This window comes from Plectropomus leopardus, chromosome 22, assembly GCF_008729295.1.
Source record: "Plectropomus leopardus isolate mb chromosome 22, YSFRI_Pleo_2.0, whole genome shotgun sequence".
NCBI classification, from domain to species: domain Eukaryota; kingdom Metazoa; phylum Chordata; class Actinopteri; order Perciformes; family Serranidae; genus Plectropomus; species Plectropomus leopardus.
In genome coordinates this window covers 12536640-12658535 of record NC_056484.1, presented here as the reverse complement: position 1 = coordinate 12658535, position 121896 = coordinate 12536640, and the positions used below count along the sequence as shown (strand labels likewise).

The 121896-nt window shown below is 40.4% G+C and overlaps 5 protein-coding genes across 8 annotated transcripts; 4 read left to right on the top strand and 1 right to left on the bottom strand.

Annotated features, from left to right (window-relative positions):
* The first annotated feature begins 9526 nt into the window (after positions 1 to 9526).
* Positions 9527 to 44683, top strand: prickle1b (prickle homolog 1b). Of its 2 annotated transcripts, none has more exons than XM_042511661.1 (8): positions 9527 to 9725; positions 33784 to 33981; positions 35588 to 35701; positions 37859 to 37996; positions 40742 to 40945; positions 41062 to 41248; positions 41658 to 42668; positions 42769 to 44683. In XM_042511661.1, the coding sequence occupies exons 2-8, from the start codon at positions 33796 to 33798 to the stop codon at positions 43722 to 43724; spliced, it is 2796 nt and encodes a 931-aa protein (XP_042367595.1). In that variant the 5' UTR covers positions 9527 to 9725; positions 33784 to 33795; the 3' UTR covers positions 43725 to 44683. The 2 variants fall into 2 exon arrangements, with proteins under 2 accessions (XP_042367595.1, XP_042367594.1); XM_042511660.1 differs by lacking the exon at positions 9527 to 9725 and adding an exon at positions 28512 to 28586.
* Positions 44684 to 46154: 1471 nt separating this feature from the next.
* pphln1 (periphilin 1) lies at positions 46155 to 67418 on the bottom strand. 3 transcript variants are annotated; one of them, XM_042511633.1, is made up of 12 exons: positions 67345 to 67418; positions 66707 to 66759; positions 66267 to 66331; positions 65686 to 65904; positions 64879 to 64940; positions 63374 to 63493; positions 62903 to 63081; positions 62611 to 62697; positions 60517 to 60552; positions 59597 to 59652; positions 54375 to 54515; positions 46155 to 46941 (listed from the first exon to the last, which is right to left on the bottom strand). In XM_042511633.1, coding segments are annotated over exons 2-12 (1239 nt in total). In that variant the 5' UTR covers positions 66708 to 66759; positions 67345 to 67418; the 3' UTR covers positions 46155 to 46668. The 3 variants fall into 3 exon arrangements, with proteins under 3 accessions (XP_042367567.1, XP_042367568.1, XP_042367569.1); XM_042511634.1 differs by lacking the exon at positions 60517 to 60552; XM_042511635.1 differs by lacking the exons at positions 60517 to 60552; positions 62611 to 62697.
* A 47-nt stretch (positions 67419 to 67465) lies between these two features.
* On the top strand, positions 67466 to 70006 carry zcrb1 (zinc finger CCHC-type and RNA binding motif 1). The gene is made up of 8 exons (XM_042511623.1): positions 67466 to 67568; positions 67720 to 67822; positions 67955 to 67983; positions 68464 to 68575; positions 68705 to 68812; positions 68985 to 69094; positions 69174 to 69249; positions 69430 to 70006. Exons 2-8 carry the CDS (start codon positions 67739 to 67741, stop codon positions 69577 to 69579), a joined length of 669 nt encoding a protein of 222 aa, XP_042367557.1. The 5' UTR covers positions 67466 to 67568; positions 67720 to 67738; the 3' UTR covers positions 69580 to 70006.
* A 1780-nt stretch (positions 70007 to 71786) lies between these two features.
* yaf2 (YY1 associated factor 2) lies at positions 71787 to 92524 on the top strand. Its single transcript, XM_042511517.1, has 4 exons — positions 71787 to 71916; positions 72305 to 72430; positions 87449 to 87604; positions 88688 to 92524. Exons 1-4 carry the CDS (start codon positions 71891 to 71893, stop codon positions 88938 to 88940), a joined length of 561 nt encoding a protein of 186 aa, XP_042367451.1. The 5' UTR covers positions 71787 to 71890; the 3' UTR covers positions 88941 to 92524.
* A 1685-nt stretch (positions 92525 to 94209) lies between these two features.
* On the top strand, positions 94210 to 106485 carry gxylt1b (glucoside xylosyltransferase 1b). The gene is made up of 7 exons (XM_042511322.1): positions 94210 to 94475; positions 96460 to 96670; positions 96798 to 96929; positions 98198 to 98449; positions 98676 to 98799; positions 99014 to 99186; positions 104198 to 106485. The coding sequence occupies exons 1-7, from the start codon at positions 94273 to 94275 to the stop codon at positions 104357 to 104359; spliced, it is 1257 nt and encodes a 418-aa protein (XP_042367256.1). The 5' UTR covers positions 94210 to 94272; the 3' UTR covers positions 104360 to 106485.
* The last annotated feature ends 15411 nt before the right edge of the window (positions 106486 to 121896 follow it).

Genomic DNA, 121896 nt, shown 5'->3' with positions numbered 1-121896 from the left:
TGTATATACATTCTGAACATACATCATCTAAAACATAACACAGCTATGAGTTCCTGCAAATGTGTGTGGGTAAGAGGTCTCATTCGTACATCAGAGAGACTGTCCATGGGCCATGTGTGTAACATGTGTTTCTCATTGTGTGACAGGTTCTCACCTCTTAAGCCTCTGGGTTTATATGCAAAGGGAAATATGAGACAGGTTTGAAATATATATTGTTCTTATGTTACAGATGCAGAGAGGAGAAGTGTAATGCTTTTGACTACATATACTGTAGCCTATGACTGCATGAATGACAGGGAACTGCGGTATTGGATGAGTGCCCGTTATTTTTTGACCACCCACTTTAGTTTTCTTAACTTAAAGAAAGAGTTTAACATTTGGGTAATACACTTATATTAGATTTCTTGTCAAGAGTCAGTCAAGAAGATTGATGCTACTCTCATGCCTGTAAGCTTCTGCTAGCTGTAGGTTAAGTTAGCGCAAGTTGGAAACAAGGGGAAACATATAACCTGGCTCTTTTCGAAGGTAATCCACCTATCAGCGCAGGCTTGCAAATTTCTGATATATCCATCCATTTTTTTCATCTGCTTATCCAGGGCAGCAGGCTGAGCAAGGTCCTCCAGTTGTCCCTCTCCCTAGCAACACTTTCCAGCTCCTCCTTGGGGACCCCGAGGTATTCCCAGGCCTGATGAGACATACATTTCCTCCAGCGTGTTTTGGTCTACCCTGGAGCCTCCGACCAGCTGGACATCCTAGAAAACTACTTACAGAAGGGGCCAGTGAGAAATCCTGATCACCTGCCCAAACCACCTCAACTGAGCAGCCAAGCTCACTTCAGATATCCAAGCTCCTCACTCTATCTTTAAGGCTGAGCCCAGCCAAACTACATAGGAAACTCTTATTGGTTGCTTGTATCCGTGATCTTATTATTTCAGTCATTGCCCAAAGTTCATGACGATAGGAAAGGGGTGGGACTTGGGTGGACCAGTAAATCAAGAGATTTGCCTTGCAGCTCAGCTCCCTCTAAACCAAGTCAGGAGCTTCCTTGATAAATCTTTGATACACAAAATGATAACACTGTGGCCAAGAGGATACCAAGTTGTTTTAAGCAGTAGTCTGGAACTGAACACTATATCTGCAAGAGAAAGACAGAGTCCCCTGGGACACCTCAGTTAGGGAACCTTCAAAGAGTTTTCAAATTAAGTATTTTCCTAATATTTTATCTGTCTTTGACGTGCTGCGGTCTGGGGATTGTAGGGAGGGTTTGACGTATTTGGCTGCAGTTGTAACAACGGCAGGAAAATTCATTTCTGGACTGTCAAAGACATTTGTTCTCCCTGGCCTCCCAAGGCGAGAGTGCAATCCGAGGTCTGTCTTCTCTCTTTTCTTGGTCCCTCCATCCTCACCCTCCTTCACCTTACCTACGATCTCCATTGTTGCCTTCAGCTGACATATCCCCCGGATTTTGTGTGTCTTCGCACATGTGCGTGTGTTTCTGTGTGAGACATTCTTCCAAATAATCCAGGAGCTCCGTGCTGTCACACACTTCCTCCCTGAGGCCAGAGCCTTGAGGAGGGGGAAGGAGGAAGAGAGGGAAGCTGGCTAACTACTTGAAAATACTTTTGAAAAATGCACTCAGGTAGCTCGTGCATACAGTATACACACAATACACATAAAAGTCAACAAGAGCCTCCACTAAGCACGACTGGTGATGTGATATTATGCACAGTTGACTTCCTTTATTAGACTGAAACATACCAGTGAGGCCCCCGCTGTCATTCTATCCGCTAGGTGTGCATGCATGTGTGTTTTCAACTTGCCTAAATGCCTGGTGCTGTTTGCTTTTTAGCTCGCCTCAGTAAGCGGCAAGCCAAAAGGCTCATTTGTCTAACCCCCCCATGCACTCACAGATGTACACACACAGCCTAGTGTTTACTCGTAGGAGCTCCTTCTTGTGCTGAAACAAATAAATAAGTCACCACTTTGCATTTTAATGAGTATCACTTCACTCCTTATCGCTCACATGCCTCACATAATATATCTGCTCTTGATCTACGTAAAGTTTAGCGCAAATCCATTATATTTTCAATGAATTTAACTTAACTTAATCACTACATCTTCCTTAACACTACCTCGTCAGGAAATTATCGAGATCAAGCTTTCATCATTAATGTTTCGTATTGCACCTTCAAAATAGACCCAACATCACATCCACTTAAATTGTGCTCCTTTGTTTTTCTGCTGTGGTGAATTGATCATATATAGTGGTCTTTGGGCGGCAGAGGCTTAAAGATTAGACAGTGTCACACAGGAGAGGTTTGGCATTAACTCAAAGAATGAGGTAATCACTTTAAGATCTATACAGATAAGATGACGGGTGGTCCCATATGGTCACAGATCCTGATCCAGGCAGCAGCAAGCACAAATAGTCCTGTCAGTGTCAAGACTAACTTTTATACATTTCAGATCATTTTTCCTGGTATTTTCTGCTTTATTGGACAGTAGTAACACATTGCAAGTAAAGCAGTAAAGGGTAAAAAGGGTTTTTTGTCATTGTTGTATTTGTTGTTGATGTTTTGACTTTTTAGGAGTGAGTCTTTTTCATGTTCCTTTATAAAAGTGCACTCCTACTCTTCACTAGAGGTGAAAATATAGTTTGCTCACCAACATATGTTGATTCTTCATTTGTAAGGTTAATCTTCGATGTTTTGAGAAGGAAGAGATTGATAGAGACGAAGATATGGCTTGAGAGAAAGCTGTTTATATTTGACTTGCATGGGCTATCCTTATATGTTTGATTAGTCACACTAATTTATTTTAAAAAAAATCTGTCATTATTTAAAATAGAAAGTAGGTTGTAGTTTGAGTAATTTAGTAAACAGTTACTTATTATTTTTACCTAGATAGGTTTCTCAAATGGTAATTTTTCACTTTTATTTGAGCTATTTTTATGGGAGTAATTGTACTTTTCCTTGAGTATAGATTTCCAGTAATCCACTGGAATCAAACCTTTACTGCTGTAGTAAGGACACAGCCTTGATACACCGAGCTCCCAGAGCGCCCTGAAGGTAAACCTATTAACAACAGTTGAAAATTAGTGCTGCTGTAACCCATCATGAGGCTTCAAACAGGATGACACTGACACTGTTGCTGAGTTTGGGATTTCAAAGTCTTACAGTACAGCCCGGAGGGGGAAACTCCACTCCAGTGACACAGTCAGGTGTTAAGTTGCAGATGTGGATGATGTTTCTCTGCAGGCCAAACATTAGTGTAAGTGTTTACCTTCTTGCATTTATATAGATGCTTGACTTGAGGGTTTCAAATGGCACATAATCAAATGTGAACTGTAGTGGTAGACCAGCTCGGATGGAAAGGTTAGATCCTTACAACTGATCTTTTATGTCAAGCTGATTTTATTTATTTTGCCCCAAATCACAAATTTTCCTCAAAGGATTTTACAATCAGCATGTCTTTAGACCTTCGATTTGGACAAGGACTAATTCCCAAAAGCAACAAAAGAAAGTAATTCACCATGAATAAAAGCATCACCCAGATGTCTATAGTGTAATGAAGTACATGCACAACAGAGGGCTTCCAGCTCATCAATGATAAATTATTGTTTTTTGCACTAGATGATTTTCCCATGACGGTCTAATCCAAAACCAGATGTTTATTTGCAAACTTAAAAGTGCTTCATATATCAACCGGTGCTTGCATCAGTTATTCACTTTAAAATGTTGCAGACTCACACCAAATTTCTTAAGGGCTGCCATTAAATTCTTCATGTAAAGTCAAGTGTGGCTCTTTTGGCCAGGCAGTGACTGACGTGTCCAGTAATTGTGTTCAGGAGTGGGGATGTAGCAGGAAGCCGCAGGCAGCGATGTGGCCGCCTCCATCCGCTCAAGTTGAGCTCAACGACCACCCAACCTAATATGGTCAAAGACTCAAGAGTTAAAGAGCCTGGCTCTCAGGGGTTCAAGTGCTTGACAAAGTGTTCAGGTATGCCAGCTATGGTGCCTTAACTGCTGGAGGTCCTGCACAGGTTGGAGGTAGCACGCCGGATGTGATGTGAGTCGTTAGCCTAATTAGGGCAGTTTGAGAGCTATCACCATAGGAGTTGTTGTGTGAGTGTGTGTGTGGAGGGACTAAATGTGCCTTGAGCAACGAACAGCACATCCACCTAATGGGATTAACATTTAACCGGTGCACTCACTCGCTGTCACACACCTGTCTAAAAAAACACCACACCAGTGAGACAGGAAACTGTGTGTGCCTGAATATGTGTGTGTCCCTGCAGGGGGGCACTGACTGTTGATTTACTTCATTCAACAATTACCACTCAGAGGTGGCAGGAATTCCAGAAATGAGGAAAGATTGTGTTCCACTCCATCCACTCGGAGCCTTTCCCCTCATAAAAATACCTGAATTAGTTGCATTAGTTTGCTAAGCCTCTCTTGTGTCATACCATATCTCACCCTTGAAGGTCCACTTGTCATTCTGAGTTATGTTTTCTGCTTTAAGATGAGGTACGAGTGAGTTGGCCTTGGACTGGACTCTGGAATTTATACAGCAATTGTTTTGTTTGCTGAAACTCGATTTTACAGTTTGACATCTGTGAAATACACTTTTTTAGAGTACCTGATGAGATTGATAAATTTCCATATCTGTGCAGTAAGGTGCATCCCACTTGCAAATTTTAACTGAAATTCCCCTCAAAGTCGGATTCTTGACTTAGAAAGTTGAAAGAGACTACACATGGTCAGTGTTTTCCTTGAGGGCTTTAACACAAAAGCCTTTTCTTTTAGAAATATATTCACCTACAACTGTTTTCCTAATCTAAACCAGCATGTACATTTGTTGACATCCTGGCATTGGTTGCCATGTGCTGCTGTTGCCGAAAAATAACCACGTGCAGCATCATCCCACCATGTGCATTTGTTGACATCATGCTAGCAGCATCCCGGAACGTAAACAGCAGATGCAGAAGGATACCTCGAGCGTAATATGTGGACACTCAAAGCGGCAATATGTGACGACTTAAGATGACAACATGATTTAAGCCTATGAATGGCTGCAACATTTGAAAAATGAGACAGAGTCCTGCAGTCACAGATGCCTTCAAGTGAAACCAAGCCTTCCCTGACTTGAGTGAAGTGACGCATCTGATGACAGTTCAGTGATAACAGGTCACCCCTAACCCCCATATCTCCTCGTGGTAACAGAGATGACATGGGCAGATAGATGAATGATAGAGGACAAAGACACATATTACAGACAGGTAAATGTGATAAATGACACTGAGAAAGTGTCACAAAAAGTTTGTACTCATTGTAGACTTTTCTTTTAAATGTTATTTGCTTTGATCTGAAGGAGCAGAGGATTCATCCTAAGTTTATTTTTAGTGAGACAGTCAGAGTAGCAAAGGCAGAGGATGATTCAGACAACATTCCTGTTCACTGTCTCTTCCAGATGATGTTTTGGGGACGACCGGACCGTTACGAAACGCAGCCCAGATTCCCACCACTTGATTGACAGTTTTCCTTCAGGGCCAAATCTGGAACCACTTACCTCATTCTCACTAAGGAGGTTGGAGGTTTTGGAGCCGGGTTATACAGGGTCACACAAGGAAGAGGCCCAGTGGGTCACAACCAGGGAAGGACGCGGATTTTTTTGTGCATATTGCTTGATGATCCCAAACTATTTTCAACACCTAGCTACAATTTAGTGACTACCCAAAGCTTCTGGTGCTAAATATCTGGAGTCACAACACTTGGCTTGTGGTAATTCATTAGTCATGTTAATGACACTGTGTGTGGTTATCCAGTGTTTTTAATGACTGAATATTATCTTTCAGACTCTGGGTTTGTCTCTCTCTTCCCATTTGCCAGCTAGCTGAAATTATATTTAAAAAGAGTTTGAATCTGATATGTTTGAAAAATGTCGGATTAGTGGGGCAAGAAGAAAAAGTCTTCATTATGGGTCCTTGAATTGTCACGGAAAAATCTAGAAATTTTGTCCATGTAAATGTGTAAATGTGTGGGGACCCTGAAGTCTGTGCAGGCTCTTTTTGTGAGGCTCATTATAAGCTAACAAAAACCTAACAAGTCTTATTTTCAGGTGATTATAGGCCAGTTAGAAAACATACCTATGATAATGAATTCCATTTCTGCTAAATATCCCCTTAAGTCCTACACACTGAACTGGAATTCATCAGCAAAAAAGCAAAAATCATAACTGAATTTTCCCATTCTAAGAAAAACGCCAAATATCTGTGATAACCAGGCCATTGCATGAAACATGAGCCTGGTGTAGTTCAGCTGAGGAGCCTTTTTCTGCCTCCAAAAACCAGATACGCTGATAGGAAGATAACCTCTTCATGCAGCAGTTTGCCATTCATTGCTCATGACATCCAAGCTGCTGTCACAAAGCGCGCAGTCCCACATCAATCTGGATTGTTTTCAAAGCAGTGTTCCATAAAGAAAAGAGAAGAAGAGGAGGAGGCAGAAAGAACAGAGATAAAAGACAAGGATCAGAGATGTACAACGTGCTGCGCCTGCCTCTGACACTTCCATCATCCGCACTGTGTTTCCACGCACCAGAAGGTGACAGGGGCAGGATTTACTGACCCAGAGGCCCCTTTTGTGCTCTCCATGCTGCACTGATCCTCGCTTCCTCTCTGGCTGCATGTGTAGGCCTATAGGCTTACCTTTTATACCCTTCTCCCTCTCTCTCTCTGTCTGCTGTAAATAGGCTTAATGTTACAGATGTCTGTGTGCAAGCACAAAGAGCCAAGGCGAAGCACAGAGGCCGGCTCTATTCTGCTTGGAGGCGAGGATAACAGGTGGAAAGAGAGCAATCGGGACACAGAAGATGATCGAATTTCCCATCAAAAAGTTCAGCAGCTACGTGTGTTTTAAGTCTGTGTGTGTGTGATGTGATGCACAACAGGGAAACTGGGCTGCTTGGTCAAAGAGACAAAAACAGAGCAAGTATAAAGGTTTATAAGAGTTAATTTGGGCTTTTTTGCACATCTTTCAAGGCAAAAATGAAATATTTGTTTACATCCAGGGTCCTAACAGCTGTACTACTGCTTGTTTTCATGGTGACATACGAATTTAAGTTTATTCTGTTGTACTCATTGAAAGTCCCTCTGGATTTGAGGCTAAAAGACCAAAAATTTGAAATTTAAGTTGTAAATCAAGCTGTCAGACACTGTCAGAGCAGCAGCCAGCAGGGTGAACGAGGGCGTCCGTGGGTCCCTCCCTGTGTGGGCTGACTGGCTGGCAGGGACAATAAGCCATACTGTTTGACCTGCCCCGTCTGTCCCACTGCCAGGCTCACGGACATTCAAACAGCTCTGTTCACTCCCCTGACTCCGCAGCAGAGACTGAAAACTCAATCCAAAAGCGAAGCTCCGCAAATCAAGATCAGCTGGCTTGACATTTATCCATCTCTGTGATCCAAAGAGCTAACTTTTTGACAACCATGACCTTTAAATAGTGTCATGAGTATGATTTTGTTCATTCTGTGCTGGCAGCAGTCACTTTTTTCATTAAACTATGATGCTGGCCTTACAATAGGTCATGTGTCTGCTTCTGATTGGTTCCTTTCATGACCAAGGTCACTTTGTTTTTAATTAAAAACATGCTGTGATACCATTGTTAATAAGATTTTTAGTGGAGGTAGTGTAGCACCAGGGTTGTCATACTCTAAAAATTGATTTCAACTGATTCAAGCAATGTGGCAAAGAGTAAAACGACCTCCCATATCAGCCAACAGTCTGCTGATGTTGAGCAACATATAAAAATGCACATTCAGTGGTTCCCATGTTATCTAACAAATTAATCCCCAAAAAGGGGTCACGTTATTTAGGTAATTTAGTGTTACGCATTCACCTAAAGTAAGGTGGGGTGTATGAAAAGAAACATGTTGATGACTTATCTTAAAATAACTCAGAGTTCACTTGAGTTAACACAGGAAACAAACACCAGTCTCCTGGAGCAAAGTCCTGTGTTTGTTTGACCAATCCACTTTTGCTTTTTTAAACTACTTCTGCTTTTGATTCAGTAGGTATAGTGGTCACGTGACTGCCACCTTCCCCTTTAGGTGGATTTTCCATGAATCACTGCCTCATGATTATGGGGAATATATATTAATTCTGGTGCATTACTTTTCATGGGTATACATACGAACAGTGAGAACAGCCTGAGATGAGTGGCCAATACAGTTAGTTAATTTAAACTGATGATCTTAGTGATGTATATATTATTGATCTAAATCCTCTTTTTCTCAACCTTTTCTTGCCATGTCCTCCCTTTAGAGGCAAAAAAACAGGACTTTTTAGGCCCAGTTCCCTCACATTCGAGGACCCAACACAGCACTTTTTGAGACACAGATCATGGTTAATTAGAGTTACAATGCTGAGAATGTTATATGAGGACTAGCACGCTTTTCAGAAGCTCACAGACAACAATTAAAAGGAGAGAGTGTCCTGAATGCAGGCATACTTCAAAAGCAAGCTGTGTTACAATAATGGCAGACAATATGGTATCTTCCCTTCTCTAACACAGCAAAAAATATATAGTGTAATTTAAGTAATAAAGGCAGAAAATTTCTATTCTTGCACAAAATACAGAAATTTAAACTTTTTCAATGACCTATGTCTATTTATATCTCTTTTCAGTCATTTCCATTCTCCTCCATTAGGCATTAGGACTTGTGAAAGTTTTTTTTATGTATTTATTTAATAAGATAATTAAAATAGTTATATTATTTATCACACTTTTAACAAGGTAACTAGCAATCTGTAACCTATTACATTTAAAAAATAACCTCCCCAACAACTCCCAACAAGGACAAAAACACTGACGGCAATAAATACATTTGTTTTTCTTTTACTTTTTCTATACAGCAGCAGGCTTCAAGTAAAGGAAGCCACTTCTGGATTATTGATATACTGAACATAGCCCACATAGTTTCATATATCGGGGCAGGGCTTGGTATGACATACTGTTGGATACATAACAACCTCCAGACTTCATGACGAAGGGTCAGTTTTGAGTTTCATGAGGCTACTGCGGTGCATGCACGAAGGGAGCGAATGACATATAGTATATGCCATAGATAGATCTGATGTAACACAGTCCATCCAATCAGTCATTTCCTGGAAAACTCTTGTGTATTATTTATGAAGAAGAGAAGAACCCAGAGGACGTTTTATTGTGTATTTGCTGTGCTGTGCTTGAGTCTCCATGGTAGTCACTAATGTGTTTACAGTCATGCTTAAATGGTATTTTTAACACATAGATTCTAATAGGAAAACCGATCATGTGGACTTGATTATGTCTCAAAAACATATCCATAAAGTCATGGACTGAATGTATACAGTATGCTGTGTGCCTGTAAGTGAGAGGGAGGCGTGTGTGTGGACGAGGGAGGGAGGGGGGTCATGTTTAAGCCAATAGGCGCAGAGCAGCGCTAATGTAATTCCTCGACGCTTTAACTTGGTGCCAGAGCTGTGCAGCGCTCAACTCTTGGTGCGCGTCCTTCTTTCTCCCTCTGCGTCCAACATCATGCACTGAAAGTCCACATCCACTGAGTTTGTTCCGCACTGGAAACGACAGTATTTGTTGATTGCAGTCAGCCCGGATGCCTCCAAAGTCGTGATTTTATTCTGATAAACGGAATATTCAAACCAGACCCCGGACCAAGTTGTTGCCTCTGAGGTGAGTGCAAAGTTTTTTGCTCAGAAATATTCATTTTGATAGTAATTTATGACTTTCTATATGTTGCAACCTTGCTTTTTAAATTGTGTGTGGATGTTAATATTTAATATTTTTGTTGATAAAAAAAAAGTATACAAGCCAAGTCCGGAGAGGTTTGGGAATCATCAACAAGATTAAGGGATGGAAATTATTTGTCTCTCCATGACTTCATGGCCAGACGCACCAAAGCCAGAAGAAGAGAGTTAGTTGAGGCTCTGTGACATTTTTTTCCCTGTAGAAAGAAAAGAAAAAAGTGAAACTGTCTGTGGCCGACTCGGTGGAGGTTTTCAACTTGGAAAGTGTGTGTGCGTAAAGACGCACTTAATAGAGGGTTGCATTTTGGTTTCCAGATGTGTGGACTCAGCTGTTGCTTGTCACTCAGGTGGTCTCTTTTTCCTGTCTTCGCGAGCTCACCCTCAGAGTCTTTTCATGTAGCTCTTTAGAGTCACATCAGTGTTGACAGACCACAGCCCAAATCCTCAGAAACATTACTAAGTGAAGCCACATCACTGCAGCCACACAGAACAACTGACCGGAGGAGACGTTATCTCATATGCAGTCATAGGTCAGACTTAAAACTGCTTTAAACAGGTGTAAAAACTTTGTTTCAGGACAATCAAAGTGCTTCAGATTTATGTGTGATACTCTATATTTCATTTGAATAATCTGCCTTGGTGTGAAATTTTGACTTTGGTCACAAATTGCACTACAATTTGTTTAAAGAGTATGAAGAAAAAAAGCATTTTAAACACTGTAAATGAGTTCTGTGATGGACTTTCTTTGCAGAGCTGGGATCTATTTTTGAAGCCAGTGGTGGCACCTAGTGGTGAGACAGATTTGTAAAGATGCTGCAGTGAGAGCAGAGGGCTTTTGGATCCTCTGAGTCTTAAACCTTGTGGAAAAGTTATTTTCCTAAATCTGGCTCTGTAGTTTTAATTTAAGGTCTTCATGTTCAGTGTGTTTTGAAGCACACAGTTTTCATGTCATATAGGCTTGGTGGGTGAAACTGAAAGACAAGCTGTTGTGTGGTTCGCTGATCCAGGATGAGAGAGCAGCCGAGGATCAGGTGACTGAGGCGTATTCCCCCTCTGTGGGAGGCCAGTCAGCCAGACTATGCCACACTTTGCTGGGGGTATACACTCTGCATTGCTAAGCCTTTGTTAATGAGTATGTATCTGTGTGTGTGTCCTTGTCTGTGTGTGGTACTGGGTGCGAGTGCGAGTGGATCCATTACTTTGTATGCTTGTGTGCACACATGCATGTGTGTTTTTCTGTGCGTTTGGATGTCTGTCCCTGCTTTTGTGCATGCATGTGTGTGTGTGTGTGTGTCTGTGTGTGTGTGTGGTGAGCGAGTGAGTGAGAGAGAGAGGGGTGTTTGGACCCAGGACTTAAGCTGCTGTTAATTGGTCAGCCATTTGAAGCACATGGGAGAGTCATGTCAGGCAGTAGCTGAGATGATCGGTATGCTCGACTCGACTGATGCCTGCTCTGGGACATAACACTGATTCTTTGCTTTTAACGGTTGCTGAACAGTCTTTTATCTGTCTGTATTTTATATAATTAATGCTACCATCCACATTTTTGCTTTCATATGTGTTTAGGTTAATTATACTGAAAACAGGGTGAAAAAGCTACACTGGCTCAAAGCACATGAATTAACACGTTATATTTTGGAATATTTAACATGGCCATCACCTTTGCCAGGAATCAGTTACTACAAAGCCCAGGAAATAATCTGACATCTTTACCCTTTATCCAGCAAAATTAGTGCATGTGGGTTTTTAAACATGTGAAAATCCACATAAAAAAGGCAATAGACTCATTTCCCATTGCCAGTAGACCAGAGCTGTGTTCACGGCTCTGCAATAGACAAGAGTGCTTTTCTTTTTATTCATTTTCTTTCCTGGTGGGACATGTAGGCCTACAGTGTCATGAATGATCAGGAAATTCAGTTTCTTATTCAAACTCAGTGCCAACTAATTTGGAACGCTGTTTAGACGGAGACAGACTGTCCTTTGTGACAATGCGTCATTGCTAGAAAACAAGCCGCTGCCAATCAAAGCTGATCTTAGCTTGAGCCAAATAAGTACCCGTTACCACTCCAGGGTCATTTGTCCCAGGAATTAATACTGATTGTAACTTTTCCAATTAAAGGTTTAAAGCCAGATGTTAGCGGGTGTTTGTGGGAAAGGGACTATAATCATCCTTAAAACTGCAACTTGTCAATTTTATACTTTGGTTTTAACATGAACTAAATATTATTTGTTAGTAAGTAATAATTAGAAATGCTGGTAAGAAGATTTTTCGTACGTTTAGATTGAGCCAGGCTTGCTAAGCTAAGCTAAGATAGCGGATGGCTGCAGGTTCATATATACCATACAGTTATAAGAGTGGTCTCGGTCTTTTTATCTGACTCTCAAGAAAGCGAACAGTATTTCCCAAAGTCAACACAAGAGACTTTTGTGTCTTTTATGTTGAAGTTTTGTAGAAAGTTTTTGCTAGCTTAACAAATGAGAGCCAGGGTGAAAAGGTTGATTTTGTTTAAACATGTCAGAGCGAGGAGAGGAGGAAAATGTTCCGGCTGAGGAGGATGTGAATCAGAGTGGGAGGATGTGAAGCAGTTCTTGAGGAGATGACCTTTGAGGTTTCAACGAAAAACACAGAATGACTGGATGTGTACCGTCAGACAATTATGAGACAAGCGTTGGCAGGAGTGAATGCATCCTTGACTTTTTGTTGCATCGCTTATTTGAGGCCCTTGCTGACTTTTTGTTTATGGACAATCTTCCAAATTGACAGACTCATTTTTCAGAGCAGTGTCTCTCGATCAGAGTCTTCATTCTCCAGTTCTTCATTTTCTCATATGCAACCCAGATTCTCATTCTCCAGTGGGGTTTGAGTGCCAGAGAGGAAATCCAGCCTGGAGATTGTTTTGATATTGTTGGACACTCTCCTGGAAAACCTTTTTGCTCAGCAAGCAAGGGTGTTCTGGATTTAGAGGCATTGGCTCCTCAGTTGAAACACCTCATCTGATCACAGCAGTGAAGCTGTTTGAAGAGCTCAAGATGTGCTGTGTTTTGTCTTTTGTGTTTGAAGCAGATTCAGTCCAAGTGGAGATTGTTGCCATTTTGAACAACATGGATACAAATTCTGCACCTTTTTAATGGATGGTGTCTTTAATCCTTACTTTAGAGTAATTCTTTTTGGTCCTCCATGAATCATCTTTTAGAGCAGTTTCTCTGCACGTTATAAATACAAACTAATATATATGTGTATACATTTTGAAAGGTTTGCTGCTGGCTGACGCAGGTTCAAGGGGGTCATGCAGCAGTCACAGATTTCTTGTGTCGCAGTGTTTGACTTGGAGCACAGATTGGCATTGGATGAAACAAATAGAACCAATAAGAAACATAAACATGAATATGAAGTGTCTGTGTGTGTGTGTGTGTGTGTGTGTTTGTGAGTGCGTGTGATTCTGTAAAAAAAAAAAAAGAAAAAGAAAGCGAGAGAGACCTCCACCTATTAGTAAGTCAACACAGTTCTGTCTGTGTGCCTCTGTCAACCTAATACCTCAGACCAACGTGTGTACACACAGGCAAGTTTGTGCTGTCATACTGGAATTAATCGAGTGTGGGGTTGTGTAAATCATTCCAAACCTCAGAAAAAACACTCTCTCTCTCTCTCTCTCTCTCACACACACACACACACACACACACACACTCACGCACACACACACACACGCCTGCCAAGCTGCTATCCCCTGTAGTGGTGTGTTAAGGGCCAAACAGTGAAGGACCAATCACTGAAAGGAGAAACAGAACAGTGAACAATGAGAAACAGACACATCTTGGAAGAAGACAAATTAAACAAGTCTCAAGTGATATTCTGAATTTTACATGGGAACCACCCAGTTATACCAGTTATCAGCAGCATTATCACTGTTGCAGTGGAAGACTGCATACAAACAGCACTGGGAAAATCCTTGACCAAGCAAAAATACCAAAAATTCCCAAGTCACAGTGTTATTTATCATGTTATAGACTAAACAATTAATGAGGGGATTAGCTCCATGATATCGGACAAAATACTTTGACATTACATCCACTTTAACTGATCTGTAGGGGACGGGGTTTGGTTTTTCCAAATCAGTTACTGGAGACCACCTTACCAGTTCTCATGCTTTGTACTTTCTACAAAAAGTAATGCACCAAAATTTGTGCATAACCTACATAGTCATGAGCCAGTAATTCATGTATAACCCATGTATTTTGGAAGGCAGCAGTCATGTGACCAATGTGCTAACCAGAGTAAATAATAAAGAGGGAAGCTGTCTTGTAAGTAAATTTGGGGTAGTGGATGGCTCACAAAACACTGGACTTTACCAGAAGACCGCTGTGAGGAACCATGTAAACTTTGAGTGTACTTTGTGTCATTTCAGGTACATCACCATGTTTCTTTTCTTAAACCTAACCACAGTTACTTTATTTTAAGAGTGTGACGATATTTGTGAGCCCCTAACTCATAGGATATCGTACAAATTGGTGCATGATGATACGTTGAGAAGCTGTGCCGATTTAGCTCAGCCATGATAGCAGCATCTGTCTTGTCGATAGCACTCGCCATTATTGTCATCACTCCTGGTTCTGGCATACCGCTTGACAAAAACGGCAGTCCTGCCCTTTGCACTCGTTGGCTAATCGAGTCCCAATGCCGTGGTCATTGGTCATTTTCTATTGTAACCAAGAACCTGTTGTATAATGTCGCAATACAAGACAAGTCAGTCAGTGTGAACTTGGTGGAGTTGGTGGATTCAAAAGATCCAGGCAAAGAGATGAGTTGAAAATTAAAATAATAACTAACAGATTAGTTGCAGCCAAACATTCCCCTATTTCCATGTGATGGACAAGTTTCTGTCAGGTTCTTCATGTTTGAAGGAAAAACAGTTCTATAAATGGTGAAAGAAGAGCTAATATTGTGTGTGAATATTGGCCTACAGTTGGCATAAACCATGGCTGTGCTAAGGAGGTGAAGGGTGCGGTTTGTAAATGTGTGTTGGCGGGTTGAGGCGGCAGTCCTTGATCTACGAACACTAATCGTGATCCTTGTGCTCATTGAGTGGTAACAGACCAAACCCTGCAGGCCGCATTGGCTCCACAAGCCTGGTATTATGGTCAGCTTGTGGGGAGGAAAAGTAATCCGGGGCTTAGAAGAATATCAGACACTGAGTAATGGCCTCTGAGAGGGAGTTGCACTGTGTTAAAACTTGCAGCCGAGCTGAAATAAAAGTTGCCTGCAGCACTTGCTAAGCGACGCAACACTGAGATGTTGTTGAGAGTTCCTGACTCGTGCCTGCGAGTGAGAGTCGATTTGGCACCAACTTAATTACCCATACACACAGCTCTATTTGATGATGATTAAAGCCACACACACAGATACACACACCTGCCCAGACACTGCCAGTCGCCAGTCACAGTCGTTACGGAGACATTAAAGGTGATGATTATTAGATGATAATAATTAAAAGGCTTTAAAGCTTAAGTAAAGGAAAACAGTATAGATAGAAGAACTGTCTCATATAGGAAGACGAGATGGAGCAACCACATAATTATTCCTCGTCAAATGACCACCCTGAGGCACAACACAAATGATAGCTTCCAGTTTTGTTTTTGATTGGGGAAAAACATAAAAGTCTCCATAACAGATTCTGGTTTGTTGGCTGCTACATCACTCATGCACCATTGTGATGTGAAAACCACCTAATTTTAATTCTGATGATCACGTTTCACAGTTCTGCAGCTCAGATGAAGGGCCAGCCTTTCTAAATCCAAAAATGCATCAAAACAGAACCAAAAACAATCCTGCTGCTGTTAGTGAAAAGCTGACATTTTGGAGATAATTGATTTTACATGTAACAGTGATCTTGTAAGCCCGGTGAATATGATCAAAACATGCTCTTGTTCCAATAAAAGGCTTTAACTTGCAACCGTTTGCATCATGCAAAGAATACCTTTTGAAAACTGTCCAAAAATGCAAGTAGCGCCTACTCTTTTTGGCATGAAAATGAAGTGTATTATGGATAACAGATGCAGAAAGTCGTCATTGAGGCACCGTTGGCTAAAGATAGATGTAATAAAAAAGGACAAAACCTGGTCTAAAGGTTCATAAGTAATTTTAAATGGATATACCAGGAAACTTTTTATACGTGATTCCGGGATCAGTGTTTGGGAGCGTGCATCGTGAAAACATGACTTAGCCCCGAACTTCCCTTTTTAAATTGGTCACATGTGTAGGACAGTGTGTTCCCGAAGCTAAGATGAGCTCCTGAGCTGAGTGTCTCAACTCAGGTCGTTTCAGGGACAGTCTGCTACTTACTTTCTCATACTACATCTTTTCCAATATACATGAAACTTCAGATGGCACAGGATGTTCTCATGAATTTGTTTTTTTCCATGAACTAATCATTGTCAGTCTGCTTCTATAAACAAACGCAGATGAGGTAGAGGAGAATTTTGAAACTTTCTGACAAATACAAGTTGGACCATTTCAAGAAGACGTCCATATTTAGTTAATATTTCCGTAAGCCGTTGGGTGGTCGCCTGTCTCTGCAGACGTCTCTGGGGACATGTCCTATCTGTCACTTTATCTTCATCTTGCCTCACACCATCCCAGAGGAATACCAGCCTGCTTAATTCACCCAAAGTGGAAATGGCTCCATCCAATCTGATGCCACCGCAAGTCAGGAAATGGCCTGTTGTGATAAATACTGTGTAAGTGAGGGCGGAGAAAATTACAGGATTCTCACCAAATTTGCCAAAAGCTGCACATTTGCTTTTGCTTCAGCAGTCACACGAATCCTTCTTTCAGTATGAAATAGTTATTAAAGCTTCTATAAATGACATTATTTCTAAAAATTGATCAAATGACTAAATGCAATGTGAAAGAAGTCAGTCTTGGTAACGAACCCACAGAGATAAACCCATAATTTACACCTTAATGCTGACAGCTCTAGTTATAATGTGTCATTGTTTTGTTTACAGCATCATTCTGCTTCATCCCAAGTGGCCAAAACGTCCATTTTTTAAGGTTTTAATTAAATTTGTTTATGCACAAACCATGCCAGACATTTCTAGATCAGTCAGTCGTTCTTTCCGTTGCCCCCAAGTGGACAAAAAAAAAAGTATTTTCAGGTTTGAATTAAATTTGTTTATACATACATCATGCCAGGCATTTCTAGATGGGTTGTACTCCTCAAGGGGAAGCCTGCATTTCCTTATAGGAGGTACACTGTCTTCTTATATAACCTCTCCTCCCATTTAACAAGCCCCCAACTGCCTCTGCGCTCTGTGGCAAGTAATCAAACAGCAGTGTATCCTTCAGCAAGGACAATTTCTTCTCCAAGACAGAGAGAATGTAACAGATATTCTCCCCGAGTGGTTAGCTGATGAAAGCTCGGGGCTTTCCAAGTGCTCGTCGCAAAACAAATACAAACAGTGATTTGACAGCCGTGTGCATTTCAGCGCTGCGAGATCCATCCTTTCGGGGGTTTTTTTTCCTGCCTGAGAAAGGGAGCTTAAATTGCCACTTGCATTAATGAGGTAGTAAATAAACGTCTTTTGTGTTTACACTAATGACCTCAAAAACCAGACAGTAAACCGGGAGGGGGGGGGCTAAGGCGTTCATTATCTCTAACCAGCCACCCGTGAAATCCAACATGTGCGGGCTTGTTTATGTGCACATGTATGTTTCCATATGTTTTTATTTATTCACATTTCTGTTAAGAGTGTGTGAATGAGTGCATGTTCCCTTCAGAGAAAGCCCTCAAGAATCCCCCTCAGGGCCTTTTCAGACATCTGGTTGCGGATGGACAGCTTATATCTCCAAGTAATATGTCCAGTTAAGCCTCTGGGAGCCGCCGCCGTGCACATCATTAAAGCCCTCCTCCGGCTTTGCTTGGAACTTTGCTGAAACCTTATCTTTTGGTTTAGAGGGGTACAAATATGCTGTATATCCTTTTATACTACTTCCTCCCCGGTCTCATCTGTTGCAGATTAGTCTTCAGTGTGTGTTTAGAGAGCTGAGCCCGTCGCCGAGCGGGACAGATAGTAAACCCAGAGGGTTTTAGTCAGAACTGTCAGGTAGGTCTGAATTAACAGAGAGGCCAGCTGAGGATATGGCTGGCTGAGAGGAACGACTAGAGAGAGACAGCGAAAGAGTGAGACAGGCTCCGAAATTACACAGCGAGCCCACCAAACGGTTTGTCTGTTTACCCATGAACCTCAGGCCCGCTACTCGAGGGTGAGTGTGGAATGCCAACAGCGGCGGGCCTGGCCAAATTCAACCACAGTCCCGCAGAGGGGGGGTGGGAGCAAACACCCCGCAAAACGGCCAGTCACGCCACTTTCCCTGTGATAGTGAGTCTATTTAAGCACGGAGCTCAAAGCGACTTTCATATAACACATAGCCTCGATATCTGGCACTCTCGTGGCATCCAAACCCGGCACCAAAATGTTGAGCGAAGCTGATATCACTCAGCTGTTTTGTTATCCTATGTGTCTTTTCGAATTGCTGGCTCAGTAACCCATATAAAGCTAAACAAAAAGCGCCTTGGGAATGCGCTACTGGAACTAAAGGCTATACGGTTTCACACACACACAAACACACCCTGCTCCAACACTGGGCTGCCTTGAGAACTGTGCCAGCCCATGTAGGCCAAACTGCAGCCGGGGTGTGACAAAGTGCCCGGAGCTGCGAACTTGGTTCAACCCGTCATTCCCAGCTCTTGTTGTGTTTCCATTGCCAAATTATGGGAAAGTGAAGGGACTCGTTGTGTAATAGACAGCCGGTGTGTTTTTGTGTGTGTGTGTGTGTGTGTGTGTGTGTGTGTCTGTTCCGCTTGACTGATGCGCCATCCCTTCAGGGTCCTGTCATTAAGCTTCTGTGTACACAACCCCAATCCCTGGCCTACATCTATCTCTTATGCAAAATTCATGCGGGATTCGCACACACACCAGCACAAACAGCTTTCCCATGCTAAATGTGATGCAATGCTGCTGCTCGCCTTGCATGATATGTCATCAGATATAGCTCTATTTTTACATTTGCCTGTCTCTCTTCTCTCTCGGATTTGTTTTTCCTAAGCGATGCCTCCATCTAGTTTGAGTGGCACAGCTCATTAAAAGCCCCAACTTATCTGTTTCTTTTGGCTGAAACACATGACACGCTGTAAATCAGTCAGATGGATACCTAGATTCATGGCATGACTGCACGTAAAGGCAATAACAGTTTCGTCAAAGTGATCATGGAGGCCAGTAACTATAAAAGGCAAGTTTATTTCTGATGAATGCAGCTGGAGAGTTTCACTTTTATTTTCCTGTTAACAAGAACAAGAGAAACTGGCTTCTTATCTGTGTGTCGGCTTTACATCTGTGGCATACTAACAGTTTGTGAGTTTTTCTTCAAAGAGCAGCTGGAATATTTCACTTTTTATCTTTTATTTTATTTATAACAGTTTCGGGCCTTTCTTTCAGTGCTCCTATCATAAACCATGTGCTTTTATTGCAATTCAAGTGAAACAAAGCTGCAGTGATTTGTTCATGTTTCCTGTCAACAGGAATAAGATAATCTGGTTCTTGACATTTTTCTTTTCTATCATCAGTCCAGTTGTAAATATCTGCTTGTTCTTTCTCTTCTGCACTTTGTATGTTATTGCAGAAGCCAGGGAATTTATTAAGATGCTTCAAACACACACACACAAGCACATACACTCCTGCTTACAGTGACCTCTGGCTTTTGTTAAGAAAGGAACGCATCACTTAACAAAATCAATTGGATCAGATGCACACAGGCTGTACTATAATGACAGTGGTTCTTTTGGTCTTATAAAGGCCCTGATATATCAAGCTGACAGCCATTGGTTAATGTTGGGTCATCAATGAGCGTCTGTCGCCCTAGTTATTGCAGTGTGATCCATGCCATTGCCATGAGTCGGCCCTTGTTGGCCTTTGTTTCGGTCATGTGGAGCCAGTCGGTTGATGAAATTCCATGTGATTGGCGGTATAACTTAGTGCATGTAAAGAAAAGGAAAAAGCTTAAGTCACATGAGTGTCATAGTGAAACATATTTGTTATATAAGGTAAGAGCCTTATAGCTTTTTAGCAGAAATGGTTTTTGTTATTGTTCGATAGTACATATCACAATAATATCCTACTTCCTATGTCAAAGCATTTTGGGACTTTTGAAAGACAATTTTTAACACATTTTAAAGCCAATTAAGGCCTTATTTTTCGAGGAATTAATTTAATGCCTTGTAAGACTTTTTAAGGATCCGCAGGAACCCTGATGGGGGGGCACATGAAATGTGGGTGTTTTCTATTGAATTTTTATGCTCCAATTTGTGCCTTTTCTGCATTGATTCAAGGTGAAATTTCTTAGATTTTAAATAAAAGTCCTCTGCAAACTTAATGCTTTTGCTAGGAAGGACAAATGATCCTGCGCTCCCCTGAAATCTCAAATCCTTGAATGTGCACCATAGAAAGAACACTAGACTATGAGATAAATATTGAATAGAATATATGTTTTCAGAACTTTAAAAAATATGATCAGTTATTACAAGACCTTAATAACCATTATTTTGAAATGCAATGTAAAACATGTCATCATCTATTATCAGTTGTTTTTCCACAGTGGATGTGTGACCCAGTTCTCTGATGAAACTGTTTGTATCCAACAGGATACTTTAGCTTGGCAAAGACATTTTAGCCTGCAGGGGCCATCTAGGACTTGCATGCAGTCAGATTCAGGTAATGACTCGTATTAAGCTCTTTAGGTGAGGTAGACTCTGCCAAATCAAGAAAAGTAATGATAATAATGAATAACTTACTTCTAGACATGAACGGAGGGAGCCACTGTACTGTTTTTGACAACCCTATTTAGCCCTGAAATAGAATAATTCCTCAACATACTCTAATCAGCCTGTGAGTAGTGAAGGGATTTACAGAAAATCCACTTGAACGTCAGAATAATTGGCTACATATGCAGGGATATAGGCTGAACCAGAGGCACAATAAAGACTGACAGATACACATGTATGGCTGAACAGTAGCTGTATTGAAGCAGCGATTATTTTCATTTTACAGAGACTTATCCAAAATGTAATGTCTATCATTTTGGAAGAGAATGAATAGTACATTTAATAGTACCCATTGGATACACGCTGGCGACTGAAGTCTGCTCGAGTTTCCAACCCTGAAGCAGATAGCTTTATTGATCTTGTGAGAAATCTCGGCTGAAGAAGCGGCTGTAGATGCCTGATCCACGTCTAGTCGCTGAAATTTACTCTAAAAGATGATGAAAATGTTTTGTATATGGTAGCATGGAAATCGCCTCTTGACAGTGGTAGTTTGTAGTTTAGCACTTTACCACACTAACATTTGCGAGTTAGCACAAATCACAAAGTACAGCATACGCTGATGAGCAGAGGTTTGGACTGGAGTCACAAATTTGTTGATTTAAGATTAGATTTGAAGGAAGAATAGTCCCACAGAAAATGTCTTTCAAATTTAGGAGGAGAAAGTTAGAGGTATTTTTCTAATACAAGGTGACTTATTTTCAACAAGACAGCACAGAAACATACAAAAGTCTCTCTGTTGCGATTAACAGTGCTGTATGCTATGAAAATGCAATGTTAGCACTTTTTTTTCACGAGAAAGTTCAGTTGCACTTGTTTTAACAAACTTGTTTTAACAAATATGCACACAAAAAAAGCATGAATGTTTTTTGTCAATTTAATATATTTTTACTCTGACAAAACTGCATTAAGCACATTGTGACTTGAGTAGGACTCAAAACTCAAAGCTTAGGAAGTTTAGGACCTGTCTTGACTTGGACCTTGACTTGGGACTTGAGTGTGAAGATTTAAGACTTATGACCCACAAAACAATGACTTGGTTCCACCTCCACTGATGAGTTAGTTATGAGCTTTGCAAGTATTTGATCAAAAACATAAGTATTGGGCAAACTCAAATTTTGGCCAGATGGTGGGTAGTAATAGGAACGTCTGCACCAAATGTTGTGGCAACACATCAACAACTGTTGACATTTCACAAAATATCTCATAATGGCAATAAAGAAAGAGCTGAAGATCACGAAAGTCACTGAGCTTCATCCTACGAACATCATGAATGTCCAAACAATAGCTGTTGAGATATTTTAGTTTGGGTCAAAGTGGACAAACCAACACTGCCATCCCCCAAAATATTTGGACGGTGTACTCTGTGTTTTACTTGTGTTTTACTGATTTGAGTTCTGAAAAATCTTAACAGAAGCTTCCCAATCCAATCCCTACCTAAACTCCCATCACAGTTACTTGACAATTTCCTGTCTTTTACAGCCCTTTTATTGCTGCTCCTCTTATCCCAGAGGTGTGCAGGTAACGCCCTGCGGTGGTTACAAATCTCAGCAGAGGGTTTTATGACCAGAAACTTCAATCACACTCTGCCAGGGAGTGTCAGGGAATATTAACACTGAACTGGTGAGACCACTGAGCAGCACGCCCACAGACCTGATATGCAGTGGCGAGACGAGCTGGTGGGCTTTGTTAACAAGGGCTAAAGATCCATTTCCTGGTGTGAAAGGCCGCTGAGAGCCGTCTGTCGTGTGAATGGGGCTGAATAGAGTATCATAATGGATGTGAATTGAGACGTGGATCGTAAGGTCTTTTTGTGAAGCAGATATGTGTGCGAGCTGGTTTGTCAGCCGTTGTGCATATAGCCTTTGTAAGTGGGACACTAGTGATTAAAATGCAGAAAAAGATACTGTCTGGATACAGATCTCTGTATGTGTAAAACCACTTGTAGAATGATTGGTCTTGTGGGTGTTAGTGTAGATATATTAACAAATTAAGCAATATGAACCAGGCACATACAGAAGACTAAACATCAAAAATATACTCCAGTTGATGGTCTTCATTTAAAAATGTGGCTTGTTTTTGTTCAATTTTTGCTTTCAGAATTTTAAATAGCCCTGTACTGATTTTTGGGCGGGCTTGCCAGCTTTGATTTAGGAGTGTTTTTTGGTTTTAGGAACTTTTTCAAGATTTTTCTTGCAACTAACACATTGAATGAGTAACTGAGGAGGCAAAGTGTGCACCAACCTTCCAGTGTGGCTGCTTTAACAGCTTTAAACATTTTTTCATTTAGACTTAATGGGACAATTTTCAGTGCAAAAGGTTTTATTGATAAACCTTTCATGTAGATGAATAATATTTAAAATATAATACAGCCACAGGGGGAAAAAGGGATTGTTATGTTGTGTGGAGCAGGTGGACTCAAATGCAAGGGACTGCAGGCAACTTCAACTTAAATAGATCAGTTTTAGTCAAGTTTTAAGCAGGGAAAAGGCAAAGTGAAGAACACACAACAGCACAAAGGCTCAAACAAGACTGAACTGAAAACCAGGACTTAAATACAACCTAGTGTGATGAGGGGATGAAGCTCAGGTGAGGGGAATGAGTTGATTAGGCAGGAGAGCAGGCAGGGAAGGACTAACGAGGCTGATTCAGGGCAGCTGTGTAGATGAGCAAATGAAGGAAAGGAGCACAGGAGCACAGAAACCCCAAAACCAAGAAAACACAATCCTCTTAGTAATAAACCAACTGAGTGAAAACAATGACACACTAACTAATACAGGCAACTGAAATGAGTCTTTTACAGATACTCAGTCCAGTTTCTCAAAAAGTCATCAGGACACTGGTTTTGAAGTAGTATAAAGTATAAAATTAATGTTTTGTTTTTTTATCTCTGTGTAAGATGTCAGATGATGTTGTTGGTATCTTGTGGTATTTTGGCATCGTCAGTGATCAAGAGTCTTCGTAGCTGCCACTTTGGGGCAGGGAGCAAAGTCAGTTCAACATCTGCATGAGGTAACACAGCAGCAGAAGTTAACATCTGTTAGCTGTGTGATGCTGATAGTTAAATCCTATAATTGTATGTGTGGAGCTCACACTCCTGCAGCAGTGGTTTCCCAGACTAAGCAGAGGCAGAAGGACCACAGCGGTCTTATGATAAACAGAGAGCGAAAGCAGGGCAAGTAATGACAGTGTTATTTTCAAGGTGTTGACACAGGGAACATGACTGTTTTTCCTACAAACTACATGCAACTTCTGATTTATAATATCTCCACCATGACCTCAACACATTTAATTTAACAGAATCATATGAACATGGCGTAACACTGAAAATTGCAATTGAATGTAATAGTTGTGCTAAGAACTATTGCAAGACATTTAAAATCTCTGTTGGTTTTAATCCTGTGGTAGAGCTGTTTGCACAATCTTGTATATTTCAGCATGTATTTGCTCTTTACGCTACTTTAACATCAGGAATGGTGTCCATGCTGTTTGAGTTTTATGACAACCTGTCCTGGAACAAGCTGAGACATGTCACTGTTCTTGTTGATTTCTGTTTTGAACAACCAGAGGGACATCACCCCTGATATTTGCATTCTAAGGGATCAGTTAACCCCCTTCTTGCCTCCTGGGGATGAAACAGTGGATAGTGGAGTCCAGGTGTGAATGACTGTTATAAAAGGAAATGCAGAAAGGAGCATGTCTGCTTAGCACAATAAAGGTTAAGAAAAGGCCAAATTAACAGTTGAGTTCTGTTCCAGTAGATAGATAAACTGCAGCCAGAAGGAGTGAGTAAGCGTGCCGGGTATGTGTGTAAGAGTGTGGAGTCTAGACTTGGTCTTGGATTTCAAGTACAAAAAAAGCTACTAGATCTTGTCTGAACCCCAGACCAAAGCTTTTGCCAAAGAAAGAAAACTCAGAAAGTCCTTTGAGAGACTTGATCAAAAGGTTTTTGCCCAAATTACTCCTGACTTTACTGGGCTTAAGGTCAGACGGATATTTTTGGCCGATAATGGCCTTTTAAATATTGCAGTATATCAGCCAAAGCTTCCTCCATGAAATCAGATTCAGTAAATTTTAATGTCGGTATGTTTCCCTGTCCTAGAAGTGTTTTATCGGTCTTGTGAAATGAGAAGCTGCTAGCCAAGAGATCATTTTGAGTTGCACAAAGCACTCGCAATGACCCAACATGAAAAAGGTCTCAGAAAGCAGCTGGTGAAATTGTGCATTTATGCTTATTTACCATATCTGCACCATTCGTTTGTATTTATAAGCTCTGGGGTCAAAGGTCGCTGCATAAACTTTCCATTTATTAGTTCCTGCTCATTAGCCTTGGACATGTGAATGAGACCAGAGAATCATCCATTCAGCACACATCCATTAGCTTTACAGAGTGCTGATACATGACGCCTTTGCTTTATAATGGGTAAGACTCATTAGGTTCAGTGAGTAGGATTCGCAGGGACATATTGGCATTAATGGTTGTTCAATTTGTTGTGTTTTTGTGAGCTTAGAATGAGCCATTTATGCCATGTTTCTACAGTAGCCCAGATTGTTTTTGCATTGAAGTTAGCAGCCCCTCTGCAACAGGCCGAACACCGTTGAAAAAACACTGATTTTTTGTGTGAAAAGCTTTATTCAGTATTTTTACTGGTTCAAATCCAAGGATCTGTTAGTTTTTGAGAGAAAGAGACCTCTGCAGGTAATTCTGCTCCTGGTAAAAACCTCCTGAACAATGAAGGAGTCCTAACTAGGAGTTCAAGTTTGGCACACGCAAGAAGTTTCAGCTGGTTGCAATCTGCAATTAACACTTCAAACCCCCCCAGTTTATACTGCAAAGGGAGGAACATTAGACTACAGAAGATCTGCAGCTGTGATCCTACAAATTTAAACCAAAAGAATCCAAAATTAAAGAATAACATCAAACATCTTTCTATTATGTTCCTTGGCTGTAAAATATAAACAAACTGACACCATTTTGTAGAACTTCAAATACTTCCTGCAGCCTCTCTTTTCTTTAGAGAGGAAGCAGAGGAGACAGCAAGGTCAACTGTCCTCTTGTCTTTTCTAAAGGACCCTGTGCTTTTGGCCACAAGCCCAGGCCCAGTCTGAAGAGCCGATATCTGCCTATTGTGAGGGATAAAGCCACTCATCCTCTGACCTGTCCTCCATTCACGCCAGGGCATTCCTCACCCACTCATTGTCTCTTTCCGTTATCCGCATTAAGTACTTGTCTGTCGCAAAAAAGAGAGTTTTTTTCTCTGCCCATCTGCCTGAAATACAACTTCCAACGCATATCCAGATAAATATCTCAGGAAACTTAATGCACATCTTTCTGAGGGTAAAACACAAAGTGGCTTTTGCAGAGCAGCGCCAAGACCCCTGGAAAACTTGAGAGGTTTTCTGAAAGGTTTACCCTCTGACGGGACTGCCAAGCTCCTCTCACTTGATTCCAAATATGCACTGGCACGCCAGGAAAGACAGCCATGTTGGCAAAGCACATAGACAATGCCATCTCTATGAACACAGAGGATCTCTCGCTCTATCTCACTTTTCTGAGCTAGTTAGCTAAAGGAGCCATTTCTCATTTGTAACAGGTATTTTGGCATGTGACAAACAGCTCTGTTGCCCTTTCTGAAAGTCACTTTGTGGCGTTGTCAAGGGAGAGGGTGCCTTTGTCTGCCAGACAATTGAGTAAACTCATTTGTCATTTTAGTCTTTTTAAATGAAGCTGCTTTTCAGCCTTTCACAATGACGGATGGTGCAGAGCTTGTCCAAATAAATTACAACTAACTTCCCCAGGCAGATCAAGTGAACTGTTTGTATTTTGTCTTCTGTTTTGTATGCAGATTGATTTTCTGTTCTGATTTTGGGCACCTTTTTCATATGGTGGAATTTTCATTTTGGAGCAAAACTCTGAATTGTCAGGAGTCTGCAGACGTGAAGTCCTCATTGACAATAACGTCATTGTGATTGGCTGAAGTGAGAGATGAGGACAGGGGACCCCTCTCCTCTCACTCATTCAGGTCTCCAAAATAGGAAGGGGGTTGGTGGTACCACAGCGGGGTGAGCAGACAGGTCCCCTGCGTGAGAATTTCCTGAGATGGATGAGGCTGACTTGGGAGGAAGCACAGTCAATATTTAACCAGGAAAACTTCAAGATGGCGTGAGGAGTTAAGTTTTGGAAGGAAAAACCATTAGCTAGCTTTAGATGGTTCAAAACCGTGAAATCTGGGATTTTGTCAAGCTCTTTGTCATTTTTTTTTTAAATAAAAATGGATCGCTTGATTACTTGTTCATAGAAGTGTAAAAAAGCATGAATCCTTCAAATGGAACTGATTTTACTTTTGAAATATTTGTGGTTGGCTGCATCACGAATATCAATTTATCTACTGTTTATTGTCCTTTAATTCAACATTTTTATGTTTTATGAAAGTGACTGCAGACTCCTGCCTTTCTCTGAGCAAATGAAATGCTTAGTGGGGTCATAAAGTATAATGCATCTCATGACGTTTGCTCTCATAATGTCACATTAATTTCAGCCCATCAACTTACCACTAAAGTCGAAAGGGCGTGGGATTAAAAAAGAAAAACTTGTTATATTAGGGGTTTTTTTGGCAACAGTTTGTAATTATTTTTGTCATCATTCGCTAGGGTACAGTGAATATCCTTTATTCTTTTAGCATCCGCTTGTGATATTAATGTGTTAACTGGCTAACGAGACTCTTGAATCCGTCCCGTCAGTCTTCCGGTTCCAGTTTCATGGAGACTTATCTCTGCTCATGCAGGTGCAGAAAGTTAGTGCTAGTTGGCCACTGGCTGTATTCTCTGCTATGTGTTTATGCGCAACTTTTAGGCCGAGACACTGGCACCCTGAGGTGACAAAACAGTCAGCTTTTATCCACTTGTTCTTGGATGTCGGTTTGGTGTGTCTGGGCCTTAACAGTTCAACATCTTTCTCCAAAGTTGTAAGTCTCAAGTCAGAAGTTGGACTGAAAACAGAGCTAAAAAGAGAGTGAATATAGGACTTGGAGTCATAGACTCATACATGACTCCATCAGTCTCAACTATTTTCCTTTTAAAGTTAGGCCTAATATAATTTACCCCAGCTTTGTGCCATTATCCATTTTCCAAATCTAGGATTTACTTTCATCAGAGCATTCATGATCAGACTCTTTGAATACTCTAATTTGCTCAGATTTGTGCACAAGTGATCAGTTCATTAATGGAGCAGCTGGGCCAAGAACACTTGCATTAACCATTACGCAATCTTATCAGCAGCTGAGTTGAAATTCGTATGACATTATTAGAGCAAATGACTTGACATGCATGAGACTGGAGGACGGTGGGTGGTGTGCTTGATGTCACTCTGGTGGAGGGGAGGAAGGGGGTGTAGAGATAGGTGGAGTGTTGACTCAGGAGTGTGTTTGTGGGTGTGTGTGTGTGTGTGTGTGTGTGTGTGTGTGTGTGTGTGTGTGACTGAAGTGCAATGGCAGCCGATTTGCTCTGGAGGGGAGGAATGAGGGAGGGGCTGACAAGGCTTGGCTGCCCCAAGAGCACACACACACACACACATCCACACACCCCTACACACTCACAGGGATCAGAGACACTCCACATAGAGACATCACCTCTTTGCCTTCCTTCTCTGCTCTGGAATTTTTGCATCGCTAAATGAGCTGTGGACCGAGTGAAAGTTGCATCTTTTCCCCTCCCAGCTGACATTTTAAAAAAGCCTGAGCCGTTGAGGGGGACTACTTCCTGGCTGAGTGGGATCTGGATCTGATTAGAGCGTGGATCCGTTGAGCTTGATGCTGCAGACATGAAGCCAGAGCTGGAGCAACTGTGTGACCAGGGGGATTGTGGGAAGTGAATGAGAGCTTTGTGCGTAGGTGGAAAGAGAGATGCTTTTCCTGGAGGTAAGAGGAAAATAGATGAGCTGAAACTTGCAAATGCAGAAGGATTTTCTTGAGTGACTTTTGTAGCTCTGCTGTGGAAAAATGCTCGCTCTTAAATTCCACCATTACTCAGATCTGTTGATGAGGTCGCATGCAATGGATTGTGGGAGATTTCCTTGATTTAAAGCAATGCCTTAAGTGTTGAAAGCTCAAGATTAAAGTGCTGTGTTTAAGGAAGGTGATTCAACATGTGTGTATCACTCTATTTGTGATATAGTGCATGGATGTATGTGTAGTGTGTATAGTTAGTCCTTATGTGGCTGTGCAGGTGGTCTCACTCCAGCTGTGTTAAGTCTCCTGTGCCCCCCCCAACACCCATTTGGCCTTAAAATAACACTCTTCGCCAGTCAAAGAGCGATGACCTCGGCCTTTGAACTCCACAGTTTAATGGTTTTCCTAAAGTAAATCCCATCACATTTAGAAAAATAGACTTTTTTTAAAACATTTTTTCTTTCAGCAGATGCTTAACATCTCCATCTCAAACAAATTAACTGCAAATAACTAAAGCTTTGAAAATTCCACCAGTTTGATTTTTTAATATCCTTATTTGGAGAATTTGATACACTTTGGCAAAATTAGTAAGAGTCAAACTTCTTTTTGAATTCGGGATGTATTCCTTTAGTTTGCCCGGGGTTGTATTCATTTGAAAAACACACGTGTTTAACTAACTAATTCCTCGGTGAAGGAGAGCCCGCTTTGAAAGTGTCAGTTGAGCGGGGGAGGCACACACGATTAACCGTTAGCTGCCTACATCTGGCCCTGTGTTTACACAGACCCAATGTTGTGACTTTTTAAATGCCTTTTTCAAAGAGTTTCCCTTTTTAACCCCTTTAACCTCCTCCTGTCACGTCTCCGCCGCAGCCTGGATTTAGAGGAGGAATGGTTGGATATTCTGTTTTTGTTTTCGACAAAGACAGCCATTGTGTCATTGCCAGAGAGTGACATGGTGTAATGTGAGTTGATGTGTATGTTGGCTCAGGAATCTGCAGTCACCTTTTCTCCAGGAGAGCTGAAGGGCAGAGGAGGACAGACACATACCCAAAATAGGAAACCAATCAAGAGCTGAAGTGATGAGTGGATTCATTGATTATTTGACTGACTATCGTTTTAGTCATGTTTAAGCAACAGCACCAACAATTCTGTGATTTTAGCTCTTCAAAAGGGAGGATTTGTTGCTTTATTTTGCCTTTTTTGTAATTCTCTATTGGTTTATGTGAACTTGCAAAAACAAAATACAAAACAAAATGATCACGAAGACCTTTTAATCATGTAACATGCAACATGTAATTGAGATACGTCACGTTTTGGAGATATTTTTTCTGGTTTTTTGGAGGCACAAAATCATCACCTTTGTTTGGGGAAAGAGAGTGTGTAATCTCTGGTCTGTACATCTCTTCAGCATGTGGGGTTGTTGATATTGATTTCAATTTTCCAATTTCACAAGTAGTTCTCTACACTGCAAAAAAATTTACCAGAAGTGATCTTTTCCCCATTGCCATAGTCATGCAGCCATAACAGAATGAAATTTGACACTGAGAATTCATAATGAAAGTAATCGAATATCAAATATTTTAATAAATGGTCTTAAAATTTGGGGGGAAAGGTAGACAAATTTTTTCTAGATGTTTTGACATTTTTGGCACATTTCTTTTCATGCTAAACAAGATTGTGTAATATCACAACAGTATAAACACAGTACAGTCACTTAAGTCATAACCTTTTTGTAAAATGTGATGCTGCTCTCATTTTTTGGTGATGTTGCGTGACCCTGTGGCTTTGGGTGTTTCACACTGGAACAGTTGCAACAACCCATGTGTGTCCATTAAGAAATGTCTTCTATTTTTGCTGTAAACCAAACCAGCATAAATTTATTCACCAGAAAAACAACCCCAGAAGAATGAATGCCCCTTTATTCCTAAACTCCAAGCAGCACAAATGTCTCACAAGCACACATAGCACCTCTGAGATAGTGGCTCAAAAACATTAGCTTCATCTAATTGCAGAAACTCCCTGTTCCAAACTAGGTTGAGCGAGATAAAACAGAGCGGGTCAAGAAAAGCTTCCGGGTGATAACATTATCTATCCTACCATAAAACCTGATAGATTAGTCACTGAAGAACAAAGCAACAGTCAAATACCCTTTTGTTGTGTGATAAGAGCTTTGGTTTGACTTTTAACTGCATTTCTAATCTGTACATTCAGTGTTTTGAGGCCCTGGGCTTCAGTCAACTGTATGTTAATTAAGGGAGCACTAATATTTCCCCACTCTTGTTACTTTTGACTACATGGAGAGGTACGGGAGGCCTTGAGGGACATTTCTGTGAGGATGGGTCTCCACAACAACAGAATTTGGGTTGTGAGTTCAGTTGCGGTTGACCTGTGATCTGGCACCAGCGAGATAATCAGTCTTGAAGGGATCAATATATCATCAAAGGAATGGAGAGCTCAAAGCACAGTGAACTGTGACGCAAATTTATGACGTCACGAGGAAACCTGGGTTTGCCAATTGTTATGTTTACTATAATTTTGAATATGTAGTGCAGTGTTGGCACTAGTGACAGCTTTTTATTTTCAGCCAATTTAGTATATTTAAGTCTTCAGGTTTTCCTGACTGGTAAATACAGAGTAGTCGCCTGCTGCTTTGGAGAGTTGTTTTCTCTCAGGCGGATGCAGAACGTATGTTCAAGTTGGCCGCTGGCTGTAGTCTTTGCAATGTGTTCAAATGCAACTTTTTGGTGATGTGAGTCAACTCAACAATTGGCCTCTGTGGCCGCCAGTTTTTTGATGTCGGTTTGTTGGGTCTGGGTCTTAACAGCTTGCTGTAGCTGCTCCCTCTTGCTCCATAGCTCCCTGCAATATTTCAGATTGATAAGCTGTCATGAATGCTGTTGTTTTGTTTTTGTAGACTCAGATTTTTCATTTTCCACACGTATCACCACATTCCATGATATAGTGACTAACTTACATTTATTTAACAATTTGAGAAGAAATTTAGGAAAACACTATGTCTATAATTATCACAATTACACATTTAAAGTTATGTTTGAAAATTATGTTAAGCACTTTTTTTCAGGTATTTTTTTTAAAACTATTTTTCCAGTTGATTTTTGTACATTTTCAAAATTCTTACCAATTTTTGGGTCATTTCTTCTTTTGTTGCTCATTCCCTTCCTCCCATAATTTTGAAAGAAATCAAGCAAATTTTCCCAGGTCTCAAAGGGTTAAATTAAAAGCTTATAGGGTAGTACTCAAACATATTTAGATTTAAATTGTGGTTGAAGGTTTTTTTTATAAGATAAGATAAGATAAGATAATCCTTTATTAGTCCCACAGTGGGGAAATTTCCAACATTGCAGCAGCAAGGGGATAGCAAAATAGCAAGATAACTGTGCAAAATAAACTATATTTATAAATAAGTACAAAAACGTGCAGGATGAAGATGAAGATATATAAAGAAATGTTAAAAGAACATTTTAATAACCCCAGAGAGGATTTCTTTTTTTAAGGTTAAACACACAAAGTTCAGCCTCCATCCCCACCCCGGTTATAACAGTCGCTAAGTATCACCAGGCACCGGCATTCTTTTGAATGAATTTAACCAACAGCTCAACAGTCACAGTTAACGGACATAATGTTTGGTCAATAGAGGCCATCAAGACCTAAATATCCCTCACACTGCTGCTTTTGTTTAAAAGATCAAACTCACATGAAGTTTTGGAGGGCCTGTGTGAAGTTGCTGTTTCTGTTTTACCCAAACCAATTCTATTCTGTTCCATATTTGCATGTCAAAGAGGCAGAGCAGGGCAAATTACAAGTGACGTTTTCAACACCTTGAGACCAAAGTGCTGTTTATCGGGCTGAGGGCTCTGAAGAACATGCTGCTGTGATAAGAGGGCTACCGCTGAAGGCAGGAGACGTGCGATGACGAGACTGATTAATCCCCGCTCATGCAACAGTCCAACTGTTATCAGCTTGTAAAGGGGAAGAAAGAAAGCAGCTGAAAGTGGATTCATGTTGCAGCAGTCTGAGTGGACACATGCAGATCGAGTCCTCTGGATGATTTATATCAGATTTTTTGTCACTTCATTTGTTGTGGTTTTTTGCATTTTCTAGATCATGGATGTCCATTAAAACATTATTGATTTCCCTTACACATAGCTGTAAATCACGTGTGTAACAACGTCAGTACTTTGTAGCACAGTGGATAAGAGCAACAGATGTTTTGTGGGGAACAGCTGGAAATGAATGTTGAAAATGTCACAATCCTAGTTAAAAGAAATATGCTTGATCACTGATGCACAGCAAATTTAGGCACTAATTTGTGCACTAATTTAAGATAACTTTTTTTTAACATTGCAAGAGATTCATTTAATCATACAGAAATCACCTCGAAGCAAACGAAGGCAAGTTTTTTTTTTCTTTTTTTTCAATTGAAACAAGTGGTAAAAATTGGAAAATATCAGAAATTGTAAATAATCACAGACAAAAATGATAATACACTCTGTAGTTAACAGTGCTGCTGTTTTAAAGTCATGTGTCTTTCATGCAGTGTGAGATAAGTATAGTAAAGTTGGTGGTTGTAGTAGATGCACCATACTGGAAAAAGCCTGCAAAGCTTTTCCATTATATATCATTTTAAGTTTGTCTTAAGTTCCCTTTGAAGGTGGTCAAGTAGTACAGTATTTTGGAAACGTATCAAGCATTCTGTCATGGATAAACAGAGTAAGTATGACATACCGCACTTACAGGATGGAAAGTGACATTAATTATTCTTGAGGTTGAATTGTGAAAATATGGTGTGATAAGTTTTCAAGAAGCTGTGTTCATTTAACAGCAGGAAAACAAAGAAGAAATGACAGTCGTCTCTGTTCTCCTCAGTATTTGTTCTTGCATTATATGTTAAACTCTAAAAACAGTGCTGGGAATGAAAGCAATTATCTTCTTCTGAAACATAGAGATTAAAACTAATTGGCAGGAATATACAAAATGCAGAAGAGTTTACAATAAGTGCAAAAAGTCCTAGATCAGCAGTGACAAGAAGTGGCAAGCTAAAAGCCAGGGCTTTGGGTGTAATCAAACAAAGGAGGGGTAAAAAAAAAAAGGAAAAAAAAAAACCCTTCTTTAAATGTGATCCCTAAATCCTCATTTTTATCCACAGCGCCCGTGTGTGATGAACCTGGAGCGCAGTGAAAGAGGGGAGCGTCCTTCCCCTCGAGGCCCGGAGATGGAGCCTCGTCCTGGAGGAAAGATGGGGAAGATGTCAGTGGGTTTCCAGAGAAGCTCCACCTCTGATGATGACTCTGGATGTGCACTGGAGGAGTATGCTTGGGTGCCACCAGGACTCAGGCCTGAGCAGGTAGGTATCCTTTAGTGTACGCTATATATTTGCATGAGTAGGAAAGTCAAATTTAAGGTTTTTGGGCAACACGATGTTAGGAAAATATGTGACGTGATAATGTTGAATATTGCATTAACTATTATTAGTGATAATGGACATTACTAATAAACAGATGTTAAAGTGAACTTAGTTCTGCTGCTTTCAGTATACTGCTGAACTAAAATATTTAAAGATATTTTTATCAAACGTTTTCTACTAATCCTTGAGTGCAATGTTGCAGTATTTTGCACAGTGGCATCTGCCAAGGGAAGGCCACAGATGCAATTGCTGCCAGCAAAAATAAATTGGGGCTGACATTACTGTCTTCAAGAAGCTGTGGGGCGCTCATTTTGTAAGCTAGCACAAAGGTAATAATGTGTTAGAAAAGGGATTAAATAACGCTCCAAAGTTAGGCTAAATTTTCAGGAACACCTTGAAAAAGAGATTTAGGATCTCAGTGGGACTATTTCTGGTTAAACTAAAAATAATATAAAATAAAATAAAATAGCCTCTTTGAAACAGAGTGAAACATCAAACACATTTACAGATACAGAACACATTAAAACAGGATTTTTGTGGGACTCTGTGCTGGTATCTGTCTATGCACATCAGATTAGATCAGTAACACCAACTTTAAAATTAGAAACAAAAGTATTTCAGTATATGAGATTCTTTAACTCCCCATATTGACATAGTTTTCAAGCCTATTGCTTCAATAATTATATTACTCCTGAAATTCAGTTATACCTTTTAGTTCTGGTGTGCCATCAAATATGAGAACCTTCTAGGGGTGCTACTGTTTTCACATTGTGTTTCATAAATGTTGCTATTGGGATGACAATGAAAAACTTTCTAGCTCTAGCCGGGGACACCACAAATATAAATCCCAGGACATCTTGTAATAGAACTTGTGGAATTTTCCTTCTGAGGATGAGAGTATAAACCTGCATGCTAACAGCATGAGCTTTTAGTTCAAATAAGGTTATTTGTGCAGACAATCTGTTCTCTATGCCATACTAGCGGATTAGCAGTGCCGGATGCTGAAGCCTAACATCTGGCTGTGGATTTTTCACATTCATTAGTGCACGTTCGAGATACACATGTTCAGCAGCCAGAAACTATTTGCTGTCTCCAATATATTCCCATTTTTTATTCATGGAAATGCACACCGACAAACAACATTTTGCCAATGTTTCCTCTCCCCCTGTCAGCAGGAATTAGCCTAAGCAAACATTAACCTTTCCAGTCGCTCACTGTCTCCTGTGTGTGGAAAGATTTCACAGTCAGACGCCTGTGACTGGATTGAGATTGACATGTTTGCCCCACAGTGTCACAGAAAAAGGACACAAATGTAGCAACAGTCATTCTCTACTCCCTCAAGCACACCAATATCACTGCTGGCCTCCTGGCGGCAGCATGTCACACTCATGTATATGATCTAACCGATAGTATGACAGATGGAAATTGAGAATATTGAGTCAAAATGATGAGTCTGGCACTTTTGGGGCACAAAACAAAGCCACCGATGGACAAGATGTCAGTTCTTTCTGTCCTCCAAAGTTCATTCATCTGTCTTCATCCGCAGGTCCAGATGTATTTCTCCTGTCTGCCAGAGGAAAAGGTGCCATACGTCAACAGCCCCGGAGAGAAGCACAGGATCCGACAGCTCCTCTACCAGCTGCCGCCACATGACAACGAGGTAGAGATAGTGAGACAGCGACAGAGTGTGTGATCACACAGACATGCCATCTTCTTCTGGCTTATAAAAAGCTCTTGTGGGGCCAGTTGGATAATCTTGAAGCTGGTATTTCTTTTCTCAAACTGTATGAAACTCTGATCAATGTGTCAGAGATAGATTTTGGGGGCCTGTGGGACTTCAAATGAAATTGATCATTATATTGTTTTTCTTAGGTAACATTATTAGTTCTATAATTTCTTTCTCTTTAAATGACAGTTCAGCTGCTCTCATTTCTTGTTCTACAGCTCACTCTTTAAATACTTTCAGGAAGTACATAGAAACTGACATTTCAGCTGCTTACGGGCCTTAAAATTGGAAACTTAAAATTTTCTGAAATCTTTAAATGTCCCATATTGTAAAAAAGATAGATTTTCATGTCTTTTTCATTTTTATAAAGCAGGTATAGGAACTACAAAAATAATGTTAAAGTATCAAAATGCTCAATCCACAGAGGAATGCATAAGTCCAACAAAAACTTTTTTTTCTTGGCTTTTGCTTTTATTTGATAGGAAAGCTTTTGCATGAAAGAGGGAGAGAGATGATGACATGCAGCAAAGCACCACAAGCTGGTATTGAACCAGCAGTATCTGCAGCAAAGACATAGCTTTTGTACATGGGGCATGCACTTAAACAGGTTAGCTACTGGCTGCCCCAAATACACTAAATAAAGGTAGAAAGTGCTGTTACAGTGCTTTACAGTCATTTCCCCAGCTGCTATGACAGCAAAGAGAAGTTAAGTGGAGGACCTGCAAACACTGAACAATCAGAGCAGACTGGGCTTTTGCAGAAGGGAGTCTTCAAGAGAAAGGTGCTCAAACGGAGCATTTTACAGTGAATACAAGTATATTTAGGCAGACAGTATGAGGAAAATAGTGTTTTTGATGAGTAAAGCCTGTAAGCATGTTCCAGTAGAAACCCCAAATACAAGTGCGGATGAACTAAAATAAGATAAATTTGCAAGGACACAGCAGCTAAACAGCACACAACCAAATCAAGGTTCAAACAAGACTGAACTGAAAATCAAAACTTAAATACAACCTAGTCTGATGAGGTGATGACATGCAGGTGGAGAGCGAGGAAGCAGGAAGGACTAACAAGGCTGATGCAGAGCAGGTGTGTAGATGAGCAAATGTTGGAGAGGCAGCACAACAACACAGAAACCCCAAAACCCAGAAAATCTTACCAAGTGAATAAACTTACCAAGTGAGACAAATACAGACAACTTAAATTAGTTTTTTTTTTCATATACTTTCTGTTATGGTTGTTATGGTATCACATTAGCATTTAGAAATCTCAAACTATACCCAACTCTTAACTTAACTACTGCATAAAGCCAGCAGCTAAGTAAAGCCACAGCAATCTTGCCGACTATTTCTTGTAAAACTAAAACAATGGCCACATTCCCTCGGCCGTTTGACAAAAAACTACTCTTGTAACAGTAAAGCACATGCCCGCCTCCTCTGTATAATAGCTTTATGGCGTGTAAACCAGCACTCCTTTCACATCTGTGTTAATAGAGTTTACATTAGGAGATATGGTGGAGGGGTTATCACCAGAAGGGAGGGACAGTGGGGGGCTACCGTCTGACGGAGGTGGTCTCTGTATACACACACTGAAGATACACAATAGGAACACTCAACACAAATACACACAGTGTTTGACTGCGCGGTTTTATGATGTTTGTCAGCAGACCTGCGGGTTGAGGGAGCAAACTGCCGGAGGATTCCTTGCGTAACTGTGGTTCGAAGGGATAAGCACTGAGAGTGTGTGTGTGTGTGTGTGTGTGTGTGTGTGTGTGAGCTCGCACGCCGGCATCGTTTACTGTTGTTTAGAGTTGGTTGTTAGGATAGTCTTGGTCTTTTATCTGGGCCTTCATCACCATCTTTAAACACAGAGGAAGGGTTTGTGTATCGCTCATGCCATCCTTTCAACGCAGCCTTGAGAGGAATTAGCTTTCATTAAATCATTTTCCAGCCATATATGGACCGTGTCATGCACTTCCTTGAAGTTTCAAGCAAAGATGAAAGCTGAATCATCAGCATTAATGGCTGGAAGAGATAAATCGACTTTTCCGTGCTTTTACTTTGCCAACTCATTGCTCTCTTCTTTCTGTACCAGGTGCGTTACTGCCACTCTCTGACTGAGGAGGAAAAGAGGGAGATCCACATGTTCAGCGCCCAGAGGAAGAGGGAGGCACTGGGGAGAGGAACACCCAAGATCCTGCCCCGAGCTCTGCACCACACCCGCTGTGAAAATGTAGGTGCCACACGCGGATACCCATGAGCACACACGTAGCCCACTTGCGTCACTTAGTGCTCATATTGCCACGAGGTAAGTTAGCATTTATGAGGAAACCAACTTAAGTTATTTATATCCTGAGCGGCTAACACCCACCATCCCATCCCAACGCACAGCAGCCCAAGGCCCCGTCCTGACTGGCTAATGCGATGGTTTTAATCATGGACATAAACCTCCTCATTAGGGCGAGAGAGGAAGCAGGGAAATTGGGAGGCTCACGCTCAAGCCGAGCGGAGAAGCCAGTTCCTCACGAGGAATTTCCTGCCGCTCGTCTATATCTCAGCATGATGGACGGCAAAAAAACTATACTGTAGGTTAACGAGGAATTCTTGCATAGAGTCCTTCTTTTTCCAAACAAGTCAGAGTATGTGGTACATTATTCCACAAGTACTGGTATAGCACAATTTACAGCTGGTTTTAAGACCTTTTCTATATAAAGAAGTCAGCATGTTTCTGCATCTGTCTCTGAAAACTCTTGAGCAAAGTGGAAGTTGTAGATGTATCCACTGGTAAAACAGAAATTGTATAGTCTATATAATACAACCCCCTGGCACCCTTTTCCAAAATTTTTGTTATTGTTCTTGTTCCTATTATTAATATAATAAGTGCTATTATTATATATTTATTTTATTTTCAAACAAGAACAAGATTTATACATAAATCCAAATTTGCAAATCTCTTCATTTTGCAATGCACCTTGGATGGCTTTTGCCTTATGCTTAATTTAAAATTGATATATTTAAATGTGTTTTGTTTTATTTTTGGCTGCCTGTGTCACTGATATGAAGGTCTGCCACTGTGTCAGAAAAAAAGTGGTCTTTTTTTATCCTTTCACTGGAAGGTCCAAACATTTTAAAAGCTATTTTTCTATCAGCTTGCTGAAGGGAACATTGACTTTCAGGAAAACAGAGACATCTAACTCTAGACATGCTGGTTAAAGTAACTGCGAGCTATGAACAAACACATCACTGGAAAGATTCCTAAAATCTGACCTCTGTTTCCTACTTTTGATTTTGTAATGAACATAAACATCCAGTGTCATTTAAGCTGTCATTGACTTTATTCCTGAAAACTTTCCTTTCGATGCAACAAACATAAATATTAGTGTTATGTGGCTTCCGGCAAATTGAGCCCTGACCAGTGAATAAACCACATCCTCTGCCGGGCGTCCGGGAGGAGCAGGCCTGCCATGTTAATTCCCCCGGACAGGCAGATGAAGTCTGTCATCACTCAAACACAGATGCTACCACTGGGATGCAAGGTCACCCACACACACAGTGAAATGACACATAGAACACCAATGAACACACATCCTGATACTTGAACGCGCATGTGTATCCATATATGCTCTGCAAATGCACAACCACCAAATGACTCATCCTAAACACGTCGACATTCATGCATCCATTTGTACACATACTGTACATGCTTATGTATTCAAAACAATATATCATGAAGACGTGGCTGTACACATTCGCACACACTTTGCAGGCTCCAGTTTCCTGCAGGGGACACACAACACCCCCTCATCCAAGGCCCCTGTCTGTCCGCTTGGGTAATAATGGTTAACAGCTGGGCATGCAATCCCATAGCTGCCTATGGGTGCCCCATACCTCTGCTGGGTTATATAAAGATTCTTGATTGCACGTTGTGACACGCTCTTACCATCTCAGTGGAGTCATATGATCTTTCAACTCAGGACCAAGGCCACTGTATACTGTTAACAGAACAAAAATGCTGTCCAGTGCCTCAGGAACACCCAATGAATAAAGTATAACTTTTATACTTTTACAGTATAATGTGAATAAGCCACCAACTGAAAGTGGGGTAATTTGAGTTTACCAGACAACCTAGGAGGGTTAAATCCATCAGTATTTTTGAGATGCATTGTTTCCCAGTCAACCCATTTATTTTTTAAAAGTTTGCATCTGCCCCCCATGATAATACAAAGCATTTCGACCAAAAATCAAGTGGCTCTCAGCTGGAACCAAAAAGTAGCAGGTTTTTCTTGCATGTTATCAATGTGATTTCACGATTTACTGTTCACTTCTGTTGGGCAGCCTCCACTGATGACACAAACTCTATTATAACGGTTCCATTTAAAATCGGTGGTCACACAGCTGTGTCTTTAGATAGCACCAAGGTTTCAAGAATCCTAAGAATTCCAAGAGTTTATTTGGAGGAAAAGGGGTGTGGGTGGGGTTGTTACAGTTGCAGTCAATCAGTTTTTAAAAGATTAAATTGCACTGTCCATGTTATCGACCGCTGCTGTATTTTTGTAATGACTGTCATCACTATAAGACCCACTGTTGTGTTTTGAATGGATCGTATTCCTTTGGCACTTGCGGTGTGATCACCTGTTGTTTGGCCTTCTTCGTTTTAGCATCACTGTAATTGAGACACTATCAGATATGTGATATATTTTGAATAGTTATCTCCATAATCTCCTTCCTTTGTTTAAGCTGCATTCCTCTTGAGTCACAGGCATCGACAGTACCAGTGTACTGTTTTAAAATATCATTGCTCTATGTGATTGTCTCTGTGTTTATCTCCACAGTTTCACTCTCAAGGTAGAATACTTATCACCAGACTTATTATTAATGCATATTAAGTGAGATTGTAAGCCACTTTGAAAAAGTGCATTAACAACATGCCTGAAACATAAGTCTCATGGATCATCTGTTATTTGTGTTTGATTGTCAGTGTGCCGGAGGCATCAATGGAGGGGAGATGGCAATTTTCGCCTCTAGAGCTGGGCCGGGCCCCTGCTGGCACCCTGCATGCTTTGTGTGCGCTACGTGCCAAGAGCTGCTGGTGGATCTCATATATTTCTACCAAAATGGCAAGATCCTCTGTGGAAGACACCACGCTGAGCTTCTCAAACCACGATGCTCTTCATGTGACGAGGTAAGAAGTCGTTAACATAGCACCACCTCTTAATGTTTGACAGTCAACCATAGCAATGTCAGGCCAAGTCCATACAGTTCCACAGAACTAACAGCAGTATGTGTGTTTCCCTTTAGATAATCTTTGCAGATGAGTGCACCGAAGCAGAGGGTCGTCACTGGCACATGAAGCACTTTGCCTGTTTTGAGTGTGAGACAATGCTCGGCGGGCAGCGCTATATCATGAAAGATGGCCGGCCCTACTGTACTGGCTGCTTTGAGTCACTTTATGCAGAGTACTGCGAGGCCTGTGGTGAAAACATTGGTGAGTTATATTTGCAGGCACTATCTTAGTTGTTTGACAAGGAAGTTTTTTCAGTTTGTCTGCAGGACTGCAGAAAAACTACTGGCCTAATTTTCTTGAAACTTGGGGAAAGGGTGTAGCATGGGCCGGAAAAGAACCCAATGAATTTTTAAACAAATCCGAATCAAGGGGTCGATGAACAAATTATTTTGCAAATTTGTTTTTATTGTGAGAAAGGCTTTGGCGGGTGTGTGCCCCGTCTGAGTGCCCTTTCAAATTTTTTTTTTGGGATTAGAATAAAGAACTAAACCTTTATGTCATAGGTCAAACACAAGGTTGTGCTGACGTATTTCTTTGACCTCTTGTGTGGAAGTACCACACCTAATCTCATGCTTGTATTCTCTTCATCTTCATTCTTACTATCTTTTAGGTGTTGACCATGCCCAGATGACCTATGAAGGTGTGCACTGGCATGCCTCAGACCAGTGCTTCTGTTGTGCCCAGTGCAAGACATCCTTGCTCGGCTGTCCCTTCCTGCCAAAGCAGGGCCGCATTTATTGCTCAAAGGCCTGCAGCCAGGGGGAAGATATTCATGCCTCGGACTCGTCTGATTCTGCCTTCCAGTCTGCCCGCTCACGTGAATCACGGCGCAGTGTACGCATGGGAAAGAGCAGCAGGCCTGCCGAACAGTGGAGACAGTCACAACTGTTTAACCCCCCTGCTGCCATCCCCTCATTTGAGTACAAGTATGGAGATGGAGATGGAGATGGAGAGGGTGATGCTGATGCTGATTGTGACATTGGTATCATAGGGCGCAAGCTGGCCCGTCAAGGCCTGGAGGACGAGAGGTTCTGGAGGGAGCGGGAGGAGCAGGATGCTGGGGGAGAGGAGGATCCAGAGGAGTGGGCCCAGCATGAGGACTATATGACTCAGCTCCTTCTCAAGTTTGGTGACCGTGGGATGTTACACCAACTTCAGCAGCCTCCCCTAAAATCTCCCAGCCCTAGCAGTGATAGAAACAGGCTAATATGTGTCTCTGACCCCTGGCTAAAGCCTGATACCGCATCTATGGGGGTTACTGCCTCTTCTCCCACCCCTGCCAGTCCCACCCAGAGCCAAACTTCTAATCAATCCCGAGCCAACAGCCTTAGCCCTGGACTGATGAGCAAGAAGAACCTGCCTGAAATGTATTGGGCCCAGTCCCAGGATGGTTTGGGAGACTCGGCTTATGGGAGTCACCCAGGTCCTGCTAGTGCCAGAAAGATCCAAGAGCTGGAGTTGGACCAGGATCAGGACCAACCAGGGACAGGAAGACGGGCCTTCTGGCCAGACACCAGGCAGTGGTATGAAGATTCCCTTGAGTGTATCGCTGATGAGCTAAGGAAAGCCGAGCAAGGTGCTGGAGACTCCATGGACTCCCTTGCGCTCTCAAACATCACTGGTAAGAAGACTGCTGGTTGTGTTCACTGGCAAAAAAAAATAGCTTTCTTTTTTCATTGAACAGTTGTTCATCATGTCTCTCTCCTGCTTCTTTTTTTTAGGTGCATCAGTGGATGGAGATGGCAGGGATAGGCCTGTAGTTTACAGCCTTGCCATACAGGATCCATCTGGGGCAGATGATTGTGAGAAGATGAGCAACATGGGAACCTTTAATTCATCTCATCTTCACCACAGTGCCAACTCTCTCAACCTTAACATGGAGAAGGGTGATGAGGAGGAGGTTGCACTGGCAATGAGAGGAGGCACCCCGGGAGGACTTCTTTCACTGTCCCCACATTCAGAAGACCTCCCTCCCTCCTTTATCCATGCCCCAGCTCTGAGGAGGAGCAAGTCTCAGTCAAGGCCTCCCCAGATGGTCAAGTTTTCAGAAGACACTGTGGACAATGGGTATAATGATGGGTTTGATGTCAATATTAGGAAACATCCCATGAGTGAGAAGCCACAGCGGAGGGCGTACTGCCCAGATGAGATGGGTCGAGAAAGAAGCCGCCCATCCAGCCACCATGGTCGCAGCAGGCAGCACCACCACCGGCAAGGCCGGCACCACAGAAGCCGCAAAACCCGCTCAGACAACAACCTTCACATGGTGCCTCTGGAGAAAGCACAGAGGCCATATGAGCCCCAACAGCAGGGCCTGATGAACGCTCCTTGTGGTGCCATGCTCCTACAGCATCCTGCACACAGGCTCCCTTTGGCCTATCCCCAAACCCGATCTGACTATATGCTTCAGGGGTCAGCCCAGGGAGACCCACGAGTTGAGCACTTCATGGGTCTCTACAGGGATGAGGATGACTTTTGCTCCACTTGCTCTTCCTCATCATCGGACTCTGAGGAGGAGGGCTATTTTCTGGGCCAGCCAATCCCTAAGCCTCGAGCAGCTGTGCGCTACTACGCAGAGGACTACCCTACAAGGGTTACAGCCCTCTCTCCACAGAGCCACGGCTCACAGACTGGTCGCAGAAAGAGCCACCGCTCCAAAAACTGTATCATCTCTTAACAGCTTAGTGTGTATTCACATTTTAAGCGCACTACACTAAACAATAAATACAGATTTTCTGACAACTATGGTTTTTCGCAGATCAAATCTAGGTTTAAAAAGGCAGTTAAAAGAAATCCATGTGCAGACTGTGTATTTTGCTCTAACAGAAGACGCATGACCAAATGTCAAGATGCATATCATATTGTATGCCCAACTCTACTGAAAGAAGAAATCAATCCAAACTGCTAAGATAGATCTGTGTAACTTATAGCCAGAAAATCATATTTTGTGTATGTGCAAATTTTGCCCAAATACTGGGTCTTATTGAATTTTAGCACTAACAAGATGCCCACTGGTAAATTTGCAAGCCTTTCTTTAGACAGTGCATATAAGAATTATGCAGAGTTGGCAGAGTGGCGACATAAAACTTGTTCTTTCATTTCAGCATTTGTCATTAAGATTTAAAAAGGTTTTATGTTCAGTTAAAAGTTTTGCAGCAATATCTTCATTAAAAAGGCAACACATTGTACACAGAGGTTGATAACGTAGAAAATAGAAACAAACCATATACAAAGTAATTATTTAATGCATAATAGTACAGAATGATAATGTATATACTAAGTTAAGATTTTAATACTGGTATTTTTATATCCGTGGTTTAAAGAATTGTTTCTTTTGTGTATGATAGAAAAAAATAGCAGTTGTAATGGTAAACAAACAGACCTCGTTAATATTTTATGAGAAACAACAAAGAAGGTGCCACTTCATAAACTGTGTCCTCCACAGTTAAGTGCCATGTTACTCTGAAACAATGTCTATTCCAACATATATTCCACAGCGCTCACTATTGGTGTACAAAATATGAAATGAATGGCAGTAACACCTGCATTTTCCGTATTCAGCTGAACTGTTCACTACCCTTGCTCTGACATAACCAGCTAAATGCTTTGTGATGTAAAGACGCTTGTAATAAATATTTTTTCTCCTTTCAGTGTTTCTGAATTATTGTTTTTCACACTTTTTGACATATATTCATGTTCATATTACATATTTTATAATCTTAGATTGTAGTGGTTTTACAGTGAGATATATCAAAGAGTTTTTTGGGATTTTGTAGTGTGTCAGTCTTTTAAAAACCTGGATTTTGTCTAATCTTCTATCTCTACTTTATGATAGGGACATGTACATTTTAGGACTACTGACTTATTTTTATACAAACCCTGCTGAGAATTAGGGATGAATTAGTCGACTACTCTAATAAACATTGCTACCCTCGCTAGGTGGCACCAGAAATAAATAATGATTAAACATATCTAAATTACTGTAAAGATTTAAATTAAACATAAGATAACCTGCACTGAAATGTCATGTTGTCCTTTAATGTTTCTATTTAAAAAGTTGTTAGCTACTAATTATATCAATAGTGGTTGAAAATAAAACTTGGGGAAAAAAACAAACAATAACAAATAACAAAAAAACACAATGGCCCTGAACGAAGTTGACATAAAACTAGTGTAGTTTGGCAGTATTTTGATTTTATATAAACTGAGCTGTTTTCATGTTTTGTAGAATGATGTGCAATGTTCATCATGCAGAGTTCAATGTCCCACACTTTTTTAGCAAAATTTAAAATACTTTTAGATTACTGAAAAAAGTGAACAATTTGAAAAGGCTCTTAATATCAGGGTTACCACACATTTTCATGAACAAAATTTCCAAACTCCAAACTATTCAACGACCTATACGTTTTTTGCCCCACTTGCACGGCACTTTTCAAATATGGCACATTCAAACATACTTGCAGTCAGCTGCTTTACGTCAAGGGCGAGGCAGAATGCAGGGTGGAAATCGAGAAACGTACATGATAGTAAACAACGCATCGACCCGTATTAGAGCTACGTTATGTTGAAAGCTTCTGTAAAAAGTGTCATTACACTGCCCTGTGTAATACTGTATATGCAACATTTTATCGAACAGTGGTTAACCTCATAGATTCAATTGTTCTTTATTTAAATTGTGCTTAATTTTGACTGTTTATTAGTGTTTTCTTACTATTAGACTTCAAACATTAGAAAATAAGTGTTTAGAAACATCCCTTGTGGAAATTAGGAATTCATTACTTGCATACAAACTTATTTATTGTATGAGTCTATATTGAACTAAAATACCAAAATACAGTATGCTGTTAAGTAAAGCAAAGTGATCCTTCAAATATTGTAGATTAATTTTATGATGTCAGCGGGATGTTTATGTAACTTTTTTTAATAAATAAAGAAAAAAGTTTACAGAAATCATTTTTAAAACCTTCAGAGAAACTTCAGTTTGAGCAAAGCTGTGTCTCACTGCCATCAATATAATCGAGCCCTGTGCAGACTTCCTGGAAGGGACAGAATATTGAGTTTGAAAGTCAAAATGAGACAACACAATGAAAGGGAAACCAAACTTGCATTTCAAGACAGTACAAATTTATACAAGAATGCAGAACTGTAAATTTAGCAGCACCCATTCATACATCAGACTGCTACAAAATAAACATTGACATAACTGAAAATACTACATAAACCAGTCTTTATCTGGCTTTTCTTTTGGAAAAGCTGGATCATGTTGCGGGACATTGACATCTGTTCCCAGCAACATATTTTTAACAATGAAACCCATGTTAAACATTTCAACTGTGATGTGAGACTTTAAATAAATCTTTTTTTGCCAAAACTTTACAGAAAAACAACTTAATATTTAAGAATTGACATCTTTAAACAGAGAACTTGAGGGTAAAAAAAATGTCCATTCATAACTAACACTGTTCAACAATGCAACACTGCATCCTCTCCGTGCTGGCTTCAGGCTGCTGTGCTGTAGAATCGGTTCAAGTCCAGCAATCCAAAATGTATCCGAGATATCCATCACGTTCAGCAGTCAATCCTACCACACTCAGTCTCACTTAGAGCAAATGGCTCATGTGTCAGTACGATGAGCTATGATTGACTCCCGTCTTTGAAAGTTTATGACCCGTCAGGGCCATTGACGGGGTGGTCGAGTCACAGACGGAAGGTTCTGGCTGCCGGGCAACTTCGTCCAGCTCGTTGATGAAGTGTTTGAGGTCCTCCAGGCAACGTTCGCGGATCTCCCCGAGGTTCTCCCTCAGGGGAACCTGCAGCTGCTTCTCCAGGTTGGGGTCTTTAGCCACAAGCATCTTTACCACCATGCCGAACGTCTCACAGTCCTGCCGGTACACCTGGAAGTGGACATGAATTTGAGTTAAAAAAAAAAGCAGATGTCTCCCCTTCTGTTCCTGACATATGACACTGAATAATGGCCAGAAAAGTGTTTTTCCAGTTGACGTTTCAGGTATAAAATGCCATCACATCATCAGATCCTTTCTGTGTGGAGTTTGCGTGTTCTCTCCGTGTCTGTGTGGATTCCCTCCAGGTGCTCCGGTGTCTCCCATAAAAAACATGCACGTTAAGTTAACACACCTGTCGGCGCTCCTGACCAAGGCGCTGGCAGAAGATTTACAATCAATCTCTGAGTGCTGCAAAAGGCTGCTCACTGCTCCACAGATGGGTTAAAAGCAGGGGACAATTTCGCTGCACAATGTACACGCGGCAGTAAAGAATTCTTCTTCTTCATAGTATTAGACATTTGTGAAAGTTTTTTTCACCAAAAGCATGTTTAGTAAGGTCAAAATAACCTGACGTTTGACCGCCAAAATCTACTTAGTTCATTCTTGAGTCCGTTTTCTGCTGCCATAAGTGCTAAATGTGAAGAAATTTCCTCAAGGCGTTCTTGAAATATGGTGTTCACAAGAATGAGACTGATGAACAACGCGAAAACATCATGCTTCTAGCTACAGCTATCACCGGTGCAGAGGCATAAAAACAGCAAAAGAAAAGAGAGATGAAAATTTGACTTCCATAACATTTACATCCTTTTGTATGTAGATTTAGGACTGAAGAGTGTCAACAGGCAGAGGTCAAAAAGGAGAAAAACTCCTAATTGAGGAGATGAAAAGTTGTTTCCTTCCTGCTCCACCTGGCACGTAGGTGTAAATATCCCAGCACCATTGAGCCTGAGCTGATCATTCAGGTGTCAACACACATCATGTGGTGTCAAAAGATAAACACTTCTCTTCTCAAGTTTAATAAGGGCCCTTTATATAGGAGAGGGTGGCCAAAGAAGCAATAAAAGCTCACTTTAGTGGTGTGTCAGAGGCTTATAACAGGTGTCAGAGGGACAATGAGGAAGAGGTGCTGGGATCTTGTTTGGGTGCTGCTATTTCACACCGAGCCTCGAATGTCTCATAAAACAATGGAAGGAGCCCTCTGCTTAAACATTAAGTGGTTCGATTTGCAAAATGCAAAAACAGACTTGTTTCAAACACGTGATCCTTCACATGAGCTGACAATGATATTCCAGAGGGGGGAAATATAAGTCACCTAAACTGATGGTTATACTTTAAATGTCAGAGTCCATTTTCTAAGAGAAGTAAAGACGTGCTGTGGATGGATTCCCACACACGTCTGGCCAGGGAGCATTGTTAAATCTCTCCCTCGTTTCCTGTCATTTCTACACTATTGCTATCAAATTATAGCCATGCAATGCTCCAAAAATGCACATCACACATGAGGACCTTTTTTTAATTGGAAAGTGTGATGCTCTCTTTCTCTATAAAAAGCAGCCGAGTCCAGACTGACGGACTTCACGGACACTCACAGCTCAATTTTTATGTGGGATGCTGCTCTCTTCGCTCTATGTCTCCATCTGTCCCTCCATTATTTCATCTTACTTCAGTCTCTTAGCCCCGTTTTGTCTTACCCTCCATCGCTAGGACCACTTTCCCCCTGGACAAAAAAACACAAACACCTGCTAACATCTGGCTTTTGTATTTAATGGGAGGAATGCAATCAGCATTCACTCCCAGGACAAATGTGTCTGCAGCTCCAGCTGCAATTATCAGTGATGGAAATATCACACCCAGATGGACCTGCTCATTTTTGCCCTTTTTCCAATACGATGCAATAAGACTCCGTCAGGAAATAACATCTGTCTCCATTCAAGCACAGCGCTTGAACATTGTTAAGAACTAGTCAGCACTGAGTTTAAAGGACTGAATAAGTAACTGGTATAAAAATGAAGTAATTGGCATAATATTTTCACTTGTCAACATGAAAGTCATTTTAATGGCTCTGGTTTACTGGCAATGGGAAAGGAGTTTATTGCTCATTTTTGGTAAGATCTCCTGCATTTAAAAACCTGCATATGCATGCAAATTTTGGTGGAAAAGGGTATCGGTCAGTTCTCTTCCCTGGCTAAGGCTACATTCACATTAATATGTGCTATGTTTATGCCTAGCACCCATTAAGTCTATAACTGGCAATTATTTTTCATTGTTGACGAATCTGTCTATTATTTTCTTAATTAATCTATTCGTTGTCAGAAAAAGGTCAAATTCCCAAATCCTAAAATGACGTCTTGTTTGTCCACAACCCAAAGTTATTCATTTTACCATCACAGAAGACAAAAGAAACCAGAAAATATTCACATTAAAGAAGCTGAAATCAGAGAACAGACTTTTTTCCTTGATTTTTTTTAAAAAACTGATTAATAAATGATCAGAGTTGTTGGCAATTAATTTAATATTTAACAACTAATTGATTAATTGTCATAGCTCTAGCATCCACAGTACTACGATTTTATGGAACCCCTAAAATGAACATTTTTGAAAACGTAATCCTCCCGAATTGCTTTTTAGTCTCGATGAGTGGGGACTGTAGCGATAATGCGAATACCAATTGCTCGTCCTTCCTGACAAATGTCGCCGTATTTAGTCGAAATGAATTGACTCAGTGATAGCTACTAATTAAGCTGTGCTGCAGGTGGGCACAGGGGAACTTCCAATGCACTGCATTACTGCACAGCTCTTACTTTAATTCAAATATATTGCACATATTTTTTCATGTTTTTATTATAATCCTCTTCTATATTTGTTCAATGTTTGCAATACTTGCTTTTATTAACATTTCCTGTCATCACGTTTATGTTATGCACCAATACACCAAATCACATTCCTTGTATGTGAAAACCTACTTGACATAAAGCATATTCTGATTTTCTGAGTTCTGTGCTGATTTGTGTGTTTACACATGAGCCTATGTCTCTGTGTGTGTGTGTGTGTGTGTGTGTGTGTGTAAAATTAGGCCAGGCAAGGGTAAGTCTCAGTCATTCACCGGATACCAACAGTGGCTCCTGTGCTGCGGGGCGTTTCAGACTGACTGAGTTATTTATAGCTTTTCACAATGTCCCTAGAACAGAGTCAGAGAGCACGGTTGCATTAAAGGAGAGATCACAAATAAAGATCTGCTGTCAGACAGAGTTTTCGTACGTGCAACAACAGATGAATTTCCACTGCATAAAAGCTATGATCAAATCATATGGTCAACAAAAACAGACTACAGCCTAAAACACAAACCAAACAAGACTATGTCCTGATGATATTATAAACCACAAGACTTCACTGGAGAGGATTTCAACCAGCGTCTTTCTTTATGCAACCATGATGAGGACTTTGAAATTCCTCTCATTTGACGTACAGCACTATCAGAATTTTGTGGGAAGCTATGAGTCCTCAGTTCTCCCTCATAGGGTGACCTGAATCTGTCAATTAGATAAATTAATTCACAAGAAACGTATGGTAAATAAGGATGCAAACAATATCAGGAAAGAGTGCTGACGTGAAATGAACACACTCTGGGCGTTTCTATAGGCCATTTACATTCCTCAAGTACAATAAATGATCAAGTGGAAGATGTTGCACAACAGTCAGCTATCCAATCTGGACGAAAAAGCAAATGTGCCACAGCCCTACGCTGAAATTAGTAACAGCGCATTGTCCTTTTAATCTTTAATCAACCTCCCATGCTTTCATTCAGCAGCTGTTAACTGATGACAGTGAATTTATTTATCAGCTTTTTTTGGAGGAAGTATCCAATCATGTGTGCTGACAACAACTTCTATGAATAAAGGGAAAAGTTGTTCCTAGATAACAATGTGCTGAAAATGTACTTCCTGCATTCAAACGCACTTCCTGAAATCCCTCCCTTGTTATCCAATCAGGAAGGAAAAAGGCAAGTTCTTGACTTTGGGTGGGGTCGGCCCAGATCTGTCTCTATAATCGTCTTTAAGTTTTATTTTCTATAGCCAGTTAAAACAGGATTTGTGGGTGAGCGTGTGAGTGTGCCTTGATTCAGAAAAGAGTGAAAGAGTCAGGGCCTCTGTCCAGTTCTGCCATCTTCGTACCTTAAAAAAAAAAAAGGCTGTAACTGTCTGGCTATCTGTCTTGTAGCTGAATATATTTAGATTCTTCAACAAATGAAATAAAACTCTCTTTGTATCACAGCCTGGACTGTGAGAGTTAAAACATAATACGCCTTATTGCTGCTCATGCCTTGTCACTCACTATAACCAGTTAGTCTGTACTGCGGCCAAAGTCAACTTTGACAATGAGAACGGGTTCAGGTTGAATTTCAGCAGACCACTTTCACTTAACTACACAAACACACAGTGAGGCACTGGTATAATGCGGCCCAGCACGACGTCTGGCCGATGATGGAAAGCTCGGCTTGTGATCTATGAAAAGTTGGAAAGACAGTTAGTGAGGAGCTACTGGACGGCAGTGTGTTTGCGTCCGTGTGTACAGAAGAGATGGCTAGACTAGATTGGGTGCAGAAAGCCAAACATCTGGCCAACACTTGTCAAGTGGCTAAACGAGTGCCTACTGCAACAGAAACACTGCTGTGACTTTGTTGTTTCAGACTGAAATAGGACGTCTTACTTAAGAGCTATGTGTTCTGGGCACGATGGGAAATGAATACCAGCCACCAGACAAGCGCTTATACATTTTCCAGTGGCTGGTTGGTTTGCCTGCAACACTGGCAATCCACCAACCATCATATGAAAGCAGTTTGATCAAGTTTTGATGAGTGTTTACAAAAGGTTTTAAAGGGTTAAAGAGTTTACCAACAAACAACAAGACAGACTTTCTGGACTGATTCTTTCCATTTCCATTTGTCTTTCCTTTTTTTCCCTAGCCTGAGAGTAAGAAAAGATGCTGGGCTTAATTTGACCAAACTTCAATTTCTGATCTTATTGTATGACAGAAACAAGACCCCAAAATCCAAAATATATATATTTCAATCTATTTTATCTATGTAGATTGTTTTGGTGTGTGCTGCAGAGAGTGTTGGAGATGTTCAGGATGACAGTGACGTTCACGTAACATAGTAAACAAGCCAAGTTAACGACATTGACGACGGATAAGAAAACATTTTTTTGCTGACAATAGATATCTTAAACCAGAGACTATATCGCATCATGTTGCTGTGAGTTGCAAATTCACCACCTTTAAACAGAAGGCAGAAAACAACATTATCTTGGAGCCTGAACGGGCAAAGCCTCTCTAACTCCAGGAGGCTGCCTCCCTCTCACTCAGGCACTCTGGTCTCAGTCTGCAGAAGCCTTTACCCGAGAGAGTGTGAAAGTGACGAGCGCTTACTCTACTGCTACATCGAGGGACGAAAAATGTCTGTAGAAGTACACTGACAAAAAAACAACACAAAACTAAACAAGAAAAATGACTGCTCAACTTGCAGAATCTCTGTCGACTGAGCGGTCCTCGACTCTCAGGGGACGGCTCTACTGTTGAGTTTTACAACTTTGAGCACCACAAACTGAGTGTCATCTAGTTAAGTTATTCTCGAGAGAAGGCAGATATCTCTACGGCCAATTCCAACGCCCTGCAACTCACACCAAAACAACCTAGATCGATAAATAGCACTAAAGATTAGAGAGAAAATATGTATTTTTTATTTTGGGGGTGATCTGTCCCTTTAACTCAAAATTACAACACAAGCAGGCCTTTCGTCACACACAGAGTGACGACTGCCAAGGCACAAACAACCTTCATGGCAAGTGATCTGGATGTCAAAAAAGCCAAAGAATGGGACAGGACTAGAAAAAAAAACTGATCATCATCCGTTCCTATAGTAAGTTCCAAAGAATGAGAAATCCTGGATAGAAAAGCTGAAACTTCATATCCCTGTAAAAATTAATTACACCGTTCACTCTGACTTTTTCATTTGAATCTGTCACTCTTTCCAGACCTTAATTTCATGTCTACATTTGAAGATTATGGCAAGAATTTGACAATAGAAACATAAAAAAACCCCATAAGATTACCCAACATAGGTCTCGGTAATCATTTTCCAAAATACGCACTGTATGAAAAGACTAGAAAACATGGAATAAAACTCGAACAATGGAGCTCAAATGAATGTGGGGAGACACAGATGGAGGAAAAAGAGACAGGCCATAAAACAGGCTAAAAGCTGCAGCGTCAGCAACACTGTTATTGCAGCCTATAGGCTCTGTGGCGCAGCTCAATGTGAGAGCGCAGTGTGTGCTCCAGGGCAGAGCTGGCTTGGGTTTAATGGTCCCAGTAAAGCAGCGGTAGTGCTCACTGGTGCAGGAATGGCCTTCATTAGATAACTGAGCAGAGCTGGAACCTCGAGCCTGAGGTGGTTTCAGCTCTGTTAAGTGGCCGACCTCCCGATTTATTGTAAGCGCAATCCATACCATGCCTTAGATTTACTTGTGTTTCTGCTTTCGTTTATGTGTTCCTATACTGTGAACATTATCCCAGTGTTCCCAAATCTGTGTGTGTGTGGGCCTCTAAAGATGAGTCAAACACTGGGGGAGAGTTTGAGCGGGATAATAATCTGGTGAAGAATATAATGAGCAGTGGTTGCAGTAATGCCAGTCAGGATGGAAGATTAACACCAAGAAAAAATTTGGCATCCAGCTACACTGACAGATAATTAACCATCATTCTGCAAGATATCTGGCTGGCAACAGTGAAAGTTGCTGGTGAATTTTAGGATGTACCCACTGCTATGATTGGTGGACAGAAAACTTAATTTCCTGCCTTTTTAGGAACATAATAGGTAGCTGTTCCAGTAATGCCCATCCAGTAAAATGATCCATGTGTTAGTCAGAGAGGCTGAGGCCACCACATGTACGGGATCATTTGCCAAGGGTACGGTACGTGTCATGTGTGCACCAAGTTGACATTTATAGAAAACTTCTACAAATTACACGTTGTAATGAGGGCTGTAAATTCAGCCTTTTTCCAGAAGGGGTAAATGAGAACTACTGGCACAAAATGTTCACTTTTAACTGCTTTTCTCTGAAATTATTACATTAATATCAATGCAGTAATGCAGAAATGGTATCTTTCCAAAACAGTGAAGCGTCCCCAATATCAGCTATTAGAGAGTATACAGAGAAATCTAAAAACACATTATATAGGCTGTGAACTGTGTGAAAAAACTGCTACATTTACACCAAGCGTTCACACCACTACAGTGTTTAGGAATCACTAAAACCTTTCAAAATGCTGTTGACCTCCTTTTAATTTAAAAACTCTGGAGCTGCATTTCAGTCTGGACAGGTGGAAACAGACTTTTGAAACCCATGACACAGACACCCAAGTTTGTAAAAAGAGATTAATTCTGAAATGGTGCTTAATGCTTGCGAGTGCAGATTTTCATTTTAAGGCGTTATTAGTGTGGGTGTGGCCTAAGATGCCAGAGATGGGATTAGTTGGACGGGTACCTTTTCTATCTCCTGAGCTTTGGCAGCGATGGCCAGGGCTCGTCGCTCTTGAAAGTTGTCTGGGGACGACTTTTGGCTCTCCTCCACGATTAGAGCTGCCAGTGGCTCCTCTTTGACTCCTTCTGAAAGAGGATTTTCCTCCTAAAAGATAGCAGAGAACAGGGTGAGTCATTACTCAAAGGAAAACTAAAAACAAAATGGTCATTTTAAAGCAACACCGACTGTCACAGCATGAGAGAAATTAAAGTTTTTAAATTGTTAAATGTATGGCAGACAACTACAGAAGTGACAAGTATAAAAACATTAATAAAAAAGCATATATTCCTACTGCCAAGATGACAGAAATGACTAATGCTACCAATTATACGATCCAAAGAGTAGGAAAGGATGTGAAAGGCATAGGTCAGCAACTTACAGTACAATGAAAAATACTCAGTGTAATGCTGTGACCTGACCTACTGACTGTTTAACTTTACAGGGAAGATGTGGTTGATGAGGCGTACCAAAGGATGAAGCTATACGGTAGCTCCTAAAGCTGAAAAGCCAGAGTATACTCTGTGGAAATCTTGTTACATCCACAACTAGTCCAGGAATTAGAGATTCAGAGGAAATAGATTACTAAAAAGCCATATATCATCTGCAATATTCATCACAACAGATGTGGATCTTTATTACATTCACTGTTCATTGCGTAGCAAATTAGGATTAAAGCCTTGCTCAACATTGCAGATATTTTTGTTGTAAATTGCAGAATTTGATATTTCAGCTGGTTTTTTATCTTGTGAATAGGAAATCTGGCCATGGAAGCCATGATGAGCCTTCTAATGGACACACTGGAAACTCTAGTACCCATAAGTATTACTGTGAGAGCCAAAAGAGAGCGCAAAGGGGAGAAATGAGGCCAACTTGGATCACTGCTCAATTTCTTTTGCTCATTTCCTGATACTATTAAGAGTTTGAAGGCCAGGGAGCAGAACTGCCCAGCCATGACTAAAGTCCAGTCATACATTAAGGGAAACAGGCCACGGACTAACTCATATTAAATCCCTAGATGAATGAGGAAAGAAACTACAGGGGATGGTACATCACAAAGCCGAGTGTGGTCTAAAATAAAAAGCATAACTCATAAAGCATCATCCAATTATTCCTCCCTCCAATTTTCTCCCCGAAGCTATGCTTGGGACAAGTCCAGTTTGTTGCTCGTGCATGTATGTTTGTCGGTGTTCAGCCTCAGTGAAAAAAATATCCCTGTCTGACTTTTTCACTTCAGCTCGCTGGGCAAAGCCCAAACTGGAAGAGATGTTCCTCCATCAGTATGAAGCTTGGCAGATATATTTTGTGCAAAATGAATTTTCATCAGCCAGGAGGTATGGGTAATCTCTTTTCAATGCAATAATAAAAATGAAAATTGTGAAAGGACCTGAAGTACTTGCCTGCTTGGTTTGGTGAACCATGAACTGACCTTTAAAGTTGGCACTGCTGTAGATTCAAAATCACTGTGTTTTATCTTCAGTTTGGGATGAGATATAATTTTATATCACAGATCGCACTCACAATAAGCCGACTGTGGTTAATTTCCATTAATTGGGGTATGTGAATTTTGTATCTAGCAGCAGACTTTACAAAAATAGACTGCTGGGATGGAAACCGAGGCAGTAACAGCACCAAACCGACGTCTGTGTCAAAGGAACAAACAGCAGGACTGGTTGGGTATGTGTGCGACCCACCACTAGGAGATAAAAACCATGAAACTCAAAGAAGAACAGCAAAGGAAATGTCGGCAAATTGGGGAGGCAATGAGGTCTGGGAGCTCTTTACTCTTCAAGCAGAGCGTGAGATCAACCCTAATATGATGCTAAAAGATCACTATTGCCAAGATATGTATTGTTTATTTATTATTATTATTTATTATTTAAGTACTGCCTGACGCGTACGTTATATGTTGAACTAGAGCCCAAAGATTTTATGTTACTCATCACAACCGTCACGCCTCTTTTGCTTCCAGAACTCTGACTAAACTAAAATCACCACACTGGGACAGCCCTGTGACAGCATTGTTCGGTTCTGTGTTTTAAAAAAAAAAGCGAAGGCGTAGTAATGAAACGGTTTGTTCCAGCCCTATTGCAGGTTCTGTGTAAAAAGGGCTAAATGTCTGTAGCAGATTAAATAGTTGTTGAGATTAGGTTTGCAGTGATATACCGGGTTTAAGGTATAGCGTGAAATGAGAGTTGATGTTATCATACTGTATATATTTGCTTATTGACGATATTTACAAAAATATACAACTGGACGGAGTATCTCACCTTTAGTTATGTTCGAAAGGGAGAGTTTTTACACATACATCTATTTAAAAAGCAGTTTCAAGTATTAATTATAGTGAAAAAACATTTGTTCAACCAAAATTAACCCTTCGGTTTTCATTCCTTTAAGGGTTAACCTGACCAATAATAACAAAAATTCTGTAATATTGTGAAACCGTGATATTTTCTGACACGGTTATATATTTAACTCAAAACTAAAAAAAAACATATTGGTCAGGGGAACATCAAAATCATCAGGATGTATCCTCTGGGAACCATGACTTAAATGTAAAAAAAAACTCGCTTACCGGCACTAAACTGCTAACAGGGCATAAAATATAATAGTTGTAAGACGTCCTTTTGAAATTCCAACAGGTTTGTGACCTATGTGATCCTTTGCCCTGCCTGCATCAACATTTCTCAGCGATTACCTTGGTTGGCAAAATGTTATCATTCTATAATAACAGGAACTTGATGCCTTGTTTAGGGATGAAACCTTCTGGTGACCTTTTCGATTACAGGACATGCTCTCCACCCACTATACCACCATGGCTCGCAGCCAGAGCCGGAGGTGCTCTTTAGACCCTCCACCCCCTCTTTGGTCTCCTCTGTCTGGGATGGCTCCAGAGAGCCTGCGTGTGTGTTTGTTGAATCCCCACAGCAGGCAGCGACCAGGGCCATAAGTGCAATCTTTACTGGGGGCACAGCACAGGCCTTTCATGTTGGCCAAGGTTACTGGTTTGTGCCCTCAGAACAGAAAAAAACAATGCACCACAGGCTAGATCAAACACAGTAAATAGCAGCAGTGTGTATGTGTGTGTAGAGGGGTTGGGCACTGAGCAAAACTTTCATCACAGCAGTTGATTGGGTGGTGGTGGGTGGTTCTTACAAAAATGCGCATGAGGAGGAGAATAAAGGACTATGTTTTTATGCTGTAACTTGTAATTTCTGGAGTATAAAGCAAGTGCATGGGTTTACAGAGATATCAAAGTGCCCACACAAAAGGACAACCTAGTGAAAATATATATAAAAAAATAATAGCAACATTCAAATTACCTCCAGTGTTTTCTGAAAAAGATCTAAGGGCTGCTAATGAGATAGATAATAAGCCTGCATGTATGTTAAAGCAGCATTTACAGATGCAGTTTTATGCGCTTTTTGATCAAAGTGAATTTTGCACATCATGACAATATTAGGCTGTTTGTCTAAAATGAAACACAGTCATTGACAATTAGAGCAGTAATGTTAACAAAAAAGGGTTTAAAGTTTTCAGCTCTGCCATCAAACTGCATGCCTCAAAGGTCTGTAGGATTTAGTGGCACGTAGTGGTATGTTTGCATATTGCAACCAACTTAAACTTCTCCCAGCCAAAAAATGCAAATGGTTCTGCCTAGAGCCAGTGTTTGCTTTGTCCAATGTGGAAACAACATGGCAGACTCCATACAAGAGGAGCTGCTCAGTAAGTACTCTAGATATAAACCTGAGGGTGGGCACTTCCACGATGACCGATCCCATTATCAGCTGGAACTGCTGTATGAGCGCGGTGCAAAGCGGCAGCAATGTGCTCACCAGTGGGATTAACACATGCACTGCATGTGTGGCCAAACCGGTTTACCAAAAATACCCCTTTTCCAAAAGCATGGAGCAGGTTCTTTTCTGGTTCCTGCACCTATCTGTGAACCATTCTGAGCATTTCGGCCCAAAATAAATTGGTATGGAACCTAAAGCATTTGTTCCTAGCTGGAACCAAAAAGTAGCATCTTTTCTTGTAAAGTGCAACTTGTGACGATATCAGTAGGTGTGTCATAATCTACAAGTTCAGAAGAGAGGATTGGGAAGGCAATCCCTGAAATGTTAAGTGAGAAATTGTTGGGAAAAAAGAACGTGCTTTGGGTCTCATTCATAGCTGGTCCACACTATCTAGAAAACAGAACAAAAACAACAAGGTACCAAGACTCCTGAACAAAAAACAGTTCAAGAACCAAATTCATTTGGTAGAAAAGGGGTCGAAGGTGAGATTAAAACACACACAGCGGTAGTGTGACTTAATTTTCTGCTCAGGATGCCATCACTCCACTATATCTTTACATACAAAGCTTTTCCTGTGATGCAAATCACAAATTTCGCACAAGCACAAGACCACTGCCCTGCTCCATCTGCCTGAGAGTCACAGCTACCAAACACAGTCAGTCAAACTCTCCAACAGAAAAAAAGCAAACGATTGTTCATTGTAGACAGTGTAAACACACCCCAATGAGTTCCACAGGGACTTCTCCTGGCTTTGCGGCTAAGATCCTGTGATAAAGCTGTGACTTGGGGCTACTGAGTTAGCCTCTTCACTTCTGGGTGGCCATCACCAGACGCACTGCACCTAATCACATCTGATTCTATTTACACTCCTCTGCATAGCTGGAGATGGATGATATCAGCAAAACAAGTTTTTTGTAAAACAAGCAGGCGATATACCAACTCCAAACAGTTTAAGAATTTCTTTTTTTAAAACAAGAGCACTTTAAGGATGCACGGCTCATACTTTCATCGACACTTGAGCCTTTCTCTCTACACCATTACAAGTTCTTGTGATTGAAGTCTGCTTACAGCACAGGTAAACAAAGTAAAGGCCCGATGGCTTTTATACTCTGCGTGAGGGCCACTTTAAAACCCATTAACATACTTCAATGGGACTAAACACTTATTAGAAGGATGGAATTTAAGAAGTTCCAGATGCATCCTGCTGTACAGTGACAAAGGCGTTGTCCACGATATATAGCAAATAAAACAGTTATTCTGGGACTGAATTCCTATTTTTATAATAGAAGATGAAAAGTGTATATCTTTGAAAAGAAGCAAAGGCTTGTGTGATGTTCTTGTTCGTTCATGTCAACTTTTAGTACAAAGAACACCAGTATTGCAGTTTGGTACCTTGTTTGAGGTTGCGCTGTGTGGGGAGCCTTCTCTTGACAGGCCAGGAATTTTGTCTGGAGAAATAAGAAAAGAAAAAAAAAATTGACAAAGTGAGACCTGAGTGAGGGGCAATATGATGTCAGAAAAAAAAGGGTTTGGAATAACAAAATGACAATCTAGAGAGCGCAAGGAGAAGAAATTCAATGGAAAAAGGACAATTAGTATGTCTGGAAAGTAAGGGAGTATGTGCTTTTAGTAACCATGGCTTTGCAAAGGTGCTGTTGTTTGCTCCCAGGATCCACACTGGTACCTGGGCTAGAACATCTGGAACAATCAAGAAATAGATGGTTCACATTTTTGCTCCAAACTCCAGTGGGTGAATTCGCTGTCACATACATTTCTCTCTTTTAGATTCCCACTCATTGGTCAGACACCACCTCCTCTCTCACTTCCAGCTTGTTCTAATGCCAACTTCTCTTTAGCACCATCCAAGCTTTTGTCACTGACCAATCACATCTACCAACAAACATGAAATCCGAGGACCTCGCTATGAAACGAAAACATTTCGGTGTGGAAGCTCGGCTTCAGGAATATCCATCAGACATCCTACACCCTCTCCCTCTTGGTCCACACACGACCCGGTGGCATCTTTATGAGGCCTGACAAAGTGGCAGACAGAGCGGAGAGGACGGCTGGCTGCTGGACACATTAGAAACACTCTGTCTCTCTCAGGTTACCCAGACTGGGAATAGGTTAAGTTTAACGATTGTAACCTTTGTATATTTCTGCAACAAATCCTCTGCATGTAATTTCATCCTAAAATCAATTAAAAGATATGGGTCAGAGACTAGACCATAATGTAGGAGCAGTGGAGAGCACCACTGCCAAAGTGCTTCTGATGTGACTCTTCTATCCTGTCTACAACAAACTGTACTTACCAGTCATCCTGCTCTGAGAATAAGTCTCTTCATACCCTGTAGGAAGACCAAACCGTAAGGTCACTGACTGTGTACATATAACTAGGCCCTCTTGTCTTACAGCAATCTAGCAAGCACACTCTCTGCCCTGATTCTTCCCCGTAAATGATTAATGATGTTACGTTCTGCTTTCAAGAGATCATGATCATGCATTTTCAATATTTTTAACGCATTACCGACAACAGTAGCAACACTATTTTGCCAAATAAAAATGATGACCAGTTGTCATTCTAATGCGACATTTTCACTGCATGGCTTGACTCACTTTTGGTACCAGGTCCTTTTCTCTATTTAGTTTTCCACTGCAGATAATACCCCCTTAGTGTAGGCGGGATTCTAAACTGACAACTCCAAATGTAACTGTTTTAAGATCAGCAACCAAACCAGAACGTCTGCACTTTGTCAATAGTACGGGGTAGTTTTGAGGGCTGCCGCATTTTAAAAATCTTGGTCTAGCGACAAAAAAAAAATGCCATCCCTACTGACGGTAGGGATGGCAGTTAGCAGTTTAGCCCTGCAAACTTGAATGGGATTAAATCATTCAGTCTTGTGGCTCTTTTAGACATTCTGATTGTTATCCGACTGAGTTGATCAAATCCTGATGGTGAAAGCAGTCATTTTGTATTTTAAAAAAAACTGTATTCACTGATTTACACGTGCCTTTCACAATGTCAGTCCATGGGAAAAGTTTTTTTGGGCCAATTGCATCTAATTATGGACTCGGAAGTTGTAATTCCACGGTTTGGCCAATATGTAAAAATTGGCCCCAAAGCACAGCGCTGTTTCCTGAGGGCTTGGATATGCTTGTGATGGAAGATTCAGCTGACTTGGAACTTTTATTGAGTTGTTACCAAATAAAGGTAACACGTGCTGTTTAAGCTATTGCTAATGGAAAACCAAAAAAGAGTGAGTTAAGATGAATAGAGCCATGCCATACCATGCAGTGGAAATGTAGCATAAGGTCCAATGAGCTCATTTTATGAATAAAAAGCCCCGATCACAATCGGAATTGAAAGGAGAGATGGTCAGCACTGAAGATGGTAGTAGACATACCACTGTACTACTTGGGGAAACAGGGAGCTCTGGAGGTTGAGATGAAAAAAACCCAAAAAACAACATGCAGAAAATAAAGGTTACATTAGCACTTGTACCTTTTACAGTCCAGTCAATCTAAGATTAATTGCTGACATGCTGGAAAAGTTGTGTAGTTTGTCAATAAGACATAACAGTGCATGTCCAGTGTCATTAACATGAATGATCAAATAAAATATAAAGATGATATGCAAACAGGCATTGAAAGAGGCTACTGTCTTAATTAGCATTTTGTCCCAGTGCCTTCATATAATTTAAGTGTCATACAACTTTGACTTGGACCGTAATGTGGACTGTTCCTACATAGTATCCTTATCAAATGTTATTTCCTTTGCACACCGCGTGATGCACACTGATCATACTTAAATTGATAATAATTTGAGACAGCATTAGAGTATCTTGCTTACTGAGTCTGAAATTATTTTTTAAACCTTACAGAGGACCTTACTATTTATCTCCAGACCCAGAAAATCAACTTTCATACATTTGCAGATGAGTGTAGGAACCACAGAGTGCTAATGTACCTTCACAACAAGTAGAAGAGATGCTTTATATCAAAGGAACCCGCTACAGCAAAACACTGCTGGGTACTAGTTAAGAAACAAAATTCATGATGCAAATTCAGACCTGGGTGACATAATTTCAGTGTCAAATGTGACACCTGTTTATTGTGGTTAGAATTCTTTAGGGCCAATATTTTTTATTTTTAATTAGATTCTATAAGTTAAAATATATACAATTTATTATACTTTGCGGGTTTAAACTTAATATACGAGCAAATATAAGCCACTGATTCATTCTGTCCTCCACCCTTGCATCCTTCTCTGAAGGAGGGGAAGCCACAACAATTCTTCCTAACATTTTTTCTGAGATGACAAGGTTGCAAGGAGACGTGTGAGGAAGAACAACACCATGCCACTGTCACCCAAGTCTAAGCTTGTTCACATGGCTCAATGTACAGACCCAAAGTTTCATGTCCACTCTGTTGAGGAAAGAGCGCCCCCCAAAGGTGTTCAGAAACACCTGTGTGACCCTCTGGACCGTCCACACCTGAAAAGTCAGCCAGATTAACAGTCATGGATAAGACAGTGAAATACTTAAGTACAATTAAGGGTTCTTGACTATGACTTTGTATTTTGGGGTTGATTTTCTTATCAAAGCAAGAAATTTCTATAACGCCAGGATGGACATTAAAGGGTTTTAAATGAGCTCCATTCTGGATCAGAGTAAAGGAAACTCTCAGGGTTCTACCTACTCTTGCCTTGCTGTGAGGGGAACGGCAGGCTTTTGGCTCTGTCCGGTGAGTAGCCTCTGCTGCTGACGCTGGAGCCAGAGCGACTGTGAGGCGAGCGAGCCACCTCTCGGCGCACAGGAGAGCGCTCTCTGAGTGGAGGGAATGGGGCTGCCTTTCTCCTGAAGTGGTCTCTGTCCTCCCTGGTAAAGCAGAGGGAATGTGTGAGACGCCATAATTTGAATAGCCCATACATCTTTTGTGTGGTATGAATCCCAGTTTAGACAAAACTACCTTTAGTTTCAAACTAAGAGCTGCCACAAGTGTTTCAGAGAATTTAAACACAGTTAGGTGTACAGGTCCTTTTTTTTCTACCAACACAGCACAACACTGCCATCTAGAGGCCTAAATATATGCAGATATTTATTCTGACCATACACACTTTCTCTGGCTGCAGCATTAATGGCTACAATGAGTGAGTGAGTGAGTGAGTACCCTCTGTCCAGGTTGAGGATGGCTTGCACTAGTGTGTCTTCCCCGCTCTCTGGGAGGGATCTGGGTGCTGGATAGATGCCTTGATTTCGCACGTTATGAGGAGGTGGTGGAGCACGGGCGCTGTGTGAATAAATGCACACAAATGTGTCATCAGTTGCAGATACATACTGTGCAACAGGGCAACAAATACCAAAGTGTTTAACTTCACTCAAACAACTTTAAAGTAGCGCGATTATATATTAAGGGTTTTAGGTTGCCACACTGGGATGTAAACCCTTACATCTTATGGCAATTGTATTTGTAGCATTTTGAAGCATGTACTTCTTCCATATGCAAAATTAGATGAAGAATCTTGAGAGCTGGGAAACTCACCATACCCAAGTATGGTTATAATTCTACACTCACATATTAACATGTAGAGCTGGATGACAGATAAAATCAAATATCAAGTTATTTTTGATGAAATACATCAATAACGATATTGCAAGTATATTGTAGGCTTCAGTATTGGTGCTTTCACCAAAAAAGAAAGCAAAACAAAAAAAACACACCCTTTTTTTTTATAAAAAGTTATCAGTAATGTGAATATAATGACTCAGTGGGTAAAGGCAAGTAAATGAACAGCTAACAGTCTGGTAAGTTCAGAAACCTGTATGAATTAACCAGGGCTCCTAGACATTTTACCAATAAATTTTCAAAACTTTTCTATAACTTTCCAGAACATTTAACCTAATTTCTATGACATTATGTAGCTTTAAATGGGCAGACCTACATGCTGATCTAGCCATGCATTATTAAACACACACTTCCCACTTCTCTTTCCACATCAGCAAACTGCTAGCACTTAATAACTTTGCTCGCTCATTAGACATTACCTCCACCAACCATGTCTCAACCGACCTCTGACCTCTACTCACCAAACTCCTTAATCAACAGGCTGCAACTGACCTCAGTGGCCTTTCCCAACTCAAAATGGTTCTCTGGAGTAAAACCCAGCATTCCCCTGTCTGTCTGCTGAGGGTTTAATCAAATCAGTATCATTTCTCTGCCTTTCTGTTCTGTTTAATGGGAGCTCTATACTGCGATGCATTTCAAAGACTGGCCCTCTAGCAATTTTCAGTGTTGATACTATTGAAGGGATTTAACAAAAGACTGCAGAGCATCTAATGTCATGCTAATCTGTCTTATCTTATTTCACCTCTTTGTTGTTTTATCCGGCTGCGTGAACTTCAATCAAAATATTACCTCAAATTAGTTTTGGCACTGTTAAACAGCACAGGTGGGACATGAAAACCTCATCAATGTCCTCAATGACTGGGAAGCAAGAGCGTTTCCGACCACGCAAATGCACCAGTTAAAGCGTTTTTCTACACTCCAGCAAACCTATATAAAAATATTTACAAAATGATGCTAGTCTTCTCATACTTCTCCAAAAAGTATGACCTGGTAGCCAAGTTTTGTTTTTTTGGGAGAGAAAAAAAACAAAAGACAAACATGCAGCTTACCTAAACTCCAAAGGCCTTCCTGTGTGTGGGTCTTCCCTGGGTCCTCTGTAAGGATAGTCCTCCTATACAACAAATATATTGTAAAAAAGGTCAAATCCATTAAACTGACATTTTCTGGCCTTTTTTCTGAAATGATTTGTCCTAAAATACAGATTTTATCAAACTTAGTTATGAACAATCAGTGTGAAACTACACACAGTGCAACATTTTTTGATTTTAAAATGTGTGAATACTTTCAACACACCGAAAATTGCCACAGATCGGTTTGAAAAAGTTTCAACTTGAACCTTCAGCTATGGCACCCTCAGTTGGCCAAATATGAGAGTGCATATCAACAATTATGATATTCAGGCGCAATATGTCTGCAACATGTTTGGGCCCTTGGTGTCAGTCAGTCTGATGCATGTAGTAGTAATAACAGTATTGTTAATAAAAGGATACATGCAAAACTAACCACACAGATATAAGAATATTTGTCACAATGCAGCCTATTAAAATCCTTTATCAATGTAACTCAAAAATTACTTTGTAAAGTGGCAGCTGCTAATATTTCTGACTTTCAAAACTGTTTGTCCCATATTTAATTGGGAAAGAATGTTTCCATTTCTGTCTTGCTTTGTCTTCCATCTCAATCTACTTTGCTTCTTATTTTCTTAAATAAGAAATTTTAATTTATTTTGTTTGTGACTTTCATTCAGAGTTAAAGCATAAATATATTTTATCTGAGCTTCACACATTTTTACAACATCTAATATAATTTGTTCACATGTATGTAACAATGTCAATTGATGACATTTATGTTCTCACCCTTCTTGAAGGTGGGACAGCTCTGCGTTCAGCAGGGAAATGAATGTTGTCACCGTGGTAGCCCCTCTGATCTTCATGATAATTTCGTGTTGGACCTCCTCCATTTGGGAAAAAGCGTGGACCTCCTTCATATTCGTAGCCGCCGCGGCCGTAGTCCTCTTCCGGCCTGCCAAAGGGGCCCCTCCTCTCCACTGCGCCAGCTGCTCGTGGGTATGGACCCTATCAGGATGGGTACATTTTTAAGATTTTACATTTGCAGCTTTTTATTTATTTTATATTATTATTGTTGTTGTTGGTGGAATCTTGCTTTGTAAAATTTCTACTTAAAAACTGTATGTGTGCTGAAATAACTCATGGCTTATGGCAACCTGGCTAAGGTCTTCTTCACTTGATGTAGAAATAAATCTCAACTGAGCGAGCTGTGGTATACTTGATCAGCGCCAGTTTGTACAATGTATTATCTGAATTACGTGGTTTGCGATATTTCATCCCTCTTTCACTACAAGCTTAATGGAAGACAAATAAGTATTCCTATTTCTTTTTTAAGTAAGTGAAGAATTGAAGTCATGTTGAACACTCACCGGTCTCTCTGTTATAAAGCGTTCATCATAAACCTCTCGTATACTCCTGTCTCTCCTGTATGTCACTGCAAAAGGCAAACAGTGAGAGATGATTTATGCAATCTACATGTGATCATACAATGTTGGTTCCACATATATTCCCTATATTTATTTTGATGGGACTGGACAGCGGTTTCCTCATGAGAAAGCATTTTGGTTTTGGCCTCAGTCAGGTGCTTGCAGTAACACAGCTCTTGCAAAAACACTCTTACAGTTTATAAAAGTCTCTGAATATTGGCCCAATAGTTGCATGTGCCAGTCTGAAGATCTTGTGAAATATGATCATGTTTAATAAAATTTCAGGGGTATTGATAATAATAATATTCCTTTTGATGTTTACTCATGTTCTTGTTACACCAAACAGTGTTAAGCAAACGTTGATACGACTGTTTGTCACTTACTTTTCAAGAACCTCTGTGAATCAGGGTGATTTAAAGAAAATCTTCGACACAATCTGTAAAAAGATTTCAAAAAACAAACAGTGTTAAGACTCCAACTTAAGAGAAGTCACCGTGCATCTATTCAGTATACCATCTTCATAATTAAGCCTATACATGCTAAATACAAATCAGATGTCTTCATTAGTTATGTAGATATATTACAAACGCTCTGTGTTGCATATTTTACTAAATAAGAAAAGACAAGGAGCAATGTTTGACCAAGATGTGATCCTGCAATTGAGCCGGCTGAAGCTTCTTTCTGCAAGACAGACTGACGAATAAACATAACTAGCATGATAGCAGCTAACCGATAAGTTACAAACAGCATTTCAACATATTCTGTGACTAAGCGTGTGCTCTTTCCTATTATAGTTACACGTAAAACAGACAGCTAGCGTTGCTAACTAACTAGCCCATATATAAACTGCAAAGATCCGCACGTTTTACTAAACCTGAGAGCGAGTTAACTGACATAAAGCGAGACACAAAAATCACGTGTAAGAATATACGGCGAATTATAGCATCTTTTAGATATACACGTGTTAATTACCCCACTATAAAAGTCATTTATTACACACACATTAGCAAAACAATCTCACCTTCCTTAACCGTTTAGCTAGCCTAGCCTCTCCCGGTAGCTAGCGACCATAGCTACATGGTTTACGGCTATTTTATTGGACGAGGAATAAGAATACGTCATCAACTTGCGACGTCAGGATATGGCGTTTATTTTTGTATGCTAAAAGTTAGCTGCATATAAATATACAAAATTCTGGTATTTTCAATAAGTTAAAATATAATTCAACCGTTGGAGGCTGTGTTGGTAAGTCATGTAGTTCATGTAACGTTACTCAACTACTTGTACTAACGTTAACATGTATGACGGCATATGAATCGTACACTTACCAAGCTAGCTATGTAGCTGGTTGTGCATCAAACAATGATGTTTGGCTTTTTTATTTTTTATCTTTCAGTGTGTCATATGCGTCCAGTATGAGTGGGGGTTTGGCACCAAGCAAAAGCACTGTGTATGTGTCCAACCTGCCATTCTCTCTGACCAACAATGACCTACACAAGGTTAGTTTCTAATTGTTTGCACTTATAAGTGTTAAAAAAAGTAATGGCAATGATGTATTTGTTTGGCAAAAATACAATTCTCTACATATAAGCATCTTCTACACTGATACAGGTCACTTTGTCTCATTTCAGCTATTCACCAAATATGGAAAGGTTGTGAAGTAAGTCATTGCTTTGTCATATTTTTTTTGTTTTTGTTTATTTCTTACCTAAATGAAACCAAACAAAGCAGTGAAGGCTTTGCCCCACAACAGTCACTTAAAGGCGCATAATGTTCAAACAGTTATTACACATTTTTAGCACCCCAATAATGTAATAATTTACTGAAAGTGAAATCACGCCTAACAGTGTGAAATAAAAAATTTGTACTTACCTTGATTGAGAATGAACGATCTTATTAAATATAATATATATCACAATATAATATAAATATATCTCATTAAATAGTCATGCACTTTTGACTGGATAATAAAAAAGGGACTTGTTCCATCTGTGAGATGTGCACTGTGTGTATATGTGCCGTCATTTTTTAATATAAATCAGTTTATGTGCAAATATTAATACATTTTGAGCCATTTATACATTATGAAAAATGTATTAGATTATTGGGTAGCTATTAATAACTGACGTGTTAATTTCAGGGTCACAATTGTAAAAGATAAAGACACTCGCCAGAGTAAAGGGGTGGCGTTTGTTCTGTTCCTGGACAGAGAATCAGCTCATAACTGTGCAAGAGCAGTGAACAACAAACAGGTGAGTCATTGTGAACATTGAGAACATTAACATGCTTCAGTCACTGAGCATAAGATGCTTTCTCTTTGTCAGTGATGTTTCTTTAATGGATATTCACTTGTCAGAGTAACAAATGTGTTTGTCTCCCAGTTGTTTGGCAGAACAGTGAAAGCGAGCATTGCTATAGACAACGGGCGAGCAACAGAGTTCATAAGAAGACGGAACTACACAGACAAGAGTAGATGTTACGAATGTGGGGTCCGTGCATATTTACTTTTTTTGTCCCGTGAGATCATCAGATTTTATCCAATTATGACTTCAAGTATAATATTTTTTCTGCACCAGAAACGTGTAGAAAATAACCCCACAGAGAGTGGTCTGATTTTGTGTATGTGTGATTTTTTATTTTTTTCAAAACAAAACATCACAGGACACAGGTCATCTGAGCTATGCGTGCCCCAAAAACATTCTGGGAGAGAGGGAACCTCCAAAGAAGAAAGAAAAGAAAAAGAAGAACAGGCCTCAACAACCTGAGCATGTGTACGTATTTTATAGCTGTGAGATATTGTGGAATAGACTGTACTTCTTTTATTTAATCCTTACATATTTTCCCTTACAGTGAAGAAGAAGAAGAAAGTGAAGAAGAAGGAGAGGACCCAAAATTAGACAGTCTGAGCCAAGCCATAGCTTTTCAGGTAAGTGTAGATTAAGGAAACCAAACACACCTCCACCTAAACTGCAACAATAAGAGGGGAGGGCCAGTAGCTAATATGAACATGAATCGTTTGAGGATGCAGCTATGGGAACTGGAAAAACTTTCTGCATTTAAAACAAACAGCGGTGTCATGTTTCTTCTGTCTTTTGTGTCCCTCCAGCAAGCCTGTATTGACGAAGAGGAGACGCAGAGGAAACAGACCCGTTTGTCTCAAGGGGACGGTGCTCAGGCGTCAACATCCTCGGACTCTAAGAAACCAAGGATTAAAAAAAGCGCATACTTCAGTGATGAGGAGGAGCTTAGTGACTAATATACACAGTTTGGACCTAATTTTTTTTGTGAAATAATGCTTTATTTTTGTAAGCAGTATTGCGTTATTGTGGGGATATTAAACATGCTTTCATGTACAGTGATAAAGTTTGATTTTTTTTGTACATAGAACCATGACATTTTTGTGTTTCTAGACATACTGTGTAGTTTCTCTTTGGTTGATTGTGTGTTTGTTTTTTTTATGTCAATAAATATACATTGTTTCTTGATGATATACTTAATATCAATTATTGGATGCTCTATTGTTCAATGCAGAATCAGATAAAGAGTGTGAAAGAAATACAAGGTTATGTAAAGTTGCAGTTGATGCTGAAATATCTTTTTTTAATCATTGATCAATTTACTGGTTGGATTACTATTTTTTAAAACGTATGACTTAATTTCATAGCCGTGCATTTAAGGGGGGCGCAGGGGAGATGTCCTGCTCAATATTGTGCAATTGTCCCCATCAATAAAAAAAACTATGTATATATTTTAGTATTTATTTTGACAAAGTTAGCACATTTCCTCCTTATAATGATGCAAAAGGGCACAATTGTGCAGAAAAATTCACCAGAATGCAGGTAATTAATTATCTGACCCTGAGAATTTCCTGAGGGGGGACCCAGTGCTGAAACGAGACATATATGCATGCCAAATTTTGTTTAAAAAAAGCCGGAAGTGGTGAAAAAATGTGTTTTAGAAGCATATTTTTGTCTGACCAACCACCACAATAAAAATATAAAATTGACCATTAATTTGAAACATAACATATAATAAAAAAAACCAAACATCGTTTTACCTTTTGATGACTTACCAAAAAAGGAATAAAGGATCACCTCTGGAACTGCAGTGGTCTATATTTCTGTCTGTGGACAGTAGGTTGTGTAGATCATAAATATTGCAACATCAAAAATGAAGCATTTGAGGTTTGCCTGTGGTACAATTTCATCATCGGTTCATAACTGAGATACAGTTGGATGTCCTTGATATGCCAGCATTTGGGGAAACCCCCACTGTCTAGCTCCCAGGCCCATCCTTTGAAAACCAGCATGATAGATGAGAGTCACGGTGCGGTGTTTCGTTTTGAAACGTTGTTTTGATGCTCGCTTGCGTCAGCACACAAATAAACCAAGGGATTCCCCGATGTTTAATGCGCTTGTGATCTTAACAGCAGCGGCTTTTCTGCAGTCTGCGTGTCAAATGTAAAGATACAAGGGTGTGAGAGGATTCCCGGCACAATGAGCTGATATGAGCCGTTAACTCATTGCTCTGGACGCAACATTAGCGACTATGGCTTTTGTTGCATTTAAAGTGCATTCGGAAATTAGAAAGCGATAGGACTTAGGAACAGGAGGGTGGATGAGGAAGAAACCTGCAAAGGCAGAGATATTTCTCTTAGATGCGACGACTAATCGTAAAAGCGTGAATGAAATCAACACTGTGCTATGGCCCTATATAGATCTGACAATCATTGATGCTATAAAATATGCTCTTGTTTGGTTTTAGTTTTCATTTTGTTTGTTCATGTATTCATTTTTATCTTCTTACTATGTAAAGTGCTTTTGGGTACAGTAAAGTCATTATATAAACCCAAGTTATATTTCTTATTCTTATTATATTTTTTTTCAATAGGCCTGAGCTAAACACTATAATACACATAAATATTACTGTGAAGAAATTAGTAAAACATAACAATTAAAAAAGATAATCAAGCTAACAAATATTAAATAAAATACAGCAAGGGGAAAAGAATTACATTTGAAAATATAAAATATATAATTAAGGGATTAGATAATTACGATATTTTTTTATGACATTCACCTTGAGTTTTTGAACAGTTCAGTGCATGAACTGCTCTGTATTTGTTTCTGAAGTAAATCAAGCATGTGTCAATAGCGTTTAAATCAAACACAGAATGAAAAGGTGCGTTTGTGAGTGGGTTTTCTTGACAAAAGGTGTGCAAACATGCGTTCATACGGCTGAATATTAGCGTCAGCTCAAGAACAGCGCATTACAGGTCACTTTTGCCACAACAAATAGTTATAATGGACGTTTAACACCTTTAGTACACAGAAGTACGAGCTCAGAGCGGGCACGTGAAGCGGCATCGATTCATCAAGAGGAATGTCAGCCTCGGGAAGTAACCCGGCCTCTGATTGGCCGAGGCGAGTCACGTGACCATTTCCCAAGCGGAGTTTCCACGACAGCTGGAAGCCGAGCGGCACAGGCGCATCGCTTCTTTGCTAAAATTATTGGAAATAACAAGACTTGTGCCCGTCTCAGCACCTCCAGATAAATCCTGGTCTGGCATGGGCGACAAGAGGAGTCCCACAAGGTAACGACCGAGTTAGTGCGTCCTAGATATTCAGGCTAGGAGAGGGGAGCGGACATCGACAAGCGCACGGGGGGAAAAATGGGTTTTCTCCACGGTCTCTCTCTCTCTTCTCTCTCTCACTGCATGTGTGTGTGTGCTCGTGTGCGGGTGTGCGCGCGGGTGTTAAAACCTCATCGCCAATTACAGTGTCGGATCACAGCGCGCTTGCAGATGATTTCCCTAAATCCTATAGGCTTACCCAGATGTTTGCTATCGATAGCCTTCGTGGATGCGAGCTCAACTCACTCTTGCCTCCTCTCTCGCCCCCTTTTCTCTTCTCTCCCACCATTTCTTTTTTCATTTTTTAATTATTTGTTTGTACATTTTATTGTTGTTGTTTTTTTTAAAGGCCGAAGCGTCAACCGAAGCCCTCCTCCGACGAGGGGTTTTGGGACTGCAGCGTGTGCACGTACAAGAACACGGCAGAGGCTTTTAAGTGCATGATGTGTGATGTCAGGAAGGGGACGTCAACAAGGTAAGGCGATGGATATATATTACCTTTAGTCTCTGTTGCATTAACGGCCCCAAAGGGGGGTGCTTTGGGGCTCAGGGGAGGCCCCTCAGCAAAATGAAGTGCAATTAATTTCACTCCCTATTCGCAATTTGTGCTTTTATGAAACAATAAAGACAATAGTACATTTTTAAAAAGATATTTACATCTTCCCATTGCTACCGTTCTATAAGTAGTTAACATAAACAAACATGGCACAGGCTGGTTAATGTAGTTTCCTGCCAATAATGGAATTTGTGCTGAATATTTTTGTGCAAAATGAGCAAATTGTGCAAACCCAAATGTCCATGCTCTTGCAGGGATGCTCACACTGACCTCAAATGAAGAAGAAGGTTTGCTCTTAAACACACACACATACACCTTGTTGCTCTGGAAACATTTATAATGTGGATATCCCGATCATGTTTTTTTTGTCCCCAATCCTGATCTAAGTCATTAAATATTGAGTATCTGCGGATACCGAATCCCAATTCAATACTTTTTTTGTTAGGTAATGCAGAAACACAGTGCATATTTTAAGAAGGCTTCTTTAAAGTTATTCAAAAATATATGCATCCAAGCTGCTCCTTGATGTTTTTTTTTTTTTAATTTATTAGTCCATCATTATTTATTTATTTTACAAAATAAAGTTCAAAATGACAAGCCCTCCCTTTAATCTTGTTGGCCTCCTTGCTGTCTAGAGTAAATATCTCTGTCCCTTTAAGAGTTCAGTGTTTGTTGCTGCGCTGCAGCCTGTGTCACAGTAACCTGAATGATCTGCAGTCTGTTGAGTGTTTATTTTCATGGTCTGCGCATCTTTTGGGCTGGACTACCCTTCATTAGTAAGCCATGTTGATATTTTGCTTGCAGAGCTTTTTGTTACAATTTGCAGTGGTGAGTGTGGCTGTAGGAAGCTGCACACTGGTCTCCTCTGCTCTCTCTTAGCAGGGCAGAGAAACACCATGCGTTATAGCTGAAAGCAAAACACAAGACTCTCACAGTGAGTGCATCTGTGCGTGTGTACAAGTAAAAACACCTGTGTAACAGCTGGCATAAAACAAAGGATTGGATGCTCTATAAGCCAAATATTCCCGATCCTGATTGGTCAAAAAAATGCCTTGATTTGCCCCCAATCCATTATTTGAGATCAAATCAGGACATCCATAATTTTGAACAGATAATAGGGAGGGGGGCAAGTGGCATCCAATACAAACTCACACACACACACACACACACAGGTACTCAAGCATACAAATACACAGCATGTACTCACACACACTCCGTGCCCTCTGAGCTGTGGCTTTTGTTTGTCGTGTCATCAGTGATTTGAGGCAGGAAATGACTGTTAGTCCTGAGTGGCAGTCATTATCGGGATAAAAACACAACAAAGGGTGAAGGGGAGGAAGTGCAGCCGTTCGCTCTGGCTATGGGAAACAGTGTTGTTACATGATCTCCCTCTTTATTATATCCTCTCCTGCAACTTTCCCAGTGATTTAACTACAGCAACAACACATCAGCGCAGTTGTCACGTTTGATGCCTTTCCAGAATATTTCCTGTGTCGGTGCATGCACTTGTGTGTATGTGGCTAGTTGTGAAAAAAGGTTGTCAGAGCAGCTGCCAGACAGACAGCCATAGCTCATTACTATGCAACAGCTTAATCAGCCTGCTGTCATCAGAGATACACACACACACACACACGTACAGATGCACTCAACATGCAAATTTTACACATGACTGCATGCATATTCGTACACAAACACTCGTAGCGCGAGCACCCATAATCGCACACTCAAGTGCACAGTAGCTGCTCGCACAAACAAAGCGATTGAGTGGCAGACATACTGTTGTCATAGGGTTCAGCTTATTGCAGTTGAGCGTTGATTGTTGAGAGGACACTCCAGGGACTGTGTGTGTGTTTCCGTAAAAACAAGTGGCCTGCGGCTTTGCCAAGAACCTGTCTGAATCCTGCCACCAAAAAGCTGTGACACCCTTTTGTCTTCTCCATCTGGGCATTTTTTTGGGGAAGTTGGCAAGGACACAAGGAGCCAAAATTCTACAACCCTGACAAATTTAGAAAACGTCCACGAAGGTCGTATTTAATGTTAATACCCACTTCCTACCTGCAGTGCTGCAGAAATGTGTTTGTCATGCTCCTTTTTTCTCCCCCAGAAGGCCAAACACAACCCGCCACACGCAGGCTAATACTGCAGCAAAATGGCCACACAGGTGGTCGCAGCTGTTAACGACCGAACACAACAGACAAGTGGATTTCTCAGCGAGCAAGCCAAAGGTGGTAAAGGGCATACGACATGCGGAATATAAATGCAGGACACGACAAATTCCCTCGCTGGTTACTAAACAAGCATGACTGAGCCATTACTGCCAAGAAATGAATTCATGCCAGTATCCAGGGGTTAGAAGAAGTGTCCTGAATGTCACAGGTTTAACAGGCAGCTGAAATCTACTTGTCATTGGTTGAAAACACCACTTAACTGCAGAAAATGTCACTTTTCCTGACAGGACATGTCTTTTTTTGAAAGTGCGAGAGGTGATGGATGCTAAAAAGAGAACATTTTAGGGACTGTACCTTATTTATCAGAGGATAGCAGGATTGTGCCTAAAGCTACACACATATTTAACCTTATGCCTTCCCGAGTGACTGGGGGAAAATGCTTGACCCTCCACCATAAATAACCATAGTCTACAGTTTCTCTATGATAAACGGTGTAATTCTGCCTTTAACCATTTGAAACCTTAGAATACAGGCTTGCACAACAAAAGAAAAAATGACCCAAATTTAGCAAGAAATAATTTTTAAAAAAGGGATAAGAAAATTACTTAAAGAATTAATAAAAAAGTAAAAAAACAAACAAAGAAATGACCTGGAAAAAGTGCTAAAAAAATTCTAATAATTTTGTATCATAATTTTAAATCTGCAAGTATGATAATGGCACATATAGTTTTTCCCTAGACATTTTTTCCTAGCTTTTTATTTAAAATAAACACAAAATACTATCTTTTAAAGCTGAATGTCCCTCCCCTAATCCAAATCAAAAAAACACTCTCTCCCTTGCTTGAAAAAAATTATCTGTAGTGCCGCCACCATTTTGCACCTCTCCCTCCCCTCTCATAAATAACGAACAGTTCCTCAGAACATGGTAGAGGAATATTTTAGGAAGGAGACTTAGCATGTGGATAGCCGTCAAGAGATAAAGATGAATGTTTTATGAAGGTGAGGTTTAGCAGATCTCGCCGCCTGTGATGTGGCAAGATGATCTACTGCAGGGACCCAAAGCTGGCGGGCTGATTGAAAGCGCGTCGTCGAGGCTGCGAGTTTGACTGAAGACAGGGATACATCAGCAGGATTGGACTCGCTTATCAGAGGAGAGAGAGAGATTGACAAAAGAGGGGAGGCAGCTGACGTTCCGCTAATTCTGTCAGCGGCTCGGAAAGTTGTGCAGCGAGGGAGTCAAATCTGAAGAAACCCAAGTGGAGCTTTCATTTGCACAGTGAAAAACAGAAAGTCTAAATATTCTCTCTATACCTATATTTTTTGCACCAAACCTGATGCAGTCATTTGTGCAGATTAATATGGAAAAACATGTTGTTTTTCTACAGCGAGCTGCTCGCTCACAGTATTTAATTAAAGCCGTCTTAGAGCTTTGGGATCACAACATATCATGCAGCCTCATTACCTTCAGACTTTTGCAGAGAAAAAAAATGACGTTTTATTCTCCTGTGACTTTTTGGGCTCAGTCCCAGCCTTTGAAAAGCAGCATGATGGATGAAAGTCATGGTACAGTGGTGTGGTGCTTAAAAAATAAGTGTTTGATAAGTGCAAGGTCACAGGTTTCGATTCAACTGAAACACCCCAGGCAGAGCGTCCTTGAGCAAGAACGCCTCCCAGTGCACCCATTACGACTTGTCCGGGATTAGAGTGTCATCTTAATGTTTAAAGATGGAAGATGAGGCATGTTTCAGAGTTAATGCTCCCGTCTGGTGTTCGGAGGAGCTTGAATAAGCTGAAAATGTCATGTGAAGTGGCGCTGACAGACAGTAGTGCTTGGCTGAGGGCCGTGTTTAGGTTTGGGTTTAACAGCTGAGTGTAATAGAGCGGCGTGTGTGTGACCTTCTCTTGTGTCTCGCCTGCACCACCTGCATCTGTTCACTGAGCTGAGCTGTGACAAGTCAGGCCCGCCAGGGAGACACTCAGTGTGTGCACGCGCTGCGTTCAGGAGCTTGTTTAGCAGCATTCTGTTTCTACAGGTCAGGACAGTGAGTGTGATCGTGTTCTGATTAGTTCCCTCGCTCTGCCCACGGCTCTCTCCCTACCTTTATCCTCCCCTCCCTCCCTGTTTGTTCTCTTTCTACCTCTTCCTTCTTTCTCTCTCCAGGAGTTGAACTTAACCTCGGGCGTCTCTCGGTGACAGATCGACTGACGTGCACGTTTTGTCAGCTCCACCCAAACAAGCAAAAGCCATTCTGGCTGGTTGGCAACTTGTCAGCATCAGGCTGTTTAGATGTTGTTTTATCATCCTCCGCAAAGCTCGCCCTCACAGTTCATGTGCAGTGCACGGAATAAGAATTGGGTTGTATTTGTGCAATTGGCTTAATTTTTGTTGAAATACCTTTTTAGAAAATGTAACAGCACTAGGTACTTTAAAGTACCTAGTGCTGGATTCCAGCCTTTTTATTGAGTTTATTTATACATACAAATGAAAAAAACGAAACAGAGGCTGGGTAGATATTGATTAAGGCAAGTGTCTTTTAAAGTCCCTCTGAATTTTATCTAGATTTAGTATCGTGATGTATTTTCAAGTGAAACAGGATAGGCAGGCGGGGTGTAACATTCGGAGGAATTTGATTTGATCAGTGAAAAATGGGTGTGTCATAACAGTGAAGCTCTGACAGGCACAGGACCAGGAGCCCAAAATGTCAGGGGCCCACCTAGCCTTCATCTGCAAAATTCCACTAAAATTTACATATGCTGACCAAGGAGAGACTCAAAATGACCACAAAGAGATGCAAAGGACATACAAAGAGACATAAATAACCACAAAAAGGGGCAAAACAACCACAAAAAGAGAAAAACGATGAAAAGAGATACCTTCAAGAGATACAAAACCACGAAAAGATGCATATCAACGACCAAGAGACACAAAACAACAAGAAAAGAGACATCAACACAAATTGTGTGTGTCCTGCCCTTATGTAGGAGAGGTGGTGGGGCCTTTTGTGTTCCTCTGCTCAAGGGCCCATAGTCTCATAATGCACCCGTGCCCATATGGCGAATGGCTGACGGGATATAACCATCAGGGAGAGAGAGATGAAGTTCATCATAAACCTCATGTAACTTAAGTCGCTGAAACAGTTCAGCTCTGTGCCGCTTGATTTTACAGGTTGAGTGATGGGTTGATATGGTGATATTATTGCTTGAAACCACTTGGAATTAAGTCAGCAGATGCCATATTTTGATTTACAGGAAGAAATTATTTAATTTTTGATATAAGAATATGAAATATATATATATATATTTCTTTGTAATTTTTGGGCATATTTTTTAGAAATAGGTGTACAATATGGCCTGGAAGGGTTAAAAATGTGTTCATTTCATCTGGACTTAAACTACATATATGTCGATTAATCTGATCATTACTGTCTTGACTAACCAGCAGTACAAAAAATGTCACAAAATTTTTACCAAAAAGAGACAGTGATTAATCACACATAAACAAGGTAAGTGAATTAAAATGCTGTCACAAAAATCAAAGAGGATCAGTGAAGAAATAACTGAATTCTGATGCAGATATCAGTAATTAGATTGTTGCCATTTTGAAGCTTTTGGGTGAACTTTACGAAACCAGACAGTGATTGGTTGCTGTAGATATCCATTATAAATATGCGATAGCGATCAGCCGGCTGGAGCCATCTGATTAAGCGAAACAGAAGCTGTGAGTTGCATAGACTAAGTTTATCTTCAAAGTGGATGGCGGATTCTAAATTTGGGATCAAAATTCAACACAAGACTTGTATTGCGAAAAGGATTAATTATCTCTCTCTCCTCTGTTTATTCTCCCAAAGTAGCTGCATTGGTAAAAATGTGTGCAGCTGCCATAGAATACTAATATAAACTATATACATACATTAAAATGCTGCCTGCAGAAAACTGCATCCACGTGAAATGCATATTGTAAAGTGTGAATTCACTGCGCTTCTGTATTATTCCACTGCCTGCACAGACACGTATACCTGCGTTTTTATTGAAGACTTTAATTCAGAGTTTCCTTTTGGCAATAACATCACTTAACTCTTCCTTACATCTCCATCAGGCGTATTATCAGCTTCCCTCCTCCACAACTTTTACAGCCTTTTACAGGGTCAAGAATCAAAATCCTTTTAAATCAGAAACTAATCTGCTTCTTAGGCTGGCGACATGTGTGGGAGAAAGCTCATTCACCAGACACAATCAAAATGTACCGCCATTTGGCTGCTCTGTTAATGTCAGTGTTAATTTCCCAAATCTGATTACACAAAACGTGCAACCGGCAAAGAGCCACACATTTGATTCTCACCTTAAAGAGTGGTGTGTTTTTGTTCAGCTTAAGCGCTAATAGTCTAAATGTCGGGTTTGTTTTGTATTGTTCTGCAACAGCTTGGGTGCTAAATGTTGAGCCACGTATATCCCGAGGAAAGAAGAGGGATTACAGAAACATATTCAGATCTTTTCAGGCTTTGTTGGTCGTGTGAATTCTTCGGTTTTTGGAATAGGGAATAGTAAATACTGATAAACAGGTTTCATGATCTGTATTTGCAAGTAAGAGTAATAACCTGTATGTTATGCCTATTAAAATACTACTGCCTACACATGCAGGGCAACATAAATGATCAGCACATTCTCACTCCCAGCTCATCTAATAGCCTAGCAGCTCTTTGTCAGTTGACCTCGGCAGCAGACACTGGCGTACAGAGGCACCTTTAGTGGCAGTGTGAGACGCACCAGGCAGCTGTTTCTGACACTCCAGGCAACTACCGTAATACAAGAGTGAGAAAGTCCACATATGGCAGATCAGAGGGAACTCTGGACATCCAACTGAAAGCCCGCTGTTCCTCTCCCATGTGAAACCAAAGTTATGCAAGTATGTGTAGCATACTACGTTAGTGATTTGTCCAAAATAATGATGTTTTTTTTTTTTCTAAACCGAACCACATGCTTTTGTCTGAAACCGAGACTGAAACTGAGTATTTCAACATTATAACTGTATGCATTAGCAAGCAACAACTGCACATTTCCTGTAAAAACAGAAGTGTATTTTTAAAACAATGCATGTAAGGAGTGGAAATTGACACGCCATACCTGAACTTTCAAAACGGACACAGGAGGGTACCTAGCGCGTCATACTCTGACAAAGTGCTGTTATATAATGAGTTTGGCTGACAACGTGTTGAAATGATTGACACTTTACTCAGATGTCACTGAGGCCGTCTGACAAATATAACACAATAAAGACGTTACAGTTAACTGAATACACCTGTGAGCACCATAGTTCCATATTTAAAGCTTTTATTTGCCATTTGTTTTGGTGCAAGTGCACAAGTATGAATTTGGGCACTGGATGAATATGTGGCTAATTAAGTGCAGGTTATTTGGCTATGATAGTTGACATTAGTTGCCCATTTTCACCAAAAATGGGCAAACCACACGCTGAATTGTTGCACACTATAATACTAGAATAATAATGTGAATTTGTTAAGTTTATTTATGATTACATTTGCTTCTCATTATTTTGGACAGGGGTGCATAGATGCTTAGCAGTTTTTAAAAATGTATGTTTTTTATTAGCATACTAGGGGAGACGTTTTGGCCATTTTTGTATATTTTATATAATGACAGCCTTGGATTACATCCTCTAAGTCACACAGTCGCCTCAGTCGGGTAGGTTACTGGTTTCGGGGCTCACACAGAATACAAACACTGAGCGTACACCAGGGACAATGAAGCTGGCTGTTATCACGTCACCGTGGCTCAAGATTATGGCTACGTGATAAGCCTGTAATTACTGCGGTGACACTGATGCATGACATACTGCTCTATGTGTGTTAGTGTGTGTGTGTGCAGGCGAGCCCGAATGAGAGAGGAAAATGTGGTATATAGTGTGGCTAGCGGGACTGTGGAAGGTGTCATAAACCACAGGACGTGGAGAGCCATCTGTCTCTCCCTTCCTCACACAAACAAGCATGATGGTAGCATGTACAGGCAGGGAGAGACATTAATCATCGGGTTGGAGGCGCTCCCAGGAGCAGCCTCCTGCCCGCTGATAGAAAACCTGACACACACCTACACCTAGATTGAGAATGTTCAACAGGGCATAAAATAAGCTATTTCACAATGATCTTACAATCATCACAGAACAGCAAGATGAGATTTGTTTGTAGCAGCACACTCCGGTGCTTATTTGCAGTCCATCAGCTGTCCTGCGGGCTGTTTGCTCATCACACAGTGTACTCAACAAATGTTAGCAAGCAGGCCAAACATCTGCAGAAATCCGCACTGCTGTCTTTGGATGGAACATGTTACCAGTTCAACGTTATAAAGCATAACTGCCCGGAATAATAAAAAATAAAGGACTTTGTCCAAAGACTGCGCTGACTTTCAAATCAAGACACTTGTTTTTTAGATAAATACTGCAACTACATGAGTGCACCTCCTTTGCATGGACCTCTCTGTCCTTGCGAAAACACTTCACCACCTATAACTATGAAACAACAGAGTTTTTTTAAGGTCTTTCCACCTGAGAACATAGTAATACTTTTACACTTTGTGTGCGTGCTGTTAGAGAAAGTAGCTCTTAATCAGAGAATTGTGAGTAATCTGTAAAACAATGTGATGCAGTTCAGATTTTAAAGTGGAATTTTTTAACATTAAAAGGCCACAAAACCAATTTTCAGTGTGTTCTGAAAGTTTTGCATGAAGAAAATTCTCACATTTCCTGCGGCTAATTAACCCCAGTGTTTACCTATGTGCATTAAGCAGCCGCTGCTAAATAATCAGGCCCGCTGCCATAAAAAAATCTCCCCATATGCAATTAACTTGCAGTCGGTACTTTAAGCAGCCAGAGTCAGGGATGAGTAAAGATTGTAAATCAAGCACCTGCAGATAAGGGTGTTCCGATTGAATGGCCACTGTTTGTTATTGGCCGATATTTTTTCTTAATAATTAAAAAGCCAATCAGGTGATGTAAACCATAAAAGGCAATTTCTCTGCACGGCTACAACAGCTTCACTGGTTCTGGTTCTTCTGACACACTGTTGTTCACACTAAACATTTCACTGTTGCATTCCTGTTTTACTGCTAACCTGATGTCCAGCTCACCTGTCTGCCCCAAGAGTGGACACACATCTCTCTCCTCTGGCTTGCCACAAACACCACACTGAGTGCTTCTGTAGAGGATGCGAAACACTCAGCTGCTTTCTTACAGTGTTTACTTTTAGATTTATTTTGTCCTGTATTGTGCCCACAGACAGACATGGCATCTTTATGTGTACCAGCTCTGATTTATCTGCATTTCTCCAGGATTTGAGTTGTTTTGTCTGAAAGTGGAAACACAGGGTGAATTAGAGGAGACTGGAGAACAGTTTTTGGTTTTAATGTCATTGCTCAAAAAAAAACCTCCTGAACTCTTTGGATACATTTTTTATGCAGGTAACTTGTGCTCTCAAGTTTTTGTAGAAGCAATGTGAGAGTCACAATATTGATTGAAACACTAGACATCATAAGTTACATCTGCCCCCACATGCAGGGGCAATTTTAACAGCATATGGGGCATGAGAAGCATTTTATTAAACATTAATTGACATCTACCACTGTGTACAAATATGTGTCTAAAGTACTTCTCGTGTCACCATATGTGCAAAATATCTCACAGCGGCACAAAGTAACAATTAAGCACTGCTGTTGGGAAAAATCTAAGGGGAAATAGCGAACCCATATAAAAAGCCTTTAGATTATCTGAGAAATGCATTGTCACAAAGCTGAAAACAGGCTGTTTTTATTAACTTGTGAAAAGTTGACATTTGAGATCCATTGTTTTCTCAGGACATTGCAATGCTATTTAAGTTTGAGCAGATTCTGACGATTTCTAAGTCATCTTCTTACAAAGGTTATGATGACTTGTCTATAAACAGATTCTGGCTCATACACACGGCCACGCCATCTGTGTTAACTGCTGAGTCCCTGGGAGCTGTGTTGTTGTTGATGACCCGTTTGTCCGCTGTGGTAGGAACTTAACGGTCAAACCATCCTGAGTCATAATTCGACCACCCACTGAATTTGTTACGTGACCAAATCAGGAGCAGAGGTGATTTTTTTTTTCTCTGGCAGTGTTGGTTCTTCAACGGCTTTGTTGGTGGAGGAGTGCGAGGTCAGTGGGTGCATCAGAAGGAGGGAGGAGATAGCGATAGAAAGCCTGTGTGTGTGTGTGTGTGTGTGTGTGTGTGTGTGTGTGTGTGTGTGTGTGTGTTAATGACATATTTGCAAAGGGGTCAGCCCTGTCAGTAAAATGTGTGCAGGATGGCAACATTTGTGCTTTTCAGCTCCTGCAGTCCTGCACAAAACGAGTTTGTCTTTAGCTTATGCTCAAAATCAAAATTTGTTTGTTTAATCTAATACAATGTAGAAGATGTTGCGTGTTAAGCACTTATGCTTTCAAAAATTAAAGAACTATCATATATGGAAGTAATGACACTTGTGCTGAAGTAACCTGGAACAAAAACGGTAAAAAAAAAGTACTGATGGCAACAGACAGCTGGGTTTCCCCACCCATTTGTTTATTTGTGGCAGCCAGCGTGATCAAAATATCTGCCGACATGTATTGATTTTATATTTTTGGAGGTGGACCACTCATTAGGAGTGCTACTGGAATATATATACTGTTCAGTTATGCATTGCACCACTTTCAGGAGAGCGTACTCGGGGCACAGATGGAGCAGCAGAACGTCAGGCGCAGTGAAAGTGAAACTTAATTGTTAATTGCAGTTGGTCTAGAAGTTTGCATCGTCTCGCCTCTGCAGCAGCTTCTCCTCTCATCCATCGATCTTATTTGGTCAGCGCTGACCAGATCGACTTTGACAAAACTTCTCAAACTGCTGTTGAGGACAAAAAAAAAAAAAAACCTCATGGAGAGCTTTGCCTGCATGCACTCACAAATACCTCAGAATTTAGAGAGGGGGCACATAATGATACAAAAGGGACACACACAAACAAGAAAAAAAAGAGGGGATATTTGCTAATTTGGGGGTGAACTGTCTCTTTAAGCCGTCCTCGTAAGGTCCTAATCTCCCAGCGTGGGACTCCATTAGCCGCTGTGCAATAGATGGCACGAGTGAACCAAATATTGATTAGAACAACAATTCCAACACGCAGTATTAACGTCAGAAAGAATAGGCCGTTACATTAGGCACAGAAATTCCTGTTGGAATCAATAGACACACAAACACACACTCAGCTGCTTCCAGATGGAGGCCAGCAGCGAAGGCCTAAGTGCTAAGATAATAAGCATTTGATTGGGTTAACAGAGGCAGCTCTGTTTAGGCCTGCTGTTTTGCCTCGCCGTGATATTAGGTTGTCTCCTCTTTCATCTCGAGGTTATTGAGCTGGCTCTATTAGGGAAAATCTACTTCATTGTTATACACGAAGAAGATAGGATGTACAAAATATGTTTGTAGTCCGCCCCTGGCACAGCCATTGTTTTAGCTTTAAATAGAAAAGAGCATAATAAGCCTCAGGTGACTTTTGTTTTTTCTTGATCGCACATCAAGCAAAACATACAGCGTTCATGTGCCGCATTAATGAGAGGCATTTGTTATTCATCTGTTCATTACATACATTAAATCAAAGGAACACATAATGACAGAAATCAATCCAAGGAGGTTGTGAATGAGCCAGCCAGTCGCCTTGCTTTTATTTTTGGAAGCTTGTAACATTCAGCCCGAGGGCAGGACAGTCCATTTTGTTGTGACAATTGCCTTTTTGTGTGCAAGCTTCAGCAAACCACACATTGTGCTGCTTTAAAGGATGTCAAGGAGAGCCTGCAAATTACTCGAGCTGGGAACAGAGGACTTTGAGAGACCTCTGCTTTTATTTAAAAAGGTGTCAGCAGTTCTGCAGCGCCGTGCTGACAAGACAGACATATTAGAGGATCTCGACATCTCCTCCCTATCAGACGGTTATGTAGGCCAAGAGACCCATTTGCATTTCGCTCTAGCCTTGCTAGCATCACCGCATGTTCTGTGAAGGCAATGATAACTCAGAAGAAAAAAAACTGACTCTGGGAGAGACTCTTTGAAGCTGGGCCCCAATTTAGGTCATCCCAGAACTGTTAAACAACAGCTTTGCCCTTAGAAGAAGACAGCAGACCAGCAGCCCCTGCTTATATGTTCTCTTAGAAAATGAGGCAGAAGCCTCTAAATTAAGCTAAATAGGCCACCGAGGCTCTTTTTGGCTAAAATGTGGTGCATTGCACAGCAACTTGGCCAGGTGCTCAAACTAATTTTTTGGATGGATTTTGTCAAGTTCACTGCGTTCTAGCACTTGTACTGTGTTTCACCCTCATAATTACATTAGGCAAGTGCATAAGACCATTTTTCATGAAGCACCTGGAGGCCAGTGTTTTGTAATTGCAATACTTTTCAAAGGGTTCACACACAGGTTAGTGTACCTGAGTGAAGTTGTTGTGTGTTACCAGCAGAGAGCTATTGGAGCATTAATATAATGCTCAGTTAACATCAGAGATACACGTTTTTATATTTTATGAGCAGTAGTTTGAAGTGTACATTTCACAGAAACTGACGATGAATTATGAAATTTGTATTCAGTGTTAATTTTTTAGCTTGAATTACAAATATAACTGCTCAACAGGGCTCAGAAAACACACTGTGCTCTTCTGCTGTTCTCATCATGCCTTCATGCTTCATCTGCTTTCTGCTGTGTGTGTGCATGCATGCATTTGTGCAGTCATATGCCTCAATGTGCCTTGTGTTTGTGTCTGTTCATTGCATTTATAAAGCAAGCTTACATTTTAATGTGTACCCCTTTTTGTTAATTTGAATGCACCATTTTGGCTTTTGGGTGTATATTTTGCACACTATGATGTGCATGGGTGCATTCATAAGTACAAACTATGCCAATGTGTGAATGTGTTAGTTTGTTCATTGCATTCATATAAAGTATGCATGTATTTTCATTTGCACCCGTTTTTGCTTTGAATGTGCTGCTTTGGCTTTTGGGTGCATTTTGTGCATGCTGTGATGTCATTAGGTGCTTTCATACATACAAATTGTGCCCATGTGTGAATGTGTTTGTGTGTGTGCGTGCGTGCAAAATCGGGCGCTAGATGTGAAGGCTCTCTCAACAGATGGCCTTTTCAACACACTCGCCTCTCAGCTAGGGCTCTTGCCAGCCCCAAAACACAGACACACACAGACACACAGACACACACACACACAGACTTCTGCACAGAAATACGATCGTAGCCTTCATGCTTGCAAACTGTTGCCAGACCAATTGCATAATGTATCATTTTTGAGACAGCAGGCACTCTTGGAGGATGAAAATGTGACTGTGAGGAGGAACATTTAGTTAACAGTGTTCCACTGATATTTATTTTGATATTGGATTTGCCTTTTAGTGCTCTGTGGAGACTGTATGAAGGTGCATCATCCTCACTTATCAGAGAAGCGCTGCCACAAATGAACACTGTCTCTCTGTCACCAATAACAAAAGGGGGACACTGACTTTTGATGCAAAGGTAGTTAAAACTGCAAGGTGGGATTTGTACCTAAAAATAATCAAAACCTATTACACTCTGACAAAGGCCAGTAATACAACTGACAGTGACCAGTGGGTGGGAAGCCAATGAGGGATCATGCCTCAGCTATTGCAGTAACACAAGAGACAAGTCCTCAATATTTGTAACCCAAATTTAAACAGTAAAAGAAACACAATATATTATATTTTGGTGATTGAAACATTATAAGCTAAGGGCTAATGTGTGTCCTCGCACCACTTCTTCTTTTCCTTATTTCAATAGGTACAGGTTCAGCAGAGCTGCATCTGCTATGCACCGTGATCCATGGTGAAGTCTGTCCCTCCCTCACGTGTGCTCTCTGTCCTCCCCGATTCTCCACGATTTTGTTCTGTTGTTCCGTCACTTTCCCTCTCTCAGCCGCACGCCCCCCCCCCCCCCCTCCCCTCCTCCCGATCAGTCCATTAAAGCTCCTGATGTTTACACATGACAACTGCAAATTTCTTAAAAAAAAAAACATAGTTAAATTGGGAAGAACCTGACCCAATTGAAGTCGGTGAGCATCCGTGAGAAATTACATCCTGGCCCTGAACCTGGTGTTACAGGCTCAATCTAGCCAGATCAGAGAATCAGAGCTCTACATGTTTTATTGCTGCTTACACCCTCGCCTGGAGTGATAGAAGACGAAAACTACAGTTCTGGATAATTTGACTCTTCATGTTTTGTCTTGAGTGTGACCTTTAATAAAAATGTGACATACTGTGGTTGAGGTCCAAGCTGGAGTTTTTTTAAAAAAACAAAGCAAGTCAAAGACTGTACAAACATACATACCTGTTATGCATTCTGAGTTCAGTGTATTTTGCACACTTACAATTCCTGTCACATCTTTCTGCTCACCAAAACAGATCTCAGCTTGTCAGTGTTTATCCCTCTGAGCACTAAAACAAGCCTGTGCAGGTACCTTATCTCACAGATGGCTGAATCCTGGGTTTTTATTCTGAATGCGCTCAGTGTGCGGTGCCACTTGCTGCCAGTGTTAAGAATACCTCAGCAGCACCATCCTAACCAGCGCTGGCAGTGATTATTGGCTCTTGATTATGGTGGTGCGCTACCATGAAGCCATGTGTTCACTGTGATTTTCCCTCTCATTAATCTGCCACACTCTCTCTCCCTCTTTATGCCTCCTTCCTCTCCCCGGATCAGGAAGCCTCGTCCCGTCTCCCAGCTCGTCTCGCAGCAGCAGGTAACGCAGCAGTTTGTGTTGCCCTCGCAGCCCAAAAAGGAAAAGAAGGAGCGTGTGGAGAGGGAGAAGAACGACAGAGAGCCGGCGCTCAAGAAGAACAGTCACAAGAAGATGAGGTAAACAAGCTGACACGGGGTTGGGGGATCAAGAGGAATCAGATATTACAGGGATGCATGAATAAAAACTGGAAACTGTAGATGGTGTTTGTGCTGCCACCTGAAGTGAGGATGATATGTTGTCATATTTCATAAAGTACTTCAAAAGATAGATGTGAGGAGGGTGGGAAACACCGGAAATAAATTTCAAAGCAACATCTGGAAGATGCTCTTTTGAGTTTTCAGCAACACTGACACAAAAAGATCAAGGTGCTTTTAGGTGAAATGAATCAAAGATAGTACCTTAATGGTGGTTAATACAAAACCTCATGCAGGATTTTAAAAGAAATAAATCCTTTCAGCTCTAATTTTTATGTCTCCGTGGCAGCGACAGCTATGGCCAGAGGCATTATGTTTTTGGGTTGTCTGTCCGTGTGTCAGTCACATTGTTGTGAATATTTCAAGAATGCCTGGAGGGAATTTTTTCAAAGTTAGCACAAACATCCACTTGGACTCAGTGATAATTTGATTAGATTTTGGTGGTCAAAGGACAAAGTTTAAGGAGACTGTGACCTTGATCTGTCACAACACAATATATGAAGAATGCCTTGAGGAAGTTTCCTCAAATTTGGGACAAACGTCCACTTGGACTCAGGAATTACTTGATTAGAATTTGATGGTCAAAAGTCAAAGATCAAGGTCACTGTGACTTCATAAAACATGTTTTTGGCCATAACTGCTAAAATTTTACACAAATGTTTCAAAGAATATAATGATGAAGTTCTGACATTTGATGTCACTGTGACATCATAATGTTCTGCAAAAACACTTTTCTGGGCGTTACTCAACGTCATATCTCAGAAACAGAAGGGGAGACATTTGGTCAGATACTGAATTGGTGACACTTATCTCGGGTGTCCACCTTGAAACTGTGCAATTGTTTCGATCTTCTATGCTGCCGGGAGGAAGATGTGTGTGAAGCATCCATGTTTTCACAGACATGGATGTAAACTGTAAGTGCAACTTGACTTGTGCGGAGGAATACAGCTGTGTGGGAGTTACTGTAGTTTTTCTCACTCTCTTTTGCTATTTCTCCCATATCAGACCGAGGTTAAAAAACATCGACCGAAGCAGCGCCCAGCACCTGGAGGTGACGGTTGGGGACCTGACAGTCATCATAACAGACTTTAAGGAGAAGGCCAAGCCCTCGTCCACCTCGGCTACGTCATCCAGCGCCGCGTCCACGGCTGACCACCACAGCCAGAACGGCTCCAGCTCAGAGAACACAGAGAAGGGGCTCTCCCGCTCCTCCTCACCAAGAGGAGAAGGGAGCTCGGTCAACGGAGAGTCCCACTGAGTCACCCTCACCTCCAAAATCTTCCGCCCCGACCTCCACCTGCATCTCATCTGCAAGTCCACAGGTCACCGGTGGAGGATCCTGCCTCGACTTAAGAGCTGCACATTACTGACTGAAACCGTTTTGCTTTTGGATATTACAGTTTTCAAAGAAATTGTGACCAAACACATCAGATTTCGCAAATTTAATTAGTTTAAAGATTTACTCAGCACTAGAAAACTGCATTTAGAAAGCAATACAAAAGAACTTCTGCTCCATCTTCAGAGTTTTCAGTGATTTTGGACATTTGGTGCAATCGAAAGGATCCCACACGCTGTCCAAACTTTGCTACTAGAATATTTACAAAGACAGTTTTATTCTGGTGAAGAACTTCCTCAGAACTGACCTGAGAATACCTGAATAAGTGTTTGGACAAGCTCTATGATCCTTTGCAGTTTCCTTCAGATGCACCTACCTTTTAAGGTTTTTCTCCGTTTTTTTTTTTTTTTTTTTAGCATTTTTGTTAAAATGTGCAGCCCCACCCTCGACATCCCCTTCAGTGGCCGGCAGAGTGACCTTTTCTTCCTCAATGTGGAATCCTCAGCCTCTGTCAGGCGTCTGTACACCCCATTATAAACCTGAACCGTCTATAAGGCACCCTCAGTGTCCCTAACACTGAACCTTCAACCTCACAGCAACACTTTGCTCCTGCTGTTGATTACTCAGAGCTTTTACTTGTGGACTGCCTCTGCTATGGAGTGACTTTTTTGACACAACATAACGGCTGTACTCCTGTTGGCAACATTTGGTGTTTTTGGGTAGTGTTTTGAGCAGGTTGTTTAGTTCAGGTAACACTGTATAAGGGCATCAGGCAGGTTTTGATAAAAGCCCTCTTTAAAATGGTGTTGGAAGGTGTTGTAAATGATTTTAAAGGATAATACCGGTGTTTTTTGTTTTCAGTTTGTGCCACTGTCAGTCATGTTTGAGATACAATCAGGATGTTTCTCTTCTATCTTTGCAGCTATTCATTTTGCACAGTGTATAAACAACAACCAAACATCTGCATTAAGTGATATTTTTGATACAAACATAAAATCATGTTAATTTTAGTGATGCAAAAAGCTAAGCATATATAGAATTAGCAACTCTCTGGCTATATGCAGCTTTTAATTCATTGTTTCAGTGTTCTGAACATCACATAGACCAAGCATTGACCATCAATGCCCAGACAAGCTGCTGTAACAATACCTGTCCAGCATGAAAACACAGAAGATTTTTAAGAAACCGTTTCTGGTGAATGAAGTCATACCAACTGCTACTGTAACTAACTAGCTACAAGCTGAGTTCAGACCACCTGTATTAATATCAGTGATGTACCACTTACTGAGAAACAGTAGTTACAGTTACCTAATTACAAACATAGTTACTGATTACTTCCACCAAAAAGTAATGCGTTACTGTGATAAGTAACTTTAACATTTTTTAAATGTGTGCTTTGAAATGTTGCCCTTGGTAATATGCTTATAGCTTTTATTTTAGCAAAGTTGCAGAATGGAATACTATGAACACTTCTGATCAACTTGACAATTTAAATTTGCAATCAAATATGCTGTCCAGGCACGGTTGTAGTTTGAAAAAGTTTTCCTGGCCACATAGACAGAGTTATTTCATAATCAGCAGCCTGAAAGACGGTGGTGGTAAGTGATTATTTTTCCCTACGACAGCAAAGGCATGACCTGCCTTCCTTTGTCTGAAGGCCCAGACACACCGAACTGGCATCAAAGGACAAGGAGAGCCTCACATTGCCTGTGTCTCAGCCAAAAAGCTGCACTTTAGCACACTGCAAAGACTACGGCTGATGGCCAAGAAGCACGCATGTTCGGTGCCTGCGTGAGGGGAATAACTCCATATACCAGCAGCTGACGGTGGTCTGTATTCATCATTCTAAAAGGAAAACCAGAAGACCAACATGAGTCGCTATTTAGCCAATGTTAACAAAGTATATTTACTGTGCCCTAGCAAAAAATAACAGTTACTAAATGTTTCTGCTAAGGGCTCAATGTCTGAAAATTACTACCCAATATAACAAGTTTGCTTCGATCTTGTGCCCTCTTGACTTTTGTTGTTTGCTTTCTTCACTTCTGTTTTCTTTTTGGGCACCGAGCTGAACTGCCAATCAGAGTGATTTCATTCACCAACGGGTTCCATCGTCTCAGACGCCGATTCAACATCTTTAAGTGGCCAACTGTGGTTTCTGAGTGTCACAGAAATTAAACTGCCTCTGATTGGCTGACCATGACATACATTTTTATCCTAACTAATTTCACTCCTTTGCCTAAACCTAACCAAGCCTATTAACGAAGAAAATGAGAACAAGCCAGTCAGAGAGAGGGTAGGGCGGGTCATGCTTTCAGTAGGGAAAAAAGGTAATCAGAAACGTGCTCCAGATAGTTGTTATCCAGAACAGCTAAAATCTGTCTCTCAGGGCTTTTTTTCTCTCGAGTCTATTTTACAGTCAGTTTTGCTGACAAAAAAAATCACTTAATGCAGCTTCAAGAATTGTCCAAGCTTTGTAATTTAGTCAGCTTGAAACTTGGGTCATGCTAAATCTGTCAGTCACATGTCCTTCATGTTACACCGTGGTGACTGTCAGTCACACGAATCCCACAGATTATCTACGCAAATACAGTTACAGTTCTTCCTACATCATCATATTGCTGCTTTTTTGGCACACTTTTGAATAGTTTATTTCAAGCCATCACAGTAAAGTTTTTTTCAGAGTTTATTGTGAAATGATAATAATAATAAGTATTGTAGAGTGCAGTTAAGAGACTGTGGCTGTAAATGACACCGGTATTCTCCTTTTTATCTGTGCTGCACCTGCTCAGTCACACAGTTGAAAACCAGAGGGTGCTTGTGCTTTTCTGCCCCCACTGCGAACCCAGTTTGGAAACAGTGCTACTACAGCGGGAAAAGGAGCTTCTGGACGTGCAGAGTTATCAGCGGCATAAGGTGATGGCCTGCAGTGTGACGGACTTCAGAAACTGTTTCTCCATTTTGACGTAGCAAAGTGGGAGAGCTTTAGAGAATACTAAACCCCCGGCAGAACAAGTATAGATCAACCTAACTACACAATAACTTATGAAACCTGTAGAATACTACACAGATAAAAATGGATATTTCTAAAATATTGTACTACAATGTTTCGATGTGGTTGTATTCTCCATCATAGCAGTGTTATTGTTGAGATTTTACTTTAACATGTTTAGCACAGATCCTAAGAACTGTCATGGCATGATAATATTATGGTCTCGGTATATTGTGGGACAGGCTATGTCTCTTAGTTTGTTAGCATTGTTTCATGTGTCAGAGACTCATAGGTTCAGTGCACTAGCTGGGACTAGCTGTGTGGACTCGTGGGAAGTGTTCAGACGGACGTTTGTTACTCGGTTGTGGCAAAAATGGAATGACACTTTAAAAAATATGTTGGTTGTCACTTGTTTTTTGTTTGTTTGGTTTTTTTTTTGCTTTGCCATGCTCAGTTGTTTTAAAATGTGTGAACTTGTTTATTACATGTCTGAATAAGAAAATTCAAACAAAGGAAATCATTTTACTCCCTGTCATCAGTCACTTTTATGCAGGTGCATGCATGCTTACACTTTTTGTGTCACTTGTAGCTTTTTTCTAAACAGGAAGTGCTTTTTGTTGTGTTTTCAGCTCCATCTGGTGAACAACTTCATAACTACTTCTTACACAGCACATGTAAGTTCAAAATTTACAGATCAGGCCCAGAATGCAGCTTTGCATGCATTAAAATGGTCCTTATCCATGTAATACTTGCATCAAACATCTTTATAACATAATTATAAAGTTTACAAAATCCTTATGTTGGCTTGAGCATATGTTACGGTTTACACACTAATTGATCATCCCATGCATCAGTCAATAATCTCATTTTCCCACACTAAATGAAAATGCAGTTGACGTTCAGGTCTGTTGTCTACACATCAATAAGGACAACTAGTCTTTTAAAGCCCTGAATAGGTCTTTTCATAGGTGAAATCAATTGAAAGTTGCTGCAGACACAGCCTGAGGGGGGGAGGGGGGAGAGGGAGGAATCAGCTCTGCTTATCGCTCCCACCCTTCCCCCATTAAGGGTCCCGACCTCCTGCTTCTGTTGCATGAAGTGAGAGCATCAAGTGGAACTGGAAGGATAGAGAAAGCCGGAGGTTTGTTACGGCCTTCAAAGTAAAGGCAGTGGCTGCACATAGGAACCTCAGATGGCAATAAAAGGAATACTTCACACACAATAATCATTCGTATATCAATTACTCAAAAAAATCCACATACAGAGAAAATTCTTGATGAACTTAAAGATAAGAAGTCCGCATTTGACAACAGCAAAACATCTATTCTCTCAAATAACTTTATAGTAATCAAAGTCTTATTCATCCAGTCATATTCTCAGCACTTCTCAAACAGACTTATCTATGCTCTTCAAAGCCAGACTCCACTGATAAAAACAGTAGTTGTGTTATGTGTGTTAAAAGCTTTAGTTCAGATTCACAGAAGTCATACACAGCCAACAAAATGACAAGTTGCATTATGATGTGTTCCTGAGCCTCCCTTTTTTAAGAGTTTCTTCCTCCATCTCATTATAGTCTTCAAGGGTTTTTTGAACTAGCAAGCATGAGCATGAAATAAAGTTCCCATTTTAAAGTGCATAACTGCATCAATGGGTTTTAAATGTTATACATGATCACAGAGAACAAGTAACCTCCTTATCCAATTTACCACAGCATTTTTAGCAAAAAAAAAAAAAACTACTCTGACTTATTAGACATGACATGGTCTTAAACCTTTCAATGCTTCCAGTTACGTAGATGATAAAAATAAAAACAAAAATATTAAGTATAAAACATAACAGGCAGAAAGGCAGAAGCAGAATACAATGCGGTGAAGTTTAGTACAGTAAAAACTATTGTAAGCTTGACAACAATGGGGCCCTTATGTTTTGTTACACAGTTTTTCACACAGTGACACATAGTCTTATAATCTAGTGGGGTAGCAAATCTGCTTGTAATCACAAAGTCCTCCTAATTGGCCACAATAGACAAGACATTAACTCATTACTTCAGATCAAAACAGACAAATAACGGGTAAATAAAGACAAAACAAAACAAATCTAGAAAAGAGTTGCAGAGCTTGAACATGACCGCCAGGGGGCTCTAGAATTTTATTTTGTAAACGTTAACCGGAAATGCGCCATCACTTGGGCGAGCTTCGCAGTTATTATTCTACGATAGTTTCTGTGTCATGAGTTTAGCTCCGAGTTGCGTTTTAAAACTCCAAAATGCGGCGTTACATTCGTGCACTGATGCTGTGCACAGTGTTTGCCGTGTTTTCGGGCTTATACGTGTACAGTAAACTGTTTTACTCGGACGTTTCGGGCGGTGGGAACGGACCGAAGAGGGGTTTCATCCCACAGAGAGTCCCCGGAGGCAGGCGAGGGGCCGCGGACAGAATCGGGCCCCAAAACCCACACTGGTACAATAGGTAGGATTTAATTTTCATTTTTTTTCCTGTTTAAATGAGGTGCATGTTGTAAACAAACTAGGACTTCTTCTGATAAGCGCGGGTATAGATATCTGTATCTACTGTGTGTAACACTTGTGATGCACAGGAATGTGACGCTAAATGATTTAACTGCTCTAAGTGGTAACGTTACACTTAATTTTGCCAACGTTACCTTTTTAATTCGGAAACAGCATCCTAACGTTCGTGACACGAGACTTGAACAGGTGTGTCCGGTCTCACGCGCAGCCCTCCTGATGATTCCGAGATTATGATACTGAAGCTGCAAATAGTTGTCATGATAAGAATAGACCAGACTACATTTACAATTTGGCATTTTTTCATCATAACAATCTGATAGAACAAAAAAATCCCAATTGAAAGCAAATGGAAAATCCGCATTTCCACACATGAAGTCTTGAGTGAAACTTTGGCTTTACAACAGCTTTGTTTATTCATACCTGGCTGTTATTGTAGCTGCCAGATGTTTGGGGATGTTTTATAATCCCTTATAGTGGTCAGCCATCATAGCTTTATACAAGATAAAATCCATATTACTACGTAATAAAAATGTTATCAGTGTCATCAGCAATTGTTGTGGGCCAGAAAATCTATTTTTAAAAAGTGATGTTTGTTTTGTTAGACCAAAAGAACACATAAACAATGTTTACTATCACACAAGAACTTTGTGAACACTTTGAGAAGCTCGAACCAGAGGATGAATGATTTTTATTTAAGTACTTATTTCAGTTACAAAGACATATTGGTGGTCGTCATTCAAACAGCCAAACTAATCTGAGTTAAGCACAATTTTTTTTTCACAATCTGAAACAACTTTAGAGTAGACTCGGTCTGCAAGTAACACTTATTTTCAATGTTGATGAATCTGCCAATTATTTTCTCGATTAATTGAGTAGTTGTTTGTAAGGTTGCAATAGTATGACATTTTCATGGTACGATAACCATCTCAGAAATATCTATTTCAACGTTATGCGGTATTACACAGTAATTATTGCTATCAGTTACAATAACCCATATCTGAATGAAAACAGAGGGGTTTTTCGAACACGTAATTATCATTAAAACCTGAAACCATCTTTTCTTAAATGGAAGTATGTGTAAAAAAGGCTCCATTTTGAGAATAAAGTGAATGAATAAAGTTGAGATTCTCCATCCAGTTGCGTTTTTTTCCCTCCAATTACCATCAGTTTTCATACCACTGCAACCCTAGTTCTTTGATCTAAAAATGTCAGAAAATGGTGGATAATATAAATCAGTGCTGTACAAAGCCCAAAATGACATCCTCATATGTCGTGTTTTGTCCACATTCCAAAAGATATTCAGTTAGCAGTAATAGAGAAGTAAATAAACCAGAAAATATTCACTTGGAAGCTGAAATTAAATCATTTAATCAATTATCAAATTAGTTAGCAATTTATTTAATAGCTGACAACGACAACTAATCAATTCATCATTGCCGCTCCAAAGTACACACTCTGGAAGGTTAAACTGATGTCAAACCAGAGTATGATCCACTCTCGAACTTCACTATTTCAGGATTTAAGGATTTATTCAAGGTTCACTGATTTATTACCTGTCACATGCTGTATTTGTGCAGTGAAATGTGGGGCAGGCATACTCCAGAGGATCTGCTAAAACTGCATAATGCTGATATTAACATTTCTTCTGGTAGCTTGACATATACTATTTCTCAGTAATATTTTTATTTAAAAAAAAAAAAGAAACATGGAGTTTGTTTGCTTTATTGACACTAAGTCAGAAGTATTTTCGAAACGTCACACCTAAATCATGTGTCCTTTGGCACCAAAGGTCATAACAAAAGAAAATATGGCTGACACCTATCCCCCCCTAAAAAAAAGCTTTTTGTCAAAACCATGCAATATTACAAGCCTGTTATTACACTCAGGACTTTTCACCCATTATAACATCTGTCCAACTCCCTCAGGTACATAATGCGTCAGCGGGGCAGGGTGGAGGCAGGTGGCGGCAGCGTTCAGAGCAGACCTGAACCTCCCATGCACCTGGCCGTGGTGGCCTGCGGGGAGAGGCTGGAAGAGACTCTCACCATGATCAAGTCTGCTGTGCTTTTCAGCATCAGGCATCTGTACCTGCACATCTTCGCTGAGGATCAGTTACACGCCAGCTTCATGGAAGCGGTGAGTGGGAAATATTTTGGAAATTTAAGTCTGATAACTGCAAATTGCTTGCTGTTGACTGTGACTGACCAAGAATTGATGTTGATTATATCCTAGTAATTTACTGTGTGTGTTATCTGTCTTCCAGCTGGAGTCGTGGCCTGATTTTGTCCGCTCTACGTTCAACTACACGGTCTACTCCATCAGCTTCCCCAGTGAGAACGCAGCCGAGTGGAAGAAACTCTTCAAACCCTGCGCTTCTCAGAGGCTCTTCTTACCTGTGAGTTTCTAATATAGAGAGGACTCTTCAGCATGAGAATCACAGTGGAAACACATATCCAGGGTTTGCACAAGGTCACTGAAGTACTTGCATTGTCAGGGGAAAAAATTAAGGACTGGAATGCCTTAATAGCACCCCTTTAAACAAAGGGCTTAAAACGTCCTTGAAATTGAAATGAAAGACATATTATATCATATTTTGACCGAAGTTTTGTTCATTAAGCCATTATAATTAGACTGAATCTGAAATTGCCTCACTGTTTAACACCACTTTACTTTTTACTAAGATTTGTTTTCCTCTCTTCAGCATTGCACCAATGTAATAGCTTCACCAGAAATTGAGAGTAAAACTTGAGCTCCAGCAGGCACAGTTTCCTTGAGCTACTTTTAGATGGTTCTATTTTAAATATGTAAATACGATTTTTCCTCTCTTCATAATATGAAAAGCTTTTTGTAACAGGTACACAATTTTGTCTGATATAAAGCAGCATGATGGGGTCTCTTACTCTCCTCTTTTGCCATGTGCAGGCGCTTAGTAGGTGTGGGGCAGGCAGAAGAACACTGCTCAGTTATAGTGAGTTTTTATTGTTTTATTGATGCTTGTGCTTTGAAATTTTCTCCAGATTAGAACTTTCAAAAGTGCGAGAAAGTGTAGAAATATAGGAGTGTTAGCACTGTAGCTCTCATGCCATTCAAATGTTTTGTTGGGGATTTTTTTCACAGTTGTGCCTAAAAAGAGTGTCATAAGTAAGCCTTCACTGAATAGACATTGATTACGTTAAAAAGTTTTTGAAAACTTTGAATTTCATTTTGTATTGTTTGCATAAAGCCTGAATATCTGACATCAGTTTGACAAAAGTCAATTGGTTAAAAATGGCAGCCCATGGCAAAGATAACAAAACAAAACAAAAAAAAAAAAACAAGAAGTGGAACATTTTGAGCTCTGAATATAGTACAAAACAATATTGCCAAATTCAGACCGGCAACTTTATACCTCAACAGAAATTGAAATATATGGGAAAAAATGACTTTACAATAAGAGTTGCCTGTGTATATACAGGAGCACTGTAGTGAAATGAAATGTTTCCAAATCATTACAGTTCACCATTATACAAGTTCAAGGTTTATAATATATTCTGCTATCTGGGGCAAAATCTCCTTAGTGAGGCCACTGCTAAATGTACCGGCACCCTGCACCACTGGAGAGCACCCACGTTATTAATATTCTCAGTGACATCTGTCTTTGTGCGTCTCTTTCAATCTGTGCAGCTTATCCTAAAAGACATCGACTCGATTGTGTACGTGGACTCAGACATCCTCTTCCTGCAGCCTGTAGACCGCCTGTGGGCGTTCCTGTCCCAGTTTAATTCCTCCCAGCTGGCTGCTATGGCCCCGGAGCACGAGGAGCCCCGTATCGCCTGGTACAACCGCTTTGCCCGCCACCCCTTTTACGGCAGGACGGGCATCAACTCAGGAGTCATGCTCATGAACATGACGAGGATGAGGAACATGTTCTTTAAGGTAGGACTGAATGCTGAAGACATATTTCCCATTTTTTGAGAAATGTATTTGTTTACTGTGATTGTGTACTACTTGATATGGCCACAAGGTGTCCTCCTCCTGCTGCAGTTGATTTGCACTGAGGTCTGTGATTTTATTCAGTGTGATCCTGTTGCAGTGTGAAGCTCCTGACACTTCACCACTTGACAACATTGTGACACAGGTGTGTGTATGTGTGTGTTGACAGAACGACATGACAGCTGTGGGGCTGCGTTGGGAGGAGCTGCTGATGCCTCTACTTCAGAAATACAAACTCAACATAACCTGGGGAGACCAGGACCTTCTCAATATTATTTTCCATCACAACCCTGGTGAGGCTGCACACATAACATGCATATTTCCACATGCACAACTGTACGCATTTATGCTTGATGCTTTTTAGCCTCCATAGACAAACTGAAGAGGAATTACTTTGTTAGTCAGTGTTCAAATGTACATTTTCTAACTAATCAAACTAGTTAAAGTCCACAGGATGCCGTTTTATAGCGCTGATTTGTTGACTCTATTTTAATGCTCCATAACCAGAGTGCTTGCTGGAGTTTCCGTGCCAGTGGAATTATCGTCCAGATCACTGTATCTATGGCAGCAACTGTGCGTCAGCTGAAGAAGATGGCATCTACATACTGCATGGAAACAGAGGGGTTTACCACGACCACAAGCAGCCCGCCTTCAGAGCTGTTTACGAGGCCATACAAAAGGTGGGCCCGCGTTGGTGTGTTTGTAAAATGCTCGAAAACACTTGTTTATGTTGAGGCTTTGTTCATTCAGAATTCAGTTTGCTGTATTGGCCTCTTCTTATGTTTGTCCCAAAGATGTTGGGCCAAGATGCGGGTTTGACATAGTGGGATTTATGCACAGTTCAGACCCAAAAAAACATTAGCAACAGCAAATTTGCTAATGCGTCAGCTGAGCAGATTTATCTGCTGTAATGTTATCTAATGATGAAATTAATTTCATGCACTGGGGGGCACTTTCATCAATCTTTTAAAAACTTTTTATTGTTCATGTCAGCCATTTTCATCACAGACTGGTGCCAGACTTGCAAAAAAGCTTGAGGATGCTTTCGCATTTATGATGTCTTTCACTTAGTATTATTGAAGACCAAATATAGATGATAAGGTATAGACATATATATATATATATACACAGTATTCTAAAATATGAACTTAAAAAATGGGTTTTAGTCTCTGCCCCTGAAACTACGCTTATGCTCGCCATGAGGGTATGCAAGCCTAAAATCACCTCACAAAGTATTTTGCTAAAAGTTCAAAGGCTCTGCAAGTTGCTGCAGTGTTTGATCGTCTATCTCCAAATTTTTATGACTAGGCACTTGCTGCTTATTCAAAATAATGAATACAATTTAAAGATTAATGTGTCAGGGTTTTAGAAAGACAGCCTCTTCATTTTTTAAATGCTTCAAAAACAAGAGATGTTAAAAATCTACATTTGAGCGGAGTTAAATTATTTACAGAATATTCCATCTTTCAACATTTCATTATAATACATTTGTAGTCCCAGATATTTGACTCCATCTCTTACTGTATAATTGAATAATATTTGCGTGTTAGGTCTATGCTGTTTTGCCAGTCACACTTGTTGACTTCTTGCTTCTTCACAGAATATTTTGTTTGTATGCCCTCTGGCATTTCAGACAATACTGCAACAAATGCGTTAAGCATAAACGGCTTTTCTGCATACTCGTAGCTCACATGCCATCTGCAAAGGCCTGCGCATCACTGTCTTGCTTGAGTATAAACAAGACTTTACAGGCTTTGTGCCATACTGTTTTAAGAGCTCACAGACACTATACAGGCAGATATTGATGGGAGCCTCATGTTGTAGTCTGCCATGAGTAGAGGATGCATAATACTCTTTGTTTTTTGTTTTTTTTTACTTTAAACATGTTTTCTCCTTATAATCACAAGTTTTATTCCATTATTATTAATATTTCCATCCACACACTGTGCAGAAAGTTTGACAAAAACACATCTTGGGAAATAAAGTGTCTACCAGACTGAAGACAAGCAATTGCCCCCTTTTCAAAGTCTCTTGGGTGCATTAAATTTAAAAAAAAAGGGACCATGGTGAGTCTTTTCAAAGTGTTGTAGGTGTAATTTAGAGCAACATCTGATGAAAGGAGCCCTTTTATAACCCCGGTGACACACCTGCTCCCCTCCTCCACCCCGTCCCTTTACCCTCCTAGATGAGATTTTGGATTGGTGCTGACCCTAAAGTCCAGAAGTGTTAGTGACATCAGATTGTCTGCGTCGGAAAACAAATCTCCGGCGTTTCCTGAAGGTTGGCGTGAAAGCTAATTTCCCCCATGAGGATGTTTATGGGTTGTTTACCAGCAGTGTAATGATATTGACGACACCAGTGGCATTTACTTAATGAAGCCATCAACGTTGGGAGTGTCATTGCTTTCCTATTAACAAAGCATTGAACATAGATCAGAGCGATGGCTGATCCATACCTTATCCATGGCCTGCAGTTAAAACTGCCGCTTTATGGGACAGGATCAATAATAGCAGTAAACACACATGTACCTGTGCTGCTACAACTGAGCATAACCGTACACACACGAGCCCTTAGCACGCACTAACACACCATTTTTGCAATAGCTTGTATTGATACTTTCATGTATGTGATTAAGTCTGGTTTGCCAGGAGTATGGATTGATCCTGAGTGCATTTCATCTCGCTGGACAGACCATTTCATCCATTTTTAGCTTGTTCATCTGCAGCAGAACTGCAGGCTATCTGTGTGGTGTTATGGAGTGAATGACAAACAGCACAGCACATTGGCAGCTCAGTGAAAGCGTGAGGGAATTGAACTCAATTGCAGATTCACTTTTACTCAGTTTTGACACAGAGAACAGTGACAGGGAAATATTAAAGTTCAAAAATAGAACTTAGTGACAGCAAATGTAGAGTTATTTATTTGCTTTGGCAAACAATTGCCTCATGTGTGAAGGAGGATAGGCTCAGTATAACCCAACATCAAACATGGCCCAATGTGCAATCCTGTGCTCCCATCTGCCATTCCCAACCTGGCTTATATACTGGCACTAACGAATAATTTGATAGGGTTTAACTCTTTGCCATCTGATGTGCAACTTTGTGTGCGCACAACTCCATGAAAGGCAGGCAAAACTAAAGGGGCAAAGCTGATCTAAAAGGGTCATACAGAGAGGTTAGACAGAGACGTTGAGGCAACAGAGGCAATCTGGCAAAAGCCTGAGAGTGAGGTTGGAGAGCACAGATAGTGCAGGTGTGTAATCAGGTGGCAGGTCAGGTGAGGGTTTGAGGCTGGGAACACAGGTGCAGCTGATCACATTAACGGTGGCTTTGTTGTATTCCCTCCACATTTAAGCTCCTTCTTTTTTTTTGTTGCAGACATTGATATAACTCATCCACAAGCCAGCTGTCTGCTGAGCAAAATCATAACTGCAAATATTTTTATTCAACCAGCAAGGGCCTTATTGATATATTTTTTAAAAACACAAAAATCTCTATTACAATAGTGTCAGGGCTGAGACAGGCAGCAGCACATTTAGACAAAGTTGAAGGCATAAAACAAATAATAATTGCAGAATATAAACTACAAACACAGCAGATGTACCACATATCACTGAAAAGCTAAATCAGCAAATCAAAGGTATAATCATGCCCACAGCAAGACAAAGGCTGATAAACGTGTCATTTATGTTGGGCTATGACCAAGGTTTTTTTTTTTGTTTTTTTTTTTTTTAATTTAGTTTCTTAATCCTTTGCTGGTAATCTTTTAATCTATAAAATATAACAAAATAGTAAAATCAAAATGTCTCAGAGCCCTAAGACACATCTTCAAATTGCTTTTTTGTCTGAAAAATAGTAAAAAAACACAGACACACTCAAAATTGAGATGCTGGGACCAGTGAATAATTCGCAACTTTGCTTGGTAAATGATTAATGGATTATCAAATGTTTAATTTTCTGTTGATCAACTAAAAGATTAAGCCCCAATCAGACAGAGCACATTGTGTGGGTTGCAAAACGTGAGGCGTAATGCACTGCGTTTTTGTTGAAGCGTGCCCCAATCAGACAGAGCTTTGTCTGCAGCTTGCTATGTCTTTTTTTTTTTTTTTAATTGTTTCTAGACCTTGCTATTTTACTGTGAAGTAATCTCCCAGATCTGCTGTTAACACCATTGGCCTGTTTACTATTTTACTAAAATGCCACTGTCACATTCAACGTCCTGCTAAGCCACATTTAAACTTGTATGCTTCAGCACATGCCATGTATGCTACCACTTGTCATATCCACCACTGAAGATCCGCCTTTCAGTTTATCTTGACAATGGGAAAATAAACTCTGATGAAGTTTGTACAACTTGAAAAGTTAAGGACACTTCTGCTAAAATGCATGGCGCATAGCGCGGAAAAATATGAGGCGTTCAGCAGTGTAAAAGCAGAGAGCAAAACTCTGAACTCTCTTTGAAAACAATTTAAAAAAGCCACCACAGCCTGAGAAAATAAGCTCTTGTCTTAACAGGGCCTGAGTTCGCTGTTTATGCCATACATTGGTCTATTAATGTCATAACAAGTCTTTTGTTCTACCTTTAAATATAGTTGATTTTTAATAGTATATTTTAATTGATAAACTGAAGACAACTGAATGGAAGTCAATGACCATGCACTGTGTCCTCACATGCTGTGTCCCCACACAAAGAAATGGCAATAGAGACAGTACTGCTCCTCCCTGTCTGTCTGCCTGTCTGTTCAGACAGACCACAGCGGTCTGTCCGTCATAAAACATCTCCTCCCTCCCTCCGCTGCAAAAAGCTGAGCCCAGGAAGCAGCAGTTAAATTTTACAGCCGATGGTACGTTTAGAGTTGGGAGTGTGCACACCAACAGTGCCCCATCAGCTGCTCAAAATCAATACACCAACTGTAAATGCAACTTTATGACCAGCATGTGTGTGTGTGTAAGTATGTGCTCATAAAAACGCCATTCTCTCTGTGACCCAATATCAGGGACCCAACCCCAAGCAAATGAGCTGGCATAAAAAATGGTAATTCCCCTTTGATTTCCTCGGAGCATTGTAAAGGCTCCTTCATTATTGGGAAGACATGAAATTTCTTCTGTAATCCCCGGTTATCACCGGACGCTAAGCCTATAGCATAAAACTGACTCCAACAACGTGGACCGCTTTATGTTTTGCCCGGCTGACCGATCAGATTAGATTTGGAGTCCCTTCTGAGTTAAGCGTGCCTTGCGGATTTAGTTTTTAATTTATCCTGGGAAAGATATCTTCCAAGCCAAAATGCTGCCCAAAGCACCACTTTGCCTGCTTACTACGGGAATCTGATCAATTCCACTGGAACAGTCGCAGGCTGAGCGCTGTCCTCAGGGGAGCTTTGATAGTAGTTTGGGATTTCAGCTGCTCATTTTAAGTTTTCAAACCCTCGCCCCCAAACCTTTAGACGAGCACCACCCCCGTGTTTCAGCTCTCTGAAGAAACAAGAGAGTACAAGTCATCTTAGTTGGCAAGTCTCCTTCATACCACAGAGTCTGTCTTAATAATCAGTCCTGAACGTTTATCAGGATGCTTTTTGATCATGAGGCCCAATGTTACTGTGTAATTCTCTGGTTTATACAAATAATTCAATGGATAGGAAACACTGTACATTACACCAAATTTAACCACTAAATCATTTTGTCGTTCCAGTACTCTTTTGGCGCAGACCCAGTGACTTCTTTGTTGGATCCACTCGAAGAGGAGCTGTTGAAGACGACGCACACTTACTGTGGTAAATCTTACCCACTCCTCACCAAGAGACTGGCACACAGCCTGGCAAACATCAACAGAAAGGCCCCGCGAGGACGGTGACAAAACTGAATCACAATGATGGGACGGAGGCCAAAAGGAAAGACTGTGTCTTAAACCTCACAAGCTTGGACAGAAAGACTTTACTGTGACTGGACGCACAAACTTTTCCTTCAGCAAGAAACTGGACGTACTACTTCAAATCATAAAAGCACAACGCTGCTTCGAAAAACAGGGTTTTGATAAAACAAAAAATGCAACCACTACTCTGTAAACATGTTTTTACCCAGCAAACTGGTCAATAACAATACACCTGAGTTGTCCAAAGATGCATTTGTGGACAACTAATGAGTGGAGCTTTTAGTTAATTTTGGTTAACAGCTGCTCCATAAGACAGTTGGTTTTGTCTCAAACTGAGACCGCTCATCTCTCGTAAATTGCTCTGAAAAAGAGTGTGATGTAAAAGCTTGAAATCTACTGCAAATGTTGCAAAGGTCACTCGGCCTTGTAGCAAAATACTGAACTTAGCAGAGAAACAAATTTACCACAGATTGACACATGGATTTTTCCCAGGTGTTTAAAATATAGATTTCAACAACATTTTAGATTTTACTGACAGCTGAGGATTTTTCTTTCTTGAAAACAGCAAGCATCCTCTCTCTTATCTCTTCCATGTCATAATGTTCTCCTTTCCGTGCATTTGCTTACTGACTAAAGGTGAAAAAGCCTCACGGAGAAAAAGATGCATAAAAGTTTGGAAGAGTACCTGTTGACTTTCCATATTGGAGAATTTACCGACACTCTTATTAAGAGAGACAAAAGAATCATACGAGAACTGAACAAAGGCTTTCAGCAGGGCCCGTTTTTAAAGAACTGTATGCACTGGACCACTTTTTCAACATTCAGAAACCATTTCAACGCCAACAAGATTGAAGAGAAGCGTTTTCACAGGACATGAATGGAATAATAACAATCATTTCTGAGTTTGTAAAGTTATTATGTCAGCAGTTACTGGAAGATGTGAGTTTTTCTAACAGTGGCAGGGACAGAGCATATGGGAACCTCTATTAGAGTACTGCTTTCCTGAGTTACGTTTTGTCCATAGAAATAGAACAATAGTACTGTGGACACTGCCGTTAAATCAGCGTAGCAGAATAAGAGTGGCGGCTGTTTTTGTGTATTGTTGCCATTGCAACTGTTGTTCTATTGTAGCGGGCAAACTTCCGCATAAATAAATGAAAAAATAAAATAAAAAAATGACTTGCAGCAAGTCTCTAACTCACTAAGGTGAGTTTTTTTAGTTATGACCAAACAAGCAGTGGAGTGTTACATTTCAAAATAAGCAACCAGTTCATTTTTTAACCGTTCACTAACAAAACTCACCAAAACCACCTTATTTTGTGTCTGTGTAGTTTGGATGACGTGTTTCATGAGTTAACAAGACAGTTAGGTCCCTGTTATTCTCAGTTTGGTGAAAGAGAGAAACTTGGATTGTTGTACGGTTGTATTTCTATGTTTCTAAGCAACAATCGTCTTCTTTTTTAACGGTTTGATCACGGTTAACAGCTCAATGTCTTTGTGATTCATGATGTTTTTATGGTTCTGTCCTTTTTTTTTTTTTAATCTGTTACACAGGTTACCTCAACCTGAAAAAAAGCTCAATGGGGGGGTCATTCAAATAGTCATAGGTCATTTTTATGTTGTTTAATGTCAGTCTAAAATGTTGTGATTTGGGGTCATTTGATGCAATGCAAACTTTTGTTTCTGTGTTTAAGTTAATGCATTTCTTTGTTTCTGGCACACTGCTGAATAATTGTATGTTTTGTACTCATTTTTTTAAAATTATTTTTGATAAAAGCATGTCTGGCCAATGTACACATGCAGATATGCTAAACACGGGTTAGTTTACAGTACAGCCAGGGTACATCATGTTAAAAGAAATGCTGTCAAACATGTGAATAAGCTATAAGTTCCTCTCCTGATGCCAAAGCTTTTCTTTTTATTACTATTATGGGTTTTACACCATTGAATGTATTTTTAACACTAAGGGTTGAAATCAATTTGTTTTTTATTAGTACTTATGTTGGTATGGTTTTAATATGAGGATATTCTCTGTGACATGTTTACTTGCTGATGTGTATGTGTTGTTTTTGTGTTTTTGTTTGTTTTAAAATAAAGATCACTTGAGGTTTGTGGGATTTGTATGACCGTGTGTTGTCTTTAACCACCAGAGGGTAGCATTTTTCATCCTAATGATAAGGGATAAAAGGTACTGTAAAGGTAATTATGGAATAACTGTTTGTTTTAAAAGATGAAAATAAAGCAAATAATCTGAAGGGAAAGGCTACATATAGGTCACATATTATGCTTAAGTTCAGGTTGCTACTTGTACTTTGGGTTCATACCAATACAAGTTTATACACCTTAATGTTTAAGAAAAAAAAAACATAACTACATTTCTCACAATGTCTGCCTGACTTTACCTGCAATCACCCTCTGTCTGAGATGCTGCGTTTTAGTGCCTGTCTCTTTAAGCCCCCTTTCCAAAAAAGCCCAATGTGCTCTAATTGGTCATTGTTTCCGTTTCTTTAACATCTGCGCTCTTGGTGTCTCTACATTTTCATTGCAGCTGGGTAATTATTAACAGCACTGCAGCTGCAGTTCCTTCCTTTAAATATAGCATAGTTTAAAAGGCACAGTTTTTGAATATGGACTGTGTGCATTTCTCAGTGGATTTAGCATTTTGATACTTTCACTGTATTTATGTTTGTATTATCAATGGTTGCTTTATATGAAAAAAGACATGGAAATCTTACTTTTATAACATGGGACTTTTAAGAAAACTAAAACCAAAAAAGCAGAACAAGCAAGCAAGTTTTTAAAATTGTGGTTATCACTTTCACTTGACATATTTTAGGATTGCTGTTATAGCTACACAGGGGCTTGGATCAGGCAAATACAAACATATCATATCAATTTTTTTTCTCTTTTTACCAGCATATGGAATCATTGTTAGTTCATGCTATAAAGATTTAGCTTGAAGAAGATTGATGCTACGTCTCTATTGCCTCCCAGGACCAATCAATAGACTTGCCAATAATCTATGACCAGGCCACCGGAGGTGCTACACCACTTCTGCGCCAACTTCGAGGTGCTCATAAAGTGTAAGTGATGGACCAACAATGCAGCCGTATAGGTACCTGTCTGTGACACTGCACGGCATTGACTATGGAGAATGAGTTTATGCTTATTCCCATTAGGTGGGAGATACAACCACCCATTTACGGCTCCAGAGGCAGTTTGAATTATTGCACCAGAAATATCCGTCATTCATCACTATATATCCATATGAGAGCTTATCAATTACCTTTATTGACCTGTGTGCTTAAATGCAACATGTAACAGGGCGGGTCCCAGGGGAGAGGGAGACAATGGCTTGGATTGAGCACCACGCTGAAAAATTCAATATGGCTCGTTCCCCAAGGTTTCATTTTCCCGAAACTACATGTTTTATATCGTAATAAATAACTCTGATTTTATTTCTTTTGTGCCATCGCAGCTTGGAGAGAAACTATTTAAAATAAATATGTGACCTCCAGCGTTTTGAGTGGGGTCGGACTGGGTAGAGTGGAAGATGAGGGGAAAATGGGCACATCACAGAGTAATTAAATGTACGCTTGTGTGTGTGTGTGTGTGTGTGTGTGTGAGTGAGAGAGAGAGAGAGAGAAAGAGGAAAAAAGAGAACGTTTTTTTTCTTATTCAGGTAAGGTTGGCCATTTTTCTCTCATTGTCACGGGACAAAATGTTTCAGTGGAGTGATGAGTGCATAGTGGGAGGACAGAAAGAGGCTGATGGAGTGTGTTAGTGATGAAAGAGAAGAACAAGGCTGTCATAGCCAATATAGCAATTAGGGCACTTTGCTGCTCCAGAGCTCCATCTTTTGGTTATTGCTTTCCTGAGAACAGAGTTGGACCTCTAAATGGTATCATCAAATGAGAGCAGCAACAGAGAAATTTCTAGGGAAACAAACACACTCAAGGTTTGTGAACCATTTGGAGGATGTACAGTGTAGCAGTGAATAAATACTGGGCTAATTATGAACTATTTATCATGCATTCATCCCATACTGTAAATAACCACCAAGGGAAAATCTGGAAACGATAAAAGCCACAAGAACCTAAAGAGGTAAGTGCAGCATTAAAGGGGGTCAAGGGAGATCATTTGCTGCTCATGCATTTTATTAAAACGCATCTTCCCGCATGCAAAATGCATGTGTTTGTACACACGTGTTTGCACTGTGTTTGTACTTTGCATACGACTCAATAAATGAGATTTGGATTACACTATAGGAGTAATGTGAGTTTCTAAATGATTGCTTTGATATATTTGTTGTTAAGCGCAGCCCCCATTTACTTCAATTAGACTGATTTTGGATCCTTTATTCACTGTGGAGACATGCGAAAATAGCAAAGTTTTCTTGAATCAACATAACATGGGGTGAGTAATTGATATACAAATGATTATTTTTGGGGTGAAGTATTCTCATAATAAAGCATAAATTAAAAGTTAAAAACTCCTTTATAAGTATGTCTTATTAGCAAGTGGTGATTATTTCAATATGAGCTCTGTCAGCTTTGGCTGTGTTTGTATATATCTGTCATTTACGGTGAGCGTACGCTTTGATCTAAAGCACAGGTTTCTCTTATTCATGTGACTCGCCACACAGACGGCATCTGTCTAATCTTGACAGCTTGAATCATACAGAGTACATCGATGCATAATGCACATGCATTCAGCACATACACAGCAAACAGAAGTATTAGGTTGAGAGGCATCACACACACACTCAATCTTACGACTTCTGCTCCACACATTTGAGTATGTATGCGATATCAAACTCCTAGATTGCACAGCAGGGGGTCATTTACATGTTGTAATGGGGTCTACATATCACTGCTGTAGGAGATGAGAGACAGAGGCGCACACACAGGCCTGAACATCCCCCACAAACAGAATGTCATGTTCGGCGCTTCTTATTTACACGTGTGCGACTCCGGGGTACATTTGATGCCCGGTGAGATGGAATATGACATCTTTGCTCGTACTGACACCGAAGCCACTTCGATGATTCACTGAGTACGTCATATGAGGAGAGAGAGTGTGAGCGAGAGTGATGGGTATTTTCAGCAGATTGGTTTATTTACTTCACAGCTTATTTTCTGTGTGTGCTTTTCAGACTTGACATGCCACGAAGCCAAGCCAAAGTATGTGTCTGTCCAGCTCTCTGCGAGATTTGGCTGCTTTCAGTGCAGGCGAGCTCTCAGGAATGTCCAACTATTACGAGGCTCTCTGCCAAAATGTGCTCCTTGTTTTTGTCCTCGTCGCTTTAAATGCATGTTCTGTCCTTCGTTCTTTTTCTTATCTTTTTATTTTACCCCGCCATCCGCATGTCCTGCCTTTCTCACCGCATTCTTAAATTCCTCTCTTTCCACATTATTTCTACAAGAATCTACCTTTGAAATCCACCTCAGTGTCTGACCTAGTTTCTCATGCCTGATTTCTTTTTTCCTGCACCCATCAGAGGGCACGCAAACTTCCAAAGACAAACCTCACTGCGAATACAAAAATACCCAATGTGCTCATCAAACACACTCTCTTTTTTTTTCTTGAGAAAATGGCAAGAGAATGTTTTCAAAGACAGATTGTGTTGCAGACGTTCTCACCTCCAAACATTTCAAGAACGCCAGTGTGAGTCTGCGCCTACTTAGAAATGCTAGCCTTGGGGATATGAGCTCCTTTGCTTTGTACTAGACCGCCAGCACACATGAGAGCCAACAAAGGGCTGCTACCGAAAGACAAATGCATCCAAGGACAATAACGAGACGTTATATTGTCTTTTCAAGCATGTGAGGTTGAGTTACTGCTTGCAACAAAATGGGATGTTCAGGAGGGGTTTTGAAGTGGTTTAAAAACCTAGATTTGCTATATAAATATAAACGTTAACGACGATGTCAAAAGAACACTTCTCAGAGTGTTAGTCACTTCTTTTAGAAAGGAAAAGTTTGACATTGTGCTTATTAGCTTATTTTAAAGCTATATTAGGCCCACGTGATAAATATGAAGCCATAACCATCAGCCAGGTAACTTAGCGTAACTGTAAATTTTACACTTTTGTTAAACACAATTTTTTTAATTAGTGAGCTTTAGACGTTATGCTAAGGGGAGTTTTAAAAAAAGAAAAAACTTTGGACTGAACCAGGCTAACTGTTTCTAGCTAGCGCAGATAATACATAATACAAGGCTACATCTAGTAGTTGACAAGCATAATAACCATGTGATGCCTCCAGCTACAAATTCACTCTTCTCATCTAACTCTTTGCAATAAAGTAAATAGGCACATATTTCCCAAAATCTTCTTTTAATCTCTCATACCTAAACAGGTCAATTTCCACGCACACACATGCACATACAAATACACAGAAAGTTGGTCTATGTTTAGACCATCTGACTTGGCCCTAATTTAGCCCTATAAAAGACACTGAAAATTCGTCTTTGTGTTGACAGTCTGTTTTTGTCCTAATTCAGCCCACAAAAAAGACATTGAAAACTGGTTTATGTTTAAACTTTCTGTTGTTGTCCTAATTTAAATACAGCTATGAAAATACAGTCTCATACAGCAAGTGTGGAAGTTTTCTGAACATTTTGATTGCTGTTTTAATACTTAAATATACAATATAAATATACACACTGCTTATGGACATTCTTAGGATGACCACTATAGCTACTTTTAGGTCAATATACATTTATATTCAGATCAGGCAGGAACTGATAATGTAGGGGCCCCTGGGCATGAAAACTTGGACCCCCCGCCCACCTGTCCACTACACGCACACGCACACACACACACACACACACACACACACAGTACTGTGATGTTACTATTACAGGTTTTTGCATGGGCTACAATCTGTTGGAAACACCTGTAGTTTATACAGGACTTACACACAAAAGTTGTGATCATAGGCTGCAGCCTCTGATCACAACCTGAATGACAACACCTGTAGATATCATCTGTCATACAGGATTTACACAACGTATTTGCAGCAATTAATTAATTAATGAATTTACCAAGTTCAGTCTTGCAGAGCCAGAAAGAGTATTTCATCTCTGATTGCCAAGTTGGATCAAAGGATGTCCTCCTGTGATGTGTCCTGTGTTTAAATGTAGTTAAAAAAAAATTCCTTTAACTCACTGTTGAGATGCTGTGGCAGGAAAAACCGCTGTCTGTCTGTCTGTCACTGTCACTGCACCGCGCTGTCACTCTGCGGCGATCCATTCATCAGCTGTTGCGCAGACAGCTGACACACAGTCTGTATTCTGGCGCGTTTCCTAAAAACAAAACAGAAACTATTTCTTTGCATTTTCAATATTAAGTCTCTAACCAGCTGCTGCATGTTAGATGTTCAATAAAACACAGGACACACAGTGGTAACAACTGTGAACAGACAGTGCGCACTCCGTTTGTGCGTTTTGACCTCCAATATCATGATCACCAGGTCAGTTCAGCACTGTCACCTGATTGTTTTGTCTCAGCTGTCTGCTTCTTTTGTTTCTTTTTGTGCTACATAGCGACACTAAGCTAAGTAGACAGAACTGCCTCCAACCCAATGTAACTAAACATAAGAGCTGTGCGTGTTGGGGCGAAATGACAGAATTGAGAGGCAGCAGAGACTGAAACGTTAATTAGATAAATAACATAAACTAATTTAGTTTACTCGACAAAAAACATGGTCTAGGCCTATTCTATATGAAAAGTGACCTTAGATGACTTCTTTGTGATTTGGCACTACACATAGGCCTAAAATAAAATTGATTTGACTTTTCAGGGGGCGCAATGGCGTCTGGCCTTAATGGTTTAAATAGTCAGTCAAAACTGCCAAGACTGAAAAAGATAAGAAAATGATAAACTGTGGGGTTGTTAAACTCCTTGCCTACCTGCCAACGAGTCTCCGCCATTCACTTCGGTGTCCGGCTGGTCCTCAACATTTGTAGCTATCAGGCTAAAAAAATAGGTCCTTCTCGCAGCCACATTCTGTCTCTTTTCCAGAGAGGCAAGTGTGGGAAAAAAAGCTGAAATTAAGGAAATATTTTTCCATATTTTAAGCTCCCCGCTGTCCCTTTCTCTCTTAACCTTTCCGTATGCTGCTCTACCGCCATTTTTATCCACTTTCTGCTATGAGGAGAATGAATGAGGGTCTTGGCGCTTTCCGATTCTCACGGTCACATGACTCATCGTCATCACCACAGGCACCACAACAAAGTAATCATAAAACTTTTATTATCATTAGATTAAATAATTGTGTGAATTTATTCATATTTGAACACAGATACCAACATAAAGTTAAGTATTTATCTGATTTTTATTTTTATTTTTTTAAAAAAGAAAAGGCAAAGGCTGGTGGGGTTTGGTTTGGAGGCCCCCTAGAGGTCGGAGGCCCCCCAGATGTGTGTGTTTTTGTATGAGACAATTTTTTCCCCCTCCTTTAAACTTTATTTGTAATCCAAAACGGGCTTTTACATTTATGAATAGGTACATCAGGTAAAATTACAGACTAAACATCATTTCATAAAATAAACAACAACAAAAACACACAAGTGTCAAAAGAAATACATTTTAAAAAAAAGGAGAAAATAAGAACAGTCAGAGATCTAGTCAGGAATTAAGATATGAATCAAAATATTTATGTGCAAGGCTTGTTTAGTTCTAATATATTTCTTTTTATGAGACAAATCTTAACTGCGCAGTAACCATGGATGTATTATAAGGAAGTAACTCAGACTGACCCCGCCTACTGCGCATTTCAGTGAGAGAGGAATAGCATCACGCGCCGGCCGGACCCGACCGCCAGATTTTGAATATTCCGACCGTTAACTTTCTGGAACTTCCTCGACCCGAAGCTTGGCGAACCCTTAACATTCTGGAACTTTCTGGAACCTTAGCTTGGCGGACCCTTAACATTCTGGAAAGGAATCCTTCTTAGGCTATTTGGTGAGTATTTCAGAAATCTTCATTTTCGGTGTAATTTCGGTTAAAAGGGCAGTACTATTTTATTTATTTTAGATGTATTACTGGTGTATTTGAAACAATAATGTTATACTGTGTTGAAAATTGTTTCTGTATGATTGGAAAACTAGTATATTTCGGACAATTTGAAGCAGTTTTTAGTAACGTAAGTACTACTATGACATGAGCGCTGCTGTCATGTTTAAGCATCATGGGGTGCCGGATGCGCCTTCCCGTCAGCTGGCGTCCAGAGCCTCTCCTCACTTGTTGGTTAAACTCACAAGCCATAACCTAAAAAGTTGGTAGTGAACTTAATATTTAGCTTAACTCCATTAATAAAGTCATGAAGATATTATAAATATTATGTTAAAGAAGCTTTTGCAAATGACATTGCTGGCTAACTAATACAATAACATTAGCTAATGGAGGATATTTTGGTGAGCAAGAAGGCTGACAAATGAATGATAATAATATCAATATCAATACATAAATCTATAAAAGTCTTACAATAAAATAAATAAATAAATAATGGACACTGACAGAAGCAAACAAACAAACAAAATATTCACACTCACATCGCAGGACTTCACCAGATAAAATTTTGTAATAGTCTAAAAATCTTTTTTTTTATTTGTAAAAGCAAGAGAGTAAAGTGTTGAGTTTAAATCCATCCACTGAAGATTTAAAGAGGGGTGTGAACCTAATAATTTTGGTTTATGGATGAAGAATTTCTCCATTAAAAAAAATAAATAAATAAATAAAAAAACAATAACATTGTCCATTGTCCAAATCATCATAACATATGACATATTTAAGAGTAAAAACACAAGTGATATTACAATTATTAAAAACATGAGGAAATTAGTAAATTAGACCAAAAATTAGTTGTTATTTTACATTGAGAAAAAAAGATTAATGTCTCATCAGCCGGCACACAGAAAGAATATGAGTCTTCTGGTTGTAACGTAACATAGGCTATTAGCAACATGTGATGAAGTTAACACAGCAAGCTGTTTTAAGTGCATGTCAATCACACTATATATATAAAATATACATTTGAATGACACAGAAATACTCAGTTTTCTTAAACAGACATCTTAGGCCAATGTTTTTTCTTTCAGTATGCATATGAAATCCATTATTGGCAAACTAGTGGCTGTCAGTGGCTGACACATTTCCTTTTTTCATATCAATGAATGTTTTATAAGTACTTCTTTATCAGTTGTCTCATTTTGAGAGAGAAAAAAATCAACCTAATTATCAAGCATGAATCTATGATAATGCATTTACTGTGTTACAAATTTAGTATTTTATTGTCGGTCAAAATCTGTGTAAAACACAGCCATTGCTTATCCTGTGCGAAAGCGCTCCATGAAAAACAGATGTAGGGGGTATTTTCAACATAACATGAGGTCTCAAGGTAATTATAAAACCATTCAAATGGGCCTTATGTCTGTGTTGTGTTTTTGGCCACTGTGCCATGACTATCCCTCTATATCTCCTTATTCTTTGTCTTTCTGCCAGTCCACACTCTGTAACATGGTCCACGCTGGACTTCTGGACTCCAACCCAGCACCTCTGGTTCCCACACCAGACTGAGCTACTGCCGCCAAACTAGATCTACGAATAGTAAGGGCCATTGTTATTTTATTTAAGTCTGAGCTGTAGTGATGCACAATAATTATGGCAGATAAACAGAACAGCTTTGGAAATTATCGGTTTATGGCTATTGGTTGAAATAATCATTATCGTGCATCACTGCTGAGTTGTAGTTTTGGTTGGCTACCGTGCAGACTGATCTGTTTGTTTATTGATCATGGCCGCCGTGCCAACTGATCTGTTTGTTTTTTGATCATGGCCGCCATGCCGACTTATCTGTTTGTTTATTGATCATGGCCGCCGCGCCATGACTATCCATCTTTCATCTCTATGCCTTATCTCTGGTTTTACATCTCTATCTCTATGTCTATCTCTATTCCTCATCCCACTTTATCTATGTGGCACCTTGCCCTGACTATCTCTCTATATCTCCTCTATCTGCTGTGAAAAAATACATATAACTTTTATGAAACATCTCACATAATTTTAATATGTTGTCACAGAATAAGAATGATAACTAATAAAAAATTGTCAGATTGAACCTCATAATGCTGAGGTGGCGATCTGTGTTGTGGCATCTATTAGTTTAGATCTATATGATACAATAATTGTCAAATTTGAATATTTCACTCTGTTATTATTTATTACACACACACACACGCACACATGCACACACAGGACCATTAAACATGCATTAGTTGCAGAGAGATGTTAGACTGATGGAGCTGACACATACTCAGAGCTCCAAGCAGTTAGAGCTTCAGTGCCTTGCTCAAGGGCACCTTCCTGAAGTTTCCACGTCAAGTCCCAGCAGACTGAGCAACCCAGCAAGATCTACTAAAAGTAAGTGCCATTTTTATGTTTCATGTCAGTGTTGTGTTTTTGGTTGGTCGCCGTGCCGACCGCTCTTTATCTGTCATGGCCGACATGCTTACATGTCTGTTTTGTTATCTTTAATGGTCGCTGTGCCATGACTATCCCTCACCCTACAGTGTTTTACCCTCATCTCTCCAACTATCTCTCTATTTATCTCTATCTCCGGCTCATCTCTCTTGCCTCTCACGTAAGATATATAGTGTTTTTATTTTCTTAAAATCCGTCATGTGTTTGTGGTTGGCCGCTGTGCCAAATTATCTCTTGGAATGAGCTCGTATGGCCGCCGTTCCATGACTGTCTGTTATGCTTCTGTATTTTTTTTCGCTTGAATCAATATTGACACAATAATATATTTGGAGCTGCTACATGATTAGCGCTTCAAGCACTTAGGGCTTTGATTCTTTTTGGATTTCACTATAAGCTGTCTGTGCGTTCCAGTACCCATACTAACATGAAAAGCTGTTGGACCCCTAAACGTATGAATTTTACACATTATTTCTGACAGTGTAAAGATATGATACGTCAAAGATGCAGTGCGTATTCTTCTGGATATTGTCCACATCCCTGACAAATACAAACATAAGCGTCCTATTTCGTATGTGTGATATAATAAACAGGATGTGTCAAAGATGCATTTGATATATAAAGCTCATTAACAGATTAAATTGCAGAATATTACGTATATACGTATATGTATATGTATTTCAGGATATCAGAGATTCATTATACTTATGAAATTACATCTGTTGGGTATCAGGTCCATTTATATCTGATATCTTTAAGAGTTCACTTCACAGATGCAGTTAATATATGAAAAATGTGACAAAGATCTTTAGCAGATTTATATTCAAGATATATGTATATCTCAAGATATCAGAGATGCATTAAATATATGGAATCATATCTGTTGGGGATCAGATACATTTATATCTGATATTTGAAACAGGATACTTCAAAGATGCTGGTAATTTATGAAAAGATCCGACATAGATCTTAAGCAGATTACATTCTGATTCCGGATTTTTTAGGGTCCAATTTTGTCCGTTTATGGAGATATGTGAAGATAGGGTCCGTCAAAGATGCAATGTGTATTCTTGTGAATGTTGCATCTCTGACATATACAAACATTTCTGACCTTGGATAGCTTCGTATTTTCTGGTCGTTTGTCCAGTGTGAGATACTTTTACAGTCCAGCTATAAGACTATTTTCTGTGACAGCAGGCTGTTAGACTTTTTGCACTGATGCAATGTAAATTAACAGACTGCAGTAATCGCACAATTGCAGAGGTTTATTTCCAATACAAAATATTCTGATATTGGAGAGAGCAGAAACACAAACCTGTACATTTATATGCACATATGAATAAAACATATTCCCACAGAAAATGCCTACACACAGATCCCCTGCTCTCCCCTGTGTATAGATCCTATATAAAACTTAAAGTTGAAGCAGAGGGGGCGCTGAGATAGAGGGGCTGACATCAGAAATGAGAGTGACCATGGCGCTTTTATATCCCAGCGTACCCTGACCCTCGTCCTCTTCTTGCTGCTGCATCCTCATCGCACAACAATAGATTTCCCATTACTGCTCCCTCCTTCACTCCGTCCCTCAATCACAACTCGACAATATTTACCCCCAGAGTGGTCTGATTCAGAAAGTACCTTGGCACATGCTGTGTGTGTGGTCATGTGAATACTTGTTCATTGCTGCATAAATTATGCTATAGAATATGTGTGTGTATGAATATATGAGTCGTGTGTGTGGTGTGAAGTGTATAGCTTTATTATATTCCAAAAGCCCAGAGCTTATCTTTTCCTTTCTGCTCTCTTTTTTACCCCACTCTCCACAGTCTCTCTCTATCACACACACTCTCCCTTTCCCCTGTGAGCTTTTCAATTAGGTAATTACAGTGGCAGTGAATAGAGCCTGCCTGGACACTGGTGCTCTATTGTAGAAGCACCTGTCCCCCCATAGACAGCAATTACCTGCCAGGCTGGAGGGGAGTTGCAGGCTATTGTCTGTGTGCATATATATATATATATGTGTGTGTGTGTGTGTGTGTGTGTGTGCGCGCTCAGTTTGTGTATACGCACCTTAACCGGTGTGTTTATGAGCACACTCATTTTGGCGCTACAGGGTCTATTTTGTGTGTGTGTGTGTGTGTGTGTGTGTGTGTGTGTGTGTGTGTGTGTGTGTGTGTGTGTGTGTGTGTGTGCGCCAGAGCTGGCGGCATTAGAGATTGTTGGTAATTATATTCTGTGACAGTAATGGAGAAGATTTAGAAAGTCTGCTTTTATTTAAGCTCCTGCTCACAGATGCAATATCAACATAACTCCCTTTGTGTAAATGTGGATTGTACATGTTAAATGCCAGTGCTGCATTCAGGGTATATGAGCGGCGTGCAGTGGGAGCAGAGCAGTGTGATTTTGCCTGAAGCATCTCAGATACTGTTGGCGCCTACGAGCAGAACGTTCACCACGTTGTTAAATACTTTGTTAACATTTTAAACCATGCACGCTGTGGAGCAAATCAAAGTGGCTTTTTCCCCAGCATGAGTAAGTGGAGAGTAGCATAGAAAAAAATCTCAGCAGCCTTTGAATGCCTTGTACGAGACCGTAAATATCTGCCACTCCTGTATATCTGACCACAGGGGAGGTGCTCGACAAGATGTTAAAAGTTTGGAAAAGGAGATTTATTCAGTTTCACAAACCACACTACACTTACGTTTGCACAATTAAAGACTAGATGGTGGTCTGTTTATTAAAATATTGTTTTAAAGTGCTACATGGGATTAAAAAATGCAGGGTAGGCTACCTTGTAATATATTCTAGTATCCAAAAAAAAAAGATGGTGAGATGTTGGACTAAAGCACAGTAGACCAGTGACTGGTTAGAATGAATCATCACTTGAATGACACTAGAAATCCCGCACAAAGACCACCACTTTTGATTAGCCAAGCTACCGCAATTAGCTACTATAATTTTTTTAATTCACTCTACCTAGATTGATGTCAGCCTGTAAAACTATGCCATACATTTAAGCACCCAGGAAAAGGCTTTTAAGCCAATTTGACACAGTGGCCAAACTATGAAATTGCAGCTTCTGGGTCCGCCATGTGATGCCATTGGGCCCTTATACTTACATTGTGAAAGAGAAGTATTTAAATAAGTGGATCAATTTTTGAGCATCATAAGCCCTGCAAAATAATTGGTTTCACTTTCAGGAGTTTAATCTATTCAATCCAATAACATTTTAAAAGTTTAGAGTAGCCAAACAACTAAATAATTTTATACCCATTCAAGATAGCGGATCGTAAACTGGAAGTTAGCAGCTTGTCTTGCAGAAGTCTCTAGTGCACCTGCTCTATGGGCCCACTGATGCAGAAGCAGAGTGGAAGATCCAGGTCATTTTACACATGAAAGTCAAACTTTTTTGGCTTCATATGCCCCTGAGTAACTTTCATAGGAATGAATGGGGCCTTGCCTCCAACGCTGTTTCCAGTTCTATGCAGTTGACAAAGTGCAGACTTTACTGTTTGGTTGTTAAGAAAAGATTCAGTGAATCAGTGTTGCATTGAGGATGATGTCACCTAGGGGTGTGCAATATGACAATATTAGATTGTGAAGAATTAGAATTTGTCCACGATCTGCCATCATGGAGAGATTGTTGTATCATGCTACAATGCACATTCTATCAGCTGTAGTTCTATGCTTAAACACGCAGCGCATCCAGACTTTTTGGCTGGACTGCAGAATGTGGTTTGACTCTGATGGCGACGGGCAGTGCAGCATCCGTCAGTCAGGGGACGTTCATCCCAGGGTCCATGTGGAGCTGCAGAGGGAGGATGTGTTAATGATAAGTGGTACAGCTCCAGAGAAAGCAGCTCCCCTCTGCTGTGTGACTGTGTCTGATGTTTTAAGTGTATTGTTCTGCATTTTAACATATTTCAGGGTTGCCAACTCTCACGCTCCTGGCGTGTGACACACGCTTTTACCGCCAGTGTCATGCTCTCATGCTGCCCAGGCAAATCTCACGCTAAAACATTGCGACAGCATAAGTGTTGAGCAATCATGTAGTGCAGTGAAGGACTGACTCTAGAATACAGTTTCACGTGGCATTGCTATAATGATCAACCTGCCAACATCTTTTCTCGTCTCTGTCCTTATTTGTCTACTGCTGGTTTTATCTTGTCAGCCCTGTGCTATGCATTTTTGCTGTCTGTTTTGTTTTTAGTGTTATTTGTTTTAAATCTTAAGCACTTTGTGATTTTGTGTCTGCGCAAGGTGCTATACAAAGACACTTTACTTACTTGTGTACTTACACTGAGGCAGTACTATCTGCAGTGGAAAACAAAATAGAGAAAAGGACTTGCTGTTGAATTTTGCCACATTAAGAAGTGAGAGCTTGTGAAATGTAACCCAATTTATGTTGTGATGTCACTGCACTGAAGTACAAATTTAGAGTGAAATGCGTCACTTTCAGTGTTACCTTTGTTGGGAACACAACATGTCATGTTGGTCTACTCTGTGCACACATTTATTGCACATCTGTCTGGCCACTGGTAGGCAGTTGCTTTTTCTGAGCTTTCTTCCAATTGTTCCTCATTAACGGGTTTTTCTTTGGGGACAGAGGGTGGTGTAAGCTGTATGGATTGTAAAAACACCCTGAGGTAAATGTGATTTGTAATATTGGGCTATGTCAATAAAATTGACTTGACACACTTTGTTTCAGCTTCTGTGAACAAGAAAATAATATATTTTAAACATTTTTATCTAATGCAGTAAAATATGGATGATAACACATTAGATCACCAAAATTACATTATGCAAATGGCATGGAACACACAAAAAATATACTATGTATAAAATGTTGTGACAACCTATATTAACCATATTTTCATGTATAATAGATTGAAAAAATATATAGCTGTGCCGGGAGAGAAGAAAAGTTTTTGGCTCTTTTTCAGGCTTCAGCAGCTGTACTCACTTGTGAATTCGAATCTACTAAATAGCAATTATGCAGTGTTTACAAATTACAATAAAAAAAGCCCACTTTCTGTCATAAATATGAAAATAGGCAAGCAAATACACCCTCCACTACTTGTTATATTTGTCTAAATGACACCCCGGTGAGTCTTGTTCTGTCAGGTCCCTGGTGTGTTAATTTACGCTTGGGTCCATTTTATAGTGAGCACTTATTGATCTGCTTGGACACACATGTAAGGCTCTAAAGCTCTGTTAAGACAGGGCAAAATGTCTGCTACATATTGATGGCATGTGTAGTGTTTCACACCATATAATTCTTGAACCTTTCAAGGTGGCAAAAGACGTCAGTAACACCCTGTCACGCCTGTTCCCATGACAATAAGGATCCGCTCCGTTAATTAAAGCCCTTTACTTCCTTGTTATGTTGTGTGATGGACAGGTTAAAGTGTTCAGGGCTCACATGTGTACAAAAACACACATAGCACAATGTAGCGGGGATGTGACTAAGTGGAAGGCTTAAATTATCCATTGTCTCTTAATCTGTTTACAGCTCTATTATTTCCCCAGGTAAAAGCAGTGAGGCATGATGATGATTTGCTGTCACATACCGCTGACTGCTTTGTGACTCCTAAATTATGTCAATGAGTAAAACGCAGAGCGACTAATGGTGAGGCATCTTGGCAGAGCTCCAAGTTGTCCGTAATCAAATGCATTCAGAGTTTATCAGCGATGTTTATCGGGCTCAGCGCTCTTGATGTTCCGGGCGGAGGATGTGAGACAGGATATGAGGCTGATGGCTGTGATCAATCACTGATAGCATCACACGGGACTAACGAGGTCTCCTAACGAAGGAACACGGAGAAAAGGATGTAATTGGGAAAACTCGTGATTATCTACCTCAAAGATGGATTCAAACTGTCTAGGGAGACTTGGGAAGGAGGAAGAGAGAGAGGAGAAGTGAAATGAAAAGGTCAATACTGAGACACTGTGCAAGGCAGTGTTTAGAAAGACAGAGATTACAGCGAACAGCCATGTCTCCTGTCACTGAATCCCTGAGAGACAACTGTTGCTCTAC

Excerpts from the sequence above, each read along its gene's own strand:
- prickle1b (XM_042511660.1), top strand. Across the intron at positions 35,702-37,858 it reads TGCCGCCACATGACAACGAG|GTGCGTTACTGCCACTCTCT; the intron begins GTAGAGATAGTG and ends TTTCTGTACCAG. Across the intron at positions 42,669-42,768 it reads TGCGCTCTCAAACATCACTG|GTGCATCAGTGGATGGAGAT; the intron begins GTAAGAAGACTG and ends TCTTTTTTTTAG.
- gxylt1b (XM_042511322.1), top strand. The coding sequence starts at position 94,273 with ATGCGGCGTTACATTCGTGCACTGATGCTGTGCACAGTGTTTGCCGTG. Across the intron at positions 96,930-98,197 it reads CTCAGAGGCTCTTCTTACCT|CTTATCCTAAAAGACATCGA; the intron begins GTGAGTTTCTAA and ends CAATCTGTGCAG. Across the intron at positions 98,800-99,013 it reads TATTTTCCATCACAACCCTG|AGTGCTTGCTGGAGTTTCCG; the intron begins GTGAGGCTGCAC and ends CTCCATAACCAG.
- zcrb1 (XM_042511623.1), top strand. The coding sequence starts at position 67,739 with ATGAGTGGGGGTTTGGCACCAAGCAAAAGCACTGTGTATGTGTCCAAC. Across the intron at positions 67,823-67,954 it reads CCAACAATGACCTACACAAG|CTATTCACCAAATATGGAAA; the intron begins GTTAGTTTCTAA and ends GTCTCATTTCAG. Across the intron at positions 69,250-69,429 it reads GCCAAGCCATAGCTTTTCAG|CAAGCCTGTATTGACGAAGA; the intron begins GTAAGTGTAGAT and ends GTGTCCCTCCAG.
- pphln1 (XM_042511633.1), bottom strand. Across the intron at positions 63,494-64,878 it reads GGAAGGCCTTTGGAGTTTAG|CGCCCGTGCTCCACCACCTC; the intron begins GTAAGCTGCATG and ends TTATTCACACAG. Across the intron at positions 63,082-63,373 it reads ATCCTCAACCTGGACAGAGG|GGAGGACAGAGACCACTTCA; the intron begins GTACTCACTCAC and ends CTGCTTTACCAG.
- yaf2 (XM_042511517.1), top strand. The coding sequence starts at position 71,891 with ATGGGCGACAAGAGGAGTCCCACAAG. Across the intron at positions 72,431-87,448 it reads AGGAAGGGGACGTCAACAAG|GAAGCCTCGTCCCGTCTCCC; the intron begins GTAAGGCGATGG and ends TCCCCGGATCAG. Across the intron at positions 87,605-88,687 it reads AACAGTCACAAGAAGATGAG|ACCGAGGTTAAAAAACATCG; the intron begins GTAAACAAGCTG and ends CTCCCATATCAG.